Raw genomic sequence first — 143,059 nt, forward strand, 5'->3', positions numbered from 1 at the left:
AGACATGTAGAAAAGTTAGAAGGCGTGTACAGTAACCACCCACACACCACCCACACCTGGATTCTCCAGGCCACACCTTACTCTTCTTCCTCACCTGTCCATCCCTCCACCCATCCCTCCATCCATCCGTCCGTCCATCCATCCTCCCATCCATCCACCCATCCATCCACCCATCCATCCATCCTCCCATCCATCCACCCATCCATCCATCCTCCCATCCATCCTCCCATCCATCCACCCATCCATCCATCCTCCCATCCATCCACCCATCCATCCATCCTCCCATCCATCCACCCATCCATCCATCCTCCCATCCATCCACCCATCCATCCATCCTCCCATCCATCCACCCATCCATCCATCCTCCCATCCATCCACCCATCCATCCATCCTCCCATCCATCCACCCATCCATCCATCCATCCATCCATCCATCCATCCGTCCATCCATCTCTCCTCTCATCCACCTAATTACCCATCCATCCATGCATCATCTATCCATTCATCCATGTCAAAAGCATTTACCCAGAACATCATCATTAGTTTCCATATCCCCCTCATTTAATCCCCATGACAACTCTCCCAGACAGGTACTGTTATTATCTTCCTTGGACACGTGAGGAAACCGAGGCACAGCCACTTGTCCAGGGTCACAGAGCTCCCACAGGCAGTGCTAGGATTTGACTCCAGGCCCAGGGACCTGCCCACAGCAGTGCGGGGGGCTGTATGGCTCCTCCCCTCGTAGGGCCCCGGCAGTTCCAAAGGGTTAAGAGCGGAAGTGGGTGGCGCCTCCCTCACTTACAGAACTGTGGCCTCAGAGTGTGGCATCATTGCCCCCAAGCTTTAGAAAGCCCCCCAAGCCTGGGAGTTCTTCTCCTTGGGGAGCTGGGGTTTGTCCTCACGCCCATATAGAATCCAGGGAGGGCCAGCTTTGAGACCGGCTTTGGGGACTTTTCCTGGAAGGAGCATGTCCCATCCACCAGAGTCTCGTGCAGTCTGTCGTGTCTGGGAACAAAACCACATTTCCTGTGTTTACCGAAGCTGCTCTGTGGGATGAGCGAAGCCCCAGGTCACCCGGGCCAGGCACATTCCGAGGGGACCAGCCACCCAGGAAGCAGTCAGGGTGGGGGGTGGAGGGCACGGCGGTGGGTGTTGGGCGGGGGCCCGGCAGGCGCCGGCCGTCGGAACATTAGCCCCGGGACTGCTGGGTGCCCTCGGGGTGCACCTGAGTCCCATCACACTGTCCCTCTGGTGCAGTGAGGATGTCAGAGCACAGCCTGACCCCTTTGTGTGTCTGGGCAGGATGGACACTGAATTCCAAAGACCCCCGGGATGGAGGGGGAGGAGGTGGTGAGCTCGCCCATCTGGCCCCTCTGGTTGTGGCAGGACTTACCTGGAGCTTCTCTGTGGGAAAGCCCCCCTCATTCTCTTGGGCCCCAGCGGCTGGCCCCGCATCTCCGGGCCAAACTTGATCATCTCAAACTTGAGCTGGAACCTCAGCAGCACCAGAGGGCATGTGGACGCACAGAGGGCGCGCCTGCCTCTACACCCTCGCCCCTGGGGCTTCCTGGGGGCTCCACCTGGGAATGTGACTTCTAACAGGGTCCCAGGTGACGAGGCTGTTGTTGTAGGTCTGGGGGCCAGACCTTGAGAACCACGCCCGGGGGCCTGTCAGGCTTAGTTAACGGGCCAAACAGTCCTGCCTATAGGCACATGGGGCCCTCAGTCATGGCGACAAAACCACTTCCGAGTAGGGCAGCCACATAGAGCCCCCGCGGAGGACCTGGCCAAGGCGCCCATGCTTCACCTGGGCTGAGCTCCTGGCCGCCAGCCGACACCAGTGTACCAGCCGTGCAGTTAAGGCCCATAGGTCTTCCTTGCTGAGCCCCACCCGCAGCTTCTCAGCCGTGAGATGGGCCTGATGCCGCTATCTCCGGTGAGGTCGTGTGTGATGAGTTCACGTGTGTAAATGCTCAGCACACACCACATACGGTCACGTCAGGGCGTGGATGTCACTGGCGTTACCGTGGCCTGTTGGGCCAGCGGGCCCTCCCTTTCCTGCATGAAGCATGCTGGCCCCTCACCACGAGTGCCTGGCTCCGTTTCCGTCATCATAAAAGATGGTCTTTCTGTGAGCAGGCCTCTACTCATGGAGGCTATTCAAGAAATCTCCCCGCTCCCCGCCCCTACTCCCTCCCTCGGCCTCTCTGAGGTCCAGTCGCCAAAGCGGGGCCCCTGAAAGCATCAGGGCCGCCAAGTTGGCCCTGGCCCCCGTCACTGGGCCCTGTGCCCCGATGGCCCGATGGAGACCTCGGGCGCAGGTCCTGGCCACTGCCCAGGTGTCGGGGTCGGGGGAGTGTCTGCAGCCGGCGGGGAGTGGAGAGCGCCAGGCAGGGAGACAGAGGCGCATGAATAATCCGCTGACCTTTCCTCGCGCCGTGTTTGGGTGAACATAAGCCTGTTTACAATAAACCCCAGGGAGATTTTTCATCCTTCCAAATGGAACAAGGGTTATGTAAGCAGAGAGACCTGGAGCGCAGCAAACACCTGCTCTAGGGGGCCCGAGGGAGGGAGATGGGGAGAAATGGGGCCCTCCGCTGACTCATGACCAAGTTCAAGATGACACGGGCTTCATCAAGCAGGAGGCTGCTGGGAAGGGCAGAGGGTGCTCCCTGGGGCTTAGCAGACGGGGCTGTACTAGAGGGCAGCCCTCCTCTGCACCCGGCGCAAGTCAGGACGGGATCAAGGTCTTGGACCCCAAGGAGGCTGCCCGTCCCTAGAGTTTATTTCAAAATTACCCTGGGTGTCCTCTGTCTTTAAAAATGGGCCTGCATATATTCTGATGAGAGTAAGTAGGACAAGGGCCACTCATCCTTCCTAGGTTTTTGTCTCTCCTCGTTACCCATCCTTGGGGACCTTCAGCGGCAGCTCAGCCCAGGACTGTTTATGTACAGAGGCTGGTCTCCCATCTTTGGGTTTAAATGTATTGTGTTAAGTAAGATAAGCCGTACGGGAAACGTAAGGTCAGCAACCAATGCTTCGGACGATCTGTGGGATTATTTGTAGAAGCTCTAGGCTGGCTGGCAACCTGTACCCATTAATGATTTGGGTAAGTCTGGCTTGGGGGTGATCGTGTCCTCACCGTTTCCCAAATAAAGTCATAGACTCGGACCTCCAGAGCCATCTTGACACGCCACGTCAGAAAGAAGGAAGGCAGGCATCTTACAGTGCCTCCAAATGCCTCCCTCTGTTTCCAGATTCTCTGTTAGGCAATGGAAGACTGCATTTTCTAAAATAGCTGCAAGGAAATCTCCCATCCCCCATGCTCTTCTTACAGTGTCCCACCCCATAGGTGGGGGAGGGGGTCTGTGCTCTCCTCCATTTGCATCTCAGTGGCTCTGTAACTACTGAAGCTACTGTAACTACTGTAACTACTGAAGCTGAAGTGGGGCTATGTGACTGCCCAGAGTGGGCCCAGAGAGGAGACACAGCTTCTGTGTGGTCCTGTTGGGACATTCCTCCTGGGAACCCAGCCACCATGATGTGGGGAAGCCAAGAGGCCCACATGGAAAGATTGACATGGAGGGGAACCTGGGTGGCAGTCTTGAGCTGGCCAGGACTCCCAGCTGACAGCCAGCACCTTCACCATCTTGGAATTGGGTCCGTTAGCAGCACACAGCCAGGCCGCCAGGGGTGCAGGGGCTGCATCTCTGACACAGGGTGTCTGACTCCAAAGCCAGTGGCTTCTCCCTCTCGCAGCCACCTCCAAAGTTAGTGGCCTACCGGTTACAAACTCTCCTACCCCTCAGGCCCTCTTCAGCATGGCTCCCACTGCCTTCCCGATGCTTCTCCAAGGCACCCACCACTTCCTCAACAGTCCGGCCACGTGCCTGGAGATCCCCCGACAGACCCCACTCAAGCCTCCTGCCACCATTGCATCTGCTGTATCCTCGGTCTGGAATGGCCTCCCCTGTAGAAAACTGCCCCTCCAGTGAGGCCCATTTCACAGGCCAACTGGCCTCCAGAGCTTCTCCTGGTGTGTGAAGTGGGCACCAACTCACGGAGCTTCAGAGCCAGAGAAGATCCCAATAGTGACTTTGGGGGGACATGTCTGATTTTTCTTTTTTTAAATTTTTATTGGAGTATAGTTGATTTACAATGTTGTGTTCGTTTCAGGTGTACAGAAAAGAGAATCAGTTACACGTATACACATATTCACTCTGTTTTTAGATTCTTCCCATATAGGCCATTACAGGGTGTCGAGCAGAACATGTCTGATTTTAACCTGCCCGAAGGTCCTTGAATCACCGCCCCCCCCCCCCGATTTCCCATCCAGCCTGGCCTGTGCCCCTCTCGGCAGCCCTGTGGTTTGAATGCCCTGCGATTATTCCTTCCACTGACTGCAACGCCCTTCGAGTTCAGGGCAAGTATATTCTTCACGTTCGTGCCCTCAGGCCCACGCCTACCAAGAACGTTGATTCACTGAGCATCGCCCGGGGGGAGCTGCCGCCTGCCTGTGCGGGCCTCAAGCATGTGCAGCTCAGCCCACACCGGTCACCCCCAACACCAGTCTCCTTTCATTTGCTAGACCCACCCTCCCTCTCCACAGGTTTCTCTGGGTCCCATATCCACTGACTGACCCACCCAACCACTGGACAAAGTAAAGTCTGGTCCCCTGACCTCAACTCAGGACAACCCAAGCTCCAGAAGGGCTGTCCCAGCTCCAGAGCTCCCTGTGGGATCAGCTGAGGCCTTCGTTGAAGCTGCGTCCTGGTCCAACGCCTCCTTCCCCACCGGGCAGGGCCCAGTGGGTGGTCCCCCCCAACCTCCCACATGAGATCTCTGTCTCAGAGCCTACTTTCTGATGACCACCCCCCGCAGTCGGTCTCTTCCTTCATCCTCTTTTCTGGATGGTAACGGGATGGCTGGAGACTAAGCTGCCATCTTAGAGAGCACAGTACACGGGGTACACGCGTGGTGGGCCGGAGGGGGCCTGGATCCCTGAGGGCTTTGCAGGGCGGGACAGGGGGCTGCGGTCAGCCCAGCCGTGACCACCTGTCTCCAGGTCATCATGTGAGAAGCTCCTATGCTACTGCTCGGGGTTTTCCTAACACACACTCCTCCCGGCTAAAGTAGTGTCTTGTTTGGCTTTCACAATCACGCCAGTAATTCGTTTTAAATTTGTCTTCGTTTTAAAGAGGTGGAATCCCAGGCTCAGAGAAAGTAAGTCACGTGCCAGGGGCTGCACAGTCAGGAAGCAAGACCTGAACTCAGGGTGTCTTCTGACCCGTCGCCTCTCTCCCTGTCACTGCCACTCCTGTACCTTGCTGGACTGGTTTGCAGCTTGTAGCTAACATTTTGTCAATTGGGGCAACTCCCTTTGCCCCACCTCCCTGGCACTGTTCCTGAGGGTGATGAATCACCCAGCTCAGGGCAAGCTTGACTCACTCGGGCATGAGGGGAGGTCCTCCAGCTGGAACATCCTCTTCACGCCAGAGCTGATTTCAACATGACGGGAAGAATGGCTCAGAGCAAGGTGTCCTGGCGTTACTCTTCATTCTCCTGGCATCTTGAGGCCCCGTGTTTCTCCGCTGGGCTTGGCGGACTCCCAGGCACCTTAAGGGATTTGACTCAGATGTCCCTTCCTCCAGGAAGCCCTCCTGACTTCCTCCACCCTGTTCCAGAATATGCACACCCCCAGCAGGGCCTTGCCTCAGCGTCGTTATTGCTCGTCACCGCTTTGCAGAGCCATTCCACCGGGCCTCACAGGGCTACCTCACCTGGCCCTACCCCACCATAGCTCAGAGAGGTCAGGATGTTTGCCCAATGGGACACAACTGGCAAGTGGCAGAGCCCGACCCACACTCAAACAGATTGGAGTCCTAAGGCCACAATCTGACCCCAGTGCTTTCCCCGCGGGCAGCGCAGCCTAGCGGCCAGGGAGGGGAGGAGGGCTGGAGGCTCCCGCTGCGCCTGACCCTGGTGCTGCCACTGCGCCGTGTTGGGCCTCGGGCAGGTGACTCCGAGTGTGACCGCGTTCCAGGCTCGCATGTGTAGGACGAGCCTGGCCTGCCTGCTCGTGCCCGCTTGGCTCCGTGGCCTCTGCGCTCTGCTTTAGCCCGGCCCCGACCCTGAGGGTCAGCCAACAGTGCAGGGTGGGGTGTCTGCACCTGCACGGTCAGGCCACTCACGCCGCCTGCCCACCTGCTCTCTGCACACGCCCCACCCGACCAGCACCTGCTTCCCACACACCCGAGCACCTGACCGACCTTCCTGCAGACTTGCCCCGGGCCAGCTGGTGACTATTCTCATCAAAGGGGCGGCGAGGGGCCTCGTGCCCCTCCGCTGGTTTCCCTGGTAACTAATGAGCCCACCTGAGGGCAATTCCCCTGTAACTGGTAACCTCCCGTCCCGCTGGAGCGAAGGCTGCCACGTCGTCCTGCCCGCCGTCCGCCGCACTCGGAGGCCCTCCAGAACCTTGCTTCAGACACGTACGTAAGCTCCGCCACGCGTGAAACCAGTGACGTCTCTGTCACCGACTCCGGGCTCCTTGTTCGGTCTTGAGGCTGGGCAGCGACAGGAGAAGCCAGCCAGGAGACTGAGGAAACGCCCGTGAGCGCCGAGATGGCGGGAATGCGGGACGGGGAATGGAAAACTGCGCGGCTGTCCGCTAGCGCGTGGGACCCAAAGGTTGCGGGTGTAACCCCGGTCGGCTCTCGCTGGTTTGTGGGGCGCTATGGCGGCTGAAGTGGGGCTGCCAGGGTATCTGGAGGCCAGTGGTCTCTAACGGTTCCGCTGTTGTATCAGAGTCTTTGGTCATTGGTTGAGCTAGCCTCTCTAGAAGGAATTGCTATTGTGCCTTTGAGACGTAAATGATCTACCTGAGCTCTCTGGAACTTTGATCTCAGGTGATCTCTAAGAGGAAAGGAGAAAAAAGAGCTTTGAAGTAAACTCTATAGAAATGATTATGTTTGGGGTGTATCTATCTAAAATAGTCTCTCCAGACTTTGGTAACTTGAAACTGAACTAAGTTAAATGAAGAGAATTCATTGACTATCTGCGTCATTTCAAATAGGGTAAAATACTGCAACATTAATTACTGGATGGGTCTAAGTTTACCTACCCTTGCCTGCTTAGGAGAGGAAGACTAAAGCATAAGTTTTCTAATCAAGAAATGCACAATTACTTGCTTCTTGGTTTTTGCCAGAGATTAAGGTTTTTAAGGATTCAGATTATAATCAGTCATAATTCTTTTTCTTTTTAAAATAAATTTATTTATTTTTGGCTGCGTTGGGTCTTCGTCGCTGCGCGCGGGCTTTCTCTAGTTGTGGCGAGCGGGGGCTACTCTTAGTTGCGGTGCGCGGGCTTCTCATCGCGGTGGCTTCTTGTTGCGGAGCACGGGCTCTGGGCGCGTGGGCTTCAGTAGCTGTGGCTCATTGGCCCTACAGCGCAGGCTCAGTAGTTGTGCCTCGCGGGCTCTAGAGCGCAGGCTCAGTAGTTGTAGCGCACGGGCTTAGTTGCTCCGCGGCATGTGGGATCTTCCCGGACCGGGGCTCGGACCCGTGTCCCCTGCATTGGCAGGCGGATTCTCAACCACTGCGCCACCAGGGCAGTCCCAGTCATAATTCTTATAGCCAAATGTTTCTTATCAATTACATTGGGATCAGGTGTTTTAACTGTGCCTTTTAAAGTCATTTGTCATTTTTAGACAGTTGTACTCTGTTGCTTTTGCAAAAGTGCTTCATTTTCAAGAAGATTCATAGGAAGGACCTTTTGACAGTAACAGGTTTCTGATAAATTTCAGATTATATTGCCGAACTGGGTAAGAACTTAAAGAATCCTAATGGAAAACCTGATGGCTTCATAAAAAGTTAACAGAAAGATTGGTTACTAAACAAACTGGTGAATATGGTTATAATTTTTATGGGTTTCGTCTGGAATGTTACTGGTTTTTATCTGTGTTTTCCAGATAGAGGGAAGCCCTTCCCCTCAAGTTGGTTATGATTTTTAGCAATTTGGTAAACTGCACCTGTGGGTAGAATTAAAACATTTTTCTTTTCTCTCTGCCTGGTCCCTCCAGAAATTGGGGGCTCTTGGGGTCCGAGCAGCCTTATCAGGGGAGTGGGAAAGGCTGTCTCCTGGCCTGTACAAGAATGTCAATATCTGGGGGACTGAGAGCTCCGCTGAGGCAGAGCCTGTTGACGGGCCTTGGGCACGACTTTCCTGGCCTTGAGAAGCCTGTTGGGAATTCAGTCTGAGATTTCCTTCTGAGGAGTTCCACCTCAGCCAGTTGGGAGGAGCCTATACGATCAATTGACCGGACTTGTTTTGCAGACAGATTAGTCTTGATTTGTCTTCGTTTGGTGGAGATGAGGGTAATTTTAGAGAGGAAAATATTGTGTTTCAGTGGATGTTAAATTCTAGTTCTGCTAATGGAGGTCTAGATCTATGAGAGTTATTGTGTTAGCCACGCTTTTGCCCTGATGTTCTGGATCGAAAGGAAATTGTCTAGTGAAGTTGTCCCAGAGTGTAACTACTCATGAAGTGCGACACTGCTTGCTGTAAGTCTGCTGCTAAAAGCACAGGTACAGTGCTTGTGTGACAGCTGGGTGTAAGTGATAAAATGTACAGCCTACAAAGGGTTTCCCTGTTAACATACCTCTGAGCCTGTTCACGAGATCTGATTAGTTTTCCCCCAACGTGAATGACTAAGTGAACGTAGAGGAGGCGTAGCTCCCAGGGACACGATCCGAACCTGGGGTAGGAGCCGGCACTGCAACATCACAGGACAGATATTTTGATCACCAGTGCCTTCTACTGAAAGGTTTGCAATGCAAAGGGGAAAAGATGGGAAGATCTGCACATATCGTGATAGGAGGAAGTCATTGTGGCTTATATGTGGTTGAACTTAAATGTTACCTACCCGAGCAGCCTGCTTGGTGGCCTTTCAGACATGCATTGTTCCTCTGCTTTCGCCACTGACGAAGGGAACGCATTTGAAAGTCAGAGTGGTGTAGCTGCGGTTCAGGCATCCAAGGTAAGACGACGTGGCCCTTGTAAACATGATTTTGGACACATTCGTGTGTCACTGAAAACTTGAGTTTTCTGCACTGCATGGCAGACCAGGACAAAAGCCACAGGTGGGTGTGGTATCGTCTCTGATTGCGGCCTCTGCCTGTATTGTGCTTAATGGTCACGCTCTCCCGTGTTGTGCCTGTTAGGTGTCTTACATTGCATCCCTAGCCTGAGGGAGGAAACCTATCTGGGGGCTGAGCAGCAAAGCTGGCCTCACTGTGAAATGAGTCTAATTGCCGGGTCCCCAGCGAGATGGCATTGTCGTCCTCCTCTGGGCATCCATGAAAGATCGACTATGTGGGGACTACTGACCGTGGGGGGAAAAGACTCACGATCTTCCGGTCCCGTGTGGCAGTACGTCAAAAGGACCCCCGTCGGTAAACGTTACCGTACAGCTGGCCGTGTGGAGAGGAGTAGGCTGGCTTCTGGACACACAGGCCCAGCTACTGGTGTTAACTGTTTTTTGTTTGGAAAGACCTAATGGGCCCACCCCGATGGCACTCAGCGTAGCATGAGGTGACAGGTATGTACTGTGAACGCGGACCCCTGGCTGGACCACCAGAATGTTTCTTTTAAAGCTGGACCTTCCGCTCCGCATGGGGGTGGCTCTGGGTTCGTGAAAACCAGGGGTGGCCTTGCCTTCCTTGTAACTGGACGGGGCACTGCTACAGTTGACTCCCTCTCCATCGACCTGGTAAGCGTTGGCTCCCAGGTTTGCCCACGTCCTGGCCAATGACTGTTCTGAGCACACGAGGTATCTTACCCTTGGTGCTCTCTGGCTGCCGTCTGTGTTGTATCTGTGGTATCTGGTCACAGTGCCCCCTTACATGCCTGACCCCAGGGATATGGCGGAAGAGAAGTGGACCAGGATTGTAAGGGTCATGCAGGGCATGGAGGGGCGGAGCCACTCAAGGTGGCTCTTGTCCGGCTCTCTGGACGTCCCCTGCCCGGCCAGCGCCTGCTTCACCCACACTGCTCACGTGACTGACCTTCCCACGTGCTTACCCCAGACCCCAGCTGATGATTGTTCTTATCAGAGGGGCTGTGTGGGGCGGGCCCCTATGCTGGTTTCCCTGGTAACTAATGAGCCCACCTGATGACAATTCGCCTCTAAGTGGTAACCTTCCCCCCCCCACCCCCGCCTCCTGGCCGGGAGCAAAGGCTGCCACCTTGTCCTGCCTGCTGTCAGTCGCTCCAGACGCATTAGCTCCCCCATCCGTGAAACCACTGATGTCTCTGTTGCTGCCTCCAGGCTCTTTCTCTGGTCTTGAAGCTGGGCGAGCACAGGGCTTGCAGCCCGACAGGGCCTGCCTTCACACCTGCCATCCTCCCCTGGCATCCTCGCCCCCTGCTGACAGCCACCCCTCACCCCAGCTGATAGAGCTCAGCTCTGCTCACAGAGCTAGATGTGTCCGAGGGGTATGAGTGTTTATTCTTCCTAGCACCTAAAGATACAATTTATCATGGTCACGCACACCTATGTCATGCGTTCACAGTAGAAAAGTCCTAAATCAGAGAAGCAAGAAAAGAGATTGTGGGCAATCCGCCACTCAGAGATAAGTATTTTCAATATGCGTGTCCTTTATTGCCGCCTTTGATGTGGCTTTGAAAACACGCTTTACCACACTTGTTATGCTTAGACTCTACGTGTATCATCTCATTTTATCCTTATACAGTTCTGTCAGGCTTGCATTGTCATAATCCCCATTTTATTGAACTGACTTGAAGTAACTAGCTGGAAGTCACGAAGGTCGTAAGTGATGGAACAGTGATGTAAACTCAGCTCGCCTGGTGGCAGAACCTGCGTACTTGCCCAGACACATCCCCGCCCACCCTTCTCTCTGGTCTTCTCTCTCTCTGTCTGTCTCACACACACCCATGCACACTGACAAAGAGATGAAGTTGAACACAGCTCTGAAATGTTTTTCATGTAACAGTAGAGCAGGAATGTATTTCTCTTTCACTAAATCGAATCCCCCTGCATTTTTGGTCCCGGCCTCTTCAGTCAGTTTGTTAGTATTGACCGTCTAGATAAACATCACGGCATTGAACATCTTAGAGTTAAGTCTCTTTGCACACATCCTTAATTATTTCCTTTCTATAAATCCCTAACAGCGAGGAATTTAAGTCACTGTTTATTCATACTTGCAATTTTGGTAGTTATTGCTAAATCGCCTTCCAGAAGAGCTGAATAAATGACACTTCCAAGAGCTGTATCTGAGCTGCATCAACGAGGTTTTGAAAAGTCTTTCTTAACTAGGGTTCTGGTGTCTCGGAGGCTGTTTTGGCCATTAAGACCCCGACCATGTTCCAAGGAGGAATATTCCAATTACCTAGGAAGTCAGGCCAGCTCTCTGTGACATCTGGAAGGAAGGAAGGAAGGAGAGAGGGGAAGAGGGACGAGGAAGCTGCATCCTGTACAGACTTCTTGAGAAAGGCTGTTCCCTGGGATAAGGCTATTTTGTCTTCCAGCTTATTCCTGCACCAGGCTAGTCTTTATAAGGAAGGGAGAGAGCTTACCCTCACTGTTGGGAGGGGGTTACATCCCAGAGCACCACAAAATCTGCCCTTAGGCTTTAGAGATGACCCTGAGGAGAAGCATTGAAATGACTGGACGTGAGCTCAGGAGCCGTCCCCACTTAGAGCAGGGCAGGCGAAGGGGATTGAGCAGAATGTCCCCCGCATTTGGCCATGACCTGGTAGCGCTGCAGGTCCCGGGGGTCCACAGCCAGCTACGCCCCCCTGGGCCTTCCATACGGGGTCCCCCAGAAGCTTCCTGACAAGCTGGGCTCCAAAGAAAGGGGCTTTCCAGAGGTCCAGCAGCTCCCTGGAATAAGCACGTGCGAGACAGGCTGGTGCAGTGCAAAGACCCCAGGTTCGGGGCTGGGACAGACCTGGGGTGAAATGCCATCTCCGTTCCTTGCCAGCCCAGGGGCTCCTGGTGAGTTGTCTCACCTCTCAGCTTCCCTGCGGGGAGCACAGCTCCCACTTTGCAGGGCTGTGAAGACAACAGATGACTGACCTCCCGGTGCCTGGTGCACAGACCACAGATGCCCATACGTGGGGCCTGTGCTCACCGTTACCTGAAATCAAGAAGCGAATGAATGCGATCCCAGGGCAGAGCTCCCCCTCCCGCTCCCATTGCAGCAGCCATAAGATCACCTAATAATCTCAAGGACAGCAGCTCTTTACTCCATTTTCTAGTATCTTCCCAGCAAGCTCCCTGAGCCCCTGTTTTACAGATGAGAAAATAGAAGGTCTGAGAGTTCGAAACAGGGATTGGCTGAAAGCCCACACTCCTTCTGGGGAGACCACCCAGAAAAACCCATGTGATAAAATAGAAATTCACTCTCCAGTGATTTTGGCAGTGAGGGCTGCAGCCCACGATGGGAGAGCGGCCGCTGCGGATGAGCGCCCCCAGACGTGCTCGGGGGCAGCCTCAGCCCTGCTGCGAGAACCCACCAGCTGCAGAGTCTCCCCCAAGAAAAGCACTACTGGAGGAGGCGTTTCCTCTAGGCAGTCTCACGTTGGGCGAAACTATGAAATGGTTATTAAGGTCTGAGATTTCATAATTTTTTTTTCCAATTATGAAGGAAGTTCTGAAAAGCGATGTCTGCTTTCCATAATTGGCAAGTGTTCCCCAGATGGCCATTCAGCCACCTTGAACATCAATATTTTCACGACCCTTGACCCCTCCCGCGCTGACGAGTGTCTCCTGCAGGTTGGTCCCAGGATGAAAACAATAAAAGCAAATATATAACAGCAAAGGCCCGAGGTTAATGTCTTTAACAAGATAATGTTACTTAAGGGAACTGTAACGCAAATCATTCCAAAATTCCGTGTATTCGCTGCAGCTCCAACTGTATTTTGAAACCACATGTATGTGCTGCTGGCGCTTCTGGCCGTGCACGGGCTCCGTTTGTGTGTTACTTATTTTGATCAAGTGTCAGACTGTTAGTTTAGTACCCTAATCATTGAAAACCCCTAAAAGATACAAAAGGTGGTTTGGTGTGACTGTGGACGTTCTTGCGCCTCAAGCCTTGCGTTTCCTGGACTAATGGCTGTCCAACCACAGAGCGAGACTGATGCTGCCTTGGAGACACTTTGCCGTGTGCCAGTGAGAGTGGCAACTTAAAAACAGCTCAGCAGAAGAAGGAATTCTGCTAGCAGACTGCCTTTGAACTTGGACTGCAACTCTTCCCTGAGATTCCAACCTGCCAGCCTCCTCTGCAGATTTTGGTCTTCCCAAGCCTCCAGAACTGTGGGAGCCAATTCCTCAAAATCAATCTCTCTCTCTCTCCCTCTCTCATATATAGATAGAGATATATAAAAACATATCCTGTTAGTTCTGTTTCTCTGTAAAACGCTGACTAATCACCCATCTTGCCCTATTCCAAACGTTCCCCTTCTGGTTATGAGGTTTAGAAAAACATCATTCATGTTCAGTTTAGGGCAAATAAAACCCCATTAAAATAGGAAAAAAAAATGGAGGATGCTTTGTAAGATAAAGGTGAAATTCTTAACAAAATCCAACAATTATGATAATCTATGTTTTTTAATTTAATATAGCATTAAATCTCAGAAGAAAAATAGCAGAAGGAAAAAAAAAAAAAAAAAACAGCTCAGCAAACAGGTGTTTTGAGCAGCTGATACCAGACATCTGGCCCTTTGGAAATGTTCAGGTTTAATCTAGATTTGGGCATCAGGTAAACAGGCTCACGCCCTGGTAGGTAGATTCAACTCGTCCTTGATGTGATATTCCTTGCCGTCGTACATCCTTCGCTCAAGCCATGGTCCTGCGAGAATGATCTCGGTGGCTGAACACAAGGGTCTGGGAGCCAAGAGCATCACCTGAGGTTTCCCTTGTGTCTGTGCCATCGTCCAAGATGGACCGCTTCCTGGTGCTGGGCGGGGCAGATTCAAACCATGACGACGTGATGCGTGCTTGCCAGGATGGCTAGAACTAAAAGCATGGACGTGCAGAGCAAGTGCTGGCCGAGTGGGGAGGGGAGGGCTGTTCCCGTGCGTGGGGACTGGCACCCGGGCTGGGAAAGGCAAAGGCAGCCCCAGACTGGGCACGGGTGTTCCCAGAGGAGCTTTACCGGAGCTGAGACCTGGAGGTGTTGGCCAGACACAAGAGGGGAAGGAATGTTCCAGGGTGGGGGCCGCGTCACCAAGGCCTGGGGCAGAGATCTCACCTCCATCCTCGCCACTCAGGGAGCTTTCAGAAACCCAGCCCCAGTGGCGTCGCCATCCTTTTCAAAAGCCCTCCAGGACCCACGGTTGGCGTCCCGGCCCAACACTCACCCCCAGTCCTGCCTTCCGTGCCTACTCTGCTCTCGAGGCTGCAAAGACCAGTTCCCTCTCCTTGCCTCCGTCGTAGCTGCGAGGGCAGGAGAAGGTGGTGGGGTGAGAAGCAGAGGGAAGGGGGCCCCCGAGCTGGGTGGGGACACAGAGGTGTGGGATATCCACAGCGTCTTCTACAACCTCCCGGTGCCGGCTGTATCATCCTCTTGGTCAATCCAGACCCAGAAAAGAGAGTGGGAGTCCAGCCCCGAATGGGCTGTGTGTGGACTTTAGGGTCACAGGTGATTTCAGGTTCTTCTTTGGACTCTGAGGAACTCCCCCAAATATACACACGTTGCTTCTGTAATCAGGACATTTTTTTAAAACTGAAGTGTCGTTAATTTACAATGTGCTAATTTCTGCTGTACAGCAAAGGGACTCAGTTATACACATATATACATTCTTTTTTTATATTTTCCATTATGGTTTATCCCAGGAGATTGGATATAGCTCCCCATGCTCTATAGTAGGACCGTGTTGTTTATCCATTCTAAATGTAATAGTTTGCATGTACTAACCCCAAACTCCCAGTCCATCCTTCTCCCTCCCTCCCTCTCCCTTGGCAACCACAAGTCTGATCTCTATGTCTGTGAGTCTGTTTCTGTTTTGTAGATTGGTTCATTTGTGCCATATTTTAGATTCCACATATAAGTGATATCATATGATATTTGTCTTTCTCTTTCTGACTTACTTCACTTAGTATGATAATCTTTAGTTGCATCCACGTTGCTGCAAGTGGCATTATTTCATTCTTTTTTATGGCTGAGTAATATTCCATTGTATATATGTACCACACCTTCTTTATCCATTCATCTGTCGATGTATATTTAGGTTGCTTCCACGTCTTGGCTATTGTGAATAGTGCTGCTATGAACATAGAGGTGCATGTATCTTTTTGAATTACAGTTCTGTCCAGGTATATGCCCAGGAGTGGGATTGCTGGATCGTACGGTAGTCGTATTTTTAATTTTCTGAGAAACCTCCATACTGTTCTCCATAGTGGCTGCACCAACTTACATTCCCACCAACAGTGTAGGAGGGTTCCCTTTTCTTTACACCCTCTCCAGCATTTGTTATTTGTAGACTTTTTAATGATGGCCGTTCTGACGGGTGTGAGGTGGTGCCTCATTGTAGTTTTGATTTGCATTTCTCTAATAATTAGCGACGTCGAGCATCTCTTCATGTGCCTATTGGCTACCTGTATGTCTTCTTTGGAGAAATGTGTATTAAGGTCTTCCGCCTATTTTTCGATTGGGTTTTGTTGTTGTTGTTGAGTTGTATGAGCTGTTTGTATATTTTGGAGATTAAGCCCTTGTTGGCTGCATCATTTGCAGAGATTTTCTCCCATTCCATAGGTTGTCTTTTCATGTTTTTTTTTTTTTATGGTTTCCTTTGCTGTGCAAAAGCTTGAAAGTTTGATTAGGTCCCATTTGTTTATTTTTGTTTTTATTTCTCTTGCCTCGGGAGACTGAGCTAAGAAAACATTGGTACGATTTATCAGGACATTATTTTTTAAGAGCAGGAGAGAGAGGGCTATCCTGTGGTGCCCATGAGCCCGACTTCACTTTCTGGAACCTTCAGGGAAAGTCTCCGGCTTGCCCTGTTTAGTGCCCAGTAAGCAGCTGGTTCCCACACTCGGTTTTCCCATCTTTAAGATGACACGGTCTTGATTTCGGAGAGCCAGTCTGCCTTCTGAACTCCTTTTCAGACACTCAGTTCTCAACAAGTCTCGACGTTAAAAACAATTTTTTTTAAGGCACCGGAGATTTCAGAATAACCAAGTATTACCATCTGAACGTGTAAACTACCTTCCAAAACCCGAGGCAGTTCTCCCCCACCGCCCGCCCTCCGAGGCCTGCCAGACCTTCTCCTCCCACAGGCCGAGTATTTTTAGAGCATTTGCAACCACTTTTCATTGAATCTTAGTTTTTTCCCTCCCCCTTCACCCACCAAGTACCTGAGGTGTAGAAATGAATTTATAACAGGAAGGCTTTGATTCTCGAGCCTTTATGTTTTTGAAGTCTTCCAAAGCGGGGCTGTGGAACCACAGGCTTGGTTTAAAGGAATGTCACCGTCTCCACGCGGGGGCCGTCACCGGGCTTTCCTTAAGGTGGGAGGGGCACGTCCCTGTGCCGAGGGCGAGGAAGCGCCCGCCCTGTGGAGGAAGTGGGGCTCTGGGGTGAAGGCATCTCACGGCCTAGCGTGTTCCTGCTCCCTCGACTCCACCTGATGGGGGAGGGGAAGCCTGGCGGGGTCTCAGGGGGTCCAGTCCTCAGCCAGCAGGTGATGCTGGAGGCCACCTCCACGGCGACATGCCCGTGCCGATTTGGGGTCTATCTCTGTATCCTCATTCTTCCATCCCCAAACACTGTGAGATGCACAACAGTTTAAAAGCTGCCTTTATTGCAGAGAAGGGCAGGAAAGGCCATCATATTACACGCAGGCGTTGATCAGAAGAGGCCCTCTGACTTCAGACGTGCTAACGTGATCAATACGCAGCTTAGAGCCGAGTGACTAAGGTAAATGGAGGCTGGGTCCTCAGAGGGTTTCAGGTCTGCCCAGAGGGCTGCCCAGCGCATCCGGCCCAGCCCCCAGCCCCACCAAGCGGGGTGTGGCCGCCACATCTTCCCGTCAGAGTTCCAGTTCCAAACGGGACGTCCGCTCTGCCCCCGGGAACCTCACTCGTGCTAGCTAAAACACTACCGTGTGCCCACATCTTTCCTATTTTACACGTGAGGAGCCTGAGGTTCGGGGCAGCCGGAGAGCGCACACAGGGTTGCTATGGCAACGTTGGACTCTCTAACCCTGGTGCTGCCAGCCCTCCCGTGCACTCACACACTTGTCTCTCCCATCCTGGGTGAAAAAGAGGATCCTTCTGACTCTACTAGGGCAGAGTTGAGTAGTTGGGACAGAGCCGGTGTTGCCAGCTAAACCTAAAATATTTTGTGGAAGAGGAAACAGCTTCAGAGAGGTTGAACAACTTGTCCAGAGTCACACAGTAAATGGCGGAAGCTGAGACTTACGTTCTGACCAGAACAGACTTCAGTCTAGGTCAGGGGTCAGCAAACAATGGCCTACTGCCTGTTTTCGTAGATGGACTTTTATGGGAACGCAGCCGTGCTCATTCACGTGTACGTTGTCTGTGGCTCCTTTGGGGCTACAGCGGCAGAGCTGAGTCGTCCGTGACGCTGACTGTGTGCCCACAAGGGCGAAAATGGTACTTTCTGGCCTTTTATGGAAGAAGTTTGCTGATCCCTGATGGAGACAAATACATTTCAAAACAGTGGCTGGAGCAGTCGCGTGCACAGACCGGGGACCCCAACGGTGGCCAGATAGCCGCTTGTTAGTCTGGGTTAAACGTACCAGATGGAATCTACTGCAGGTATTTGAGGCTTTCGTACAGGGAAGTTGGGATCTTGAGAAATTGCCGGAGGGCAGGGAGAGCGCTCTCGGCCGGCCCGTGGAGTCCCAGCTTCCTGCAGAAGGTGCACGCTTTCTCCTGTCTCCTGGCACAGACAGGCCCCTCTGCTGGAAGGCCTCTACCCCACCCGTCGTCATGCTTCCAGCTGCTCATCCCTATCAGATTTCAGCCCGACCTCCTCTGCAAGCCCTGCTGGCTCCTCACGGGGCCTGGGTACCCAGTTTCTATGCTTATCTGGAAAGTAGCCATCACCTCCCTGCCGTGCTACGTTGTCTATTTACTCCTCCGTCCCTGTGACCTACTGCGTCTTCCAAAGGCGGCTGCGGCAATATTCCCATCCCACATGTGACTTTGACACTCTTCCCATCAACAGGTGGACCTGCGTCCCCACCCCTTGAAACTCAGCAGGTGTCGGTGACTGTTTTGGCCATCAGGGGATGCAGAAGCGATGCGCTGTGACTTCAGAAGGGAGGTCATAAAAGGTGAGGCACCTTCCCTTTTGCTCTTGAAGCTCTTGGCAGCCGTGCTGCGAGAGAACCCAGACTCCCACGTGGGGGAGACCACACGAGAGGACCTGCAGCCTCAGGAAGAGAGGACGCGCACCATCTGTCTGCAAGCATATGGGCACCTTGGGCCACAACCATCTGCTGAGCCCTCCTGAGATCCTGCCGCAGAACCCCTGGGAGATATCCTTGGTTGCACCGTGTCCTCCAGAAAAAGATATGTTGGGGTCCTAACCCCCAGTGCCTCAGAACGGGACCTTATTCAGTGATAGGGTTTTTATAGAAGTAATCAAGGTAAAATGCGGCCATTAGGGTGGGATCTAATCCAATATGACTGGTGTCCCTGTAGGAAGAGGAATGTTGGACACAGAGACACAGGGAAATGGTGAAGGAACAGATCGCACTGCTGGTTCTACAAGACAAGGGATGCCAGAGGTCGCCAGTAACCGCCAGAAGGTCGGAGAGGCCTGGAACAGATTCTCCCTCAGAATTCTCAGAAGGAACCAGCCTTCTGACACCCTGATCTCAGACTTTTGGCCTCCATAACTCGAGGCAATACATTTCTGTTGTTTAAGTTGCCCAGAGTGTGTTCCTTTGTTATGGCAGCCCTAGCAAATGAATACAGGAGATAAAATGATTGTTGTTTTCCGTCGTTTCAGCCAACACCAAGTTCTGGGCTTGTTGGTTACACTAGCCCAAGTATTCCAGTGCTAGCTAGCTGGAATAGTCTCCCACGGAAGTGGGGTCTCCTTGAAGGCAGGAATCCCTGGCCATGGGATATACTTAGGAAAGGAGCAACGATTGGATGATTGGCTGCCGTTGCCCTCACACAAAGTCCCTGGGCAGCCCCAGGGACTGTTCAAGGTCCGTCCTCCAGAGAATAGAGATCTGGGCACGGCGAGCCCAGGCGACAAACTGAGAAACGCTGTGAGCTCCCATCGCCCGCCTGGGAACCGTAGCGAAAACCCCCATGGTGATGCATTTCCTGAGAGAGCCCTTGCCTGGGAAAACAGGAAGGTTAGTGCCTATGCGTTTTTATGGGCGCCCAGTGTAAGATTTTGGAGGACGGAGGACGGGTGGCGAACAATGCGCGTGAGCTGTTAAAAAGCCAGCGGGAAGGCACGTGCTTCTGCATTCAAGTGGGACACGCGATTCAAGGCGGCTCGCGGTGACGATAAAAGACGACCCAGCTCTGGGCTCTGCACCGTCTCCTGCACAGTGCAGAGCCCCCAGGGGAGCAAAGAGCAAGGACTGGAGCATTGTAGACTGTAGGAGACCTGGGGGTCGTGACATCCAAGCCCCTGCCTCTAGGCCAGTAGGTGCCTGCCATCCACAGTGGAGGGATTCCTTCCTTCCTTTTACATTTTTTGAAAAGTAAAGTGTTAAGGTTGAGAGTTGATATTCGCGCTTTCTTGAAAGGTCTCTAGGCGTATATAACACGTGTTTGCCTGAGGGAATTAGCTGTCATGTAAAGGGAGCCTTAAGGATACGGAGTTAGAAGACTGGAGACACAGCTTCCCCGCGGCCGTCAGCTCCTGAGGGGCTGAGCCGGGTTTTGAGCTCAGACCCACCAACCCCAGAGCCACGATCTTAACCACTGAGCCGTACACAGCGGCGCTACAGCATCGCACGGGGTACCCCTGATGCTGGACAATTAGGAAGAGCAGCCGATGGGTGCCTGCCGGTCGATGGGCTTCAGCAAGCATGCGGGTCGCCCGGGGGCTGGGAGCGCCGCCCGTCCAAACATCCCCCTCCCGTCCATTTGACAGCACTGGTTTTATTTCCTTCATTCAGTATCTTTAAGCCACATAAGGAAACTTATACTGTGTTAGTAGCCCCTAAACTTAGACATGGTAACGGACTCCTGACTCTGCTGCCTCTGAAAGCCAGCCTTTTATTTTAACTTTTGTTTCCTTACATTCTCTGTAGATGCCCTTATAATTTTTTGATGAACGCACGTGCTTTTTTCACTTATTAAATTATAAGCCTTGCCTTCTTTTTTTTATTTTCTATGTTAAAGGCCAGGTAATGTCTCATCAGGTTGATAACGTAGCACCTCTGATGCTGGCCTTTTATAAGGTTTCTCTTTTTTCTCTCTTCTATAGCTGTGGCACAAACATTTCCACACAAACCTTTTTCTCTTCTCATTCGCTTATTTCCTTGGGGTAAATTTCTAGAAGTGAGATTTTTACTAAATCAAAGAACGGGACAATGTTCTCTAGTTCTTAATATCTATTTTAGAATCATTTCCCGAAGGCCTGGAAGAATCTTCACCCCCATTGGTGACGTGGCAGACTCCAGATTCACTAGGCGTTGGCAGCTCTGAGCATGACTGTCGTCTGAAACCGTGGTGAATTTCACAGGTGTAAAAGGCCCAAAAGTCTGCACGCAGGACCCGTATCTGAGCAGGGAAGTTGTATTTTTTTTTTTTGCTTGCTTCGGGGAGGAGCTCAGGCAGTACATGGTAGCCTTGCATCCTCATCTCTCTCGTTTAAACCACACCAGCCTGTTGGTTAAACTCATTCTCTTTACTTGTATTTATTTATTTATTTTTCTGTGCAAGAAATGCTTTTCTTCAGCTCAACAGAACATGGAAGTCTGAAAAAACCCCTACCTTCTGCAGAGGATGTGAGCTGGCTTGCGGCCAGCGGCTGGGCTGCTCCCTTGTAAATACCTCCCTTTCCCGTCAGGGCCCGGAGATAAGCCGTCCGGGATTCTGCCTGGACGGCCGGTACCCTTCCATCTGCTGAAGAGGGAGGCCCCGGACTAGCCATGGGTTCAGGCCCCCCGGGCCCCCGGAGGTAGCTCCAGTGAAAGGATGTCTGTCTGTCGCCAGGCCCAGCGTGGAATGTTCCGTCAATGTTGCCCAAGGAGAATCTTTCACATTTTCTTTCATTTTCCAAACCACGGGCAGGGTGAGTTCTGGTGAAGTCCTGCGCTAGCTGGTGCCCGGCCCCGTCCACTCTCTCCTTCTCCTGCCCGGCCTCCCGGCCAAAGCCCTAGGCCCCGAGCCCGCTGCCCCAGGGCCGCCCTGCGATGCCGGGTCTCTGGCTCGTTGTGTGCGCCGTCGCCTGGGTGACAGCCGGGCGGATGTGGGGGCGTCCAGCCTGCTCACCCCCAGGAGACAGGCTCCCTGGCGTCCGTCGTCAGAGAGTGGGCACGGGCAGCGTACCTCCGCTCTGCCTTCCACAGCCTGCCGGCCCCTCGAGTGGGTACGATCCCAGTGCACGTGGGGACGGGGGTTCAGGACCCGAGGCCAAGGACGTGCCTGCTTTGTGTGGGTCACCGTGCAGGGGGGCGCAGAGTCGGGGTGCGCCTCAAATCCGTGAACAGAAGGAGGGGTGGAGCTGGAAGTACGCCAGCTCCCCGAAAGGAGCGTGAGGGCGAGAGGGTGTGTGCAGGTGTGTGCGAGCGCGTGCGTGGCCCACCTCAGCTCAGTGAGTTCCCCACTGCCCGCACCTCTCTTTCTCCCCGGCTACTTCCCTCACTCAGTGGCCACCGCCTTCCCCCTGTCACCAGCTGCCCCGGCCTCCGCGTCCCCGCAGGGCCTCTGCGCTCCTGCCCCTCGGGCAGCGCTCTCCTCCAGGTCGCCGCCCCTGGCTGCCTTCCGCCCTGGAACCCCGCCCGGCCACGAGGTGGGCGCTCAGGACACACATGTTGAGTGAAAAGTGACTTGTTTATTTTTTAATTAATTAATTATGCTTTTAACCTTCAGTTCCACTGCCCGTTGACTCGGGAGGCATTTGTCATTAGAAGATCTCAGGGCTAACTTTTCAACCCACCCGAGGGGGGTTGGAAGTGAATCTCTCACTTGAAGCCCCGGCCCCAGCCGTTCCGGGTGCTCAGCTGGGCTCAGCGGCTGACCTGGGCCTGTTTCTGCCTTAACGTGGATGTTTTCACAACAGGCTCGGCCTGGGGAGGGGGTGGGGCTGTTCTTGCCATTTGGGGGAAAAACGTGTGTTACAACATCCTAGGGAGCCTCTGCCTTCCCGTCGTCGCCGAGACTGTGCCCCGACCTGACTATCCCCAGACTGGGAATGGAATGCAGGCTCGTTGGGCCTTGGCTGGTCTCAGCTCAAGGAGTTAGGCCTCTGAGTGTTGCCTCCAGCCCTTGGTGGTGGCTCTGAAATCCTGACACAGGGTTTGAACAAAAGAGGCCCTGGGAGGTCTCTGCAGAGGAAGGAAAGTCGTATTCAGACGAGCCACCCTTGACGTTCAAAGTGACTGGACAAGGGGGAGTGCTGGGAGACATGGCCGGACGGCCGTCCTTCCTGAAGAGTCAGGCTGCTCCAGCTGCCCCGCCCCACCCAGGCTGCCCTGGGGAAGCAGCTCTGCTCCGTCCGCTGTGCCTGGCCACATTACCAGTCCCTAGGGGCCTCCACGCGGGAATGTCCAGATTACTCCTCTAGCAGACCAAAAGGGGCTTTCGTCCTGTCTGCAAGGCCAGTGACCATCCATCATTTGCACAGTCAGCAACCTGTGCTACCGGGCCGAGCAGGCCTTCCGGTGATGAGAGGGCATGAGGAGACGGCATAGCTAGCCCTGGCTATCACCCTCGATATCTGGCGCTCCCCAGGCTCTGTGAAGCCCAACTTGCAAGAGCATCTCCAGGGCTTCTCAGCTGGGGAGCACGTCTGTGTTCAGCAGTGTCTGGAGTTAGTATATTTGATTGACAATATTAAACCAGGATAGATAAGGGCAGGGATGTAAAAGATACTTTCAGTGAAATAGCTACAAGAAATGTCCAACGTGATGCTCTGGGCATCGGCCACAGATTAGGCTCCGGGTTCTTTCGTTCCCAGCTCCGCCCCACCCCCATCCCCGCACCAAAGTCAGAGGGAAATAGAATGATACTGAAATTTGCAGCACCCAAAGTAAAAACAAAGCCATCACTCAGAGGATTAAAACTATTTCTGATACCTAGAAATTTCTCCCTTCTATACCTAGCTTGTAGAGATTTTTGTCATGAAAGAGTGTTGAAGTTCGTCAAACACCTTTTCTGCATCTATTGAGGTGACTGTGTGTTTATCCTTCATTCTGTTAATGTGGTGTATTATATTAATTGATTTGCACGTGTCGAACCATCCTTGCATCCCAGGGGTATATCCCACTTGGTCATTGTGTATGATTCTTCTAATGTGCCGTTGAATTTAGTTTGATAATATTTTGTTGAGTATTTTTACATTTATGTTCATCCAGGCTATTGGCTTATAATTTTCTTTTCTTGTAGTATCCTTATCTGGCTTTGGTATCAGGGTAGTGATGGCCTTGTAAAATGAGTTTGGTAGTATTTTCTCTTCTTCAGGAATGTACTTCAACATAAGAAAGGCCATATGTGAAAAGCCCACAGTTAACATCATACTCAGTGGTGAAAAACTGAAAGCATTTCCTATAAGATCAGGAGTAAGGCAAGGATGCCCACTCTTGCCGTTTCTATATAGTACTGGAAACCCTAGCTAGAGCAATTAGGCAAGAAAAAGATATAAAAGGCATTCAAATAGGAAAGAAAGAAGTAAAGTGTCTATCTGTAGATGACATGATCTTGTATGGAGAAAACTCTAAACACTCCACACATACACAGACACAGACACACAAACTAATAAACAAATTCAGTACAGTTGTGGGATACAAAATCAACATATAAAATCAGTTGCATTTCTATACACTACCAATGAACTCTCCAAAGAGGAAATTAAGAAAACAATCTCATTCACAACAGAATCAAAATAGAATAAAATACTTAGGAATAAGCTTAACCAATGAAGTAAAAAGACTTGTACACTGAAAACTGTAAAACGGTAATGAAAGAAATTAAAGAAGATACAAATTAGTGGACAGGTATCTCATGTACATGGATTGGAAGAATTAATATTGTTAACATGTTCATACTACCCAAGGTGAACTACATATTCAGGGCAATCCCTTTCATAGGTCTAAAGACTTTCTTCACAGAAATAGAAAAAACAACTCTCACATTCTTAAGAAACCACAAAAGACCCTGAATAGCCAAAGCAATCTTCAGCAAGAACAAAAGCTGGAGGTGTCACACTTGCTGACTTCAAACTATCTTGCAAAGCTACAGTAAAAGATGACAAGTGTTGGCAAGAATGTATAAAAAAGGAAACTCTTGTATAGCGTTGGTGGGAATGTAAATTTGTACCACCATGATGGAAGACAGTACAGAGGTTCCTCGGAAAGTTAAAAATAGAAGCTCTATTTTTAGTTCTATGATCTAGCCGTCCCTTTTCTGGATATTTATCAGAAGGAATTGAAATCAGGATCTCTAAGGAATATCTGCACTCCCGTGTTCGTTGCAGTGTATTCACAGTGGCCAAGCTGTGGAAACAGTCTAAGTGTCCACCGACAGATGAATGGATAAAGAGAACGTGGTAGATATACAATGGAATATTATTCATCCTTAAAAAAGAAGTAAACCCTGCCATTTGTGAAACACGGGTAGACCTGGAAGATGTTATGTGAAGAGAAATAAGCTAGACACAGAAAGACGAATACTGCATGATGCCACTCATGTGTGGAATCTAACAAAGCCAAACTCAGAGAAACGCAGTGTAGAATGGTGGTCGCCAGGGCCTGGCGGAGGGGGAGGGGGTTGCCATTCAGCAGCTATAAAGTTTCAGTGATCCGAGGTGGCAAATTCTAGGGATGCCGTACAACACGGTACCCCCAGTTAACGATACTGTATTGTGCGCTTAAAAATTCGGTAAGGGAGTAGATCTCACGTGTTCTTACCCCAATTAAAAAAAAAAAAAAGAAATTTCACCCATGGGATTTTTTTAAGATGATAAAAAACTGAAGTTTGAAATGTCAACAATAGGGGTGTGGTTAGGGAAATTAAGTTAAAGCAACCTGATGAATTATCATGGGGCTTTTAAACTATTACTATTAAGATTTAAATGATGTTTGTATACTAGTGCAAAGAAAGATATGTAAAGTGTATGGATACCGGGATGACAGCATTAAAAAAAAAACACATGAAGATAAAGACCACAGTTTGCACTTTTTCAAAATTGTCTTAGCCGTTTGTGGAAGTTTATTCTTCCACGTGAATTTTAGAAAACACTTGTCAAAGATGCCGCGGGCACCTTGCCGTCTGCCTCACGGGGCGCGGGGTTAATCTGAGGGGGTGCAGCTCCACAGGCTCAGTCACCCCCCCACGCACAGGGGACTCTCTTTCTTTGTTCAGGCCTTCCTTCCCATCTTAGTAAAGCTTTCAGTTTCTCCATGAAAGTTCTGCACTTTCTTTCCAAGGGGACTCCCGGACGCTTGGTAATTCCTGAGATGGCATCTTATTTTGGACTTTGCGTGCGTCTTGTCACTGCTCTTTGCCTCCCTCCAGGACGGCTGTGGACCTGTGTACGCTGAGCTCACGCGCAGCTCCACTTGGCCGTGGGTCTCCGCTCATCCTTCTAGAATAGCTTTATGTCTGCACAGACGTAAAAAGATGGGTGTTGGCCCTCCCCCAACCCCGTGGGCGGCTCGTCAGAGTAGGAGCCCCGGAAGCAGCCCTTGGCCAGTGGTGGACAGAGTCGGGGGGTCGCGGCCCCAGCCGTGCCGTCTTTCAGATGGGTTAACTCCGAGGCACATTCTGCAAGCCTTCCGGAGGTCTCCAGCAGGGTGGAGCCCCAGGTGCACACAGGGTGCCTCTCTTCTGCGGTGCCTCTCCTTTCCTGCCTTATCTCTCCGCTCTCCTCTGGTGACTTCCCAGGACCATTTTCCAAACGCAGTGTTTTCATTCCTTGCCTCGGTGTGCTTTGTGGGGAGCCCAGCTGAACTGTTGCCCTCGTGGACACCCTGCTAGGCAGTGAACCGAGGGCGCGGGGGCAGCGTCAGCGTCTCCTGCTCCGTATTGTGTTCCCAGGGCCCAGCACAGTGCTCGGCCCGCATCTAATGCTTGAATAATTATGTGGTCACTGGATGGATGGATGGGTGGACGGATGGATGGATGGGTGGATGGATGGATGGGCTGGGGGGGTGGATGGATGGGTGGGTGGGTGGATGGGTGGGTGGGTGGGTGGATGGATGGGTGGGTGGGTGGGTGGATGGATGGGTGGGTGGGTGGGTGGGTGGATGGATGGGTGGGTGGGTGGGTGGATGGATGGATGGATGGGTGGGTGGGTGGGTGGGTGGGTGGATGGATGGATGGGTGGGCTGGGTGGGTAGGTGGATGGGCTGGGTGGGTGGATGGATGGGTGGATGGATGGATGATGGATGGATGGGCTGGGGGGGTGGATGGATGGGTGGGTGGATGGATGGGTGGATGGATGGGTGGGTGGGTGGATGGATGGGTGGGTGGGTGGGTGGATGGGTGGGTGGATGGATGGGTGGGTGGGTGGATGGATGGGTGGGTGGGTGGATGGATGGATGGATGGGTGGGTGGGTGGGTGGGTGGATGGATGGGTGTGTGGGTGGGTGGATGGAAGGAAGGAAGGATGGCTGACGGAGGGAGCATGGATGGATGGACGGACGCAGCATGGATGGATGGACGGACGCTGTGGACGAGGTGGGGAGAACCTGGGTCTCCTTAGACCATGTTCAGTCGGGGGCCGACGGCACTGTTTGGTAGTGTTTTGCACCCCCACCCTGCCGACATTCCACACCCTTCTCTGAAAACGTTTCTCTGTTCCAAAGACAATTGCTCTTGCCCCACCCTTCCCAGGAGTCAGCACACTAGGTCTTCATCCTTCTAAGGACCTTGTTGTGGGAAACGAGCAAAACAGAAAACCACAAAGCCAAGCTGGGGTGCATATTACGGGCTTCCCGCTTGGCTCAGAGAGCAGGCTGGAGGCAGGCCTGTCACCTCAGACCCAAGTGCCCGACAGGGTGCACTGTGCAGGGCGTCCAGGCAGGGAGGCGGGGGGGGGGGGGGCGGTGGCCACCTGGCGCTTCAGGAAGGGCTCCCGCCCCTGCCTCTGCCCCCTGCCTGCCAGCTCAGACCCCAGCCTCTGTCCCAGGGAGCTGTGCTGCCGGCACCTCCAGTGCAAACTCAGCTGGAACCGGCAGAGCTCCCTGGGCAGGGCAAGGCGGCGCAGCGGTTTACATCATCGAGTGATAGTTTAATGAGAGGGGAGGGGAGTCCGTGTGTGGCCACGGGTTTTTGAAGCTCGGAAGTGAGTTAAGATCTTTGGAGGGACAAAGAAAGGGTCTGGGCAGCGACAGGGTGAGTTAGTAAATGTTGATGGCCTTGCAACTGGCCAAAGAGTGAATTCGAACAGTGAAAATAATAGCTAACGTTTGAGGGTTTACCACGTGCCGACGACATGAGGTAGCTCATCTGACAACTTTGTTAGAATCTACTCAACAGCTGTGCCGGGTGGGTTCCATGACTAGCCCTCTTTTATAAATGAGGACCTGAGGCACAGAGAGGTTCAGTCACTCGCCCTGCGTCACACAGCTAGTTAGAGGAACCGGTTCCAACTCTGTCTATGACCTTTGCCGCAGCACTGTCGTTTCTCTGCCTGATGTCCGCTAGACTCAGTGCCATATCATTGGACGTGCCTGATTTATCTCTTTGATCATTGCCTTCACTAAAACAACCATTTGCTCTCCCCCTGGAAGAGACAGCCAAGGGCTGTGAAGACACTTGTCTGTCCCCAGTGCCTTAGAAAGGGCATAGGAGATTGGGAGACTGGAGGACTCACCACCGGGACTCCGGTGAACTGAGTGGTACCTCAAGCAGGTCCCTGGTCCTCTCTGAATTTCAGTCTCTTCATCTGTCATGTGGAGGAAGGCGTGCTTTGTGATGGCAAGAGGTCCTTCTAGCGCTAAAATTACAGAGCGCCTCCCCGCATTTGCTCACCGTGCGAACTTCTAAATGCTGCAGACCCTCGTGCCTCACTTTCTGCAGCATTCCAGTTTTAATACTAATTGTATTTTCTCTGTGAAGATTCAATGGGACAGTGCATAGCAGTGTACTTCATGCAAAGTCTGTAGATCATATTCATGAAGATGGTCTTCCCGCTGAAACACAAAAGCCACGTATTTTAGAGGATCAGCCCGTGGAAGTTTATATCGTGCTCACACGGCAGTCCAACACTGACTCTCCTGGTCGGGCGTCTCTCCTGGGAAGGGTCCTCCTTCCCCCTCCTGGGTCTGCCTCCTCTTGGCCCTTGGAGGCCTCCCCGTTCAGCAGGTGGATGAAAAAGAAAGGAGAAGGTTGCGGATTCACGTTTCACGGGTCTGACCTGGAGTGGTCGCCGTCGCTGCCCTCACACTCCGTTGCCCGCAGCTGCACAGGAGGCTGGGGTGTGTGGATGGCTGTGTGCCCTGGAGGAAAGGGGAATGATTTCCAGGACACTTCATCCGTTTCTGCCAGAGAAACAGTCTTCATGATCACTGATAGCTATCATTTCGTGGAAGGAAAGAAAAGACCCCTTGTGGGGAAGTCTCAAGATAATCACCATTTCAATATGTGTGCAGGTGTGTGCGTGAGTGTGCGTTCCCCAGAAAAGAAAACCCGAGGCAAGGCTCACAGGCTACTACTTAGGAGGTGCAAGCCCAGGAAGCGGAAGTAAGGGCAAGGAGAGCCAATGGCAAGGTCCAGTCCGGACTGACCAGCGCTCGGTATTAAGAGCAAGTGGTCACCCAGTTTTATAGGACCATCTTCCTAAAGTCCATATAAACAGTCGCTTCTCAGGACAGTGCATCCGAGGAGGAGGCAGGAGGGATGTTTACCCACTGGCTTCTGCTGCTCGTTGGCCATTGATTCATCCCAAGATGCATGAACTCTCTCCGGATCACGGACAGGCTCTGGGCCAGTCCTACAGCATCTATGGCCCCCGAGGCCACGGAAAATCCCCAGAGCGGGAGGTGGAGGTGCCCAGCAGGGACCTCCAGCAGGGCGCCCGCAGAGTCTGGTTGGAACCCGTGAAAAGGTAGCTGGGACCGGTGTCACCTTTGTCAAGCTCACAGAAACCAGAATCGGAAGGCACGAAGATCCAGAGACGCGTCGGCGCCCGGCACCTGGTCAGCCCACCACGAGGTCCCCGCCGGAAGCCGAGCGCGCTTCTGCTTTGCACTGTATCTGACCTCTGGGGAGCCTGAGTGCTTGCTGGGAGAAAAAAGCCCGTGCACACATGATTCTCCGAGGCCAAGGCCCTGCCATCCTTCACCGAAATGAGCCCTTCAAGCAATGTAAATACTTGCACGCTCTCCCGGAGGCCCGTCCTAACAAGGCCTCGCCGGGGCTCCTCATATCCCCCGGGACTGCCGAAGCGTTTAGCTTTCACGGAGTAATCTGTAAGGCGGCCTGACTCGCAGCCGGCCCCGCGGCCACTTGCTCGTGCTGTGCTCCCGGGCGGCTCAGAGGAAGCCCGGGCTGGCCTCCCTCGGCGCTCTGCGGACCCAGAACATGGATGCCCGTGAACCTGAGAAGGCTCGGTAGTGACAAAGCACCATCCTTTCGGGGGCCCAAGCCTGCCACCCCCGTGAACCCCGAGCCGGCTCTGGGAGCCAGGAGAGTGCAGCGCTCCGGGAGCAAAGGCCCCGGCCTGGCGCCCACGGCTGCAGGTGACCAGCCGAGTGGCCGTGCGCGAGTCCGTCGGGCTGCTCTCCTCACCCCCCTCAGCAGCTTCCAAGCCACTCTCACGAGGTCTGTGCAGTGGGTCCTGTCCCCTCGGCCCCCGCACCTCGTGCAGTGACTGTCCCCTCCTGCAGCCACACACCATTCTGCCCCCAGCGGGGCGCCCCCAGAGGTGCTCCGTAGCGTTGGCCAGTGTCAGCCCAGCCGGGTTTCTCACTTCCTCTCGGCAGACCGCAGACATCACTGCCCAACCCCCAGCAGTCGGGTGGGACCCAGAGACGGGTTCTGGCCGAGGGATTTGGGGAGGATTGCCGTGTGCCACGGCCAGCCTGGCCCCAGGAAGTCTGCCGTCCTCCATGATTTCTCTTCCCTGTCCATTGACTGGACACTGGGGTCCAGGGGTGACTCTGAGACCCTAGGAAAATGGGTCCTGGGTTCTGGAATGACCGCATGGAGCCCCCCACGTGCCCCACGTCCTGCGCCGGACTGTGATGAGAGAGGAATCTGTGTCGGGCTAAGCTCCTGGAGTCCGCGGACGTTTGTTCCAGCAGTTGTTCCACTGACTGACACGTACTCAAGAAGTGAATCTAGCCTCGTGGAGTCTCTTTTCTCTATCTCGAAAATGGGGACAAGACACACATCTCAGCCACCAGCGTTGCTGTGAGCTCAGGCGGGGCAGCCGTCGTTCTGGGCTGCAGCCCCTCAGCACGTGTCAGGGGCTGCCTCACTGGGCGCGGTCAGGGTCGGCCAAGGTCGCGTGGGTAAAGCCTCTGGAGAGCGCCCAGCAGCCCACAGCGGGCGTCTGTCCCCGGGGGCTGGCCCTTGCCCATCACCACGCCCACCCCAGCCCCTCCCTCTGCCCCGCTGCCCCCTAGAGCCAAGCGCACCCGGGTTCCCGCGTCCTCTGGCTCGCCGTGGGGTTCAGCCGAGGGGAGTGGCGGGAGGTTGGGGGGCAGGCGAGAGGCGTCTTTATCCTCCCGGCCCTCCGCTGCGTGCGGCAGCCTGGCAGTATGTCCCCCTGTGGCTCCGGGGCTCCGCCAGCCTGCGAACACCCCCCCCCCCCCACCGTATCCTCTCAGATCTGAGTGTGTCTGTGGCTTCCTGGAGTTGCTGGTCTCCCCCGCTCACACCTCTGGGAACAGCTCCTCCACTGCAAGCCTCTTCAGAGCCCCAGCCGAGGGTGCGAGCTCTGTCCTGGGGGGAACCCAGGCTGTTGGCCCTGGTTGACGTCACTCAGGGTGCTTGGTGGGAGCCACACCCCCGCTCTGCCTGACCCGGCCGCAAAGGCATTTAGAAAGGGGTAGCAGTGAGCTCGCAGAAGTTCCAGGAGGCTGTGAGATGTGGAAATGACAGCCTGGGAAATCAAGTCCTGGAACCAGGCTGGCGGCACCATAACGACCTCCGCGGAGCCTTGCCTCCGGACTAGAACGTCGGGCGCCAGGCATCTCAGGGACTGAACTTGTGTTACTTACGTGCCCCCCGGCCATGAGCGCCAGGTCGTAAGCACATCGCAGGGCGGTTTGGGCCCTGGGTGGGACACCTCCCACCGTCCTTTACTCTCCACTGTGCCCTTGGAGGCCGTAGCTCATAGTACTCTCCACGGTATTAATCGGGCTCCCCTGCCCTTGCTTCTGGGTGAGTTCTGCCAACGGAAAGCACCAGCGCGCGATCCGAAGGGCGAGCGGAGAGAAGGTGGGGTATCCGTGGGCCTCGCTCAGGCTCACAGACACTTGTGTCCCTCTGGGAAAGGCCACAGCTCCCGACAGATGGGCCTCTGTGCCAGGGCCTCTGGCGACTCTTCTCGGCCAGCCCCTCGGTCCTAGAGGTGGTAGTGGGTCCTCGCACCCCCCCGTTCATGCTGGTGCGCTGCACCGCCCTGTGTAGGTTCTTGTGTAAATCATCCCCCTCTTAAGCCCTTTTCAGGTCCCCACTTCAGAGGGACGTTGGTTTCTTGCTGACAGTTTGCTAAAGAAGCTGAAAATAAATGAGCAAACCAGCGGACAGGCCAGCAGGCCGTGCTGACGAAGGAAGCTCTCCTTTAGGTCTCTGGGGTGTGTGGGAGTGTGCGCCCCACAAAAAGGATGTTTGAGTCCTAAACCCCCAGGACCTGTGAACGTGACTTTATTTGGAAATAGGGTCTAATTAAGTTAAGGTGAGGTCACGCTAGGTTACGATGAGCCCTAATCCAATGACTTGTGTCCTCATAAGAAGAAGAAATTTGGACACAGACACACACACAGAGGAGACCTTTGTGTGATGACTCAGGCGGAGACTGGAGGGGCGCAGGACACGCCGGAGAGACAGGAACAGAGTCTGTCCAAGTCCCAAGGAGGAGCCAGCCCTGCTGACTCTCCAGAGCTGGGAGAGCCTCCCCGGGGACTGCAGACGCCCGCTGTCCCCATGTGAATGGGACAGGCGCTCAGAGCGCCGCACCGTGTGGCCTGGTGAGTGTGGGCTCCGGAGACAGGTCTGCCAGGGAGCCCGGCTCTGTCTTGTGCTGACTGTGACCTTGGGCCCGTCTTCAGCCTCCTCTTATAGGGAGCCAGGAGAGGAATCACACTTACTCTGTGAGATGGCTTCGAGGAATACAAGACCTAGTGTGGGAGCCCTGAGCACGCCGCCGGCCACACAGTGAGCACACTCAGTAAGGCCCCAGGAGAACACACCCACTGGTTGTTTTGATCCAGCCCAGGGCGACGGGGATGACGAAGGCCTTCTTGGAGGATGCAGGGCCTGAACTGAGGCCTGGCGTGAAAGGAGGATGACAGCTGGAATCTGCTCAGAAACAAGCTCGAACAGGAGAGGAGCGTGCAGGAGCCTGGTAGACGTGAAGGAGCGACGTGCCGGGCTCCTCCCCAGGCCCTGGCTGTGTGACTTCAGGGTAATCACTTGCCTTTCCTGGACTGTGGTCACCCCGCCAGCTGGGGCTGTTAGGAGCACATCGGCCTGAAGGAGAAGGCCGACCAGGGTGGTCTCCCGAGACCCTTCTGTGGCGGGAACTGTTCATCGTCAGCAGTATCCATGCTCCACGTCTTCCTCAGTGTTCTGCTGCCCACGTGGTGCCCGCAATAAAGACTCACCTCCCAGCCTCTCTCGCAGCTCTGCGTGGCCGAATGACTGAGCTCTGGCAGTGAGAAGTGAGAGGACGTGTCACGTGGTACCTGTGGGAAATCTCCTTAAAAGAGAAGGGCGTGAACTGTTTGTCACGGCCAAGAGGAGCCTAAGGGGACGTGACGGCTAAGTGTAAAGTGTAAGGACCCCGGATGGAAGCCTAGGACAGAAGAAGGACATCAGGGAAAAACTAGGGAAATCTGAATGAAGTACGGACTTTCACTAATGATAATGTATCAATATTGACTCGTTAATTATAACAAATGTGCCTTACTAATGTAAGATGTTAATAATATGGGAAACTGGGGGTAGAGGATATGGGGACTCTGTTATATTCACAATTTCTCTATAGATCTAAACATTGTTCTAAAAAATAAAGTCTGTTTGTAAAAAGAAGGAAGGCATAGACTTTCTCCTCTCCTTCTTCCATCCTGCTATCAGAAACTCGGATGTGATTGCCGGAGCTCAGGCAGCCATGAAATGAGGAGGAGGGCCACACTGTAGGGAGGCTGAAAGGAGTCTTGTCTCCTGTTAAACTCATGGAAGCACCGTGCCGGCCCTGGAATACCCCTCATATCTTCTTTTATGCTAAAGGATCAAATATGGTGTGTTTGAGCCGCCATCCATTACTTATTTTTGTTTGTTTCTCTTGTCTTACTCTCTGGAGGCTAATCCCAATGGAGACGTCGTCTATCTCTTTACATGACATCGGACCTCAACAAAATTCCTTTTGGGAAACTTTCCCATACAATGTGATCCTAGAAAACAAGTAGCATTTCTCTCCCTGTGTCCTCCCGAAGCTTTCTGGTTAAGCGTTTAGTGGCGGGTCCACTAGACACTGATTCATGGCTCCCCGGGTGAACGGGACAAGACAAATACGTTCCATTCCAGCTCCTTAAAAAGCGGCCAGGCCAACTCGATGGCATTTTGGTACTTTTCCATTTGCTGGAGTTAAAATTTATGTCCTCTTCATCAAGATAACGCAAAGGGCAGCGTTCGGCGTTTTCGGTCCTCATGTTGGCAAGTGAAGCCGATGTGGCTTCAGCAGCGCACAGTAGAATGAAACACATATAATCAGTATAATGTGATTTACTCTCATCCCGCCGTCCCAACGTTTAAACAGATGTCAGATGAGTAGAGAACACAGCGAGAGGAACACATTAGGGTAAATTATTGCATCTGAAAAGAGGGAGTATCGTAAAAACGTTAAAAGAGAAAGTATTTATGATTCGAGTTGCTGGTAATTTTATCTCCCATTTGCCTCCTTGTGTGAGGTAATTAGAGCCTCTTCCGTGGGGAAAGCTGCTGGTTCCAACGGGCTTGGATGGGGTGGGACTGACAAATGTCCCCGCCTGCTGAGTTACCCTCCTCGGGGAACGCCACGCGTGCCCCTTGGGGAGTGTTCTCTGGTGTGGGTGGGAAGAAGGGGCTGCGGGTTCTAGGAATGAGTCACTAGTGGTGGACACGTGGCACTGTGTTACAGAGGCATCGTCTCCCTGGATGCCAACTGTGCAAGGACCATTGCACCCATCTTACCGGCGAAGAGACCCAGGCCCAAAGTGAGGTTCCGGCTGAGAAGCGGTGGGGCCTGCCTTGGGTTTCCGTCTTCTGGCTCCTGAGCCAGCCCTTCCTCTGCCTTCCACCCTGTTGGGCATCAAGGGTCTCAACCAAGCCATGTTGAAAGGGTCGGTCCTGTTGGCCTGCCGTTTTGGAAAATCCAGATTGCGCTGAGAACCAAAGGCAGCGGAGTAGAGATCCGCATTTCTCCAAGGGCAGTGGTCCTGCAGTCTGCTCACCTGGGGTGCTCAATGCAATGCAGAGCCCCAAGCCATACCCGGATCTCCAAGCTGAGCACATCTGCAGGGTCATGGCAAAGAATCTGCACTGTAACATCTGCCCAGAGAAACACCTGGTGAGCAAAGGTCTGAGACTCCGTGGCAGAAAGATTAAGAATGCTGATTCTGGAGTTGGTGGCCACTACACACAGCAGAATGACACACACTGTCCCTTGGTGTGATTTAAGTCCACCGTGGAGACCTTGAGATGAGGTTTTCGTAGACGGGTTCAAACCCTGGCCTCGCCACTTACACCCGTGTGTCGTCTATCCACGACTTTGTTTCCTCATCTGTGACACAGCAAGGTGAGCATCTATTTCGCAGGTTATTGTGAGACCGAAGGGCTCTTTGCTTCTTCCCCTGTCTTTGCACAGACAGTCTTCTCATGCATGGGAAAGGCACTGTCAATCTGGTTTTCCCAGAGAAATCTACACAGTGGAGCCTGTGTTCCTCAGGAAGGGGCTGGAGTCCCTTGTCCTTAGAAATGACCACAGACTCTTTAACCAAGTGTTCCCAGGTCCTAATCAAGCCCCGGGAGATATTTTGATCCACTCAGTGGGGCTTGCTGGTTGACAGCTAACCACAAGTGATCTCCCTAATTAGTAGTCTCAGTACATAAGCACTACTTCATGAGTACCCGCCCCCGTACATATTCCTGGACTCCAAGGCCTGCATGTATCATACATTTAAACACACGGAGCTACCATGCTCACCCTCATCATTGCTATAGACTGAATATTTGTGTCCCGCCCCTGCCCCCAAATGCATACATTGAAACTTAATCCCCAGTGGGATGGTTATTAGGAGGTGGGGCCTTTGGGGTGATTAGGTCATGAAGGTGGAGCTCTCCTGAGTGGGGTTAGTGCCCTTATAAAAGAGACTCAGGGGAGATGCCTTGCCTCTTCCACCATGCGAGGGCACAGCAAGAAGATGTCCTTCTATGCACCAGGAAGTGGAGTCAGGAGACACCCAGTCTGCCAGCACCTCGATCTCGGACTTCCCAGCCTCCAGAGCTGTAAGAAAATGTCTATAAGCCACCCAGTCTAAGGTATTCTGTCATAGCCATCCACATGTACTAGGATAAAATCATCATCAACACCACCATCATCGCCACCGTCATCCTCATAACCAGCTCATGTCAACCTCCCAGGCGCCAAGCACTGTTCCAGGTGATTACAGGCGTGCCTCATTTGACGGTTTCGCTTCATCGCGCATTGCAGATATCTTGTGTACAGTGAAGGTTGTGGCAACCCTGAGTCAAGCAGATCTCTCAGCAGCATCTTCCCAACAGCATTTGCTCGCTTCATGGCTCTGTATTGCAGTTTGGTAGTTCTCGCCGTATCTCAAACTTTTTATTATTATTGAAATTAGTGTTATATTTGTTACGGTGATCTGTGATTAGTGATCTTTGATGTTACTTTGATGTTATAGCATTTTTTAACAGTAAAGTGTTTTTAATTAAGGTATGTACATGATTTTTTATTAGATGTAATGCTCTTGCACGCTCAGCAGACTACAGTGTAGGGTGAGCATAACTTTTTTATTGAAGCATAGTTGATTTACCATGTGATAGTGGTTTCAGGTGTCCGATATCACTTTTATATGCACTGGGAAATAAAAAAATTCCGTGTAACTCACTTCACTGCAATATTTGCTTTATTGCGGCGGTCTGGATCTGAACCCGCAGCATCTCCAAGGTGCGCGTGTACTTGCGTTAATTCAACACCACAACTTTATTATTAACTCACCGCAACACCGTTCTTACAGTTGCACCCTCCCTCATTTTACAGAGGGAGAAACTGAGGCACAGAGAAGTTAAGAAATCTGCCCAAGAACCCCCACCTAGGAAGCCATGAAGCCTGACAGTTGGGCTTTAGGGCTTTTGCTGTTGACATTTACTCCAAATTGCTGTGCACTTGGAGGGTCCAAGAGAGAAAATTCCATTGCATTCCCAGCAGAACCTTTCAGGATGGTCAAATATACTCTGATTTTATTTTGTAATTTAGAATTTTTATCTACATTTAAAGAATAAACTCCTCAAGTTATAGGGGAAGCAGCCCTTATAGGCAGAGGTGTGCGTGCCGAGTTGATGTGTGTGTGTGTGTGTGTGTGTGTGTGTGTGTGTGTGTGTGTGTGTGTGTGTGTGTGTCCGTCCGTGTCTGCTGGCTGGTGGTATTCAGGTTAGCCTGTCTGTTCCATAGGCCTAGGACTGGTCCACATATTCCACTGAGTCAGATGGGCTAGTGGCCGAGGGCATGGGTGTTGCTGTCCTGAGGAGGTCTGCGGGTGACCTTTTTGAGCAGCCTTGGAGAACACATTGATTATTTTAATTTTCCCCAACTTTGCAGCAGAAGTCTTGCCTGTGAAGTACCCTTCTTGCCTTAAAGGTGTGTTGAAAGCTGGCTTCTGCTCGCCGGCCTCAGTTCTGCCGCCTAAAATAATACTCCAGGATGCCGGTGAGGGAATAGTCCACTTCCTGCGAGTGTTCGATTCACATTCTCCCAAAAATAACACGGAGACTGTTAACACCTGCACTTTCCAACGTTTCCTCGCTAACAACAGGGAGATTAATGGGTTCCATTCAGAACAGACCTCTCTGACCTCGTGTATGAAGTTGGGGAACTCAGGAAATTGCTTGCTAATCCAAATCTTGATAATCCCAGCATTCTGACATTCTTTTTTCCCTCCCCCTCTGCAGCCCGAAAATGCCCCCATCTGAATGGAATCACAGCTTTCAAAGTTTCGATAAGATACTAAACAGATTATTCCCCACAAATAACATCTAACATGGTTTGTGTGGATTTGTTGAGTGGGGAGATCAAAAATGATGCAGTTTAACAGAATGAAAAGTGGTCTGATGAGCCCCAGAGAGCCGGCCCATTAGCAGAAAGAAGGAACTAAGAGGGAGGAGGAAACAAATGAGAGGATGGAGGTCTCCCCGGGGCAGCTCTTCATCCTGTCACAAACATCCCAGGCAAAAGTGGGGATACACGCCTGGTTTCCACGTGTGTGAGGTGCCTCATGGGCCAACAGACCCCAGTTCACTCCATCCTCGGCCACATTGGTGTAACCTTCTACAGTAGGTTGCTGTAGGAGGCCCATTTTACAGGTGAGGCAAATGAGGATACCCAGAGAGAGACTGGACTTGAACCCAAGTGGCCCAGCTTTCCTCCAATCAGCTCTGAACTCCTGGAGGGATGGGCCAGGCCTTACCTACCTGCGCTTGTGCACGGCAGAGCCCACACCTGGCGCACAGTAGGTGCCCTTTAAAAGCACGTTGAAAGTCAAATGGCCTGCGGTGATCCCTCCTCCTCTCAGCTGACGAGCTCTGTGGTCTCTGCGGTTTACCTGGGACTTAGCTCACCTTGCCTGTTACTTAACTCTCATGGAGACGCTTTTTAAACATTTCAGTTCGTGGCTGGGCAGTTGTATGCCCGAGGAAAAGGTTGAGACGTTTAAAAGGGTTCGTGCAGGAAAGTAATCCTCCCGCCAGCGTCTTTCCCCAGGGAGTAGGCTTTCTTGCAGCTCAGAGGCTCTCCCCCTCCAGACACATAGGTTTGCATTTCCCGGCCCCCCTGTGGCAAGTGCTGACCGAGGACTTGTGAGCAGAAGTGACGTATGTGACTTCTGCGCTGGAGCTCGTTGTCAGCTCTGGACCTCCAGAGCTCTCTTTGAGTTGGTGGACACTCCATCGGCTTCCGTCCTTGAGCGATTTACGAGCAGAGAAGCCCTATTGTCTATGACAATCTTGTATGGATGAAAAACAAGCCTCCATTATTTAAGGCACTTAGATTTAGGGTCCGTTTGTTACTGCCGCATATGCACGGCTCTCCTGACGATACACCCGGCCTCTCGGATCCCCTTTTGGAAGCACCCGCTCTTACCACAGTGTCCTTCCAGATATGATCAGAACGTATACCAGAAAATCCGTAAGAGCATATGACACACGCTGTTCTCTCTCTCGTTTGTTTTTTTTCCACATAATATATCTAGGAGATACTTCCATATCAGCATATCAATATCTGCCTCATTCTTTTTTGAACAGGTAAAGCGTATTCTACTCCAAGTATGTACCATAATTTATTTCAACAGCGCCCACTTGTTGGACATTTAGTTTCCAACCTTTTGCTACCCCAGTGCTGCGGTGAATAACCTTGTATACAGTTACGTCTCAGGCCATTGTATCTCTAGAGCAAATGAGGCCCTCTGTTTCTTCATTTAGAAAATGGAAATAATAATAGGACCTACCTAACGAGGTTGCTCTGTGTGGATCAGATGTCTTAGTACAAGGGAAGTGCTCTAGCCTGTAGCAAATGAATGAATAAATAAATATGTAAAAAAATTATTTTTATTATTGACTTTTGGGTAAATTAGTGAGCTCTAAATAGGGAAAACAAAGTTCCTAAGTGGAATCACATTCAGTGAAGGAAAGGACTGAAAATGCTAGTGTCATATTATTATTAAGATATGTACATGATCATTAAATAAGCCACGTACAGCAGAATTTCCTTCATATGTTCATCCACTTGTTCATTCTCTCGTTTGACGGCCTTTATTTTCTGAGCATCTACTGCATGGTACCCACCATGCTGGCGACAGGAAATACCAAGGTGAATCATACACAAAAGCACAAGCTATTGTTGTCCCCACTTTACTTGAGAGTCAAAAATAAAATTAGCGTGATTTTGTGTATCACCCAAGTTTCTTCAACCTTGCTGCTTTATAGAGATGTGTGCAAGCGTCATGACAGGCAACTTAGAACATTTCCTCACCCCAGAAAGGAATCCTGTACCCTTCAGCAACCATTTTCCTATCTCCCTGTTGCCCCCAGCCCAGTCAACCACTCATCTACTTTCGGCCTCTGTGGATTTGTCTGTCTTGGACATTCCATACAAATGGAATCATACAATGTGGCATTTTGTGTCTGACTTCTTTCGCTCAGCGTCGTGTTTCCAAGATTCAGCCACATTGTAGTGTATGTCAGTGCTGCATTCCCTTTTATGACTGAAAATACTCCATTGTGTGCATGGACCACACTTTATCCATTTCCCTTTTTCGATGGACATAGGAGTCGTTTCCATTTTTTGGCTCTAGAGGATAATGCTGCTATAATCGTTTGTGTACAAGTGTTTGTGTGGGCGTATGTTTTCAGATCTCTGAATGGAACTGCTGGGTCATATGGTAACTCTACAGTTCATTGTTTGAGGAACCACCAGATGATCTTCCAGCAGCTGGACCATTTTCCACTCCCACCAGCAGTATACAAGCGTTCCACCTTCTCCACATCTTTGCTAACACTTGTTGTTATCTGACTTGATTATTTTTTCTTCCTAATCTGTGCCTTTTCTTTTTATTTTCTTAACAATGTATTTCAAAGAGCAGAATTTTTGTTTTTTTTAACTTTTTATTTTATGTTGGAGTATAGTTGATTAACAATGTTGTGATAGTTTCAGGTGTACAGCAGAGTCATTTGGTTATACATATACATGTATCCATTCTTTTTCAAATTCTTTTCCCATTTAGGTTGTTACATAACATTTGAGCAGAGTTCCCTGTGCTATACAGTAGGTCCTTATTGGTTATCCATTTTAAATATAGCAGTGTGTACATGTCAATCCCAAACTCCCTAACTATCCCTATCCCCTCCACCCTTCCCCCCAGTAGCCATAAGTTCATTCTCTAGGTCTGTGAGTCTGTTTCTGTTTTGTAAATAAGTTCATCTGTATCATGTCTTTTCAGTTTCAGCGTATAAGCCATATCATACAATATTTCTCTTTGTCCAACTTACTTCACTCAGTATGACAATCTCTGGGTCCATCCATGTTGCTGCAAATGGCATTATTTCATTCTTTTTTATGGCTGAGTAATATTCCATTGTGTATATGTTCCACATCTTCTGTATCCATTCCTCTATCGATGGACACTTAGGTTGCTTCCATGGCTTTGCTGTTTTAAACAGTGCTGCAGTGAACATTGGGATGCATGTATCCTCTGACTTTTTAGAATGCCTTCTCTTTCCTGCTCTAAATCCTGAGGGAAACAGTATGTAATTGAGGACAGAGCCTCATACTTAGAAAGCCTGCTCCCGACATAAGATTCCTGCCAGTTGTTTATATTTCTATAAGGTGTGACACTTTGCAAAGCACCTACGGATACAGAAACTCATGGAACCTTCCCAAGATCTCTGAGAGTCTGCTAAGGGAGGTGTCATCATTCCCGTTTTACAGATGAGGAAACTGAGGCCCACGCAGGTTCTGTGAGCATCCGAAGTCCACACGGCAGGGCCAGCAACCCAGGTTTTCTGACCCCCAGTCCAGGCGCCTCGCTGTTACACCCCCAGGGAGACCTGTTTGAGGCATTTCATCCAATACACTGGCCAGGTCGACCAGTTGCTCCCTAATTAACTATTCAGAGGAAGTCGGAACAGCCTGCGGCTGCCATTTTAGATGCTGGCTTAATTAAAAGTTTGAAATTAGTTCTGAACAATTTGGTTGCAAAAGCGGGGTTGAGCTTTTTGTAGTGATTTCCAGCAGCGAGGGAAGAGGTCGTGCCACCGAGGCTCTATTGTTTAGCATCTCAGGGCCCCAGCTCGTCACAGGAAATCCACAGCAAGGTGAAGGCCGTGCTTGCCAAGTCTTTGAAAGCAGTTCCTCCTGCCAGAGAGTTCCTCACAGAAGCCACAGACCCAGACTTCCCGGGGCACTTTCTGCAGAACAAAGACAAAAAAAAATTTTTTTTTTGGACCAAACACGGCGCTGAGCTTGGTAATCTGCAGTGGAGGTGAACTCAAGTGATGCCCGGGGCTTTGAACACAAGCTGAGTAAAAGTGGAAACTGCAGGGTTGCCCCTCAGGAGTGCTGGCCAATAGCATATGGCCCGTTGATTGGATACAATCCAGGCGTCTACTGCAAAATTCTATATTAGAAGATGTTTATGGCCTGGAAAAATACTTACGGCATCTGAGGAGGTGAAACAAGCAGGTTCCTATGTAGCAGAACGTCCAAGGCCGTTTGGCAATATCTGGAGACTTTCCCGGTTGTTCAGACTTGGGTGTGCTACTGGCGTGTGTGGGCAGCAGGGTGTCACCAGACATCCTGCAAGGCATGGGGCAACCCCTCACAACACATAATTATGCGGCCCAAATGACGATCGTGCCAAGGTTGAGAAGCCCTTCATATAATATGTATCACATGATTTACATTTTTATTGCATAAAAATGGTATATGTGATCAGAAGAATGTACACCAGACACAGTTGATTTCTTACTGGATAAGGGAAAAGGTACATTATGTGAACTTTTTAGGCGCCTTTGTAGTTTCCAGTTTCTACAAACCAAAGCCATATATTACTTTGCAATCAGTTAAAAAGTAAAGTAAAATGACACAATGACAGTGACAAATAGGGGAGCCCTGTCGCTGAGAAGTTGCTCGTCTCCCGTTTCTCAAGCTCGGTCTACTTGGGTCACGACCAGCCCATGGTTTGCATCTGAGTCATGTAATCTCTCCTCGCCTTGGTGTCCTCTTCTGAAAGCTGACTTTTCGTATTTGCATTTCGCTTCTTCCCTCTACCACTTCTCTTCCCTCTTCACATTCAATTTAGCAAACATCAGTTAAGCTTCTGTAACAAGGAGACATTTCCAGGAACTGAGGACTCCAGGGATGAGGGAAGTCCATGCCAGGGGCCCAGAGTGAAGTATAATGTTAGCCACGGACTCCGGTCAGTGATGATGTGTCATTGCAGGGTCATCCGTTGTAACAAATGTACCACTCGGGTGGGCATGTTGATAATGAGGGAGGCTGTGCCCTCAGAGAGGGGCTCCCGTAAGCGCCGGAGAGGTGTGAGCAAGAGACTTAGATCCCACATCTGCAAACCAAGCCTGACTGCAGCTGTTCATCTCAGGGGCTTGTTGGTGAGGGTTCGTGAACGAATGTGGGGAAATGTCTGCACACAGTTGGTCCGCAACAAATGCCCTTTTATTTCCCTTAGGGATATCATACACTATTCCAAGAGAGTCCTTATATTCTCTGTTGTTTAATTCATGTACTCATTCCTTCATTCATCCAATATTATTAATTTGAATGCCAACTCTGTGGCAGGTTGCTGACAGGTCAGCAGTGAGGAGACAGCATTTCTGTCTGACTACTCACCTCTGATTGTGTGACAAATCGCCTCAAACTCGGTGGCCTAGAACGACGAACGCTTATTATCTCATCGTGTCTGAGGGTCAGGAACTTGGTGTTTTGTGAGGACGCAGTTGGAACGTGGCAGAGGCTGCCGTCTCATCTGAAAGTTCAGCCGGGGCTGGGAGGAGCCGCTCCCTGGTGTGGCTGCTGGTGGGAGGCCCCGGTGCTTCACCTCGAGGGCCCCTCCGTGGGGCCGTTGGAGCATACTCACAGCAGAGCAGCTGGCTCCCCCAGAGGGAATTAGCCAAGAGAGACCAAAATAGAAGGCGCGGTGTCTTTAATGACCAGGTCTTTGAAGTCACGCCGTCATTTCCACTTATTCTACTTGTTAGAACTGAGTCACTAAGTCTGGCCTATACTCAAGGGGAGAGCATTTGGTTTCCACCTCTTAAAATGCCTGTAAGAGTCGCCCACATTGAGAGTGCAGTTTGCTGAGTCTGGCGATGGTGTGCAGTCATGTAACCACTGTCAAGATCAAGACACAGAGCATCTGTCACCCTCAGGGCTTCCTGAGCTCCTTCCCTGTTGGTTGACAGCCCTCCTCCCTGGCCCCGAGCAGCCTGCTACGTGTCCCTATTGATTCGTTTAGGCTGTTCAAGAACTTAACCCAGATGAAACCAGCCCACATGCGTTCTTCCACGTCTGGCTTCTTTCACTCAGCGTAATATCTCAGAGGTTCATCTGTGTTGCCAGCACCACTGGTTTTATTTATTTTTATTTATTTATTTTCAATCGCATTGCATTGTATGGACGTACCACGATTGGTTTATCCATTTGCCTGTCGGTCCTCTCTTCTCATGATTGTTTGCTGGATTTCTCTGTCTTCCTCTGTCCCTGTGTCAGTGTACAGCAGGTCTTCCGTCACTGAACCGTCCCCCTCTTGTTTTTCCACTTCCCTCAAGGGCTGGTTTAGGTGGGCCGGCACAGCCCAGGTGCATCTCTTCTGCCCAGTCTGTACCTCTTGAGATGTTTGGGACCTAAAAGGTATATATTTCTCTTCTCTCAGCTGACGGAGAGGTGGGGGGAGGTACGGACTGAGTTGCTCCAGGGGTTTACCTGGGGGATGAATAAGTAGGCCCCTGCCCAGTAAAAGTTGCCACATGTTGAAGTCAGGAGCTAATGCAAGGAGCCTCGTGCCCAGCAGCACCGTCCCTCCCAGAGCCCCGCCGGCATCTCCACCACCTGGGTTTGCAGAAGAGCTTTCAGCCTCTGTGTGGGAGGGAGGGACTGACATGGGCTGCCCAGATTTTGTCCTCAAGTCAGGGACTTTGGTGGCCGCCTCCTGAGTCGAAGAAGTGGCCTTAATTCAGTGGTTCTCTCATAGCTGGCTGCGCCTTTCAGTGGGCCGTGGGTTCCCTGGGAAATAAGCCGTGAGACACGGAAGGTTTTTCTCGAGAGCTCTGACAACATGCCTGTGTTGGGCATTGGCAGGGGGGCGAAGCACTGCACGGGTTTGGGGGGCGTGGGCTGCACGGCTGTGGTCCCGGTGGCCTTGGGCCATCCTGGGAGGAGCTGTCCTGCACCCGAGGCTTGAGCAGTCCCTCGGTGTGGGCTGTTCCCTTCAGCTGAGGGCACGTTCTGGGAAGGCCTCAAGCTGTGAGCCGCCGATAGCAGCTCCCCCGGCCCCCGGGGGAAGGAACGCTTGGGCGCAGGAGGAGACAGGGTTGCACATCCCACAGTAAAGCCCAGCTCAGTCACGGGGCCGTTAGGTAACGTTTCGTTGAAGCTGCCGCAACGGCAGATTTGAGAAGTCGCAGCAGAAACCACGTGACTAAGAAGCGTAAAATCTTTATTACTATCTGGCCCTTTAAGGAAAAGTTTACCAATCCCTGATCTGTATCAATTTAGTGCATCAAGACCAGCATTAAAAACAAACAAAAAAAATGAACGAGGATAAAAAGGACCAAAGTGCACGGCCGTCGGGGAGCTTCAGTGTTGCCTCGTGAGCCTCTGCTTTGGGTTCTGAGTATAAAATGTCTGTCTTCGGTGGGCGAGGGCGTGTCACAGTCACAGAAGTCCGGAGGCCCTGCCGCGTGGTAATCGTTTCCCCCTCACCTCGTCACCTGCAGGGGGCCAGCGCCAGGTAAGTGCTCAGCGTTTCAGAAAGCCGGCTTTGAGTAAAGCACGAAGGAGGAGGGCGTCATGAATCCGTTTGGCACGTCCTAAACGTCCGTCTTGAGTAAACTGAGGGCCGAAAGCCGCAAGGCCTCAGCGGCGTAGCCGGGGCCCTTTGCCAGGCCGCGCCCCGGGAGTCGGCTTCACCCTTTTGGCTTCTGAGTAGTTTCTACTCGGTCCCAGTAGGGTCAGCACAGCCGTGGCTGCGGGGTGCGCTCGCTGGCTCCCCCATCTGGGCGAGCATCAGAGTCCCCCAGCGGGTGTGGTCGAAGGCATTTGGCTGGGCCCACGGCGGGGCAGGGGTTCTCGCTCCGCGGGGCTGGGCTGGGGTCTGAGACGTCGAGTTTCTCACAGGCTCCCAGGGGAGGCAATGCTGCTGGCCGGGCACCCCTCTCTGAGAACCGCTGCTTTAGACTGTAGAATTCTAGAATGTCGGAAATCGTGATCTCGCCACGCCTCCCTCCCGACCTGAATTCTTACTTAGTCTATTTAACTAGACCCCTCTTTTGCCTTTTATGCATTTATTTTAAAAGGAAAGTCTGTATCTCTACTGGAAATAGAAAACCAGTATCACTGCACAGAAATAGAAAGTAACCATGCAGATAGAAACTGAAAACGAAAACAATTCAGTTCAGGCCAGTGGCCACCTCCGTCCCGCTCTCCCTTTGTTAGAAGGGGTGGCGTCGCGGGCCCAGTGTTTACTGCTGGTCAGAGAGCTTCTGGGCACTGAATGGGGCTCCCTCCTGGACTCAGTCACAAGGCGTGAAAGAAGCCCTCTCTTTTGGGGAAGGAAATGGGTGTTTCAGTGTGTGGGTTGGTTTGATTCTGTGCTGTGATTGTGTGCTGCCTCATGTCAGCTGTGGGACCTGCCACACTTCGGCGAGCGCTGACCTCAGATGCGGCCACTCTGTATGTCCCCTTCAGGGCAGCTGTCACAGTCGGTAGTGGTCTCGTTGGTTTGCTTCTTTGCCTCCTGACTCTCTGCCTGGCCTGGAATGAACCCTTCGTTAGGGAAGCAGACACCCCTACCTGTTCGCAGAGGGCCTGGCCCTGGAGAAGCCCTGACCCAAGTGAATTAAAGCATCTCCCTTCTTAGGCGGGTGACTCTAAGGGGCTCATGGTACTTCTCTTTGGGGGCATCCCTTTCCGCAGTGTTCCCAGTGTCCTCTAAGCCGGACCCCTGGAATCCTTGGGTTGCTCCGGTTTCTTTGTCGGCGGGAGGCCCTGGGCCCATCCGGGCACCTATTTCTGCATCCGACCATCTCCCCGCCGGACCACAAGCCCTCACGCCATTCAGGCCCTGACAGGACAGAGACAGCACATTGGCCTGGGTAACTGCAGAGAGGTTGATCAGGGGCAGGGTCCACGGAAACTACCAAGTGCCCTGAGGCTAGAACCGGGGAGCCTTCCCCACCCCCAGCCATGGGGCAGGAGACAGGAAGTGGAGACGGGAACTGCAGGGGAGGGAGGGAAGGGAAGGCTGTCTCAAGGATGCTAAAGCCTTTGGGGAGGGATGCAGCCACCTGTTCGCCCTGCAGGGAGGGAGCTAGGACGGAGAATGTCAGACTTCACCCTCTTGCCTCCCTCAGCTCCCTCTCACTGGCCAAACCCAGCTGGAAGCCAGAGGCCCGAGGAGCTCACTGGCTCCCCAGAGCGGGACCAGGGCAAGGAGGCTGGGAGAGGGGATGAGATGAACAGAAAAAGAATGACCGACCCAGGCAGCAGACGGCATGCAGCGGGTACCCCGCCCACATCCCCCTCACCAGCCTGCACCCCTTCTCTGCAGAAGTGCCCTTGGCCCAGTGGGAGCCCCTGGACTGGGAAGCTATGCGCCCGCCCAGCCCCAAGACCTGGGCCAACGACTGACTCGGGGTTGGGGGGGATCACCTCTGGGATGCAGCCCATGCCCCAGAGAGACCAGCTTCTTGTCAGCTCCCTCCTCCTCTCGCTGCCCCACCTCCAGCACCCTAAGCCCCGGGGTGGTTGTGCACCTCACCTTTTCCTGTGTGATGGCAAGAAGGTCTTTAAACATGCTGAGCCCCAGTGACTTACCTGGAAAATGAGCAAAATGGATTTTTCCATTTTGAATGAGTGTGAGGGTCAAAGGGATAGTGTCTTAGAAACAGAGGTGACCCGTGTAATTCTACTGAGAGTCTCTGTGCAGAAGCACATGTACCCACAGGTCAGCAGTGGTTCCCGCTCGGCTGGGGCGTTGGTAGTGATTCTCATTTCCTTATTTTTACTTATTTGTATTTTCTAATTTTTCTTCACTTGTTTTATCGGCATTTTGGTTTTTTTCTTTGCGGTACGTGGGCTTCTCACCTCTGCGGCCTCTCCCGTTGCGGAGCACAGGCTCCGGACATGCAGGCTCAGTGGTCATGGCTCACGGGCCCAGCCGCTCTGCGGCACGTGGGATCCTCCCGAACCGGGGCACGAACCTGCGTCCCCTGCATTGGCAGGCGGACTCTCAACCACTGCGCCAACAGGGAAGCCCTCGGCATATTTTTTTAACAAAATGTTGTATACCATTAAAAAGGAAGCATATCAGAACACACAAGTGGGAATGATGCTATGAGAGGGATAATAAATCAGGTCTAATTTTTAAAACAAGAAATAAATCATTTACAAATGAGGCCTAATTTAGAAAATGTATAAATCGGGTCTGATGTATAAAGCAAGGAATGAATCATTTGCGTATTTCAGCAATTCCGGAACTTCAACAGTTCTTTCTAGGAAGTTCTTTGTGTCTTGCCCCACAGGGGATTCCAACTTGTCCGGGTGTCAGAAACCGTGGCTGAGAATATTGGATGGACAAGACAGGCCCTCCAGGAGGAGAAAGCAGGTGGGGGAAAGGCAGGCTAGTCCACATCCAAACTGGAAAAAATAATATTACTAACATCAGCTAGAATTAATTTTCTGAGCTTTCGCTGTACGCCAGTCGTGGTTTCTAAATACTTTCCATGGATTAACTGCTTTCAGCGAATAGCAACCCTCTGAAGAAGATACTCTTATGATCCCGTTTTACAGAAAGGAAAACTAAGACTCAGAGAGGGGTAAGGAACCAGGTAGCTAGTGGCAGAGCCACGGCTGGGACTCAGGCCGCTGGCCCCAGAGACTGTGTCCTTTGCCGTCCCGCCATACCAGATGGCCCAGGAGCAAACCCTGGATCTGCTCTTGGGGAGAATGCCCAGCTCTCCATGGGACTTTTAAAGTCCCCGGGTCCCAAACTTGGACGTAGGTGCCTGCTTAACGAGCCCCGTACGCCGTGGAACTCGCCTCAAGGATTCTTGGAAGTGTGTACCATTTTCCGTCTTCTTTCCAAGCTATAAAAGTTCAGCTAATGGAAAGGGTGGACTCAAAGAATTAAAAAACCCTACAGCCTCCGAGAAACTAACTAGCACTGCTGCCTTGCCTTCCTGACAGAGGTTCCTGGAGTTTGTAACATGTCACCTGGGTGTCAAACAGCACACGTCAAACCCCAGGGGCCTCAGCCAACTTGAACAGTCTGGGAGTAGAATCAAGGAAGAAGGAAGGGTGGAGAAGGGAAAGTCTGGGTTGGGGGCCATGAGGAGGAGGACAGAGTGCAGATCAATCAGAACTGGCAAGGATCAGAAGAATTGATTCAGACCAGCCAATACCAGGGTCTCTGCGAAGCACTATTATAGATACAGTTTTTCCTTAATCTGTCCACAGACTGAATTAGGTGGGATACATCATCTTCACGTTCCCATGGTACTGAGGGTGAAGAAACTGAGGCTCAGAGAGGCTGAGTAAGTCACTTAAGGTCACACAGCCAGTGCGTCAGTTAGTATGGTTGAGGTTCTGCTAGAGTAAAAAAAAGATAACCGACAAAGACCTACTGTACAGCGCAGGGAACTCTGCTCAATATTATGTGTAACCACCTAAATGGGAAAAGAATTTGAGAAAGAATAGATAACATGTATACGTATAACTGAATCACTTTGCTGTACGCCTGAAACTAAAACAACATTGTTAATCAACTATACTCCAATATCAAATAAAAGGTTAAAAAAAATAAACAAAAACCAACCCTCAAATCTCAGTGGCTTAAAAAGACAGAAGTTTGATTACTGCTCATGCCTCCCGCTCCTTGTGGGCTGCTGGGACGCTGAGATCGCTGAGGCACCCAGGCTGATGGATAAGCCACTTGCTCTGCGCTTCTCTAGAGGAACGAGCATGTCTCAGCAGATGTGTGCGTAGAAGCATAACCCCAGGGGCCTCAGCTCTGAGTAAAGCTTACCTCACTTGCCTTTGTATCGAGCCACTGATTGCACAGCAAACTTCCTCCCGACGTAAAAAGAAAACCCGTTCAAGGTAAGAAGACAGTTCTCCAGGGGGTGAATTTCCAGTTCAGCCCATGGGTCAGTCAGGTTCAGGCTCAGCTGCTACAACAAATAGACCCCTGTGGACGGTGGCTCACAGCAGCGGGCCCTGTTTCTCTCTCAGGGGCGGGTAATCTAGGCTGCGGGACCCAGGTTCCTGCAGTCACCCTCCTTCTCTGTCACCTGCCGGGGAGCTTCTTGCCCCTAAGATGGAAGATGACCCACCAGCACCACATCAGTGCTCCAGCCAGGGCAGGGAAGAGCGGATGTGAAGGAAGTGACGTGGATTGCACACCGTCCTGGTGAGAACGCAGTCACGTGACCTGCCCGGCCGAAGGGGAGGCAGGGAAGTGGAGCCTCTAGCTTGGTGGCCACGTGTCCTCCCAGAGCTTTGGGAAGGGCTTTTATTACGAGAAGGAAGAAGGGAGGGAGCCCTGCCTCCCCCTTGTCTCTCCACCCAGCTCTCCCGTGGAACCTATGACGCTGGTTTCTCATCAGCCTGGGTTTCCGTCCCAGGTTACTGCCTGGTGCGACATCTCCTGATCCTCTGCGCTACCGTCCTGCTCAGGGGGCTGTACCAAAGCAGTGCAGACCGGGGGGCTTCAAACAACAGGCTTTTATTTCCCACAGCTCTAGAGGCTGAAAATCCGAGATCAAGGCACTGGCTGGGTCAGTTCCTGGTGAGGACTCTTCCTGGCTTGAAGATGGCCACCTTCTTCCCGTGTCCTTACCTGGTGCAGGGTGAACTCTCCTCCTCTCTACCCATGAAAGCCACTAATCCCATCACGAGGATCCCCCCCCTTTGTGACCTCATCTAACCCTGATCACTTCGCAAAGGCCCCACCTGCAAATAGCATCGCGCATCGCAGTGAGGGTTAGGAGGTCACATCGGAATTAGTGGGGAGGGGGACACAATTCAGTCCATAGCAATGAGACTGTATGTCCTGCCTCCCTGCCCACGGAGCCCGGCTGTACCAGAGCCCCACAGACGCGGGACACCATGCTATTGTTCCTTACAGATTAGTTGCTATTTACATGATTGATTACATGGGCAAGAGAGAGGAATGGAAGCCAGCAACCCCGGGGACCAAATTCCAGCCTGGTTGATGAATAAGCCTCCTTTTCAAGCCCAGCCCGGAGGAGCTGATGTATAGGAATGCAAATTTGTTATAAGCCAATGAGCATCTCCTCGCCAGCTCCAGATATCTCGAGGGCTTCCCAGCCCCTTCCTACAACCCACTGCCAAATGCAACACACGCATCCACTTGGTAAATGTGCGCCCAGACGTTCAAGGGCGCAAAAACAGAAAAGCAACCGAGCACGGCTGCTCTCACAGAGCCGCCTCGCCCTGCAGCCGGGAACGCGGGGCCGAGGAAGCCCAGGGCTGTGTGAAACGGGATTCGTGGGCTCAACCTCCCACAAACCTGGCGAACCTATTTTGGGGGATAAACGGCTCCTCAGAAAAGTTCCACCCTTCTGTATAAATACGATTTCACACTCCACTCAAAACGCCCCGGGAAGCTGCAACAAAAAATGGGTGCTCAGATGAGCCCCCTCAATGAACGGGTCCTTGTGCCTTGCCAACGGGCAGCTTGGAAAAATCACCTTGCTAGTCCTTTCCGGAGCTCCTCCCACCGAGCTGAACACATGCTCTCGCAGCCAAATGGCCGGTGCACTGGTCACCTTCCCTCCTTGGCTCGTGTCGCCGCAAATGCTTGCTGTCCTTGCTGCTCCAGGGTCCCTTCCTGTTTATTTAAACCTTTGCCTGTCTTCCCAGCCCAACTCAAATGCCACCTCCTCCTGGAAGCCCTCGGAGACCACCCGTCCAGCCCCATTTTCATCTCTTGCCCGTGGCTCACATGGTCCTCGCTCTCCCATCCCAGCCAGACTGCTTGACCAAAGCCCTCTGAACACACGGGAGAGGTACCTGGGCAGTGTCACATGACAACCACCGTGCATGCAGCTGAGCTAATCTTTAGCTACGTTACCCCGGGCGAGTCATAAGCCTCTCTCTGTGCCTCAGTTTCCCCGCTGCCGACGAGTCTGTGGATGGGTGAGCCACCGAGGCCAGGGCCGGCCCGGGCTCACGGTGTCTGTGTGTCATCGCACAGCTGTGCTGCTCGGGCTGCCTCTCCTGCCTGTGTCCCGGGAGTGAGGGCCATGGGGGAGAACGAGGCGGAGGGTGAGGCGGACGGCCGAGGGGACTGGGGCCAGGCCTCGCGGGGCTTGGGTCTGGGTTAAGGACTTAAGATGTTACTCCAGGGGACTGGGCAGGGATTTGGGCCGGGCGGTGACGCGCTCAGAGCCACAGTTCGGAAGGTGCTGGTGGTGGTGGTGGGTGTGGGCTCTGCCATGAGGACGGAGCACAGCACTGAGTGCAGGGCGCCAGGCACCACCCCCTCGCCCCGAGTCACCGCTCCCCGCGCTGGAGCCCACTCCCCTGACGCTGAGCAGACCCTCCTCCCGCATCTGTTTTGTGCACAGGAACAGAAGGCCCTGCGTTCCGAGCACCCGGGAGGAACGCGGCTGGCTACCAGCCAGGAGGCAATGCCAGGCTCCATCTGGAGCATTCCTGGAAGCGAACTCTGTGCCGCTCCTGGCACACATAAGACAGGACCCTGACGTTCACTAGGCACACGTCCAAGAACTTGGGGAGTCTCTGAATTTGGGACTACCACCATCTCCAAGACCTGTAGCTTCAGCAAGGTCCTGGCGAGGAGAGACCAGGCAGGCAGCCCTGGCTTCTCAACCTGAGTGAGGCTGTGTGACTTTGGGCGAACTGCTTAACCTCTCTGGTCTTCTTCGTCTTAGTTTCTCCTCGAAGCAGACCCTGCAATGAGGATTTGAGTGAGGAGTTTATTTGGGAGGTGGTCGCAGGAAGAACACACAGGGAGTGGGGAGGGGAGACCAGGACGGAAGGAGACGATGCAGCAATGTTGTTAAGACAGTTACCAATGTGGGTCGTCGGAGCTCAAACCCACTGAGAAAACTCTAGGAGAAAAGGAGAACACGCACTTCAGAGGTGTCCAGGGCAGCGGGGGAGCTGAGGTATTCATACCCTCGTTTCCGTAATCGTCATTGGGAACTGTCTCTGCAGGAGGTTGGTTCCTTAGCTCCCGCCTGCCTTATGGACTCAAAGCCAGCTCAGGACATTGACCCCAAGTCCCAGCAGGCAGGTGGTGGCTCCGGGGTCAGGTCAGGGTGAGGACTAAGGGTGGGGCACCCGCCACAAACAGAGTAAAGCGGGGTTATTGTCAGAATTAGTGTGAGGACGACGTGATGTGTCAGGTGTTGGCGAGATGCTTGACACGGAGGGAAAAGTCAATAGATGTTAGCTCGCCCTAACTGTGAGAGTTTGGGGCACGTCGTCGGGTGGGTGATTTTCCCTTACCTGGAAGGTGGGAGGAGAGGGGCAGGGTGGTCGTCCCCAGGGCTCTCCCCGCTGGGTCGCTGGGGGTTAGCTGCATCTGCTGCTGCTGGCTGACCCTCTGCAGACATTACCGTCTTGGGTTTTTAGTAACCCTGCCCACCCCCTCCAGGGCTGGGCCCTGCGCCATCCTGCGATTTCCCCGACACTTTGTAAAGAGTCTTCTTTTGTTAAACTCTCCTGGACCGTCTCCAGCCGGGCCCTGACTGACCACTGACTCACCCATGCGTGGAGTGACCACTGGTCATTCTTAGCGGCCACCCAGCACCCCGTCTGTGTTCGGGGAGCCACCGTCTTTTTGTGTTTGAAGGGAGGAGGCCGGAATTCCAGGCAGCCGGGATGTGGGCCCATGGCCTGGCCTCCAGCAGCCGGACATGCCTGCCCTGGACTTTAAGTTGGGAGCTCGTGGCCCCAGGAAAGAGGGACCGTGGCTGGTTCTCGCTGACAGGGGTGGCTGGGGAGAGGTGGGCGCTGGGGCACTCTGCCCAGATCCCCCTTCCCTAACGACTCACCTCCCTGGGTGCTGAGAGGATGTCCAGCAGACATGCTCTCTTTGGGGACCGCCGCGGCAGAAGAACACAGCTGGCCCAGGGGCGTGTCCTGGTTTTGTGTGGCAGCTACGTCTGACGACTGATGTCATGGGGGTGTAATCCCAGCCCCTCACCCCGACTCGGGACAGCTCCGGAGGACCATCCCAGCTCCAAGCTCCCCGGGAGGGTGGCCCGGTCCTTTGCTGGGACTGTCTCACAGCTCAGTGGCCCCTCTGCTCAATTCTGCTTCCTCCTCCTCACGCTCAGTCAAGCCCACTCCCTGGGAACTGGCCCTCATGCCGGCCCCCACCTCAGAGCCTGCTCCCCGGGGTTCCCAGCCTCGGCCGGGGCTGCATGCAGCGTCTGACGCAGCAGCAATGGTGGGCGAGGCTCAGTGCATGGGCCGCATGTGGGTTTTACTAGCTGTGTCCGCAGAACTTCTGAGGCTGACTCTCCAGCCCCCCTAGTTAGCAGTGATCAGCTCCGGCAGGGTCCTCTAATAAATTCCTTTTCTCTTCTTATCAGCTGGAGTTGGTTTCTGTTGCTTTCAACTAATAACTGACTGCTAGTTGATGGCTAACAGTTAACTTCTCGACTGCTAAGAGATCTACAGCAGGATTTTCACAGAGGCCCATGAATAGGTTGAGGAAGTAGATGCTACTCCCCCAAGAGGACCTGGGTCAAGCGTGCACGATATTATGCATATGCAAATGACGCACGTCATTCCTGGAAGCGCCTCCAGAGCCTCGAGTCAGATTCCCAAAGGGCTTTCTGATGGCTGGCAAATGTCCACACCGGTGCCCCTCCGTCCCTCCCGTGGCCTGTGTGGCCTGCTCTGTTCCACTCAGGAGGCTGGCCCTGGGCACTAGACACGACGTGTGGGCAGAGTGAAGTTTCTTGAGTTTCTTGTGCACTTAGCCGTCTAATGCGGGCGGGCTCCTAGGTAGTCACTCAAGAGCCCAGGCTCCTTCTGCCTTGTGGCCCTGCCCTCCCCCAGGATGCTGGAGTCCTCTGCATCCAGCACGTAGGGAGGAAGAGAACAAAGCCGGTCGACATGTGCTTCCTCCGCAGCGGGGCCCCCACGTCCCTTCTGCCCACAGCCCACTAACGACGGCTGGCCCCCGAGTCACACGCTCCCACCTACTTGCCCAGTGGGCTGGGAAGTGCAGGTCCTGGCCAGACAGCCGCCTCTCAGCAGCAGCTCTGACGGGGCAGGAGCGACACGCACGTCGGTGGACAGCAAGCTGTGTGGGCCACACCTGGGGCAATAGTAACAGAACAAGAACCCCGAGGAAGGGGCCCCGGTTCCGCACGGTACCCCAGCCAGGGGGTTAATCGTCAAGCTGAGGCTCAATACGGACCTGCTGACGGAATCGACGCAGGAATAAAGGAATGAATGAAGAAAGCCAGCAGACCCTGTCAAGTCCAGGGACTGTTTCCAGGTGGTTCTGGCTTTTTGGAAAGCATTCTCAGGACGGTTCTCCGGCTGGACGACGATGCCATTTTCCTCTAAGACAGTGGAAGGAAGCGTTTGGACTCTTGTCCAGGATGTCCGGAGCTGGGCGGATGGATGCCTCTCCCCAGCCAGGCTCCTTCCCCGAGGCCGTGTGTTTACTTGGAAGAGGTCTGTTCCCGCTGGAAGACAGGTGTTCTGCGTGCCGCCGACACGGATGCGCCTGGAGACCCGGGTCCTGCGCTAGTTGGGCTGCCTGGAAATTGATGGCCTTTCTTGTTTTTTCTGGTGGGAACTGGGAGTTTCCCAGCAAAAGGTAACACAGCCTGTGGACTATTATTTCCTGAGAAGCCCTGGATTTCCCCCCATATTAGTCATCGGAGAATGTATATTATTTTAACTCTCGGACTCAGACTTGGAGTTTTGAGCACTGGAGGCAGAGTGGAAAGCTGCCTGCAGGGCCCGTGGCTGACGACTTAGGAAGGGGCAGCTCTCTTTTCCTCTTCTGGAGGCACAGACAAGCCTCTTCCAGGTCCGGGACTTGGCGACCTTTCAGAAGTGATGTCCAAGCCCTGGGTCTCTTGCGGGCTGGATGGGGCGGCGTGGGGGTGGGTAGAGAGACGAGGCTCAGCCAGTACCTGGTTCACAGAGGTGCCCAGGAGGGTTAGAGGGCTGATGTCACAACCACCTGTGGTGTGCCAGACACAGGTGATGCCCCGGGGAGGGGGCAGGTAGGCCGCTCGGCTGTGGGTGGCAGGGGAAACAGAAACGCACGCGCTCGGAGGAAGAAGCAACGACACGCGCCTTGTAGAAGGAGTGGATCCTCCAGGATGGGGGGAGTTTTGCAGATGAGAACAAGACATCGGGATCAGTGAGAGCAAAGGGCCCCGGGGCCGGAAAGGGCAAATGTCTTCACTGAGCTGGAACTGTGCCCCGGCCCCCCTTGCTGCCCAGCCTCCGGCCACAGCCCTCTGAGCCCAGCCAAGCTGCCGGCTGCCTGGGTGGGAGGCCCCGGGGAGCGCTCTGCCGCGGTGCTGCAGGCTGGGAAAAGACAGTGAACTTGAGCTTCCCCCCGCTTTTCTATGGGAGAATGCCAGGCAGAGTCGAGGGAAGGCAGCAGGCAGCGCAGGGGGCCTGGGGCTATCGGAGGCGACCCCGCCGCTGCTGGATGGTGACCAGCTGTGGGACCGGCCAAGTGTAGCCCTGCCAGGGCCCTCACTCCAGCTGGGCCCCTGTAGTCCTGCCAGCCCACTTCCCATCGGTGGGGGCCCTGAGGAGGCTCAGAGCAGATGTCGCCTTCTGGGCACCTGCCCCGTGGTACCTGGGAAAATCCTCCCGGTCATGCGTGGTCAGAGTGAGGGCGATGGAGGCAGACTGCCTGGGTTCAGATCCTGCTGTCATTTCCTAGCTGCGTGTCCTTGAGCCAGTCCCTTGTGAGCCTCAGTTTCCCTGTTTGTAGCCCAGGAAAGGCAGCAGCATCTCCCTGATAGGGTTACGGGGGTTGCGTAAGAGACACTTAAATGCCGGGCACACTTGAGCCGTGGTTTTAAGCCTTGATGAGATGATATTTTGGGGTCCCTCTTCCGTGTCTGATGCCTCTCACCTCTTCTTCTCTTCGTGGCGCCTCTTCTCTATTTACTTCTCTTTCCCTCTTTCTTCTCCAGCTCTGTCTCCTCTCTCCCCAAACTCACGAGCCTGCTCCATGTAAGCTTCCTCTCTCAGAGGAGCTAGTGACAGCATTAAGTGTTCCTGCCACCTGGTCGGAGCAGGGGAGGAGTCAGGAAGAGGGACCCCGCCGGCCTCCCCCAGATACCAGGTGCCAGATATGCCCTTCATGTTTGTCTCCTGAACTGCTACTCGGTTCTAAAGGCCCAGATCAAAAGCCCCCTCCTGCAGGAAGTCCTCCCAGACTTCCTCGGGCTGCCAGCGGCTGCCTCTCCTGGTCGCCTACAGCCCCGGACATCAGTGTGAAATGCTGACGCCCCGAGCTTCCAGCCCAGTTGGGCTCCTGCCTTCTCTTCCTGTGGCTGAGACAGAGGCGGTTCTCAGTCTGCTGCCTGGTGAAAACCCGGCTGAAGGTGGGGCCACAAGCTCCAGCTCTTGGCAGTCTGTGCCAGTGGGACACCGGAGGCTAGATTAAAATAACTACTTCAATATTAAGGGGGACATGCCGGTAAATGAGCCGTGGAAAGAGCAAACATGAGGATCCAGCATGAGGGTTTGGGTCTGTCGTCTCCTGCCCGCTCTCCTGCATTCCAGCCCCGTGTAAGACCAGACCTTCCCCGAGAGCAGCTGCTTCCAATGCCAGCACCTTCTTTCACTCCTTGTTTCCCCTGCCATTATTTTCCTTGTCACTCTGTTCCTCTTTTTCCTTGGGAAACTTCTTCAGATACAATTTGTTATTTGTTGAGTACATATGATCTGCAGGCTAAGTGGTTTGCACCTTGTAACCCTGATGCATTCCGGGGTTGCTCGTGGCCCCGTCTCTGCGCGAGCCCGCTCTCCAGGAAGCATCGTCTGGCCGCAGAAAGTGATCCAGAAAAAAAGGAATTCTAACGTTTATCTCAGGCGTCAAGCGACTGTTCCTGTAAAGGGGTAGATAGGAAATATTTGGGGGTCTCTGTCACAAATCCTGCCACCTCAACGCCAAGGCAGTGGAGACAACCGTAAACGGATGGGCGTGGCTGGGCTCCAGGGAAGCAGGTGGTGGTGTACTAGCTCCTGCTTCCCGTGCATCTTTTTTAAGTCCATGACCTGGATGCCAGTTCCTCCTCAACAGCAGCACAGCTCATAAAACATTTCCCTCCGACCTCTAACTCTCTTTGGAGTTTCTCACAGGTGAGACCCCCAAGCCCTCTGCCCAGCCCCAGCCTGCATAGTTTTCCTTCCCCATCTCTCTCTCTTTCACCCTTTCTCCTGTCTTTTCAATGCACATCAGGTTGGCCTGGCTGGCTGGTCTTTCCTGGGATTGAGAATGGTCTTGGCAGGGGAGAGGGAAGTAAGGTAGGGTCCTCATCACCGGTTATTAACCCATCTACCTCCCTCGACTGTCTCGCGCCCTGGACGATGATTGCCATTTTACAGAGATGTAAACGGAGGCTCAGGCAGCTTCCACCTCTTGCTCAAAACCAGGCTGTGAGTAAACGGTGGGGCTGGAATCCCATCCGGGTCTGCACGATGCCAAACTCCTGTTCCCAGCGGCCGTCCACCCGGATGCCCTGGGTTCACGGTGCCCACTCCTCCCTGTGGCCCCATCGCCTCTTTCTCTCCAGCTCCATTTCATGTGTCCACTCAGGGAATTTGCATCCGGGGCCAAAGCATGGGCATCAGTGACAGTCAAGACCCCAATTCTTCCTGGGAACCCTCCCCCCAGTAGTATCTACCCAACAGCAACCGGAGGCTGAGGAGCTATGGCTGGAAGGAGCGGGTAACGAGCCCATGGGACCCAACAGGCCACTCGGCAGGTCCTAGGTCTTCTGCTAAGCGCTCTGCGCTGAGAACTGCTTTGTGTTTGCGTTTGCCGTGTGCGAGCCCCGTGTGCTGGAAGAGCCTCCCCAGGCCCCTGCGCGGTGACTCCATCACCCTGTCTTAGGGGTCAGGGCTGAGGCTCAGAGACGCGAGTAACCTTCTCAACGTGGCACAGCGGGGTTCTGACCCACCCCGTACACTGCCTTCGGTTACTGTATTGGGTGAGATAGTGTCGCCCCAAAATTCACGTCCTACCCAGAGATGTGAACTTATTTGGATGTAGGATCATTGCAGATGTGATAAGGTAAGATGAGGTCATACTGGAGAGTATGGGCCCCTAATCCAACATGACTGGTGTCCTTATAAGAAGAGAAGAGACGCAGACGGACACACCGAGGGAAGACAGCCAAGTGATGATACAGGCAGAGACCGGAGTGATGTATCTGTGGGCCAAGGAACGCCAAGGATTGCTGGAAGCGGAGAGAAGGGCATGGAACAGACTCTTCCCCGGAGCCTTCAGAGGCAGCGTGGCCCTGCCCACACCCTGATTTTGGATTTCTGGCCCCAGAACTGTAAGAGAATAAATTTCTGTTGTCTTAAGCCACCCAGCGTGTGGGACCTCATCAGGACAGCCCGGAGAAGTGAACTAAGCCCCGTTACACGGGATCTGGTGAGTCCAGACTCCGGTCCCTGGTCGGTCCAGCCTCCAGAGTCGAAAACTCGAAGGCCCCGGTGGAGGCCAAGGAGACAGGAAGGGCCTGGAAGGTCAGCTGAGGGCTGACAGGAGTGGGTTCTTCCCCCCGTATTTGCAGACTCCAGTTTCCTAAATACTCTGGAGACCTCGTCGTCACCCCAGGACTGAGGCTTTGTCCACAGTCGGCACAGGGCTCCTCCGAGGGCCCCGAAGGACCTAACGAGGTGGACGATGTGGCCCAAGCTCTCGGGTCCCTGCGCATCATTTGGGCCCAAAGTGGCTCAGTGCCAGAGCCCCCAGGCTGGGGTCCTCGGCCTCTCCTGGCAGGTCCCATGGTCGATCATGAGACTGAAAAGGGGGGCAAGGAGGATAGGAAAGAAAGACGGGAGTCGGGAAGGAGACAGAGACGGGAGAGAGAGACGGAGAGACAGGAGAGGGGGAGAGACACAGGTGGGAGCAAATAACAGGAAAAGAGAAGACAGGGGTTGAGAGAGAGCTTGGGACAGATGGACAGACACCCGGCCAAGGAACAGCTGTTGACAAGGAGACAGAGGAAGAGTCAGAAAGAGAACGAGATAGGGAAAGGGGCAGAGAGAGGAGATGGAGAGATAGACCAACAATATAGAAAGAGGGGGGATAGACCAACAATATAGAAAGAGGGGGGATAGACCAACAATATAGAAAGAGGGGGGGTAGACCAACAATATAGAAAGAGGAGAGATAGGAGGGTCAGGAGGAGGAGGCTGGGGGGATGCTGCAGATGGCCCGTGCTCAGTTTTCTGGACCGCATCGTGCCCAGGGCAGAGCGTGGCCTCAGACCCAGCCCGGAGAGGGCAGGGCAGCGTGAGACAGCCACTGGGCCAAAGGGCACTCCAAGCCCCAGCCCCCAGAGCTGCGGCTCTGTGCGTTCCTGGTGGGGCGACGTGAACTCCCCACCCGACAGCGGGACATGGTTAATGTTCTCAAGTCCATGGGCCTCGGCCCTCGATTTTAATTAGGGATTTAACTGCAAGGGGGTGAGGCCTGCACATTTCCCCGCAGCTCCAGCTGCCAGCTTTATCGTGATCCCCTGCAGGACACTGCAGAGAGATGGCTTGTATGGAAGAGAATGGGAGGGGGGCGTGTCAGAAGTCCCCCAGCCCAGCTCTTACGGGATTGGAAAGAGCATCTCAGCTGGAGAAGCTCCTAGGGGGAGGAGTGCACGTTACACTGACCAGAATTCACCCCTTCAGAAGCTTCCCTGCTTACTTTTCTGACACGTGGGGACCCCGAGGGAGTGAGTTACTATGTCAGGGCAGCCTTGGCAGCTTGCAAACGTCAGGAATCCTAAGTCAACCTGGCTGAGTTAAAAACAGAAGATGGGCTCAGTTACCTGAGAAGTCCAGGGGCATGTCAGCTTCAGGTGCAGCTGGATCCAGGTGTTGTAATTTGATCAGCAACTGGCCTTCGCTCCTTCCCTCATCTCTGAGTCCGTCCTTTTTTTTTTTTTTTTTTGAATTTTATTTATTTTATACAGCAGGTTCTTATTAGTTATCTATTTATACATATTAGCGTATACATGTCAATCCCAATCTCCCACTTCAGCCCACCACCACCCCCTCCCCGCTTTTCCGCCTTGGTGTCCATACATTTGTTCTCTACATCTGGGTCTCCATTTCTGCCTTGCAGACCGGTTCGTCTGTACCGTTCTTCTAGATTCCACGTGTATGCGTTAATGTACGATATTTGTTTTTCTCTTTCTGACTTCACTCTGTATGACGGTCTCTAGGTCCCTCCGCGTCTCTGCAGATGACCCAGTTTCGTTCCTCTTGATGACTCAGCGCTGTTCCATCGTGTCGATGTGCCGCATCTTCTTTATGCCGACACAAAGCGCTCGAGTCTTCCTCCTACACCCATCTTTAATGCAGGTTCTGGGGACGTGTCTGAGATGTGGGGTGGGAGTTGTCAGGGTCATGACACAGTTTTCTGTCTCTCCCTCACCCATTTCCCCCTCTCCTCTTTCTGGACTTTCCAGAACCAGGAACCAAGACTCCCAGCTTCTCCCCTCAAGACCATCCCTTCTGTTGGCGGGGCCGGGGTTCGGGGAAGCCCCCTAGTTATATAGTTAATGCAGTTACAGTAACTTGAACAGTTCTTGTCTACTAAATTGATCATCTCTGTTATTTCTAATTATTTTTGATGGATTGAGTTTCTTCTTCTTCCGGGTTGTATTTTCCCGATTCTTTGGATACTGGAGAATTTTGGAGTGGATGCCAGATATGGTGAATCTTACCTTGTTGGTTGCTGGATATTTTCTTATTCCTATTCTGGAATATTCTGGAGCTTTGTTCTGGGACACAGTGAAGCTGCTTGGAAACTTGATCCGTTCAATTTGGGTCAAAAAGTGACCAGTTGCAATAACCATTTGAGCATCTGGGATGTACACAATCTGGGCTAATTTTTCTTTTTGTTTTTAATGGAGAAGATAGGCAATTGATTGATGTTTGGAGACTCCTGTGTGTGTGATTCTGAGCTGTTATTTTCAGGTCAAGAAATCGGTCTGCGATGGGTATCTTTTGAGCACTGGCTGAGCTCATGACGTGGGGGTAACTTCTTTTATGGTCAGCAGTAAACCTAGTCACAGCCATTTCTCCTCTACCTGCTATGGGCACGATGCCGTAGTAATTTCCTTAACTGTCACCGAGCTGGCACCCACAGCCATCTTTTGGCACCTATGTAAGTATAAGGCATGGTTTCTTCCGTGAGAGGTAGATAGGAAGGTTGGCCTCGGTCGTGGCACAGAATGCTGCCAGCCAGTGGAAGATGTTGCCTGACAGGTGCTTTCAAACAGGGTTTCGGAGACAGGGAGTTCACATCCGCTCCGAGAAAGGTGGGACCTGTGGTCGCTCCGGGGTGGTCCCAGCGGTGCTGTGTATAAAGCAGTTATCACACACCTAAAGCATTTCTTCACCCCGAAGCCTATTCGAATCTCACAGGGACCGTCTTTTCCTCAGCTGGTAACTCTCTTCCTGTCTGTGACCCGTGAGTTAATCCACCCCTCACTGCCTCCCCACCCTCCCGCTGGTCCTAGGATTGTCATTTTGCAGATGCAGAGGCAGGCTCGGGGCTGGGACCTGCAGGCTGGCCGGGGCAGAGGCGAGATGGGAGCGCGGCCGCCTCCGGGGCTCTCTCCACCTCCCATCCTGCCTCTCTTCAAAGTGAGTCACCAGGAAGCCGGCAGCCAGAGGGCCAGGAGAGGTGGAGAGAGCCTCGGCCCCAGCTGCACGTTCATCAGAGGCAGTGTAGTGAAAGATCACTTGGCAGAAGATGAGCCACAAATTAAATTACTCAGAGCACACACGCTGCAACCAAAGCATTGTCTCGGAGAAGCAGAGCGTTCGCGTCTCCAAGCTGGGCTCAGTTATAGGCCAAAAGGAGCCGCCACTGCCCGTGCACTGGGCTCAGCACCCCAGACACAACCAGGGGCCACCTCCTGGCCCTGCCCTCGTCCCCAGCCCCCTCCTGTGATAGTGGCCCCCAGCCTTGGCTCTGGGGGGCCCGCGAGGAGGACGCCTGCTTCAACTGACACTCTGCCCGGAGACCACAAGTTTATGAATCCCAGAAGTTGCACTTGCGCAGGTCAGGAGCAGAGCTTGGCTGCACTTCGAGAAGACATTTTTCTCTGTCAGGCAACAGAACGCAGCACAAAGACGCCAGCTGTGAGGCCTCAGAGCCCAAGTCTCTAATTAAAACAGTGGAAAATTAGATAACTTCACAGATTCATCACTGCCGCCACCGGCTGTCAGAGGAAAGGCTTCAGGGGTCACTCCCACCTCCAGTTTCTGTGCCGACGGGGTCCCTCCACTTGGCCTGCGTGTGAGTGTGTGTGCGTGCGCACGTGTGTCCGCGTTTTCTCTTCCTCTTGTTCTAGGCTGTCTTTTCTTTCTCTTTCTTTTTGTGCCCTGTCCATAAAATCGACAGAGTCTAGTGGTCGACCAAGAAGAAGGAATTTCCTCAGACAGCGATCCGTCCACTCCCTGAGCCGAGGAGCTGTTACTGTCCAAGGTGACCTCACGTAACATCTCATTTAATTCCCCCGATAACCAGGAGAGGTGCTTTCATCAACTCTGTTTTACAAAAGCAGAAACTGAGGCCACGTGAGCCTGGTACCTGGTCAGGTGACCCAGGCAGAGGCTGAGCTGGGGCTTGAACCCAGCTCTGTCCTACTCGGAAGACCTTGCACCTCGCCCCTACCAGACCTGACCCCATGTAGACTCTGCCACTGTTAAGTGTCCAGAAACCCAAGGGATGCCCACGGTGGGCGAAACACTTATTGTGTTTTGTGAGCATAGCCTGCTGTTCCTCACCCAGAGCAGCACGGGTTAGGTAGTATAAATATTCCCATTTTACAGGGAGGGAAACTGAGGCTTAGAGATTGGAGCAGACAGTATGGGCCAGCTCCTAGCTCTTAACCCTTACAGTTCCCAGCACCCAGATCTCCTCTGGTCACTGGAGCCTGCTCTGCCCCGCATGTTGGCAACCCTAAGTGCTGGGTGTGATGCCCCGGGAGCATAAATACCCGAGCCACCTCGTGTCAAGCAGAATAATTCTGAGTTGTGACCTGTGTGATTCCACAGGGGTTCACAGCCTGGGGGTGGCGACGGTCAGCAAGTGCACAGATCAACGTGTGATGTGACGTGAACTAGCGACACATGCAGCGAAGAAGTGGAAAGCAGGGTGGGGGCTGCCAAAGATGGGGGTGTGCTGGTCAGGGAGGGCCTCTTGGAGGAGGCATTTATTGGCGTATGGACCTGAAGAAAGTGAGCCAAGGCACCGTGAGGGGGTTTGGGGAGAACGTCGAGGCAGGCAGAGCCGAAAATGGTGGTCGTTAGCATTGCCGTCATCACCGGCACCATCGGTGTCACCACCACCACCACCTTCATTAGTGTCTGTTATCATCACCATCATCACCGTCATGTCTATTACCACCACCTTCAGCACCATCACCGTTCCAGTTTCCAATTCAGCTGGTCTGGGGTGGGGCACAGTGGCATTTTTTAAAGCTTCCCAGGTGATTCTAATGGACGGTCAGGGTTGGGAGCTACTGTCCCAGACTAAAACACCTGATTGGCAAAATTTCCTTTTAAAATTCCATACTCACAAAAACGCTAAGGTTGATCTCCTCACCCATCCCATTTTACAGATGGGAAGACAGACTTAGAGTACAGCCTCGAGCTAGGCCACAGGCCCGTCAGCTGTGTGGTGTCCGCGGCATCCTGGCACTCACCCTCTTAGCTATCGCTCTATATCCCGTAGAGTCAGCAGGACCTTCAGAGCAGAATGTGCGCCCAGGGAATACCTGTGGATGGGCTGAGGCTTGTTTCCGATCCAGAGGCCCCTACTTCCATCCCAGGACACCTCCACTCCCCATCTGTGCCCCAGATTAGCATGCTGCCTTTCAAAGAAGAGAGCCATCCAGGGGAGGCCATAACATATCTAAAGGCGACAGTATCGATCCATGCCGTGGTTGCTGTTTCTCACGTTATTGAACCCCACTCGGTGTAACGTTCTAAGAAGCATCTCTACAACTGTTAATTTGCAGCAACCATACAGGAAGGCTGCCCATTATTTCCCTATTTTTTTCACATGAGCTAACCTGAGGCACAGAAAGACTAAGACGCTCGCCCAAGGTCACACAGCGAGTGAGTAGCAGAGCCAAGGTCATGCATAAACACAGCCTTACCGGGACCCCCAACTCCATCTTCTCCACCCCTCTCCTCACACCCGCTTTTGAGGGAAGACACAGCCTGGAAACCAAGGCTCCAGGTCCGAGCAGTGAGGAGCTGAGGCAAGTCTGTCTCTGAGCCTCAGTTTGCGGGTCTGTAAATGGGGGATGATGTGCGTGCTTCCTCTGCTCTTCTCACATGGTTGCTGGGAGACTAAGGGAGAGGCAGTGCGGCCACTTGCCACGAACTTCCCTGCGCTCTGCACTTCTCACCCCGTTTCGTCTTGTCGTGTACACGAGTGTGGCCAAGGCTTCTCAGCTCAGGGTAACTTTCAGCCCCTCAGCTCCCCGCTCCCGGCTGGAGGAGGCCTGAGAACAACCTTTGGTCTTCAGGAGGCCTCTTGGTTCCTGCCTGCGCGCAGACTGGGGCCTTCTGTTGCCCTGATCTGCCTCCCCATCTCACAGCCGCCACTCGCCCCCAGGCCGGATGGCAGGACCGGTGGGCACAGAAGCCAGGGCAGGAGCAGGCTGGGGGTGGAGGCTGGTCATCCAGACAGGGACGGGTCCAGAATCAGAACCCCTGGGACCCTAACTGAAAACGCATGTTCTGGAGCTCGGCACAGAAGAGGCTACAGGGAATCTGTGTTAGCAAAGTTCCCCAGGCAATTTTGTGGCCAGCAGATTTGAAACCCATTACTTTAATGTTTGTTCATCCAACAAGCATTTATTGGCCCCTGCTCTTTCTGCGGTGTGCCCAGGGTTCTGGCTGGCTAAGGGGCCGGCTCTGGAGCTGCGGTGTCTGGGATCGGGTCTGGATCTTTCATACTTCGGTGGGTTATTTTATCTCTGCGGTTTGTTCATCAGTAACAATAACAATGGCTAATGCGCGTTGCCAGTTCACTGCAGGCAGTTATGGTGGTGTGCTGGTGAAGGCTCAGCAGCGCATTCTCTAGGGGAAAATCCCTGCTTTGGAGCATCTGCCGCACGCCGTGGTGTAAGCGCTCTCCTGGCGGCTCATCTCCGGCCGTCACTGAACATGGATGGAGCCGGGAATGCTCACAGCGACTTAGCATTTCCTCCATAGTGATTCAACAGACATAAATCACCTAAGAGCGGATAACGGTAAAATATAGTAAAGGAATTAGGAAGTGGTGGCGACTTAGTGTTTATTACCTGTTTTTAATACAATTTATTTCAAGTGTCCAGAATTTAATTTTTAATAGTGGCAAACTTTCAAATTTTATTAAAATTTAATAGTTAGTGCTTGCAAGCTGGGACATGTTGGTTCCAGTGGTCCGCAGGGTGGCTGCTGTGACCATTCCCCATCTTACAGATAAGAACCCCGGAGCACAGAGAGGTTAAGTAACGTGCTCAGGGTCAACCTCAGGGTTGAGCCACTGGGGATAATAGCCACCCCATCTCCTAGGTTATTTCAAGGATTCATGCATAGGATGCATTTAGATGAACGCCCAGAACCTAGTACATGCTTCGTCAACACTGTTTGCTGTTGTTCTGTTCCTACAAGCTGGGGATCCAAGCGCATCAAACACAATTTCTGTCCTTGACGAACTCACCATACAGGGGGGTGAGACACACACCTGCAAGGCATAATAGAGGCATCTACAGCACATACACTGCATGGCACAGTGGAAGAGTTGATCGGTTCTGTTTATGGGACCAGGAGGACTTCGTGGTGGAAGGAATATTTAAGCTGGGTTTTGAAGGATGAGTAGGAGTTCGCCAAGCAGTTTAATGAGTCAGGTGGCTAAGCCAAGTCACCTATGTGGCCAGAGGAGCCTTATCTCCTTTTGCCGCCCCATTCCCCTGACCCGTCTTGCCACGAAGGTTGATGCAAACATCATTCCCAAGTGGAGGCTCAGTGACTTACCTGGAGAGGCGAGTCCCTCGCACCGTCAGGTCTAACCTTGCCTGAGCTTGCCTGGCTGCATCTCCCAAGGAGGCTTCCAGATTGAGGCAGTGAGCCTGGTGGTTACAGGTGGTGAAACCTCCTCCCCTGACTTTGTGATGCTGGGCACACTAGGTAATCTCGATCCATCTCAGTTTCCCCATCCATAAAGGGGGAGCCATGACTGCTCCTACCTTGTCAGGCCACACAGGAGACACGAGACAGTGCCTTCCTACTTAGCACAGTGCAGGGAACAGAGAAAGTGCTCCAAACAGAGAAAGTGCTCAGAGTGTGGGCCAGCCCCGGCAACCGTGACGGTCCACGCTGGCCGTGCCTGCAAAGGCTGTCGGGCGTGTGAGCCCGGGGAGCTGGGTGGCGCGTGCAGGCCCAAGTAACATCCCTGGAGCTGCAGAGCCCACCCAAACCCAGCCCCGCAGGCCCCGCGGCCAGCTCGGCGTGGGCGTCAGGAAGCCGGTGGCCACGTCAAAGCAGGCGGTCACCGTGCCCTGTCCCACGAGGTAAAAGCATTACGGCTGATGGTGCCGTGCAGCGGCCCCACCTTGCAGCCCTTCCTTTGAACTCTGACAGCAACTTCACATGTGCATGTGGCTGCCAAGCCAGCGTGTCTGATGTCCTTTCCGGCTTTTGTAATGTCACTTCCCGTCGGGGACGGGGTGATGCGTTATTGATGTAGAAAAGTCACTTTCTGGCATAAAATTCCCCGACGTATAGAACGTCAGCATGAAAGGACCTTCTGGTTCGGATGTGAGCAGTTCACCTTATTGGGCTTTTTCATTTCTTTCTTTCTTCTTCTAAGTTGGCCACTTTGGGGATTATCCATTTGGAAACATGTACCTGTGGAAATAGGATCACCAAGGGGAAGGCCGTCATCTTCTAGAAATGCTCAGTTCCTTGGAAATTAATCGTTGGTGGATTTCATGTGAGAATCAAATGTGAAGAGACCAAGAAATCATAAAGGCAAAGCTCTTGGATCTTTGCCGAGTGGTAGCGTTTGCAGTGACCATGATACAGTATGACTAATATAATTACTAAAACATACTCTGGTACAATATACTGTACTATAATATAATGCGAGCAGTATAGAGCACCAGCAGAGACTTTTGTAAAGAACCAGATAGTAAATATTTTAGGCTTTGCAAATTGTACCGTCTGTGTCGCACTTACTCAGCTGTGCCATTGCAGCAGGAAAACAGCCACAGATGATACCCTGAGGAACAGGCGTGGTCGTGTTCCAGTTAAACTTTATGTGCTCTCATGAGAAAGCTCCTGTTTTCGGTTGTGGGAACACAGTCTGGCTGTGGTCACAGGCACCCCTGGCTTGGGTGTCAGAACAAGTTAAATGAGAACCGTGGCTTCGCTTCCCTCCGTGAGAAGTGAGACCTTTGGGAAGTTATTTCACACCTCGGAGCCTCAGTCGTACCACCTGTAAAGTGGGGGTGAGGACATTGTGTGAAGCACTGGTTTGCAGGGAAGTTAAAGAGGAGATTCATGTGAGATGCTGAGGACAGCGCCCGGAGGAGGGGGTGAGATCGTGGGCGCCATCCTGGTTGAGGATGACGAATGACAACAACGACGACGATGATGATGGTGGTGATGGGGGATCTCCACGGGAGGAGCAGGGGCCAGCCCACTAGACTCTACCTTGCTGCTGACCTGGGTGACCTGCGCAAATCTGTGGCCCTCCCACCGGGCTTCAGTTTTCTCACCTAGCAGGTAAGGAGGTTGGACTGGTGATGCCTAGGCTACCTCTTCTCTCAATGCCTCTGGGATCTGCAGGTCCCTTGAGGACGCCTAATCTCGCAGTGGGCACTAGCTAGACGGGTGCTGTTTTTAGCCACTTCACCCAGGGGCAGCGCAGGGAGTCAAGGGCTGCAGTCACCCGAAAACCTGGACGGCGTGGGAAAGCCGCCACCCCACGCTCCGCGAGGCTTCGGCTAGACACGCCTTCATTCACTTGTTCGCGTGTCCCTTCAGAAACTCTCGGGCGTCTGCTGTGAGTGGTGTGATGCCGGTGGGAATAAGCAGAGGAGTTCACCGCCCCTAAGACCCACCGTCATGGAGACCTCCTCTGCGGGGAGAGTCTGATCTGGCTGTGGTCACGGCAGTGGGTTGAATTGCATCCCCCAAAGATATGTCCACATCCTAACCCCCAGAACCTGTGATATGACCTTGTTTGGAAATGGGGTCTTCAGAGACGTAATAAGGACCTGGAGATGAGATCACCCTGCATTTAGGGTGGATCCTGAATCCAAGGACACATGGGCTTATAAGAGATGCGGGAGGAGAATACACAGACACAGGGAAAGGCCATGGAGGACAGAGGCAGAGACCAGAGTTGTGTGGCCACAAGCCAAGGGGTGCCTGGGGCCACCAGAAGCCGGAAGACGCAGGATGGACCCTCCCGCTAGAGCCTCCAAAGGGATCGTGGCCCTGGGGACACCTTGATTTTGGACTTCTGTCTTCTGGAGTATGAGAGAATACACTTCTGTTGTTTTAGGCCCCCAGGTTACGGTCATTTGCTGTGGCAGCCCCAGGACACTGGTCCCATCACTGAGCCAGGGGCTGCTGGAGAGAGTTGAGCCTAGATTCTCCCTTGGACTCAGTCACGCCTCCAGCATGACACTCTTGTCCCTTGAGGAAATGCCATCTCCCGATAAGTGGAAATGTTTTTGCAGTAGATACACTGCAGGTCCAAACTTGTTAATGAGGTTCAATGTCCTGTTTCGATTCCTGGGTCAACGCTGGTGCAGAAAGGATGTTTCAGATTCTGCGTGGTGGTTGGACCAGTGTGTTCGGCCAAGTGTGTGTCACGTCGAGAAGCAAGTTCTCTGCGTGTGTGTGTGTGTGCGCGCGCACGCACACATTAAGTTTTGTTATTTATTAGAGATCAAAAGGAAGGTTTTAAACAGTTATAAAAGCTACATGATGTAATGCAAAATACAAGATAACACTATGGATTATAATTAGTTAACTTCCCACGTTCTGTCTTTTGGTTCAATTTGTTTGTTCTTGTTCTGAGTTCGGTTTGGGCTTTATCACTCGTTCAGGTTTGGTCCACGAATCCTTATCAATTGTGCGCAGTGCCTTGGGGGAACCCATCTGATTACCCTACTGTGGAAAATTAGTCTCTAAGCTTCGGTTTCCTCGTTAAACACGGTGCTAGTACAGGGGACTCAGGGTCGTTGTGAAGATAAAGGAGCTGCTTTTTAGGGTAGGTGCCTCGTGCCGTGCCTGCCCACGGAGGTGCCTCGTATGTGTCCTTCCCTGGAGATGAGCTACCGAAATGGCGCTCGCGGGAAGCATCCTTCACCCTGCACTGTTGGGAAGTGAAATGTTTCCCCATAGTTTTTTAGAGAATGTGATGTTCCCAAAGGATCCCCCTCCTCCGCGGCCCTCAAAGAAAGAAAAGTAAAACCCAAACCCGCCTTTGATGAAAATGATTCTAACCTGGAGACGACATCTCAGGCCAAACTTGGACTGAGAGTGGCTTGCCCACAGCTGATGTCATCGCCTGGCAAAAAGGTCAGGCCCGGAGAGGACACGTGGGGTTGGAGAGCGGACCCTCGCTCCTCGTGCCCTGCCCCCAGACCGAGAGCGGCCATCTTCACAGAGCAGACGAGGCTCCTTGCCCATGACGATGCAGCTTTGCTGTTGGGAAGGCATGGGGTCATGGGAGGACCCAGCTTTATCCAGGCTTGGATTTGGGTCCCCACTTGAGGTGATCACTTAACTTCCGTGAGCCCCAGAGTCGGTCTTACAAGAGCTTCACGATAAGAACCTCACGGGGCTGATGGAGGGACTGGACGAGACAGGAGGTGGTGGAGATGGTGACGGGCCCCTCCCCTAGCCTAACAGAGCTGTGCAACGATGCCTGCCTGTGCCGTAGTGAGTTCTCCGTCTGGGGAGGCATCCAAGCACTTATGGGGGTCCTGCAAAGAGGACTTGAGCACAGAGAAGAGTGTTGCCCTGAGGACCTCGAGGTCCCACCCTTCTGCAATCTCTCTCACATCGTCAGGTACCATTGGGCAGAGCCCAGCTACACACAGAGCCCCAGCCTTTCCCCCGTCCCTGCTCCCCCCGTGGTGACAGTGACCCCAGGGCAGAGGCTACACAGCCTGCAACTGGGTCCTCCCCATTTACTCTAGAGCCTCTTCTAAACAGTGTTCGCTACTAGCCCAGAAATAAGCACGTTCCTTTTATAATATCTTATTTGGGTCGCTTTTAAAACTTGAGAGCCTTGCTCTTAATACCGGATCTCTGTTTTTATATCCATGGCAATTCTCTGGGGGAGAGGCTCTCCACCGCGCCCCACACCCCACCCCGTTATCACACCCCCTCAGATCCTCAGTTTTGAAAGGTTTTTTTTTTGCTACCAAATGATAACAGCTTCCTCATTCCTTGCACATCACACACACTTATGGCCACCAATCTGAGCATGAGATAATCAGCGCGACCAGTGCCAAAGGCAGTGAAAGTTGACCTTAAAGTCACGCTGATTTTGGTTCATGCACAATTTCTGTTAGGTTTTGTGAAATTAGGAAAATAGGTCCTGGGTCACCACCGTAATCTGCTCAGAATGACGGAGCTGCAGCCTCCCTCCCTCCCCTCCATCCTCCCTCCCCTCTCTCCCTCTTTGTTCCCTCAGTTAGTCGCCATTCCTTTATCATGCATTAAACTGGACATCCATCCCCTAAATCACCCACTCCTTTGTCAATTTTCAGGAAGCCTTTATTGGGTGGACCCTCCGTGCCAGGCCTGTTAGCCCCTGCGGGTACAGGAGGAATAGGCAATGTCCTGTCCTCGTGGGATGTTTTCCTGGGGACGAGATGAAAGGCCGCATGGAGGAACCACCATTTTCGAAACGATTAGTCAAGGGAAATCCTGCATCTGTGGGAGGACACCAAGGAGAACTGACGGTACAGGGTGGGTTTACTTTGTTCCCGCAGCATAACGTAGCCTGTCGGGACTAATACAGAAATCAGTGCCGGCAGTGGGTGTTGATATAACAGAAACATAGAACATGCAGTATCCATTGGCTTAGCGGTCAGACAGCTGGGATCTGTGCTAACCAGACCCCCCGGCACTCTAGCTGCAGCTGATACACCTGATGAACCCGCAGACCTCGGGAAAGAGGTTGGAACACAGTGCAAAATACATGGCGATTGGCCACGCTCGGCAAAGCACGATACAAAGGGCCAGGCTCCAGGAGGCGGCTCATTTGCGGCAAAAATGAAAGGGAATCAAAGGTTTGCAATATTGAAAAGCCAGACGCTTCTCAACATCACAACGACAAAAAAAGCAAAGTCGAAAGTACTCAAAGGTCCGAGAAAACCTCTGTGACTGATTTTCACTAAGTTTTCTCAGGGCCCAGAGCAGACGCATGGTGTGGTACCCAGGAAGTGCTTTCGGTTGGACAAAATGACTCATTGCAGAGATTAATGGTGAGACCTTCCCAGAGAAGCCCACCCCTTCCAGGCAGCCCCCTCTCACACCAGAAAGAGAAGCACAGGAGACGACAAAGCAAAGAACTATGTCTGAGCACCACATCCCGAAAGGCGCCCCGGGGCGGGTTCATTGGCTCATGGGACCCTCTGCAGGGAGGAAGCAGGAGGGAGGCTGGCTGGGTTTTGATGAGGGTCACACTGCCAGGGAAAGATGAGCTCTCCCACCTTCTACAGGCAGAATGTGGCTCCATGGAGGGCATGCCCCGACACCCACTTCACAGGGGGCCCAGGAGGATGAAGGGCAAGGAGGAATCTTCCCAGGGCAAGAGAGGCCCAGGGGGCTTGGCCAGAGCCCATTCCCGCCTGCAGGGCGGCGCCCTCCCTTTACCTGCCGTAGACCAGGTCCTCCTTCTGGACGGGACTGCTGACTGGGGTCATTCTGACCCTCCTCCCCAGCCCCCACCTCTGCACGTCGGGGGGGGGGGGATGGGTGGAGGGCTTGTCCTTTTAACTCAGATGTTCCGCCAAGAATCTCCACATCTCCTTCCGTCCTGCAGACAGACCACCACGCGTCGCCCACAGAGCCTGGGCTCGGAGCTGGGATCGTCCCTGGTGGGACTTCCAAGTTGCCTTGATTGGAGAGGGGTTGAAAACGTTTTTGTGTGGGACGGAGGGAAGCAGAGGGGCAGACTGTTGAGACGGTAACGCCCTGCTGCTTTTTACCTATGGCTCTGTAACAAGTGACCCCAGTGCTTACTGGTTTAAAACGGTTACTTATTATTACTGTATCTTCGTCTTTGGTGGGTCACGAATGCAGAAAAGATGCAGCGATTCGGTTTATCTTCACAGCTCAGGTGGAAGCCTTTCGCAGCTCGGGCTGGGACGGCAGGGAGCCCTGCCGGGTGGTGCATTGTGTTCCTTTCTGCCTGGGGCGCTTGGGCTGCTGCAAGCACAACGGCCTCGGGGAAGGAGGACTTCTTACCGGCAATTTCAGGGCTCCCAGAGGATGGAAGGGGGACTTACAGTCCTCTGAAAGGCCAGGCCTGGAGCTGGCTCGGTGTCACTGCCGGACTCACTTGTCAAGTCAGAAATCTACCCAGACTCAAGACTAGGGCCGTAGGCCCTGCTGTTGGTGGGGAGCATGTCAAAGTGCCAAGTATTTTATAGACTCCCCGACATTTCCAACCCCCTGACAGTCAGCTGCTGCCCTAGAGTTTTCCCAAGGCAATTCCGTGTAACAAGCGGCCCCAGCGTGGCAGTAGCTCCTGCCCTGTGCCGGGCTCTGGACTACATTCCGTCTCCCCCATGGTTCTTTGTTCCCAGAATCTGGGTGGCAATAAAAGGAATGAAGGACTGACACATGCTGCATCGATGAACCTTGAAAACACCACACTGAGTGAGAGCAGCCGGACTCAGAAGGCCACACGTATGATTCCCTTTGTATGAAACATCCGGAACAGGTAAATCCGCAGAGACAGAGAGAATCGCAGTAGCGACTGCTAAGGGCAGGCGTTTCTTCCCGAGGTGACGAAAACGTTTTAAAATGGCCATGGTGATGGTGGCACATACGTGTGAATATACTAAAAGCCATTGAATTGTGCGCTTAAGAATGGCATTGGGGGTAAAACTGCCCTTGATTCATGAAATAAAGGATTGACATTTTCAAAATGCAAGGTATTCTCACAAGCTCCACTTCACCCTTCCTTTGGGCCACTGGACAAGACGGGAGTCACGAGAGCTTGGGCTTCGGGGTCAGGGCTGCCCCACTCTGGCTGTGTGACCTTGGGCAAGTGTCTGAGCTTTCGCTGCTGCTGGTAAAAATGGGATGATAAGCGCACCTGCCTTTTAGGTACCATTTTTGAGGATGGCATCCAATAGGCCGGGTCAGTTCTCTGAGCAGGCCTGGCCCGCAGGGAGCTCTCAGCACAGTGTTTGCCCTGCTCGGGTTGCTGTTGTACTGTATGGAGGTGAGTCCAGTCCAGAGAGGTGAGGTGGCTGTCAGAGGGCCTCGGAGGCCGGCCCTTCCCGCCCCCACTTCCACATTCCGGCTGCAGCTAAGTTGGGAAGTCGGCCCCCGGCTGACGGGACCAGCTGCATCTTCCTTGGGGTCCAAGTCGGGCTCCGCCGTCGGGCCCAGTGCTTTTGTGGTGCTGATGCCAGACCTCCAGCAGGCCCTGCAGTTGTGGTTTGGAGAAATAAATGACATGCTGATTACTTAATCCTAAAACAACGGGAGTTTTCTCTTTTTCAAGGGGCAATGACAGGAAGCTGGCAGGGTTGCAGAACTGGCCACATAAGTCCCAGGCTCCTTTCTGGGGTGGAGGGAGGTGTAGGTGCTGGAGCAAGATTGAGCGGGGGCTTGGGGGTGGCCTGTTCCCTGCGTTCTCCTCCTGGAGACTCAGCCACCTGCGTTTACAGCACCGCATCGCTGCAGGAGCAGAGACAGCAGAGCTGCGCCCACGCGGCCCCCGCCTCCCGGGTGGCCCTCCTCATGCCGTGCATGGGACCCATCCACCCACCCTCAGGCCACCTGACTCGTCTCTGGTCCCATCTCGCTCACCTGCCCCATCCGGTGATGTGGGACAAGGACGATTAGCGACATCGGCCTCCCTGCGTGGGATTGCAAGTGCCGGACCGGCCCAGCTTTTCAGCTCTGTGCCCCTCGCCCCAGATCACAGGGCCAGCGGATAAGGGGAATCAGGAGCGATGACAGCAGGCGACCCGGGGGCTTCCAGCTCTGGCCATCTGAGTCCTGCAGCCGTGTGGCCGTGTGTGTGTGTGTGTGAGGAACTGGACACGCGTCATTTCACCGGGTCCCTGCAGCCTTACCTGGAGCTGCTACCACCCCTGCCTGTTCTTCTCCCTCCCCTCCCACCCCACCGGGTCCAGAACACCCAGCGCCTCAGGCCCAGGCTCTCCCTGGCCCTGATCCCTTCGGCCTCAGCAGAAATGCCACATCGCTGCCCTCCTGCCCGGCTAGGACGGCCCCTCACCCGTTCCTAGCGGCTCCCTCAGTGCAGAGATCGCGCCTTCAAAAGATGATGGGTCGAGAAGGCGGGGCGGTATCTGGTGTGGGCTCATCCTAACACCGCCCCCCTCCCCCCGCCTCCTCCCAGGGCCTGACACAGGGCCCTGGCCCAACAGTGAGGATGCGTTTGGCAGGAGGTGACTCTCAAACCCTCTCGATCGATCGTGCCCACTGTGTGTAGTTCATTTTACACTGGGACCCTGTTCCTGCAGGCGCGAGGAGTTGCAGGAAAGCTTCCCAAACAGTCCTTGCCTTCACGGACCCTTTCATTTTCCTTTCTATTCAATACTATTTCATTTCTTTAAAAGAGCGCTGGGTTCCGCCCACTGCATTGATTTCCCAGCACGGTGCAGAGACCCACAGTGTAAAGGACGCTGGTGTAACAAGGCAAACGTGTTTAAATTCCCCCCCTTTCTCATTTTGTGTGGGAACCTGAGGCCCAGGCACACAAAGTGACTTCTTAGGGCCTCAGGGTCAGAGCTGCTACTGCAGTCTCTGTCTTCACCCCCCGCCGAGCGTCCTTTCCCCCCTCCCTGGGCTGCCCCGTTCATTCTGGGAGCTGGTTGCAGAATCAAAGGCCGGCCGGACTCTCATTTTTTCAGAAGGCGACTGGAAGCTCGGAGAGGGTGAGTAACTTGCCCAGAGTTGCTCAGCTAGAGAAGCGATGTGAGGATTCAGTTGCGCGTCACGGTTCCAGAGGCCTCGGCTCTGTGTTGCATCCTTGTACCCCTTGGGGGTGAGGGGGTACTTTGTCCCCCTCGGGCTGAGTGACCCCCAGCGTCAGGCTCTCCCAGGGCTGTCCTCTAGGGCTGCTGGTTCCGCTCAGAGCAGCTGGGGGCCTTCTCAGCTGCGAAGGTCGCTGCGCCTGCACAGAGATCGCCGCGCCTTTGACAGCTGAAACGCTTCTGCTGATTGACAAATGAGCTGGTACCTGAGTGTCTGGAGCAGAGTAATGACACCGAGTGTCAGCCCGAGGGCCAGCGGGCAGGCCAGATAAAAACAAGAGGCCAGGACGGCCTGGGGGCAGCCAGCCGGGCCCCACGGGCTCAGCATCTTCCTGCAGGGCGGAATCAGTCACTCCTAACGCTAAGTCCGGGCACACTGGGTGGTCCTGTGCCGGCCACTTGTCAACCCCCGCTTCTCCCACACCTCGTTCCCCTTCCTTGGGTCCTGCCGACGTGACAGTTCCCTCCCGTCAATCACTCAGCAACTCAAGTATTTATTAAGCCAGACATTGCCCTGGGCTGGCAATAATAACAACGACAAGAGGGACAACAGTAACAGTAAGGGTCTTAAAAAAATGCATGACTGGCCTTCATAATTCATGTAATCTTCACAACAACTTTTGAAATAGATACTATTTTATCAGCTTATTTTTTCTTTTTTTTTTTCTAATTTCTTTATTTTTTGACTGCATTGGGTTTTCGTTGCTAGGTGTGGGCTTCCTCTCGTTGCGGCGAACGGGGGCTACTCTTCATTGCAGTGTGCGGGCTTCGCATAGCGGTGGCACGGGCTTTAGGCGCGCGGGCTTCAGTAGTTGTGGCACGCGGGCTCAGTAGTTGTGGCACGTGGGCTCAGTAGTTGTGGCACGCGGGTTCTAGAGCACAGGCTCAGGAGTTGTGGCGCACGGGCTTAGTTGCTCTGCAGCACGTGGGATCTTCCCAGACCAGGACTCGAACCCGTGTCCCCAGCATTGGCAGGCGAATTCTTAACCCACTGCACCACCAGGGAAGTCCCTTTATCAGCTTTTATAGGTGACAAAGCTGGGTTACAGAGAGGTGAATCGGTTCACCCCCTGCCATGTAGTAAGTGTTGGGGGCAGGATTCATTCACTCACCTGAGCACATCTGTCTGGCGGTAGACTGGCGAGGGACACGTGGGTGGAAGGTACACAGCTCTCCTGTAGGCTTTCTTGCTCTTAGAAAGAGACACAAAGAAGAAACAGTTTGTGGGGTTTTTTTCCCATTGGATACTGGGACATCTGTAAGTGACAGCTGGAGCTGTGGCAACCATTTTGTGACAGTGAGGAAGAGGCTGATATGCTGACGATGAAAGAGCAGCAAGAGGGAAGGACATGGGTTCCTGATGAAGACTCTGAATTAACCAACCCCAGAGCCTCTGAGCCACCAAACTTCTTTTCCTGCAAAATAATGTATTTTCCTTATTGTATAAAATGCCTTGGATTGGGTTTCTGTGACTTAGAGCCAAACGCCTCCAGTCTGATTCATGGACCAAGAAAGGAGACACCCTTCAGAGTAATCCTCCTGCGGGGAAACTTCACAACAAATATAAGTGCTCAGTAAGTGGGGGTTTTCGTGACGACAAGGATGACAGTGACAGTGGTGATGGTGACGCGAATGATTCTGCTTTCCCTGTCACTTTGGGAGCCCTGACGTCTGGACGATGCACGTTTAGTATTTACAACCCGTTTCCACTCAGGCTTGAACAGAATAATCTCAGGGGAGGCAGAGGATGACAAGGAGCACAGCTTTGGGTCGATCTTGGAAGGCCAGCTTCTGCTCTCCGCTTCTCAGAGCGGCTGCCACAGACCGAATCACAGCAAATGCAGGGCCCTTGTGTTCACACATTCAATCCCCGAGTCCATCCTGTGAAGTAGGTACTATCCTTACCCTCCTTTTACAGGTGGGAGAACTGAGGCCCAGAGATATTTAAGCAGTTTATCCCAGACGACACAGAAAGAACTGGTGGAACCAGGACTTGAGTTCAGGTCTGCCAAACTGTTTAAGCAGGAGAGCGAGGGGCACTGAGTGTGCTCATCGGGGTCCACGGGAATGCAAATCGCTGTGATCTTGAAGACAGCTACATGCAACACGTGCACAGAGGGGGCCCAGAAATCTTTTCTCAGAACATCCATCCTATAGACGGAAAAGCTCCAGCATGTGAGGACTTACTTACAAGGATGTCTGTTAGAAGCAAGAGTAGAAGCAGGAAAACAGACAACCCAAACAACCTGGACACAAGCAGAACATCCCTCCCTGTGGAGCGGGGAGCTGTGAGGTCCCAGCAGCTGATGAAGGAGGAAGAGGTGGAGAAGCCTCAGGGAGGCCATCCACAGGAGGAAAGGAATAAATCCACCTGCAGAATAACGTTTAAGGTTTAATCTCATTGGGGTCAAAAGTATGGGGATGAAAGCTCTATTTGGTTATAATATGGCTGTGTTTGATTATGTCAGCATAAGGCAGGCAGGGACGGATGTGCACGGCGCTCACACACAGAGCAGAAACTAACAAGGGGAGGCGGAGGGAGCGTTACAAAATCTCCTTTAAAAGGGGTGTGATCAGGACTCCTCTGGCGGTCCAGTGGTTAAGACTCCATGCTCCCGGGCTTCCCTGGTGGCGCAGTGGTTGAGAATCAGCCTGCTAATGCAGGGGACACGGGTTCGAGCCCTGGTCTGGGAGGGTCCCACATGCCGCGGAGCAACTAGGCCCGTGAGCCACAACTACTGAGCCTGCGCGTCTGGAGCCTGCGCTCTGCAACAAGAGAGGCCGCGATAGTGGGAGGCCCGCGCACCGCGATGAAGAGTGGCCCCCGCTTGCCACAACTAGAGAAAGCCCTCGCACAGAAACGACGACCCAACACAGCAAAGATAAATAAAAATTAAAAAATTAATAAACTCCTACCCCCAACATCTTCTAAAAAAAAAAAAAAAAAGACTCCATGCTCCCAACGCAGGGGTCCTGTGTTCTGTCCCTGTTCAGGGAGCTAGATCCCACATGCATGCCGCAACTAAGAGCCCATGTGCCGCAGCTAACACCAGGCACAGCCAAATAAATAGATACATTTTTTAAAAGGGGCATGATCGTCTTTTTTTTTTTGCGGTGCGCGGGCCCCTCACTGTTGTGGCCTCTCCCGTTGCGGAGCACAGGCTCCAGACGCGCAGGCTCAGCGGCCATGGCTCACGGGCCCAGCTGCTCCGCGGCACGTGGGATCCTCCCGCGGCACAAACCCGCGTCCCCTGCATCGGCAGGTGGACTCTCAACCACTGCACCACCAGGGAAGCCCAGCATGATCAATTTTTAAATGTAGAGGAAAATAGAGAGAGAAAACCATTTCCTCAGATAACTGCTATTAACGTTCCTCAAGTCAGTGCCTGTGTGTGGAGTGGGCAGAATCCAGATGGCCCCCCGACCTCTCGCCACCCCCGACGCCCATACCTTTCTATGATCCTCTCCTCTTGAACGTAGGCACAACCTGTGACCTGCTGCGAACCCGCAGAAGATGGCAAAGATGAAGGACCTTTGCAGATGTAATTAAAGGCCTTAATCAGCCGATTCTGAGCCGATCAAAAAGGTGGTTCTTTCGGGTGGGCCTGGCTTAATCAGGTGGGGGCCTATAAAAGCGGGACAGAGGACCTCCTCAGTGTCGAAGCCTCTCCCTCCCATTGGCCTCGAAGATGCCAACCACCATGAGCTGCACAGCTGCAAGAAAAAGAATTCTGCCCAAAGCCTGACGGAATTCCGAAGCCAATCCCTCCCTCTAGTTGAGCCTCTGATGAGAATGCAGCCTGGCCAGCGCCCTGATTGCAGCCTCCAGAGACCCTAAGCAGAGAACCCGGCGAAGCTGTGCCTAGACTCCTGACCCTCCAGACTGTGAGATATAAATGTGGGCCGCTTTAAGCCACTGAGTTCATGGTCAATTGTTACACACAAAAAATAGAAAAATAATACAATGCCCGTGGCTAGAAAATGGAAACAGTACAGAAAGGAAGAACTGCAGAATCCAAGTGTGGCCCCTTTCTTCCCCCTGGCGATCTCCCTGTGGTGTCAGATGCCCCGCTGAAGGACAGCTTTCATATGCCCGGGGGCCTCACTGGTGGGGAGAGGGCTTTGTTTTCAAGTATATGGAAATGACTCCCTTCCCCCCCCCCCCATTTACGACAACAGGATACGGAGCACACCCCGACTTAAACAAACCTTGCTTTTTTTTCACTTAACAATGCATCTTACAACCTCTTGTTATCAGCCCCCTCAGGCCTCCTGAATTCTCTTTCTTTCATGAAATGGGTCAGATCTTTTCCTCCGTTCTCTCTGAGATGTGGACCACGGGGGAAGCAGTCTGCCCCGTTCCAGTTTCCCACAAGTGAAGGCCGGGCAGCACCACGGGCAACTTTGACTTTCACGTCTCTGAGAATGATTAGGTCAGCTAACGGAGGCCTAGAGCCTGTAAGGTTCACGAGGCTGTCAAATCATTTCCAGATGCGGGAGGGATACGCCACAGCGGGGCTGTGAGCTGCAAGGTACCTCAGCAGAGGGGTAGTAAGAGGAGGCTTTAAGGGGGCAGGAGATTGAGTGAGTGAGTGAATGGCTATTGGGGTGTTTTGGCAGTTTGAATGCATTTTATTGGAGTTTTTTCATTATAAAAGTACTCTGTAATTCTTTAATAAGCCCGGTGGTTCAGAAGTAGAGAAATAAAAAGGTGAGCTAGGAATTGGCCTTGATATACCCTGGCTGCGAGCACACCAAGGTGTGTGTTCAGGAATATGACTGCAGCATTGCTTGTGGTCACCCACCAACAGAAGCCCTCTAGTCCGTTGAAAGAGGGACCGGTTACATACAGCACGGTGCACCCACGTGTTCGAGTACTGTGCAGCTGTTCCACATGAAGATGCTGTAGTTCGTTGATCCAATGAAATATTATAGAGCAACAAGAATGAGCGATTCGTAACCACAGGCAGCAACCGGGATGAATCTCACCTAGATGATGTTGAACTAAAGCGGTCAGAAACAAGCGCACACGCCGTGATTCCATTTATAGACAAGCATAAAAACCAGCAAAGCTAACCCACGCTGCCGAGACTCAGGACGTCGATGACCCCTTGCGGGAGAGTGACAGAGGAGGGAGAGTTTCTGGGGGCTGGTAATGTCTGCTTCTCGATCCGGGTGCTGGGTACTCAGGTGTGTTCGGCTGGTAAAAATTCATCTGTTGTACACTTAGGATATCTGTGCTTTTCTGGACGTGTATTAGATTTCAATTCGAGGTTTAAAATGTGGTACCTCTTGTCATGACAAAATGTGACCACATCTGTAGTTCCAACACAGCACATTGCTACAAGACGATACGTTTAGAAATCCAACGAAAATGGTTTACGAATGATTACAGATCCAAAGGGAAATAATGTCATTTTAAGAAAACTAAGCAGTTTCAGGAAGCCTAAGGGAGCTCATAAAAGAGGGATGCACTGTTAACTGAAAAGAACAGGGCTGCAGCCCCCTTCCTCTGCCTGTCAAGCGGAAAGGGAGGAAGCAGGATGGAGGAAGCACTGGTTTCCTAGCAACGACCCCAGCTCACATCTCATTGGTCAGAATGGCTTCGCATGACTACCTCTAGCTGCAAGAGAGCCTGCGCATTGTGCTCTTTCTCTGAGTTCTGTTGGTAGGGGAGAAGGCCAGAGGGGTCTTGAGTACTCGATGGCATATTTCCTCCACACCCATTAAGAACAAAATTCACCGAATGAGCCCGTTTGCAGGGGGCCCCTGGGGATGAGGAAAGAAGACGCCTTCTGGTTTGATGACTGGGAGCTCTGAGGCCTGAGCATGCGTCTGCTGACCATCCTAGTATCTGTGGCTCCATCAGGGACCTCCCGGGACTGCTTGACTGTTTAGCGTCATTAAGAATTAAGGCAATTACGGGCATTTAAGAGGAAGAAGAGGAAATTGCCACTTCTCAAGTATTTCCCATATGTGAAGCCGTGTGCCTCTCACGGGGCTGCCCGGCATCCTCCCAGCATCCTGAAAACAAGGAGTTATCAGCCCATTTTACAGATGAGGCAACGGGAGCTGAGCGCCGTAGGATGACGGTGGTAATTCTTCGGGGTGGGTATTTTATTCCACATGCTGGGTGCACTGCACGCTTCACCTCCACACCTCTAACCACGGTTCTAGGAAGCACTGTTGTCTTGCTGTTGTACAAAGGGGGAAAGGAAGCCTGGAGAGGTTCAGTAACACCCTCAAAGTCAAAGAGACTGACCCCCAACCCTGTGCCTCCAAACCCCAGCTCTCACTCCTGTCCCTGCTGCTTCCAACCAGAATAATGTGGCACGTCCGGGCCGAGGCCAGTGATCCGTGCGCAAGAAGGCTCTGGAAGAAAGCTTCGGCTGTGAGAGGTTGAGGAATTCGATCAAAGCCACACAGCTGGAGGGAGGTGGGCCAGCGTGGAAGCCCAGGTCTGCTGGACGCCAAAGGGCAGCCTTTCCCCACTGCGCCCCCTGGACCCAGGGGGTTAGCTCTTCCCGTCCATCCACCCACCGTCTACGGAGCCCAGTGGAGGGGCTCCCCAACCCTGTGGGCCAGGGGGTTCTGGGTCCCATGTGCATGAGGAACTCCAAACTTCCTAACACAGCCAGTCCTCAGGAGGTATTCCCAGCCTTCCGAAGGGCTCCCTCCACGTGACCTGGAGCCCTTGCTGGGCTCACAGCAAGGACATCGTGCCTCCGCCGGGCCTCCCAAGGTCCCGTTGTCACCGGGGCACGTCTGGCCGTGTGTGACCGTCCAGGCGTGTGGTTCCTGCTGCCCGTCACTGTGTCCTCAGAGCCGAAAGAGCTGCTGAAGCCAGAAGGGCGGGTGTCTGCAGCCCGGCCCACAGCACCTGCCTGTCGGCCTATGTTCTGGACACGCCTCGTTAATGAAAAAGCCCAGGCAGGCCTGACCCTCCTGCTGCATTTTCCAAAGGATCCGATTTCCCATCTGCGTCCTGCCCTGGCCCCTCCCAGGTTAGTACGGAATATACAAAGAGGACAGCTCTTTCTGGGATGATATATGGGCCCCTCACTGGGGGCCCATCTGTCTGCAAGAGACCCCACTCCTCGGGCCAGGTATTGCTGGGGTCATGGCCCTGGGAAGGTCCCCGGAGGTCAGATAAGGATGATGTTGAGTCTATCAGTGATTCCTGCACTGGACAGACCCCATGCGATGGGGCTCTGCTTGAGGAATTAGTGAGGTTTGTCCTGAGGTCGTCGATGGAGGGGAGGGGGCATTGCTGGCTGAGGTCACAGGGTCGCTCCTCCTCAGTGACTAGTGCCTTGTGGGTAACAGGCACGGCCCATAGCCCCTGCTAAGCCTGCCCTACGGAACCCAACCCCAGGCAGCGAAGGAAACCTCGGAGACAGTGACTCGAGGGCCCAGCCCATGGTGGATGCTCGAGAAGTAAGAGCTGAATGAACGCGCGCGTGCGCGAATGAATGAACTTGCACCCTGACCCGGAGGTGCGCACCTGAATTGCCCTGGGGCTGCCCACCTTCAGTCCGCCTTGGTCGGGGTGCTCGGACTTTGCCTTGGGAGGGATTATTTCTGTCCTGTCCTCTAAGCCACGGGATGGACTTATGCCTCGGCAGGGGGCCTTTTCCCGGCCTAGAAACTGGGACCTCTGGGACCCACGGTGGCTGCAGTAAAGCATCCAAGTGGTGACGTCCAGGGAAGCGTTTCTGGGCTGAAAGGTCACAGAGAGCTGCCGTCGGCCTGTCCCGGTGGCCCCGGGCGGCGTCTCCCACCCTCTCCCTCTGTGGTCATTCCTTCATCTAATGAAGCCCAGTTATGCCCCCTCTGCACGCCACCCTCCCCAGGCACCAGCGGAAGGTGTGAGTCCCGAGGCCGCTGGCTCGCGGTCCTGTGGGTGACAGAGGGCCAACCGGAAGAGAGGCTGTCCAGGCTCAGGGAGCTAGGGAGGTCTGCGGGTCCCCCATCCCGAGGAGTTGGAGGCCATGGGGGACTCCTTGGATGCCCGGTGGTCAGGGGTGGCCGTGGAGACAGGAGGCCGCTGGAGGATCCGGAGTCTTTCCCGTTCAGAGGGAGACTTACAAACAGGCACCAGGAGGCCGACCTAAGTTCCCCCCGACCTCGCCCCCCGACCCACAATTTCTGGAAGCCGTGCAGGAAGTGAGCCTTTTTGCACAGTCATCCTGCGCGAGGGGGGTGAGCGCCCATGGGAAAGAACTCTCTTTAACTTTTTGTTCGCTCCTGGCTTCAGCAGCGCTTTCAAAGGGGATTTTCTCAGCCACTTTTGTGACGCGCTGTTTCGTTTTCCTGAGGGGCGAGGGGGAGGGCTAGGTGCTGAGTCATGGGGTCTTTGAACGTTCGCCCTCCATAATTATAAGCCAGTGCCACGTCCCCGGAGGACCCTGGCGCACAGTTCTTGGAATTGTCCTGTTTGCCCCATTATGTTACAGAAAGTGCAATGCCAGAGACATTTTCTGGAGAATCAAGATGTGAAACCGACATTATATTACTCTCTCATTGTTGGCACGGGAAGAAACCCCGGCGCCTGCCAAGTGAAACATGTCAGACTTCCATCAAGTTCCCGAAGGTCAGAACCTTCGAGACTGGTGAATTTTGATTTCATCTTAGGAAAAACTCCGAGTGTGATGCCAGGACACAGTGACTATTTTGAGTAACTTTACACATTAAGTAGAAAACAAAAAAATAATGATAAAGAGAAAGGAGATGGCTGGTTCCCCCCAGGGGGCAAGGGGGTGGGGGAATGAAGAACAAACTGCGAAAAGATCCCTCAGAAATGCCGCGCCTGCTGCCTTGGGTCCTCGGTGCTGCGAACATTCCTGCTCTGCGCCCCTCGAGATTTTATTTCATCTCATTAAGCCCAGATTAGATGCCTCGGCTCCGTGACACCTTCCTTTCATCTCTCCAGTCCAGATGGGTGTTCCTCTCCTTTGCAGACTCACACTTTCTTGTTCTGTGTTCCATGGTGTTTATCGTTATTCTTTCGGCCTGATACTGTGATTATCCACGAGCACACCTGTCTCCCCGACTAGACCACAGGTTCCCTGATGGCAAAATGCTGCAGGTCGGCATATTCTTCCCGGGTATCTGGCATGTTCCAGGGCCTTGGCAGGAGCGCAATACCTCCTCGTGCCGTTAACTGATGAGGTAATTTTAAAAACAGGATCTGCTTTGCATTTGACGGTGGTTCTGCGGGCCTCCAGAATCAGTGTGCCGCAGCCCAGAGCGCAAAGCTCACCCACCAACCTCGACGTCTGTGTGTAGCCCTTTACTACTTATTAGCCACCAAATGTAAAAAGGAATCGGAGCTGGTTTATTCTCAGAAACCATGAGAAGGCACAAAGGCTGATCAGAAGTCACTGAGAAGGCGCAGATCGATTTCCGGGAATCTGGAACGAGTTAGGTGCTGTAATTAAACAGAAAATTTGACTCTGAACGTCCTGGCAGCCAAGACAAAATGGAAATTATTCAGGATCATCAGTGCCTTCCTGTTATTCAATTCTAGGACAGCTTTAAGGAGTGGGTCCCTATTTCAGGTTGGTGGAAAATGCTTTTGAGTTCTGTTTTATTAAAGATACAAAACATTCGTCACATATTCAAATCAGAGGTCATCCAGAGGTGACAGGAAGAGGACGCGGGGAACAGAGAACTGTGGAGGGCTCACATCAGTGGTTCCTCGCCAGGATCCTGTACTAGTTAAGATGACGGCTAGCTGCCGTGACCACCACTCCACGTGTCAGGGCACGAGTCGTGTGGTGGCGCTGTGGGTTGGTCACTGTCTCCCTCCACGAGGTCATTCAGGGACTCAGGATCCTTCCTCTGGGGCCCTGCCCACCCCCACCCCCACCCCCACCTCTGTGGTCCTGCTCATGCAGCTGGTGGTCGGGGAGAAGGAGAAAGAGGCCGGCACAGCCACTTCTGAGATGGTCGGACTGGGAAGGGACCCCGTCACGTCACATCCACTCACATGTCACCACGAGAGTGAGAACTTGTCCCAGGGCCACCTTAGATGTGGGGGCCAGCTCAGCACCTGCCCCCAGCAACAGCTCCTCTGAGGAGGGGACACACACTGTGTACAGTAAGTCCCGTACATACGAACCTTCAAGTCGCAAACTTTCAAAGGTGCGGACGCGCTTGCGCACGTCCAGTCACGCAAATCAGTTCACGTGTCTGGCGTACGTTGTCACGTGCGTGCATCCTCTGCAAGTGGTTGTGCTTTTGTGTACTTTACTGTATAGCACTGTATAGGGTACGGTAGTCCACTACCTTTATTTCAAGCCCAGGATGTCCGGAAGCTAGCATAAGAGCAGCGGTGATGTAGCTGGTGCTGTACTGTACTTTTCAAGGTCCTGTACTATAAGATTGAAAATGTTTTCTTTATTTTTGTGTGTTTGTTATATATTATTTGTGTGAAAAGTATTATAAACCTATTTACAGTACAGTACTATGTAGCCGATTGTGTGAGTTGGGTACCTAGGCTAACTCTGTTGGACTTATGAACAAATTGGACTTACGAACGCACTCTCGGAACGGAACTCGTTCGTGTGTGGGAAACGCTTTTAAAACAGTCTGGCTCGGTGGATCTGGGCGATGTAAGCATGTGGATTTTGCAAGAGCTCTTGCAGTGACTCTGTTGGCCGTCCTTGAGGGAGGATGGTCCCTCTGACTGACCCCCACCACTATCTGACCATAGTGTCCCCGCCACCCAAATCCGTATCCTTCTCGGAACCTCAGAACGTGACCTTATTTGGAAATAGGGTCCTTGCAGATGTAATCAAGTTAAATTGAAGTCCTCCTGGAGTAGAGTGGGCCCGGAATCCAATGACTAGGGACCTTCCAAGAAGAAGAGAAGATGTGGAGACAGACACACATGGAGGACGAGGCCCTGAGGCCACCAGAGGAGGGCCGGACAGCTGCGGGCCAAGGAAGGCCAAGGACTGCCCGCAAAGCCAGGAACTGGAAGAGGCAAGGAAGACCCTCCCCGAGAGCCTTCAGAGTGACGATGGCCCTGCCCACCCCTTGAGTCTGGACATCTGGCCTCCAGAACTGTGAGATGATACACCTCTGTTGTTTCATGCCTCCCAGTCTGGGGTAAATTGTTACAATCGCCACAAAAACTCATATACCACCTGCCACTGTGGTCATCCTGAATGGACCCAAGAATGGAGACTCTGGGAAAATCCGAGTAGCTCTGAGGCGATGTAGGGTGGGAGGTGCGTGAGGTTTCTGCACGCTGGCAGGGGCTGGGAGGGCTGTGCTGGGAGAACCTGTGAATACCTTCCCGCTTGCGGCTTCCTTCTCCTCAACTGTGAAATAAAGGGTTTGACCCGGAAAGGGGTTCTCCTGATGTAGACCACGGACCCGCTGGGAATCTTGTCGAAGATGCTGCTGCCTGGGCTCCACCCAGGCCCTTTGAATGGGCATCGTCAGGGGTGTGGTCAGGGGGCTGTCACAGGATTCTGTAAAAGGTGGCCCCGGCGCCCGCTTGGCAAAGCGTGTCCTGAGGGCGAGTCAGGGCGTCGGCGCGCTTCGCGGCTGGTCCACCCTTGGGGGAAAGCGGCTATGGAGTCAAGAAGCTCAGGGTTCCTTCTCTTCATCTGCCTCGGGGCTGAGCTCCCCTCCGTGTGGATATGCTAAAAAGATGCCCCAGTTCTGGGGGGCCGGGGTGGGGAGGGGAGAAACCTCTTATGTTAGAATAACAACGTCAGCTGCTGTGTCGAGCAAATCTGAGAAGGCATTTTTTAAACAGACACTCATTATCGGGGCAAAGAGAGTTAGTAATAAATAAAACACAGAGCCCAGCAGAGTCTAACAGCCAAGCCGAAGTTTATTTTCTAGAACAGAAGGTATGATGTGGCCTCCTTTGTTTCTCTCGCGCCTAGATTCAAGTGGTTTTGCCCAGTCTTAATATTTACTAATTTTTTTCCACATCAGTTGGAGGAAAATTGCATCTCCTACTTTTCTAAATCTATAGGTAGAGAAAGAAATCATAGAGAAAAAGATGAATGCAGTGGCCGTGTAAACTTTTCGTGAATCCATTACAAAATTAGAAAGCAAACAAGAAATTGGGGGGAAAATTAGCAACGTCTGTGAAAGACTTTCTAATTGGCCTCTAGAAAACTAAGAAGAGATGAATTCTAATGAAGGGCTAATACGAATTTAAATTCTTAATATTCAAATGACACTTGTAGATCAGGAAGGTCAAAGCAATTATCCCAACAGGCAAAAGGCAGTGGATATTTTCAAGCAATTCACACAAGCAGAAATTCCAGTGGCTGAGTACGCGAAAAGTCTCCACCTGCCGTAGCCATCCGAGCAAAGAAGCTGAAACACAGGCGTCCTCTCTCTTTTCTGCCCGCCAAACTGGCTAAGGGTTTTTGTTTTTTTTTAATTAGACTCTTCGGTATGAGATTTTTGAGAAAAGTACTCTTATCAGATATAGCTGGTGAGATTGCAAGTTGAGACAACCTTTATGGAGAACAAGTTGACAAAGGGTATCGAATGCCGTATAAGTGACCTAAATAACTACTAACCTAGAATTGAGTAAATAAAAGACAAGACGTGCCCGCAAAGAAATGCTTTAAATCATGGTCTTCAAAACTAGTGAAAGGTGTAAGAAGTGTGTACAAAATACGTGGGACGAATGCATACAAGATAAAATAGGTTACAAGGCAGTACATGTGTCATGATTTAAAAGTTAAGTCTTTTATTTATTGGCCTGCAGGGGGGAAAAAACCACTTGAAACGAATCTGAATCTTAGCACGACCGTCTTTGACTTTAATTACGTGCTTAGGTGTGAAGCGTCTGAGGTCAAGCCAACTGAAAAATCGTTGCTGTGTGGTTTCTATTTTAATTCAGCTGCTCGTCTATCTTTTTCAGATTTTCTACCATGAACACGTATTGTTTTTATTTTTATTTTTTAATGATATGAAATCCACCCCACCTCTGTCCAGTTCCTTTTCTGTTTTGTTTTGCCTGATGGTTGTGAGCTCAGGTGGCTTTAAGTACAGACTTGGAGTGTCTGAGGGAAGATGGGGCAAGGAAACTGGTAAAAAAAAAAAAACTCTGAAAACCTCTTCCTGGTCTAACGCATCTCTACTGGCCGAGGACCAAAGGCACTTACACACAACAGCTCCATGAAGAAGAAGCTTCCGGGGCAAGGCCAGCGCTACCTTGGCTTCCACCCCATCTCCACCAGCTTCTGTCTGCTCGACCTGTGGGGTTCTCTGGAAATACGTTGGGATAAAGGGCTCTATGGGTTTCAGTAGTGTGATATTGCGATTTATAGTAAGAAATGCATCATTTGGTCTTCCTTCTGTTCAGGTGGCCAAGCGCCTCAAAACCTTGGGATTTCCTTAGGAGAGCCATCGAGGTATCTTATTAAGTTGATGGGGTGCCTTTTGTAAAGTCCCCAGGTCACCTAAGGAGGAGGGGGCCGGTTGCCAAGGGACCCAACCATGTGACTAGAGGGTTGGAACTTTCGATCACAGGACTGACCTCCAGGGAGGGGAGCCACGGCCTGGAGATGGAGTTCTATCACCAGTGGCCAGTGATTTAATCCATCATGCCCGTGTCCTGGAGCCTTCACAAAGTCCCACAAGGACAGAGTTGAGAAAGCTTCCAGGTTGTGACCCCGGGTAGGTTGGAGGAGAGTGGCGCGCTCAGAGAGCACGGAAGCTGCTCCCACCTCCACGCCTGCCACACCGTGGCCTGTGCGTATCTTGCGTCTGGCTGTTTCTGACTTACATCCTTTTATAATAAACCAGTAAAAATCTAGTCAGTAAAATGTTTCTCTGAGTTCCGTGAGCTGCTCTAGCAAACTAAGCCAACCCGAGCAGCAGGTGGTGGGAACCTCCGATCTGTTTCTAGACGGTAGGTCAGAAGCACGGGTGACAGCCTGCACTTCCCGGTGGCACCTGAAGCCTGGAGAAGGAATCTTGTAGGACTGAGGCCTTAACCCGTGGTGGGGAGGTCTGACGCTGCCTCCAGGCGGGTGGTGTCAGGACTGAGTGCATCGCTCAGAGGTGTAAAAAAAAAAAAAAAAAAATCACACGTTGGAAATTGTTTGAAAACTTTTGCCCTGGGGCATCTATCCATCTTTGATCCGTCAAGGAACACGGGGTTGGACCCCCCGAGATAGACTTGACGTCTAGAACCCCCGATGGGGACGTGACAGAATGACAGTCCGAGGTCACACTGATGGCATGGGGGCCGGCTCCTTCTTTCAATTCTCACAGCAGTCCTGGGGGTAGGGGCTCTTACCATTCCCACTTTACAGGTGAGGAAACTGAGGCCGAAGTTGCAGGACTTGAACCTGAGGCTGGCTTCAGAGTCTGTGCTTTCAGGTGGTCTGTGGACGACGTGTATTGATGAGAGCCAGGACCTCTGGGGGTGGGGCGGGCCGTGCCTCTGGTCCCTGGATGATGTCACCTGGGTGTGGACAGATGGCTGAACTTGGGAGCACAGAGTTGGGGGTTTTCCTGGGAAGGTGTGGACACCTGCTGAGGGGTAGCGGGTTGACTGGAAGCTCCTGAAAAGATAGGTCCACCTCCCAACCCTCGGAACCTGTGACTGTGGCCTGATATGGAACAAGGGTCATTGCGGATGTGTAATTAAGTTAATATCAAGATGACATCATCCCGGATTATCCAGGTGGGCCCTGAATTCATGAAAACTGTCCTTGTAAGAGGCACACGAAGGAGAGATAAGAGGGGAGGGCTTAGGAGGACGAAGCAGAGGTTGGGGAGATGCTGTCACGAGTCAGGGAACACCTAGAGCCCCAGGAGCTGGAAGAGGCAGGGGGGAGCCTCCCCTGGAGCCCGCAGAGAGAACACAGCCCTGCCACCCCTTAACTGCAGACTTCTGGCCTCCAGAATCGTGAGAAAATGGATTTCTGTTGTTTTCAGCCCCGACGTTTATGGCCCTTAGTTCCAGCAGCCCCGGGACACAGATGCAGAAGGAGACGCGCTAAGACACTTGCTGTGCCTGTTTGTGTCCCTCTGGGCCAGCCTGTCCCAGCTCTTGGTATTTGAGAACAGTCTGTGTAGGCTGACGCCGGGTGAGAGTTCCTGCACGGGATCCACAAGGCGGTGCTCCCCGAGCCCTGGCCGGGACCTAGAAATAGCTCTGGCCGCAGCGCCCTTTTTTGGTTAATGGATCGGGCTTGCGGTGCCTGCCACTTAAATAGCTTCACCAGCCGGGAGGCCGCGGGGAGCCTGGCTCCGTCCCGCCCGGCCCGTCTTATCATGATGGATTGCCGCTCCGAGTGAGATGGAAACTTAAAAATGCCTTGCTCTGCACAGCTCCGGGCAATGCCTTGCCGGTTTGATTCGCAAATCCAGGGTCGTAAACTTTTAAAAATAGGCACAGGGCTGCCAGTCTCGTTAAAGGAGGCTGTGATTTATTGAGATGCACCGTCATCGTTGCAGATGGTTCTGGAACTCGCCGGAAAGACCCTGTTGGTTGCGACAGTCCTGTTTCTCTCAGTGCCCCTCGAGGACTTTCTGGGTACCCTCCATGGAAGGCAAACATAGCTGTCGCTTTATAAATGCTTCCCTGATGGTTTGCACTGAGAGGTAATCACTTCTGAGGCCAGTTGGACCGAGGAGAAAGCAACTGTCTTGAATCGCATTTTTACTGAGTGTGTCAGAACGAAAAGGGGATTTTCCAAAAAAAGGGTGGAGGGTGGGGGGGAGGTGGGATATGTGCCGCCACCCTGAGAATGTTGTTGTTTAAAGTATATTTAGCCGATTCCATTTGGATAATAGTGGAAAATGAGATTTGCCAGGACTCAGCTGACCCCTTTACAGCTGAAATCAGATCCGCTGAGTGAGATGCAGAGGGGCTTCCTAACCACCCTTATTTCTTCTTTTATGGAGGCAAGGAAATGTGGAGACAAACAGTAAGAAGGAGGTATCGCTTCTAACCCCGCTGCTTCAGGACGATGGCTGCTACACTCTGGGTACAACTCCCAGTGCCCTGCCCTGCCCCCCCTACTCAGTACATTGCAAGCCTTTTTGCATATGCATTTGCATATTCGATGGCCTCATTTTCAGGGGATAGTGTTCCGTTGCATGGATATACCATCATTCACTTGGCCAGCCCCCTCTTGCTGCATACTTAGCATAATAATCTGATTAAAGGCTAATTTTTGATGCTAGGGGTGGACCAGGAGGCAGATTCTTTGTCCTGTAATTCTTTCTCTTTGCGCTGAGTACACGGCCCACATTGGATGCCAGTTTTTGTCCTCCTGCTGAGATTAGATGTGGTTGACAGGGAATGTTTCCACACCAAAGTGGTGAGTTAAAGACTGTCATTTCAGACCTCTCCGGGCAGGGTTTGGGGATGCTGATGACAGAGAGGAACATGGAATGAGTCCAAGAGCCTGTGGGTCCCTAGGAAGCTGGAACATTCTTTATCTGATTAGAGGAGGAAGAACATTTCTGAAAGTGGGTCTCTCTGGGCACAGCAAAAGCCCCAAACAGGGTCTGTCCTGGAGAGCCGGCCATCAGGAACTCCCGGGATGGAGCGTATCATTCAGGAATCGCGTTTGGTGCTTCAAACAGAAATCCCCAAACGGTGGCTTAAACGCACTTGGTATATTATTCTTCTCAAGTGTGGAGAATTCCCAAGGTAGCAGCAGATAGCGTCGTTCAATCCAAGACTGTCGGAGGTGAGATCTTGTCGATATTCTCGGATAGTCTTTTATTGTTGCCTCATGGCATCAAGGTGATTGCCCTATCCCCACCATTGCATCTATGTTCCCAGCAGAAAGAAGGGGGAAAGTCAAGGTCAAATAGACCCTATCTGAAGCTACTGGGAATCTGCTTGCAACTCACTGGCCCAAACTGTGTTGCCATCTGCAGAAGAGGTATTTCTAAAACTCTGTGTCTTCGGGAAACCCCAGAGCATCTCCCGTGCGTGCTGTGACACCATTTTCGTGGCCAGAAAATCGGTGGCATCTAAAAAAACCAAACCAAGACAGTAAGAGTAGCTTTTCCAGAGCTCTCCCTTCCTGGAAACCGGGCCCTCTCTGATTTCAGTTTGGGGTTCTTCATGGGACGGTGCTGTCAGGAGGTGCAACTCGATAGGCAGCTATGGGCGTGGGTGGTGGAGAGGTGAACGCTCAGACCTGGGGGGTCAGCCCTTCCCTCCATAGCTCACAGGAGGGCCAGTTACTTTGCCTCTCGGTGCTTAAGTGACCTCATCCAGAAAGTGCGTGCCAGGGCCCCCTCCATCTGACCCCTGGTCTGTGCTTGTCTCCCCACACCCATGCTTCCTAGACCCCAGACCCTGCATATCCTGTTCACAACTCTTGGTCTTTAGTATCTCTACCAATATTTTTTGTTTAGATCCGTTCACCTTTTGCTGAAATAATTTACTTTAGTTTTAATTGTATGCTTTAATTTTTATTTATTATTTATTGTTTTATACAATTTTTAAGGGTTACACTCCATTTCCAGTTATTACAAAATATTGGCTCTGTTCCCTGTGTTGTACGACGCATCCTTGAGCCTGTCTGACACCCAGTAGTTTGTACCTGCCCCTCCCCCAACCTTACATTGCCCCACACGGCCCCGCGCTGGTAACCACTAGTTTGTTTTCTAGATCTGTGAGTCTGCTTCTTTTGTGTTTTATTCACTAGTTTGCTGTATTTTTTATTTTTTTCTAATTTTTATTTATTTATCTTTTTGTGGTACACGGGCCTCTCACTGTTGTGGCCTCTCCCGTTGCGGAGCACAGGCCCCGGATGTGCAGGCTCAGCGGCCATGGCTCACGGGCCCAGCCGCTCTGCGGCACGTGGGATCTTCCCGGCCCGGGGCACGAACCCGTGTCCCCTGCATCGGCAGGCGGACTCTCAACCACTGCGCCACCAGGGAAGCCCTGCTGTATTTTTTAGATTCCACGTGTAAGTGAGATCATACAGTATTTGTCTTTTTCTGTCTGACTTATTTCACTGAGCAACACGCCCTCCAAGTCCATGTTGTCGCAGATGGCGTTATTCCACTCTCTTTTATGGCTGAGCCGTATTCCATTGTGTATATGTACCACATCCTCTTGTCCATTCCTCTGTTGACGGACACTTAGGCTGCTTCCATGCCTCGGCTCCTGTAACTGGTGCCGCTATGGACGCTGGGGTGCACATGTCTTTTTGACTCACTGTTTTTGTTTTTCTCGGGTCTGTGCAGGACTGTCATTGCTGGATCATATGGTAGCCCTACTTTTAGTTTTTTGAGAGCCCTCCATACTGTTCCCCACAGCAGCTGCACAGAAATAGATTTACTTTTTAAAAAGAACCTGTAAATAAATTGGCAAACAGCCCAGCAAGAGCACCTGCCGCAGGTGGGCCCACGCCTCTCAAAAGTGAAGCTGGCGAGAAGCGCACGCCGTCCGAGCTGGATAGGGAAGCCCTCTGGAGCCCAGCTCTGCTCTCTCGTTGGCATTTGGTGTTGGGTGTTAAGACGATGGGCGCCCGCCTGAGGCTCTCTGCAGTCAGAAGGCCAGGCCGTGCAAGGACAAGGGGACAGTGCCTCGTCAGCCGATGTGGTTTAGCCCCACGTCACCTGGGGATCAGGGTGTCCACACCCGCTACCCCTCTGAAGACCTCACTGTAGGAAAACGGTCTTTCTTTGAGTGAACTGTTCCTCCGAACAATTGCACTTCCTTCAACTCTGGGCTTTCCAGGGAGCCGTGGTCTGTTCCCTCCATTCCCTATGGACACCCTTGGCCCCTGGACGTCTGCCTCTGTTCCGGATAATAGAAGTCTTTGAAGACAGCGTATGTGCACATTTACAAACGACCATCCTCATTAGCCCCTTCCCCCCAGTTTAATACGTATTCCCGTAAGAGGAAATAGTTGACCCAGTGAAGTTCCTTGCCTGGCCCCCAAAGAGATTGGCGTTTGAGACCCCTGCTCTACGCGGTAAACAGTCTTTGGAAAGCGCTCCGGGTGTGCACACGGACACACCCAGGGGAACACTTCCAACTCCCCTCCCACACACGGACCCCACAGCATGGCCTGTTTTGTTTTCACCCTGTCTCCGTCAGCCACCTTCTCTGATCCCCACTCCAGAGCTGAGGCCGGTGCCCGTCCACGGAGGGCACGGGGCAGCAAGGAGGGCCCTGGGCTAGTTCACTAGCTTCCTGAACAAGGTACCACAGACTGAACTTTATTCTCCCACGGTCAGAGGGGTGCCCGCAGGGCTGGTGCCTTCGGAGGCTGGGAGGAGCAGTCCGTTCCAGGCCTCTCCCCCAGCTCTGGGTGGTTTGCTGACATTTTTGCCGTTCCCTGGCTTGTAGAAGCGTCCCCTTGGTCTCCGCCTTCACCCTCACATGGTGTGTCCCCGTGTGTGTGTCTGTGTCCAAATTTCCCCTTTTTATAGGGACACCAGTCATATTGGATTAGGGTCCCATTTTACTTTCGTACGACCTCATCTTAGCCTAACTAATTCTATCCGCACCAGCCCTACTTCCAAACAAGGTCACATTCTGAGGTGCTGGGGGTTAGGACTTCAGTGCAGGAATTTGGCGGGGCGGGGACGCAGTCCAGCCCATATACCAGCACTCCTGCCAGACTAGAGAGTCAGGGAAGGCAGCTTCGGCCTGTGAGATGGAAGGAGTTAGCTCAGCTAAAGAAGAGGTGAGTCGTGCTCCAGGCAGAAGGGACAGCACATGCAAAGGTCCTGAGGACACAGGGAAGACAAGAAGCGCTCTCCAGACAGAAATGATTGGAGAGGGGGGCGGCTGAGACCAAAGAGGTACCCAGGGGACATAAGATACATTTGCAGTGAGATCTCATTTTGTAAACTCACAGACACAGTCATATATACTCAGGGCAAAACGGCAGAAGAAAAGGTCCCGAAATGTTCCCAGGACCGTCCCTGGGCAGTGCTGGACTGGCACTCAGGGCCCAGGGGTTGCTGGGAAGCAGGAGAGATTCTCTGGTTCCCTAGACCACGTAGCTCCCATGAGGATGCATTTTCCAGTGCAGAACGGTCTGGGCTGGGCAATTACGAAAACTTTTAAAGGCTTATGCGGCAACCCCTTCCAGAACACTTCACTTCAGCCCTCCTCGTAAACAGATCGTAAAGACGCAGTCAGCCCAGAGCCCACTCCGCTGTGATAATCTGATGTAAGCCAGGAACTGATTTATATGCGCCAGTCCAAACAAACCTACCTGTGGACCATCAAACTGGAATTTCTTCCATACTTTCTTCTTACGCATTAAGGAGCTGCTTTTATTCCTCTTTTGCCGGAGGGAAGTGATATATTTATTTTGCGGAAGAAGAAACGCCGTGTGCAAGATGCTGGGGAAAAGCTGTGAGGAGGGCTGTCGGCCGGCTGGGAGTTACACCTCCTTTACAGACAGGCCGGGTCAGCACTGAGGGGCTGGACAGGCGTGGTGTCCAGTTCATTTCAGGTCTGTGTTTAAAAACAACCTCTGCGGTGCCTGTGAAGTGCCAGGCGCTCTTCTGAGAGCTCTGTAAAGGTTAACCTCGAGACTCTTCCGTCCCATTTCACAGGCGGGTACATTGAGGCATCAGTGCCATCCATTTCTCCCCGGGCTTTGGTTTGCCCTCTGCCCTCTCCTCCCATCACTCTTGAACTCTCAAGATTTGGGTCTGGATTGTCCTGGCTGGTGAAAATGTCTGGTTCAACATCATTTTTCAACCATCCATCCCCTCCCCCTCTCCTCCCTCCCCCTCCCTTCCCCTCCCCCTCCCCTCCCCTCCCCTCCCCTCCCTTCCCCCTCCCTTCCTCCCCTCCCCCTCCCCCTCCCCTCCCTTCCCCCTCCCTTCCTCCCCTCCCCCTCTCCTCCCTTCCCCTCCCCCTCTCCTCCCTTCCCCTCCCCTCCCCCTCCCCTCCCCTCCCTTCCCCCTCCCTTCCTCCCCTCCCCCTCCCCCTCCCCTCCCTTCCCCCTCCCCTCCCCTCCCCTCCCCCTCCCTTCCTCCCCTCCCCCTCCCCCTCCTCCCCTCCTCCTCCCCCTCCCCTCCCCTCCCCTCCCTTCCCCTCCCTTCCTCCCCTCCCCCTCCCCTCCCTTCCCCCTCCCTTCCTCCCCTTCCCCTCCCCCTCCTCCCCTCCTCCTCCCCTCCCCCTCCCCTCCCCTCCCCTCCCTTCCCCCTCCCTTCCTCCCTCCTCCTCCCCCTCCCCCCCTCCCCTCCCTTCCCCCTCCCTTCCTCCCCTCCCCCTCCCCCTCCCCCCTCCCCTCCCCCTCCTCCTCCCCTCCCCCTCCCCCTCCTCCTCCCCTCCCCCTCCCCCTCCTCCTCCCCTCCCCTCCCCCTCCTCCTCCCCCTCCCCTCCCCTCCTTCCCTCCCCCTCCTCCCCTCCTCCTCCCCCTCCCCCTCCCCCTCCCCTCCCCTCCCCCAAATAACATTCCTGCAAGGCCCAGTATATTAATCGCGCAGTTGCCTCCAATCCTCACCGCTCCCTGCATCCATGGCTTTTGTCACGATACACTGCAGTTCCCCTGCACCAAACGGACAGAATACATTTCCCCTCCTTTTAACTCTTGAGTTCATCCATGTGACTTTCTTTGGTCAATAGAACGAAGTAGAGGTGATAGTATGCCAGTTCTGAGCCTTAAGGGACCGTGCATGTTCTCTTGTTCCTCTGCCATCGCCATGAGGGCCAAGTGCCCAGGCTATTCCCATCCCAGGAGGAGGATGGGGGACATTGGAGCAGAGCTGTCCCCGCTGAGCTCATCCTGGGTCAGCCAGCTCTCAACCAACCCCGAGACTGTGAGCTACATAAACGCCTCTCGTTGCACACTCATTGAGATCTGTGGTTGTTTGTTACGCAGCATTTTGTGAGGCACAGATAACTGCTCCAGCGTTCATTGTAGGAATTTTGCCTAATACAGGGAAGCATGAAGAAGATAGTCATCTGTAGTTTTGCCACCCAGAGACCGTCTCTGGGAACATTTCGGGATCTTTTCTTCTCCTGTTTTGTCCTGGGTGTACATGATTATGTCTGTGGGTTTATAAAACGAGATCTCACTGCATACATATCACATGGGCGGGTTACCTCTGAAGACTTAGCACCCCCTCCCCAAGCATTTCCATTCCTGCTCATTCCAGAAAGCACTTCCTGTCTTCTCTGTGTCCTCAGGGCCTTTGCACGTGCTGTCCGTTCTGCCTGGAGCACGGCTCTCCCTCTTCTTTGGCTGAGTAACTCTGTGCCTCTCTCAGGACTTGCTCTGCTTGGATGCTGCAACTCTGTGGTGTGCCCACAGCCCCTCCTCATGCTTTCCTTAACTGCCCGCCTTGCGTGTGCCTGGGTGCTCGTCTGGTCTCTCCCCGAGACTGTGAGCTCCATGGGGGTGGGACTTTGCCTCATCCAGTGTCCCCAGTTGCACACAGTGGGCACGCAACTCACGTCTGTGAAGAGAAGTTGTGACGTGATAATGTAACGTGATCTTGATGTAGCATGATACCCTGAGCAGTTTTCCCCACGTCATTAAAGGCCAGCTTGCTTTTCAACGGAAAGTTGTCTTAGGCGTTGAGATGCTTGGCATTTTATGCAGCTAGGGGAAGATATTTCTGCCTGTTTTCCTGAGCCAGGGCTTGAGGAGTTTTCTGTAGCATGATGGGACTCTTCCCCAGATGAGTTCTACGGTGGTTCCCTGCCATCTCCCACCCCAACCATGCTGGTTGCCAACTCCTGCAGCCTCAAGCACTCCTTTCATCGCAGTGCTGCCTTTGCTCAATAAACTTCAATGGCTCCCTAGTTCCCTGGCAGAGAGTGTGCCAGGCTGATCATTTAGAAGTTAGGGATGGAGTCATGGTCAAGGTAGAGACTGGGAGGAGGAGAGGTGAGCAGGGCTCTCCTGGGCTCCCTTGGCCACTGGCCCCTGGCCTGCTGTCCCTCGGGACTGTGTGCCCCTTGAGAACAGGGGACAGGACTCCTATTTCTCCCACTAGGGCTGGAAGCCCCTGGGAAAGCTTTGGTGACTGTATAAATGACCGGCTGCCTCGTCAAGGCTCCCGACCTCTGCTACCTGCCTCTGTGCCAGTGATCGCGCTCTGTGCCCAGGGTCCTGACCACGATGCAAGCAGAGCCCTGCGTCTGTCCTGGCCTGTCCTCTCCTTGCCCCCTGGTGGTCCCGCCTCTGGTTTTTAGGAGGCTGGACCTATCTCGCTTTGTTTGGTCTCGCCCCTCTTTGCTGTTTAACTGGCCATGTTTTAAGTCATCGAGTTTGCCTTCCTGGCAGGACAGATGCCATTCTGACTCTGGTGTGTTGAAGCCCAGGTCCTCTGATTCCTGCATCCCCGAGGGTGGCAGGTGGAGGCCGGATCTGGCCCAGAGGCACTAGAATGCTGGCCCCAGTTATAGACAGAATCTTAGCAAGCCACCGAAAATGGCAGGCTAGGACAACCTAACGTCCCCTGCGGGGGCCACTGGGTCCCAGCCACGGGGCTGTCTGGGCTTAGGTTCCCCGGAAGCATACTTGCTGGAAGGATTTGAGAACAAGGAGTTCATGTGGGACATGAACAGCATGGGAACAGCAGTGGAAGCCAGAGAAGGGGGGCAGGAGAAGTGAAATGGACAAGGGGGACAGGCCAGTGAAAGGAGCGTTAAGGAGAAAGGGACCACCACAGGCCCCTGGGGCACCACGCACGGCCCCTACAAGACAGTGCTGGCCACGCCAGCCCCAGAGCTCTCCCTCGGGAGCTGGAGTACCCGTCCCCCAAATCCCTCTCCCTCACCGTCGAGGGATGCTTTGGGGGCTCCCTAGAGCCCTGCTGCCCTGTGCATGGACGAGCGTGACCCGGAAGAGGCCGCTCAGACAGAGGGGCCCAGGGCTCCCAGGGGCAGCCAGAGGTGGAGAGGTAAGCGCTTAAGCAACCTGGCAGTTCCAGTGGCGGCCGATTCGGAGCCACTGGAAAGGTCGGGGGATCTGCACAGACGACAGAATGGAGGTCCTTGCGGGATGCAGCTAGGGAAAAGGGAAGTCGCAGGACGAACATACGTGGTGTGATGCTATCTCTGTTCAAATACATAATGCATGGGTGCGCTTCCACCTGACTAGAGAGTCCACACGTGCTGTTTAGCAAGCTGGGCACGACTACGGAGACAGGTCTCTCTGTTCTGACTCACCTCTGCATTGTTTGATCGTACGTGTTGGCCTTCTAATGTAAAAATTAGTAAAAATACACAAATGACGCTATAGGAAAAAAACTAATGACACGGTTCACGGCCTCAAAAATTAGTACTACGTTAACCAAGTAGGTTGTAAAACAGTCTGTAGGAGTCCATTTTTATACCATTTTTTATGTGTATCTATTTGCATGTGTGTATATGCCTGTGTGTGTGCGTTTCTATGTTAGGTGTCTATCCATCCATCTGTACGTGTATCTATCTCTTGTCAATCTGTATCATCTTTCTATGCCCGTCTATATCTATCTATCTACCCACCTATCTAATCTATCTATCTATCCACCTATCTAATCTATCTATCTATCTATCCACCTATCTATCTAATCTATCTATCCACCTATCTATCTAATCTATCTATCTATCCACCTATCTATCTAATCTATCTATCCACCTATCTATCTATCTATCTATCTGTCCACCTATCTATCTATCTATCTATCCACCTATCTATCTATCTATCCACCTATCTATCTAATCTATCTATCCACCTATCTATCTAATCTATCTATCTGTCCACCTATCTATCTATCCACCTATCTAATCTATCTATCTATCCACCTATCTATCTAATCTATCTATCTATCCACCTGTCTATCTAGGGAAAAGAGAGAGAAGATCTGTATTTGGTAGGACACATACTGAAATGTGAACTGTGGTTGCTTCGATCCTTGGGGGATTTTTCTTGCACGCTTAGACTTTTCACGTTTGAACGTGTGATACTTGCACTCTTTTTGAAACTATTAGGCTCTCCAGCTCCTGCTGGGTGTGTGGGCGCCCTGGGAACAGAGGGAGTGAGGGCGTCCTCTCAGTGGACCGGCGAGGGCCACACGGCCACTTGACCCCTGCAGCTCTCGTTGACTGTGCCAGCAGCCCGTCCAGCGAAGGGCTGGCTCCCAGCCTGTACTCAGGTTCAGGATTCTTGGGCCACAGTGTTATGTTTCTCGTGCTCCCCTGCCCCTGCCAGAGGTGGTTGAAGGTGGAGAGGAGTGGGGTCTTCTGGGAGGACTTGTGAAATGAGAAGAGGGCAGAGGGCAGCCTGCCAGAGACCTCCACGTGGGAGAGGCACAGGGGGGAGGAGACGGAGCAGCGGGAGGACGGGGCCAGGACGGGAGGATGGGGCAGCTTCCTGCAACCGCGCCGGAGCTAAACCCTCCTGCAGGCCTGGTTCATGGAGGAGCTCACCCAGCCGATCGTCTTTTCTGTACCTCGGACACCTCCAAGGACTGTCCAACCCCAGGGCCTTTGCACATGCCGGCCCCTCTGCCTGCAGCGCTCCCTCTCAGCTCTTCCTCATGTCTCCGTCTCAGCCCGGTTGCTACCGTCTGGCTGTCCTGTCCCCACCCTACCCCGTCCCCCAGCGAGTGCTCTCCATCACGTCACTGTTCATCTTCCTCACGGCTCTAATTACCACCCGGAATGCTCTGGACTCTATTTTGTTTTCTCTGTTATTATCTGTCTCCCACCAGCGAGGGCGAGGACCTGGCCTCTCCGGTCCACAGCTGGGTCCCCCGTACCAGGAGGACGGAGACAGTGCTCAGTACAGCTTGGCTGCTGTCACAGGTCTGTCCTCCCCGTGGATAACGGGACCTGGCGGGGGAGATTGTCGGTGTCGAAACCACACAAAGGGAAAAGACTTTACAGCGGGCGAGCTGGCCCCGTGTTACACTTCCTGTGCGAGTTCACAGTCAGCCCTGCCCCTGGAACTGCCATTACGAGTTTAGATTGTTCCAGAAACCCACTGCGGACTGTTCAGAAGGCGCCCAGCTGCTCTCAGGAAGTGGCTCAGGAAGGTGTCCGCTAAACACCAAGAAACTGAGAGGCAGTCAGCCGGGCTGGAATTCAGGAAAGTGCTGGCTCTGGGGCTGGAAGAAGAAAGACCAAGTTGCATGGCCGACAGCAGGCAAATCTGCCCTCCTTCCACCTGCCGGCCGGGCCAGAGCCGCTCCCCCGCGCCGGCCTGCTGCCCAGGGCACCACAGCCCGAGGGGCAGGGGCTGGGATCCGGCTGCTTGTGGACAGGAATGCTCTGTGATTGCTACTCCTTCCTGCTCCTTGGCATTAACCCGGAATCTTTCAGTTGTGGTCTCAAAGGCCAAACACGAACCAGGATTTTCCATGATGGTTGCAATTTTGGCTTGTAATTTTATCACTCGAATCTAAATCCACTTCAGAAATGTCATAAACTAATTGTCACTGAATAAACTGAAACTTTTGAGGAGTTTATAAAAGTGATTTAATGAGGAAAAAAAAAGAAAATAGAAAACAAATGTTGCCTACAGTATTGCTGGCAAAAAGGTGAAAGCTCTCTGTTTCTTTTGAAAGCATGCCCTGGTCTCGGCCCGAGCCCTGCCCACCAAGGCTGCAGAGCCCAGTGGAGGGGATGCAGTCTGTGTGGGAGCCCGTGGCGCTGATTCCACATTTGTCCTGGGGAGGCCGACTGGGGTGTATTGGAGGCTGGGGCACGGGCCAGGTCAGCCCAAAATAAATGGCCACAGATCAGATCAAACCCGGATCCAACAGAACGAACCTCATTTCCTTGACTCAAAATAATAATAATAATAGCAAACTGTATGTCGGGGTTAAGTAAATGTGAGTTAATTACTAAGCTGTGACCATTTTCACAGTTTCTGAAGTTAAACACTTCAATGCGAGTTGTCAGTTTACGTTAGGCAATAATTTGAATGACTACCGGTTAGCGGTTTCACTCCATTCATATTAAGAAACAATATACAAAGGGTATAAAGTGATCAGCTCTGTTTATGCTGGGGAGGAGGGGTGTAACGTCAGCTCCCAGGAGCAGGGCAGAGGGGAGAGCTGATCCCTGGCTTTTCCTGTATGAATGAAAGTCTTGGGAGATACTTCCAAAAGCCCACAGCCTGGGAGTGGTCAAGCAGAGAGCGAAGGCCATCAAAGCATTCCCAGCAGGACAGCAAGAGAAGAGTTTCCCTGGGGGCGTATCTGGTGGATAAGAGTGTCTGCAAAACAGACAGTTCCTTCCCGGTCAAAGAGATGAGGATTTGGGCTCTGTTGAACTCCTACAGGAAGAATCCAGCTGGGACCCGTGAGGGCTGGATTCCAGCATTTTCCTTGACTGCTGGGGCAGGGGTGGGGAGGTTGTGGAATTCTGAGCTTCCAGGTTGGCTGGGGGGAGTGGAATGAGGACGGGCGCCCCCCTCCCTCGTCAGCCGCAGAAAAGCCTCAAAACCTCTTGACCTCGACCCCCAGAAATCTCGGTTGTTCTGCGAAGACGGGGCACACAGTTGTCAGAAATCAGCCTGGAATCCCAGGAGGGGTGGCCTCTCACATGTTCAGGGCAAAACAGCAAACCACCACCACAACAGAAAACCTGGAAAAAGCAAAACCGTTTTCTTAAAAATGTTAAAGCTCTCGGGATAGGAGGTGACGAGAAGCAATGCAACTGTCCATCAACAGGGGAACAGATACACAAAATGTGGTCCATCCACACAGGGAATATTATTCAGTATTAAAAAGGGAGGAGATTCTGACACCTCCTACCACACAGATGAACCTTGAGGACACTGTGCCGAGCGAAACAAGCCAGTCACGAAAGGACAAATACTGTACGAGGTCCCTAGAGGAGCCAGATTCTTAGAGACAGGAAGTAGAACAGCGGGTGCCGGGGGCTGGGGGGAGGGGTGGTGGGGATGGGGTGTTAGTGTTTCATGGGGACAGAGAGTCAGTTTGGGAAGATGAAAAGTTTCTGGAGCTGGAGGGTGGTGATGGCTGCACAACCACGTGAATGTGCTTAATGGCACCGAACTGTACACTTACAAACGGCTGGGGCTGCCCTGGTGGCGCAGTGGTTGGGAGTCCGCCTGCCGATGCAGGGGACGCGGGTTCGTGCCCCGTTCCGGGAAGATCCCACGTGCCGCAAAGCGGCTGGGCCCGTGAGCCGTGGCCGCTGAGCCTGCGCGTCCGGAGCCTGTGCTCCGCGACGGGAGAGGCCACAGCAGTGAGAGGCCCGTGTACCGCAAAAAAAAAAAAAAAAAGGCTGAAGTGGCAAATTTTAGGTTATGTGTACTTTACAACAATGAAATAAAAACACTATAAAACAGGCGTGCAGTTGAGATGAGATGGTGCCTCTGAACAACGTAGGCTTGGTTGGCAAATAGTAGGCACTTGTATGTTTCAATCCCCATCCTCAACGTTATGACTGGTACCCCATGATCCCCGTCCTCAGCGTTATGACTGGTACCCCATGATCCCCGTCCTCAGCGTTATGACTGGTACCCCGTGATCCCCGTCCTCAGCGTTATGACTGGTACCCCGTGATCCCCGTCCTCAGCGTTATGACTGGTACCCCGTGATCCCCGTCCTCAGCGTTATGACTGGTACCCCGTGATCCCCGTCCTCAGCGTTATGACTGGTACCCCGTGATCCCCGTCCTCAGCGTTACGACTGGTACCCCGTGATCCCCGTCCTCAGCGTTATGACTGGTACCCCGTGATCCCCGTCCTCAGCGTTATGACTGGTACCCCGTGATCCCCATCCTCAGCGTTATGACTGGTACCCCATGACTGCTTGCGAGACGCTTTATGAGGGAGAGAAGGACAGAGAGAGGAATGAGAATTAACTTCTGTTGTTGACCTAGCGGGATGCTAGATCCAGAGTTGTCTTAAAGTAGAAAGATAGCCCCTGTGATGCTGTTTATAGTATAAAATTGATGAACCGGGCCTTTAAGATTAGAGAGTATCAGGTCTTCTTAACTCAGCCCCATCTCAGTAATCACAATTCCTTCAGTCCCTGTGGGGCATCAGCTACAGTCTCTGCAGCCCAGAGTTGGGACCCACCAAACCACGTGTGGCCCATTAAAATCCAGGACACGGGGCCTCCTCACATGTCACCTCTTACGTTTCAAATGAGCTACACCATCGTCCAAACCCTCTTGAACTTCCCTCCATATCCCGTCGTCCCCATGACGCCATGTGGAGCAAAGCAGGAACCGTTTATGGATGAGGGGACGGAGGCAGCGGGTTCTCCCCTGGGGGACCGTCCCCACCAGCAACGCCCTCTTGGTTTCTGTCTCACCTGGGCTGCAGCCTCTTAATGGCCAAGGATTTTCAGTCAAAGGGCTACCGATTCTGGCTGATTCTGGCTGGAGTTGTACAAACACAGGTAAGGAAAGAGGAGATGACTTCGCCCTGTAGATAGCTGTCCATCCCCCTAATAACAGGGCCTGTATCATGGCTGGTGGGCGAAATTCCTATGGACACCTTCTCTTAGAGACTGGTCCTTGGAAATGCATCTAAATAAGACGCACTTCTCCAGGGAACAGCTCATTTCCCTCCCTCTCTCCCTCTCTCTCTCTCTCTCCTCCCCTTTCCTTTGGCCTACAAGTAGATTTGGGGTTGGCTGCCCGGAGAGACCCAAGGCTGGGCACTGAGTCCAACTTCTATGTTTACTGAGGAGCCAAGGATCCCTCTCTTGGGGAGAAAAGAGCACAAGGTGTTTTTTTCTTTCTTTCCTTCTAGTGAAAGCCATTACTGTGGCTAGACCATCAGAAAGGCACCCACTCTACCCGATGCCCCCAGAGCCTGCGAAGCCCAGCTTGCTTCTCCAAGGTTTAAGGAGTTTCCCGGGATGCGCGCTGGACGCTGAAACCACGACAGTCCCAGGCAAACCGGGCCCGGCTGGTCACCCTCGTTCACAGGCCAGTCTTCCGGCATCTTGATCCTTTCCTCTGGCTTGAAACGAGTCCCTGCAGCCCATTGGAGCCTGGACCGTCATCAGAGCCCTAATAGGATATCTGGCGGTTAACGACGTCATCTGATCTTATCAACCGCTTCTCTGGCAAGCCTGGCTCCACCAAAATAACTTTTATCTGGAAATAAAATAATGCAATTAATGTCATGACTCTCTAATGCCCTCTCTGGTGATCTCAGCCGTAATGATTTAATGGGTGTCCTCCATCTACTAATTACCCGGGGCATTTATTAAGTTACAGGCATGGGGCTGAAAAGCAGGGGCGTGCACGGCGTGAGGGCCTCGGGAGATGACATGGATCCACAGGGAAGGGGGTTTTTCGTCTTCTCCTCCTCTGCTTGGCTCTCAGATGGCCCCGCACCCCACCCCTTCCCGGGGCAGGAAAAGTGCATGCCCCTCGCGAGTGTCCTGACTGCATTTACGTCACCTAAGAAGTTTCTTTTTCTGGCTCGCGCTCTGGCATCGCCCGGCCGAGAGGCTCCAGGAAAGTCGTAAACCCCGCTGAATGGCACCGTGGTAACAGCCTGTCCCCTCAGACCGCATTTGTGCTTTTCATCTTCTAATGTCACAATGAACTTGGCCGGGAAACCGAAGCCGCCAGCTGTGTGCGGGTTTGGCTTTTCTGCGTTTCTGGGGGGGAGCCGGGCAGCAGAGTGGGGAGGGCTGGGCGGGCTCCCTCTGTGGCCTTGGGAGAGTCACTTCTTCATCTGTGAAACCAAGCTGCTGAGAATCAGGCAGACCCCTGAGGAACTGTCCCCACGGCTCCGTGAGCACCTCCTGAACCTTCTTTTCCACACTTAGGGCTGAGTGCGTCACTCAGGAGGCTCTCGTTGAAGATGAACTAAGCCTGGCTCCGCCACTGAATAGCTGTGTGACCTTGGGGGAGGGACTTCACCTCTCTGAGCTCCAGTTTCCACATCTGTGAAATGAGGGGATATCGGACCAGGCCAGGAGTTTCGACTTTGTCTCATCCTGGCATCTTATTCTCTATGGAAACGGTCCCAGGATGTGACATTTGTAAAATGACATTTGTAAAATGACAGCTGGTAGCTTAGTCCCATCTGCTGAGCGCCCCCTGCCACCCTCCTCAGGAGAGGCCTGGCGGGTCTTCTCACCGTTTAATAAACACATCCCTAAAAGCTCCCAGGAGGGAGTTTCAAGCTCGTGCTTCTGTGTTCTAATTTGCCAAAACCAGCGTCAGCTCGTCTGTCTGTCAGTCTAGCTAATATTTCAGCTTCCTCTCCTTCTCTGTATCCTTCTCACATCCACCTGCCGACCCCCTTTTCCCCTCACTCCCTCTATCTAGCTCTCAGATTTATCTTCATTTGTTCCCAAACTTCACCTTGTCCAAGGATCCCCTGACGTCTTTGACCACACTGTTTCTGAACCTTCTTCTGCACTTGCTAACACCGAGAGTGTCTTCACGTTTGATTTCAGAAGCTTTTCAAGAAAGCTAAAAGTTTTAAAGAACAAACATAGTACAGATGGTCACTGACGGACAGTCGTTCAACTTAGGATTTTTCCACTTTAAGACGGTGTGAGAGCGACACACGTTCAGTAGAAACTGCACTTTGGATTTGGAACTTTTCCTGGGCTAGTGATGCTTGGTCTGGTCCTCTGTCATGTACTGGGCGGCGGCATCCACCACGGCTTCCCGTCAGCCCTGAGATCACGAGAAACAACCGATACACTTACTACCATCCTTTCACTTTCAGTACGGTATTCAATAAATTACATGAGATAGTCAACACTTTATTATAAAATAGGCTGTGTGTTACATGATTTTGCCCACCTGAGCGTGTTTAAGGTGGGCCAGGCGAAGCCGCGATGTTCGGTAGATTAGGTGTATTAAATGCATTTATGATTTACGATGTTTTCAACTTGTGATGCGTTTATCAGGACCTAACCCCATTGTAAGTTACATGCACTCAGAGTAACAGTCCACAAGGTACCTGTGTCTAACGCTGAAGTTACTTTTCTGCAATTTGGGGCCTAAGAACATTTGCATCCTAGGATACTTGCATTTATTAAATTAATGATTTTCCCCCTTATGGTTGAAGCATAGAACTCTGAGGAGTTAGTAGTCAAATTAAGTGTTCACGTGTCCCAGGGCCCAGCCTCGTCCCGTCCTGGGTAAGCAACCTGCCGAAGCCTCACTTATCCAGTCCATACAGGATGTGCACAGAGATGTCCGTCCACGTGTTGTCTGTGGTTGTGAGAACGCAGGAGTCCGTCCCTGGGACACTGGACAGTACATGGGAGGTGCCCGCCAGAGCATGGGCCACCAATTAGGGTCCACAGATTGGGTCCACCCAACACCGTAGACGGGTCTTCATACTGTGCTGAGGGGGAAAAGAGAAAGATGGTGAGCAGTTTAACACAAGACCGCTTATGCAAATGGTTGCCCAGAAAACCTTGCACAAGGACACACGCAGACACAGGGACACATTGGAACAGTTGCCCGTGCGGGGAGAGGGGATCTAAGTGGGGACCCAGATGGAGGGCGTTGGAGAAATAAAACAGGCAAGGGGAGCCCTGAGGCCAGGGAGGAAAGTGACGCTCAGAAACTGGCGGCTGTGATGAGCCCAGCTCTGCCGCGGAGCCGCACTGAAGAGCCAACAACAAATAAATACATAGAAAGTGAAAAACTTAAAATGGCCCCAGACGTCCACAGACAAGGGAGATGACTCCTTTCTCCAGCAGCCTCTGCACCTCTGTAACTGCCTGGCTGGCTCTTCCCATCCACGCACTGCCTGGTGCCTGCCCCGCGGTGTGTCGTAGGGCAGGGCACCCCAGGCACGGCCGAAAGATCAGAGAGAGACAGAGAAAGGACTCACCGGGCTTCTCGTTCCTTTGTTCTCCTCATCCTCGTGATGCGCAGTGACGGTGGGACTAGTTTTCTTTGTGGAGTTTTAGTGTTGAGACCCTGTGCGGGTGAGCTCGTGATTAAAAGGCAGATGGGCGGTCCAGGGACCCGGCTACATCACAGTCAACCAAGGCTCTTGATTTTAAAACACCTACCTTCCCAGTGCCCACTGCATTCCAGGCTCTCCCGGGCTTGGATTAAGGAATCTGCAGATTCTTTTTTTAAAACTTTTTAACGTAAGTTTTCCAGGTGTTTGGAATGAAACCCAAGTTAGAACAGGCAGTGTAGCCCAAACCTGGGTCTCCAGGTGCCGAGACAGGACTCCCCTGCGCCCCCTGGTGGCAAGGACGATGTGCACGCGGCCATCCTTGGTGGAGAGCCCAGGGGCAGGTGGACCCAGACAGCAGCCAGGTGTTCGGCAGGTGTCGGGCGGAGGGAGGTGAAACCACCGCCCTGTCCACGGAACATTGCATCCCTTGCGTTTCAGCCCGTCCCACGACTTATTGCCAAGGCCTTGTCTGGTCTGATCTCATTCGTGTTTTCACATGTGCCTTTCCTGAGTCGAGAGGGTGACTTGGATGGTTGAATTCTGGCCACTGTGGCCGGACGTCAGGGAGATGGTTTGCTGGAGACACCGGTGTCCTGCTTTCCTCCAGCCCATCCCCAGAGTAACCATTTTTGGTTATCTTGCTTTTGTTTGTTTGTCGTAAAGTCTGTGTTTTCACCCTGCTCACAACTGTAGAGAACGTCAGCTACCGCTGAATGAATGAATGAATGAAAAGAATGAATGAGTGAATGGGTTCCCACCCAGAACCCACCAAGGAAAACTCAGGAATCATGTCCAAAGTTTGGAAGATCAGAGCAGCCAGCACCTTCTCTCCTGAGCAGATCCAAGCACTGCCGTGGGCATGTTGAAAAGGGTTCCTGTTGTATAAGTAAGAGTGCTGCCTTCCCGTGGGGCATGGTTTCTGAAGCACATGCTTGGCCAGGTGGCTCCTGCTGGGCAGGGCGATTCGCGTCCTCCCTGTTCCTCCAGCTGACTTGTGTGGAGTCGGGAAAGCAGGCTGCCCAGAGGGGGCTGGGTGACAGGAAGCAATGGCCTGGCTGCAGGAGGGGAGGCGAGGGAGGAGGGCAGGGGGCCCCGAGGAGAAGGCACGGGGGCCAGCAAACTCCAGGGCTTCCTTTCCAAGCGTCAGGAAGGATGAAACCCCAACTGTAGGCAGGGGTTTCATTCACGCCCTCACTGTTCTCGGATGTCTGGGTGAGGCACGCCCAGGTGAGCAGCCCCTCGGGCCGGAAGACAACAGCCAGCATTGCTCATGGGGCTCCTGGATCAGGTGCCGTGCCAGAGCTTGACGTCTTGGGCTGTTCGTCCACACCACGAGCTTGTGAAGTGGCACCGGCATCACCCCCGCCTCAGAGACGAGAAAAGCAGGGGCACCGCGAGGAGGGAGGAGGCATCCCGGCCGCCCAGCAACGAACTGGGAAGCTGGGATTCCCTGGGACCCAGCCTGCTGAACACTCAGGACCACAGCCTCTTGTGAGAGAGTGAACGAGTAAATGAACGGGTGGACTCGGGGGGCGAGGCTTCCTGTTCCCCGTGACAGGCAGAGGACCCGGTGACGTCCCCGTGGGATCAACACGCCACCACGAGGGCTCTGCGGACGCGGGGTGCGTGCGGTTTCTCACTTCTCTTCCTGTCTTCGCACGAGCGCTCTCCACTGAGATGTCGGGAGGCTTCCAGAATTCCTAAATGCTGCGGCATGAGTGCAGAAAGCCCTCGAGGGCCAGCGTCCTTTTGAAACCAGCAGGAAGATTACAGCAAACCTGGCAGCCGATTGGCACTCCAGGTGTGGCAGGAGCAAAGGGCCAAAGTTTCCTCCCAGGTGTACAAGTTCTACAGGTGCAAATCCAGCCCGCCCCTGCCGGCCAGCGCTCACCCGGTCTCCGGCCCCACACAACCTCTAGAGCTCTGAGCAGGGCTGGCCAGAGGGCGGGCATTCGTTCCCACATTCCTCTCTGAGTTCTGTGTTTGGCCCTGCCCCCCACGCTGGAACTCCCTCTAAGACTGATAGGATTTCTGTGGAGGAATCTAGAACAGCCAGCCCGGCTCCCATCTGCAGCTCTTCCCTGCATCTGGGGGAGGCCTCTGTGGCCGGGCCGCTGGGCCCAGACTCTCCCTTTGTAGCCGGGGTGCTGTGAGGGTGACAAGGGGGCAGGGGGCTGGGATGAAAGACGAGGGGGCGGGGAGAGAAGGAGGGGGCGTGATGCTGAGGAAGAGGAGGGGGCACGGCTGGGGGAGGGGCAGCAGAGCCACTGCTCCAAAGGACGTTTTCAGAGAACTACCTGCGGTTCATCCTTCCTTGAAAAAGCCCTGCAGAGACGAGGTGGTCGGCCCACTTCAGGATGAGTTTTTGAAGAAGCCCCAGGTCCCAGGGGATGTTTGCTGTCCGCGAGTCCTTTGTGGAGGAAGCTGTGTGTTGGAAGTGGCAGTGAGTGGTGGTGGGGATCTCCCATCTCAGGGCCACCGCGTGTGCACCGCCTGCCTAGCCCCGGGGACGGCAAGGATGTGCCCGTCTTCTGGGCAGCGTCTCGAGACCCAGCAAGGCTCCTTCAGCGACAAGGCCGTTGAGTGGATAAAAGCCATTTCTTGGGGAGGATGCTGCCACCCCCGGGGCGTGGTCCTGTCCCTGGCTGACCCAGAGAGTCTGTCGGAACGTCCCCCGCCCGCCCCTCTGTTCCAGTGCAGTGTCTTTCTCAGGGTCCCTGTGAGAGCTGGTGGGAAAAGCACATAAAACGGCCCCCGGGAGGTTTACGAGTGCGGCCAGTTCCCCGGGGCAGTGGCCCGAGATAAGAGACTATTAACATGTAGAGGGGGCTCACTGGGGCTCTCGCCCCTGCCCTGCAGAGACAGCTCCAGGAGAGAAGGAGCTCCTGCATCCCTCCTCCCAGACCCTCCCGGGTCCCCGTTCCCAGAGGCTGCATGTCCACTGCCGCTGAGTGACCGTCCCTGAGCCGGGGCTGGGGCCGGCCAGGCCCTGGGAATTCACAGGAGGAGATAAGGCGACCCCACTGCTCTCTGCACCCAGGAGCCTGGCAGAGCCCCCAGTGAACCTGTGAGCTCACTGCCTCTGCTTTGGGAAGTTGATAAGCAACGGGATAGAAAATACCCATGGTCGCAAAACTTAAAAAACACCCTTTTAAAAAGTACGTATTGAGATCTCCATATCGTCGGCACGCAGCGCGGTGAATTTTTGAGAAGTAAACACAGGCCGTTTGGAGCCAGCCCCTGAAGCCCCCAGTGCCCCCCTCCTCGCATCCCCCCTCCTGATAAGGCTTATCAGGCCTGCACTGGCCAGGGAGGCAAAGCCACCCTGAGAGATGTGGTCGTGCAGATCTATTACAGGGACTGGACTGGGCATGACTGTGGGAGGAGCTGGGGAGGGTCAGAGCCGCGTCCCGCCCCAGCGTTCCAGAAGCAGCGGCGCCTTGGAGCGCGCTTTGCAGGGGACCCTGGCAAGCAGGCTCGCGCGTGGGTTGCCAGATTGGAACCCAGTTCCGCTGTGGAAGAGAGTTGCTTCTGCAACGGAGGGTCCAGGGGTCCCTGGTGGTCAGCGAGGCCGGCGGGTGGGAAGGAGCGGGGGACAAGGGCAGGTGCGACCCGCCGTCCGCCACCCCCATCGCCTCTCTCGCTACGGCAGCCTCTGGTGTCCGGGGCGGCCGGGGGCGGGGTGACGCTGCTGCTTTCCCTTCCAGGTCAAGTGCACGTCCCTCTTTCAGCCACCACAACCTGAGGCCACTCAGCAAGAAGTGGGCCCAGGCGGGTCGGCACAGGCCGACACCCACACGAGCACAGATCCGGGTCACCTGTCTGAGCAGGCGGTGTTGGTGTGGACGTCTTCAGCTCAGCGTGACACGGGTGAGATTCACCCACGGGGCTGTACGCGGCAAGATTCGTTCATCCTCACGCTTGTGTGGTAATCCATGTATAACTGCCCCATAATTATTTATTCATTCATCTGCTGAAAGGCATTTAAGTAGCTTCTAGTCATTGCCTATTAGAAGTAACGCTGCCTGAGTAGTCGGTACTTGTCTTTCGGTGGCCATACACACACGTTTTTCTTGGGAATGTGCCTAAATGTGGAATCTCTGGGTCATAGGCTAGGCCTGTACTCAGCTTCTGTAGATACAGCCAAGTTCCCAAAGTGATGCGTTGCTTTCAGTGTTGCTTGTCCTTATTTGGTCTGTGGCTTGAGTTCAGATTTTGACTCTGTTACATAAAGCCAGGTTTGTGTCTGACGTCCCTGGGTTGACGGGAGGGACATATAGGAGCAAGAATAATATGCATTATATGTAAACACGTGTATTCTTTGCTCACTGTTTCTTGTCTGCCTCTCTCCCACCCTGGACTGTGAACTCCATGAGGTCAGAGACCGTGTGAGTAGAGTGAGGGCCCCCCAAAAAACCAGGAAGTAGCCCCCAGAACCTGTGAAAATGTTGCCCCCCGCCATGGCAAAGGGCAATTAGGGTCACAGATGAAACAGAGGGTGGAAGATTATCCTGGATCATTTGGACGACAGGGTCCTTGAAAGTGGCTGGGGAGGCAGGACTGGGAACCAAAGAGGCAGCGTGATGACTCGACGCTCGACATATTCTGGCTTTGAATATGGAGGAAGGGGCCACAGGCCAAAGAATGCAGGTGCCTCTAAATTCAGGGAGAGGGCTTCCCTGGGGGCGCAGTGATTAAGAATCCGCCTGCCAACGCAGGGGACACGGGTTCGAGCCCTGGTCCAGGAAGATCCCACATGCCGCGGAGCAACTAAGCCCGTGCGCCACAGCTACTGAGCCTGCGCTCTAGAGCCCGCGAGCCACAACTACTGAGCCTGTGTGCCACAGCTACTGAGCCTGCACGCCTACAGCCCACGCTCTGCAGCAAGAGAAGCCACCGCAATGCGAAGCCCGGGCACCGCAACAGAGTAGCCCCCACTCGCCGCAACTAGAGAAAGCCCGTGCACAGCAACGAAGATCCAACGCAACCAAAAATAAATAAATTTAAAATAAATAACCAGATAAGATCAGGGAGAAGCAAGGAAACAGATTCTCCCCTAGAGACTCCGGAAGGCCCCAGCCGCGCCAACGACTTAGTTTTAGCCCCGTGAGACCCCTACTGGACTTCTGGCCTGCAGAACTGTAAGAGAATTCGTGTGCGCTACGTAAGCCACTAAATTCATGGTATTTGTTACAGCAGCCCCAGGAAACAGATACTGTTCATTCCCTGCTATGTCCCCAGGCCCTGGCCCGTAGCAGACTCACGATGAATATCTATTGAGTGAATAAATACAGTAAAGGGAGCTCTTCGCTGAGCGCCTGGGGTGCCAGCTGTTTAATACACAGTGAGGGCCGCCAGATGCAGCCCATAAAAATACACGGTGCCCAGGTAACTTTGAATTTTAGATCAACAACAGACCATCTTTTATAAAAGTACGTCCAGTGCTATACTAAAAAAAAAAAAAAAATCATTGTTTAGCTGCAATTCAAATTGACCTGGGTGTCTTGCATTTGATCAGGCAGCCCAGTCATTTCCCACGCGGCAAGATGTGCCCCAAATTCACAGCTAGTTAGGGGCAGATCTGAGGCCTGAGGGCAGCCCCGGGTGGTTCCCAAGGCCCCCTATTCCTACCGCGGCGCCCTCGGCGTGAGGCGAATGGGCCCCCGCATCCCCCCAGGAGCCCCACGCTGTCGCCCAGTGGATCCTACATGGTCTGGGGAAGCAGGTTCAAGGGGCATCTCTGCTGAGCAAAACCAGGGAGCGGACAACCTCCGGTGAGTCTCTGGGCCACGTCCTGTCTGGTCCAGGGGGAGCGGAGGGGACTGAAGTGGGACCCCCGGCCAGACAGCTAAGACTCTGGGAGACCTTGGCCGCGTGTCTTCCTGCCAAGCCGGCCTTGCCCTGCAAGGGGATCTGAAGAAACAGGAGGGGAGGGAAATCCTTCCCTTGCAGACAGGGGCCCTCCAGAAGGTAAGACCACTGGAACACAAGCTGGACAGAATCTAGCCGTTCTGTGGGGGGGAGAATAGTACAAAAATAGGGTCCATGTGGAATTCTTTCCCCCGCTGTGCACGGCCGGAGGAGGACGGGTCGGTGGCTTGTGGGGAACTTCACAAACACCTCCAGGAAACACCTTATCAAACACGCTCTCCCGCTGAGCAGAGCGCCCAGGATGGATGTGGAACTTGCTTTGGCAAAGGGTTCTTCTGTTATTATTATTTTTTTTTGCGGTACGTGGGCCTCTCATTGCTGTGGCCTCTCCCGTTGCAGAGCACAGGCTCCGGACGCGCAGGCCCAGCGGCCATGGCTCACGGGCCCAGCCGCTCCGCTGCATGTGGGATCTTCCCGGACCGGGGCACGAACCCGCGTCCCCTGCATCGGCAGGCGGACTCTCAACCACTGTGCCACCAGGGAAGCCCTACTGTTATTTTAATTAGTGAGGGTTCCAAAGCACCTCAGCTCCTTCAAAGGAAGTGAAAAAACGCCAGGGATCAAGGGATTTGCCCAAGGGCGTGGAGCACAATGGACGCCTCCCCAGCCCACCAGTCTCCAGGCAACTGCTCGCCCTGGGATGAAGTTGGACGGCCTCTCCTGGAAGACTTCCAATACAGTAAGCATTCAGGCCTCCCCCTGCCCAGCCCTCCATCCAGGTCCCCTGACCCAGGCGCGATTATCCCGAAATGATGCCAGCTTCAGGTAGATTTGAGGTTTTGCGAGCTTGGCTGCAAACATGATCTTCCTGGAGGTGGATGAGGTAATTTTGTACCGTTCCGCAATTAACAAGTTGGAGGGAGAGGGCCTTGCTAGGCTTCTGGGAGGAAGTGGGACAATGGCAGAGTCAGACTGGGAAGTTTGAGGGGAGTCGGACAAAAGGACTGCCTGCAAAGTTGAGGACAAGGTGTAGAGACTGTAATGAGTAGTGGCCGGGGGGTGGCATCGCGGGTGCTGTCGCTGCCTCGGGGCATGAACGAGGGAGGTGTGGAGCTTGGAGAGCGGGGCCACGTGGACAGCAAGGACTGACGCCGATGGGGTGAGCCCGATTGGGTCAGGCTAGTCAGAGCTAGAGAGGGGCCAGGTCTCTGGAAGGGTGTGGCAGCCCGACACCTGAAGAAAGTCAGGGATCTGTTACCAAAGAATACGGGTCAGGGAGGCACAGAAGTGTGGACATGGGGTGTATAAGGTCGAGGTCAGGTGGGTTAGGCAAGAGACCTTGTCTCCCAGTGGATGAGTTGTAACCTAGTCGACTTACAGAGACAGTCGCACACCAGCCCTTGTCCATCACATCCTTGTCTCCTAGGGAGAATTATGAGAGACTAAGATTCCACATCACAGTATAGAACTCGATTATGAATAGTAGATAAACTACACACACACTTTGCCCGGCAAACATCGCATCTGTAAAACCAAAACATCTCAGCTAAAGGCCTTCTCACTTCAGCTCCTTCGGGGGGACTCTTCCGCATGGGCTGGGCTGGCTGGGGGGTCCGGAGTGTTTCTCGAAGCTCTGAGCTTCCCAAGGGCAGAAGCTGTGCACACGGTGTCCACCGCTCCAGCCCGCAGCCCAGCCCGCAGCCCAGCTGAGGCTCCAGAAACGTTCCTACAACCAGGGAAGGAACACGGGCTGCCACCTTCTTGCCCTGACAGACCCCCTTGAAGCCAGGAGAGCCCCAGTTACTATTTTGAGGATCTTCTGACTTGGTTTGAATTGAGGGTCATCTGCCTGGAAACTTTTTGTTGCTGATTCAGTGTCCAAGAAATGCTTTGGAATGTCAGCTCTGAGGGAGGGAGCGGTTTCCGTGGGGACACAGCTTTCTCTGACGTGGTCCTTTGCTCCAGGCTGGGCTGAGTCACTGAAACATGAGCGCAGTGACTCACACGGGGTCAGAGTTCACAGGGATGGTCGACCTGTGTTTTGGTACTTGTTTTGGAGTTCTTCTTCCTGACAAAAAGGACCCTCAAAGCGGGGGTCGTGGGTGGGTGTGGAGGTTGCTGGGTGACTCTCCCTAGGATGGGTTTCCCCAGAAATAAAGGCGGCAGCAGACTGGCTTCAGAGAGACCGGGATTAAGTCCTGCCTGGGATCCCCATGGGCTGTGTGGCCCTGGCAAAGCTAACTAGTTTAAACAGAGTCGAGTCTCTGCCCCCTTACCTGCAGGGCTGGTGAGAGCATTAAAAGAGACGGTATTTGTAGAGTGCCAAGCGCAGAGTCTGCTGGGGTTGGAGACGTTTCCGTTTTCTTACCCTAGGGTGGAGCTGTCCTGTCCCTTGAAGATAGCTGTTATTCGTGAAAATCCCCCATCTCTTTGTCTCTGCAACACGTTGTCCAGCAAAGATACTTCATACGTTCCCTTCCATCTTCTCAACTTAGCCAAAAAGAAAACAGACGCTAGAAACGGAGCCAAATGCCCTATGATCTGTTCTTCCCCCCAAAGCATTACGGCATCTTCTTTGCAGGGTGATGTCGGGAGAGGTCTTGTGCCATAGACATCTCACAGCTGCTTGACTATGCCAGGAATCTGGTCACTGGGGAAACCTCTGGGCCATTTCCATACGGATGAGGGAATCCTCCAGGACTCCATTCTCAATGCCAAGGCTAGCAAGTCATCTTCCAAATCCAATTACCTGAGATCATCCGCAGCTTTGGACATGTCCCCGGTTGACCGTTCAAATCTGTTGCTGGAAAGCAGACTCTTCAGCACACAGTGCAGTCGGTAGCTCTGGGGCCTCAGTATGTGGTTGAATAAGTTAACAACCCTGAGTTTGTCAATGGCTATTCAGAGAATTACGGTAACCTAACCATCTAAAATGGCCCTATGGCCAATTCTCGGGCCATGAATCATTAGACCAACTTGGTCAAATTCTGTTTTCAGGGACCCGGAGAGGTTGTTTGGAGAAAAGAATTGGAGTAAACGTCGTGCAGACAGTTATGCTGGGGTACGCTGGTGAGGCCAGACAAGTGTCTGAGAAATCCAGAAGCGGGAACCTTTTGCATTTTGTTTCACTTGAGTTGTAATAGCAATTCCTCCGGGGGCGGCTATACCTTACGATGAACACTGGGCCAGGCGTTTTTGCATCACGCATCTTCTGAAATCCTCACAGCAGCCTCAGGAATGGGTGTGAGCATCCCCGCGGACACACACGGAAACGGAGAAGCTTTGCGCTTGTGAACCCACTCAGCGCCCACAAGCTAGGAAAGGGTGAGGGACCACCCAAGGTCGCAGCTCTGAAGTTTGACGTCTAACTCACTCCACTCACCACGTTTCTTGTTGCTGTTTCCCTCTTGCTGTGGACACACGTTTGTTATCTCGAGATAACTGGCCTGGCCTCACTGACCACTGGAACCTTTTCAAATCAAGGAATGAATGTTGTACGTGCCCCGAGCGTTAGTCTGTGCAGAGACACCAAAGTGTGTAAGTCCTGGATCTCCCCGCAAGCTGTCACAGTCCTATTGGGTGGGGGACAGGTCACCCAAAGTGGAAAAGCTCACTAAAGAGTGCCGGGGTGAGTGAGGGTGTCCATGACTGGCCCCCAGGAGCGGGCGGGGAATGTGCTGGGGCCAGCTGGGAGGAGGGCATATGTGTGTGTGTGTGTGTGTGTGTTATGCAAAATCATTTATTTATTTACTTTTGAGACATTTTGTTTTGAAATAACTTTGGACCTTCAGAAAAGTTACAAAAGGAGTAAAAGAATTCTTGTAAACTTTGTACCCAGCTTCCCCAAAGGCTAACGTCTTACCATACCTGCTTTGTCACGTCTAGCAGACGTGATGTCTCCTCCCCTCTGAATATTCCAGCGTATATTTCCTCAAAACAGGGACACTTTGTTACATAACCACAGAAAGGGTATCAAAATGAGGAATTCATCCCTGATACGGTAATTTCATCTACTTTAGAGAGCTTATTCAAATGTCACCAGTGGTCCTATGAGTGTCCTTTATAGCCAGAGTGAGGGGGAGATAGATCTCTCTCCCTTTGATTGGTTCAAAATCTAATCCAGGACCACAGGTTCCATTCAGTTGTCCTGTCTCTTTAGGCTCCTTTATTCTGGAACATTCCTCAGTGTCTTTTTTAGTCTTTCATGATTGTGATGTTTTTGAAGAGGAAAGGCCCGTTATTTTGTTGAATGGCTCTCAGCCTGGGTTTGGTGTTTCCTTGTGAGTAGATTCCGTTTATGAATTTCTGGCAGGAATGCTTCAGAAGTGACGTTGCATCCCCAGGGCATCATATCAGGGGTCCAGGATGTCATTTGTCCCATCACTGGTGATGGTCACTGAACACTTGGGTAAGGTGGTGCCTCTCCTCCGTAAAGCTACTGTTTCCCCCTTTGTGGTTGATAAATGTCTTGTCAGGAGCTACTCTGAAACGATGCAAAATTCCTTTTACTTACCATCCTTTCTCTTACTAGTTTAATACCCATCGGTAATTCTTGCCTGAAGTAAGTGTGATAGGAGTAGAAATGGACATCTTATCCCATCATTGCTTCTAAGGTTCTTCATTGCAATTCTACTACGAGAAAGAGCTTTTCCTTCTCCCCCAATTATATACATACAAACCTTCAAGTTGCAAACTTTCAAAGATGAGAACGTGCTTGCGCACGTCCGATCCTGTGAGCTAGTTCACGTGTCTGGCGTACGTCGTCACGTGCATGCATCCTCTACAGGTGGCTGTGCTTTTGTGTACTTTAGAGAACTGTATAGAGTACAGCAGTACAGAATCTTTACTTCAAGCCCAGGATGTCCAGAAGCAAGCGTAAATGCGGCGGTGATGAGCTGGTACTGCTGTACTTCTCGAAGTACTGTACTGTAAGATTTAAAATGGTTTATTTATTTTTTGTGTTTGTTTTTTATGTATTATTTGTGTGAGAAGTATTATAAATCTATTACAGTACAGTACTATATAGCCAATCGTGTGAGTTGGGTACCCAGGCTAACTTTGTTGGACTTACGAACGCACTCTCGGAACAGAACTCGTTCGTGTGGGGAGGACTTACTGTATTGTATCAATATGGATTCATGAATTCTCATTCTGTTCTCCGGGTTGTAACCCATGATTATCAGTATTTGTTCTGTTGCTCCGATCGTCCTAGATTTGGTCAGCGGGAGTCCCTTTAGGTTGACTTTGACGTGTCCCCCTTCTTCATCGAGCGCTTCCTTATGTCTGTCACAATGAGATGCTCTAGGCTATAGCTGTGCTCCCTCTGCAAACTTCACTTCCTTTTTTCCCCGTACTTGCAGCCACCATAACCAGCACTTAAATCCTCTGGTCTGTACTCAGGTACCATCCATATTTTCATGCGTCTGCTTCAATGTAAACTGTAAGGGGCTCTTCTCTGGAAACAGCGCTTGAGGACCAGCAGTTGGCAGGACTGAAAGATAAGATGGGCCCGGACAGATTTCTTGGACCTGTGCAGGTAATCCAGCACGTGGTTGTCAGTCTAAGAAGCGTGCTAATTTCCCACGGTTCACCTCAGCCTCACCAATTACCTTCCTCCAATTCTGCAAGTAAAGCCCAGCTGATGGACATTTATTGTTGCAAGATAGTCGTTTAACTTGGAGAATGGAGGATTAAAGCCGTCCTAAGTCAGGATAATGCACTGGAGTAAGAACGCTTAATCTCTGGGGAGTGCCTCAAACCCCAGGATGTGCTTTCAATGCTTTTTGTGCATTTGGAAGCCTTGATGAGCAAAAGGAGGTAGAAACTACACAAAGACAGAGGTTTTAATCAGTGGATGATCTAAGCCGTCTGCCACTAGCCCATAAAGTATCTGTGTGCAAATTAGAAAAAGATGCTTTTTACCCTGGTAAATATAGCCCAAGCCATGTGCAAGGCTTGTGAGTGCGGTGTGGGCTAGCCACTTTTCCCCTTGTCTACGTACCTTGTGCAGTACACAACCTGTACAACTGTACCCAGCGGCCCAGAGTCCAAGAGAGTCCTGGCTTTTTCTTCCTGCCACAGGGGGTTCTACTGACAGTCCATAAAGGATAAAGAAGGGCAGTTGCACGGTTAAATGTCAGCATGTGGTTGGGTACAAATGTCAACTCCCTGAAATCTTTGCTTTCGTGAATTCCTGTCACCTAGGCAGCCTCACTCCTGCTAAGGAGAAGGTAGGTTAAGAGGCCTCTTGTCAGCACCTTCACTTTGTTTATACCTCTGAGGTGGTGGCAGGAGAGTCAAGGACGGTTCACTCTGAAACCTACCCTCGCCAGGGAGGCTCTTCCACGAAAGGTGGAGTCTCTGGAGGTGCCGTGATTACTTAGTGGCCAGAGCATGGAACAGCCGTGACACAGGGAATCGGGTTGTTCCAGTCACGTGCCGTGAATGTCTGAGAATGTGGGGGGACATCTCGGGGGCAGAGACAGGCTGTGGGGAGAGCACGGAGTGGAGAAGGGAGAGGAAGGAGGAGCTGGGAGTCCGGACAAGTAGGAGACCCCTCTGTCTCATGTATGTCTCATGCTGGCATTTTTATGTCCGTTTCACAGAAGAAACTGAGATTCAGGAAGCAGTGAAGCAACTTCCTACTGTGAACAAATAATTATACCCCAACGTAATCACGTGACTCAGCTCTGTCCAGATTGCATAGGTTGTATTTGGCTCTTGAGTATTACTTCACCCAACCTTTGCAGGATTCTTACGTTCTTATAGGTCAGGAATGGAGGTGATAGGATTAGTGTAGATACGTTTATAGAAAACCCAACATAATAGTGGTTGTAGCATACAAGGGCTTATTTTTCTCTTTTGTAAAACATGTTTAGAAATAGGGAACCCAGGGTCAAGACTGTGGCTCCACAGTCATCAGGGATTCAGCTTCCTTTTATCTTGTGCTCTACCAACCTTAGTACCTCCTGGTTCAAAAATGCTTGCTAGAGCACCAGCCATCATGTATGCCTTCCAGGAAGCAAGAAGGAAGAGGGGAAGGTACTATGTGTCTTTTTATTTCTCGAGGAGCTTTCCCAGATTCCCTGCCCAATAATATTCACTTACATTTCATTAGCCAACCCTAGCTGCAAGGGAGGCTGGCCAACTGCAGTCTCTTCATTGAGCACATTGCCTTCTGGGATAAACATGGGGTTCTGTTAATAAGTGCAGTAATCAGGGTAGGCTAAGTGCTGAAATGAACAAACTCTGAGTCTCGGAGATTTTAATAAAATAAATGTCATTTTGTGCTCACATCACAGTGCAACACAGTTGAGGGGTCGGATGGGCTCCTGTGGATGTCGGCTCCACCAAGTCACTTAGAAACCCAGGCTTCTTCTGCCTTGGGGGTCCCCCTCCTCCAGGTGCTGAGAGGCAGCAGGTGGGGAAAGACAGTGAGAACTGGACACAGGAGGTCTTCATGGGCCAGGCCTAGAGAGGGCACACACCACCCCTGCTCACACTGGCCTGAACTCAGTCATAAGGCCACCTAACCGCCACAAGGCTGGGAAATGCAGTCTCTGCGGCACAGAAGGAAGAGGGGCCCAGGGGCGCTGGCAAACACCAGGGCCACCGGCTAGACAATGTGCAGTTGGCCGGGCCGCAGAGAGGGACGTCTCTCGCCCATTCAGATCTGGAATCAACCCAGGGACCCAGAAAAGGAAGGGCCCAGCTTCCCTGAGTAGCGGAGCCGAAAGCCCAGGGCTTTGCTGGGATTATGTGCAAGGCTCGGTGACATCCCTTCCACTGTAGCAGGAAGAGTTCCCTCCCCGGAAACTCGGGGACGGCTCCAGCTTCCCACCGCACTTCCTCTGAAGGATACAATTAGTGGAGCTCTCCAGACAGGGGCCGAAAATCGAGGCCTCCCCACCATGACCTGAATGGATCATTTGTGGCTCGAATGACAGACAAACGCAATAATTAGGCCTATTTAGTAAAGAGGGGGTGAGAGGTCAAACTTGGAGGCCAGCGTCTCCTGTTACTGGCCTGGTCACCAAGTCGGATGATGTTTGCACAGTTAACCGCCCGCTGGACCCGCGGCGACCGCCTCCCTGGGGCTTTCAGGTTTTCTTAAAACCCCACGAGCTGGCACCAGGCTTGCAGGATGCAGCCTCCCACCCCTCCTTGGAGGACCGCATCCCTGACAAGGCTCCCGGGGGCTGAGATGCCTGTGCCGGACATGCATTTCTGCTAATGTGACCGCAGCGGTGGCATCCACGGCAGGGTCAGGGCAACTCGGGGAATCCACCAGCCAGTGGGTCAGGGCCTCCTCCCGCCCTGCGCTCTGAGCTCTCTGCTTATCTCTTTCTTCTTGTTTTTCTCCCTAAAAATCTGATTTCTTTTCATTTTAACCCAAAACAGATGACCCAGCTGCTTCTCAGCCTTTTCATTGCTCCCTGCCTGGGAGGATGTTCTGAGGGTCCCTCAGGCCTGAGGGGTGAGCAGGGCAGAGGCTGCTGGGTGTGGGCTGGACCCCGCTCCCCGGAGCAGGCAGCACACGGGCTCAGAGGCCCCTCATCTGCTTTTAGAGATGGTGCAAAGCCTTCACAGGACAGGATGGGTCCTTCTTGTTTCAGGGGACCCCCTCGAGGAAACTCCTAGCGTTCACGCCTCTTTCCCACCTGGTTGTTCTTGCTTAAAAGGGTGGATTGAGCTGGGGAGGGGCAGAGGTGAGCGCTCTGCTCCTTGCGGGGAGGCTTCCTCAGCCCGGTCGCTCAGCAGAAGTGACCAGCCCGATGTTCCGTCCCCTTCGGCCTCGCGGCAGCCAGGAGGCCCCAGGCCAGCGTTGGTCTCCACCCAAATCTGGCAGATCCTGCCTTGCACTTATGGAGTCTTTGGTGGTGGTTGAGGCGGGGGAGGGAGAGTTCAGTTAATTTGCTCTGAGACCCATACAACTTCCTGGTTTACGGAACAGTAGGATTTAAAACAATTATTTTTTTAAAAAAAGTTTCCATCTCTTTCCTGCCTGTCGTATCACTTTTTGCAAATTGACAGTGGGGTGAATGAAAGGGACAGGGCTCAGAAAGCAGCAGACCTGGGGGATGGGCTACCACGGGGAGGGAAGGCTCTCGCAGCCCATCCTGTCTCGGGGTGCGGGACCCGGAGTTGCCAGGAGAAGAGGAGGGGGACACGCGAGACGCGTCCGAGCTCACGCGGCCGCCTGCCCTGCGCGATCCAGGTGAAGGAGCGGAGGATGTGCCCCGGCTGGGAGGCCCGGCGCTGTGTACGGCGCCTCTGTTGGCAGGAGAGCCGCAACGAGGCCTGATTTGTTTGTTTGTTTGTTAGTTTGTGGAGGAGGTCATTGTGTGCCCGCAAAAGCTCGCTTGAGTCCAAGGGACAAACCAGGTCCCTCGGGAGGGATTGTTTTTGTTTTATTGTGCAAATCAGAGTTCAAGTGTTGAAGTCACCAAAATATATAGCCCTTGAGAATGAAAACACTGCAGACAAATTGGGCTACGGGGGAAAAGACAGCCTTGTCCAAAAGCACGATGAAATGCAATTCAGGAGGCACCCGATGGATGGACATAGAGTCTGTCACACAGAGTGAAGTCAGTCAGAAAGGGAAAAACAAATACCGTGCTAATGCATATATGGAATCTAAAAACTAAAAGAGTAAAACAATGGTTCTGAAGAAGCTAGGGGCAGGGCGCGAATAAAGACGCAGACGTAGAGAATGGAGTTGAGGGCACGGGGAGGGGGAAGGGTAAGCTGGGACGAAGTGAGAGAGTGGCATGGACATATATACACTACCAAACGTAAAATAGCTAGCTAGTGGGAAGCAGCCGCATAGCACAGGGAGATCAGCTCGGTGCTTTGTGACCACCTAGAGGGGTGGCATAGGGAGGGTGGGAGGGAGACGCAAGAGGGAGGGGATATGGGGATATATGTATATGTATAGCTGATTCACTTTGTTATACAGCAGACACTAACACAACATTGTAAAACAATTATATTCCAATAAAGATGTTTAAAAAAAAGGAAGAAAGATAACCAAAGAGGACCTACTGTACAGCACAGAGAACTCTACTCAATATTCTGTGATAACCTATATGGGAAAAGAATCTGGAAAAGAATGAATATATGTATGCGTATAACCGAATCACTTTGCTGTACACCTGAAACTAACACAACATTGTAAATCAACTGTCCTCCAATAAAATAAAAAAAAAACAAAAAACGAGGCACCCGAGATCCTCAGTTCAGTGAGGGCTTGGCCTCCCCCCGAGCCCAGTGTTCACTACGCAAGATTGTTTTATAACTGGCAACCGCAGCCTCCTGTTCCTGGGAACTCACCTTTAATCCTCGTGTAAAGCCACAAGCTTAAGTCGCTTCGGAAGGTACCCGGGAGCCTCGTGTTTGGGCTTCTCTGGAGCCGGAGGTGGGGGCCGCGCTAGTGGGGAGAGCTCTGAAGGGGCTGCCTGCCTCGGGAACAGATGTGGGCGAGTCAGGGTCCGCGTCCCCTCGTCTGGGGCGCGTCATGGGCTCGCAGGAGGCGATCGTAGCGGCCACTTGTGGCCCTCACGGTGCACCTGTGCCATTAAGACCCCTGTTCCTCCTGCTTCATCTACTCCCCCTCCCCGTGACGTCGGTGCCCCTTTACAGATGAGGAAACTGAGGCCGAGAGGAGCTGGTGGCTGAAGGCGCTGAACCGTCGCTCAGGAACCATAAGGCGCTTCTTTCGGTACCTGGTACACATTTGTAGGAACCATGGGATATGGCCAACAGCCAACTGCTTTTGACCGACAGAAATGACATTTGCATGCAATCCAGCCTCATAAGGAACATCTAGTAACGGGAGCTGCTACCCGCTGACCGGGGCGTGTGCTGTTCTCAGATGGACAGAGCAGGTGGGCCAGGCCAGCTGGTAGCCCCCAGTGCAGCATGAGTGTTTGGTCAGAAACCATGGGGGAATTGTGACGGAGCCCTCAGGAACACGATGACCCTGTGGAAAGAGCCTCCTTGCTGACAGAAAGAAATCAGCTGGGGCTGGGTGACCGAGCCCATTTTTAAGCTAAAGATGGAAGAGGACCCTCCCACCTTGGACTTCGCAGGTCCTGCTTGTGTTGCTTAAACTAACATTAGGAAATCTGACTTTCCAGGATGAGTTTAAAAACATGAATACTAATCAGCCTCACGTACGGATTTCGGTTCCTCGCATGTTACCTGCGCGTTATGTTCTCATACGCGCCTTTGGAATTTTGAGGGAATCATTGGATATTTCTGTCCCCATTTTAAGGAAGAGGAAGACGAGACAGGGGAGAGGTGTGTGTTGAGCATTAAGCCCAGAAGCTACAGGTGAAGTTCCTGGTCTTTCATCCCGAATCATAACTGTTTTCTCCTCCGCTGTCCTTTCTTCCTAAGGAGCTTTGTGTTTCTGGCACAAGGTCACTGAAGCCAATTAAAACGCTTAAGCTGGTACCTCACTTTTAACCTATCACAGATTCAGTAATAATCTGATTTCAAGTCTCTACCTTGGGTAAAGAGGAAAACACTCTTCTCTGGGAGATTTGGGTTTCCGTGCCTAATTAGGTTGGTTCCACCATTATTGCATGTTAAAAGCGAAACCTGATTGTATAATGAACAGTGAAACCACAGAGGAGATGGTGTTGCAATGGGAATTGTTCCGATAAGCAGGAAAGTTGTGCCAGATGCCTGTCCAAGACCAGATTCAGCAGATATTCCGATGTCTGGGGTTGTCCCAAACATTCCGTATTTAAAAGACTGGCCCTTCCCTCGATTTTTCACTCTATGTGAAAGGAACACTGGAAATGGGAGGGCAGAGGTGGGTCAGACTCATCAGAATCTTTTCTAGAATCCAGCCTTGGCTGCACTTCTCTTCCCACTTAAAATATGCTGGGCTGGTCCTTGGAGGCTCTGTCCCCAGCCTCCCTCGTGTCTCCCGGCTTTCTGGTTTCCACCCACCCTGATGCAGACAGAGGTAGTCCCCAAAGACCTGAACTCTGGTCCTCACCGGAGGAAAGGTCCAGGCCGGCTGCTTCATTGGGCAGATGCTCTGCTCAGATCTCCGCCCTGACAGGGCAGACTCTCGAGGGCTGCGTTTCCCGAGACCTTGGAGGCTCCTCCCCCCATCGCCAAGTGTACCTTCCAAGCCCAGTTCTCCAAAACCACAGAGAAAAACTTCGCCCAAGGGCTAGGATGACAGGGAAGGTACTGGCAGCCAGGAGTAAGCCAGAGGCGGCCACAGCCTGGGGCAGGGAGGGTGTCAGGGTAGGAGGAGGATTTAAACTTGCCCCAAACACGGGGAGTGTCACAGTTTAAAAAAAATTCCTATGTCTTTCCTCACCCCTCCCCTCTTTCCCTACACCTAGATCAGCATTTCATACCCAAAGTTTAAAACTTTGAAAGAAACCTTTAAAATAACGAACTTTAAAAAATACGGTACATTAAATATAAAATTTAACTCGCTACAGATCGGTTTCGTGATTGTCTAGTACGTACCCGATCAGAGGCACTGACATTAACTGGCTCGCATTTTCCATGTTTGGCAAACGTACTGAGCACCTCCTGTGTGCCACGTGCTGTACTAGGCGCTGGGAGAGAGCAGAGAACGAAACAGTCAGAAATCCCCGCCCCCGTGGAGCTTTCATGGGGGGCGGGGGAGGGAGCAGACAATAAAATAAACAAATCAGCGGGGTGGCAACAGGTGTTTTGGAGAAAAGAGGAGTAAAGAGAGGAAGTAACTGCAGTGGTTTTTTAATTTATTTTTTATCGAACTACAGTTGACTTACAACGCTGGGTTAGTTTCAGGTGTACAGCACAGTGATTCCGTTTTTTTGTTTTTATAAATTTATTTATTTTTGTCTGCGTTGGGTCTTCGTTGCTGCGCACGGGCTTTCTCTAGTTGCGGCGAGCAGGGCTACTCTTCGTTGCGGTGCGCGGGCTTCTCATTGCGGTGGCTTCTCTTGTTGCGGAGCACGGGCTCTAGGTGCGCGGGCTTCAGTAGTTGTGGCTCGCGGGCTCTAGAGCTCAGGCTTAGTAGTTGTGGCGCACGGGCTTAGTTGCTCCGCGGCATGTGGGATCTTTCCGGACCCGGGCTCAAACCCATGTCCCCTGCCTTGGCAGGCGGATTCTTAACCACTGCGCCACCAGGGAAGTCCACAGTTTTATACATATATATATATTCTTTTTCAGATTCTTGTCTCTTATAGGTTATTACAAGGTATCGAATATTGTTCCTTGTGTTATACAGTAGGTCCTTGCTGTTGGGTAATTGCAGTTTTAAACAGGGCTCTCAGAGATCATTGCCAGATTGCCTTCCATGTGCTTCAAGGTCAGTGTTACTGTTTGTGCCCATTTTACAGGTGAGGGAACTGAGGCTCAGCAGTTAGTTGAATGAATACATGAAGGTTGTCAAGAGAGTGACGGGAGTCAGGTTTAAATCCAGATTTGCCCAACGCCACTGTCCAAGCTCTTTTAACTATTTTTTTTTATTACTCGGTACGTTATGTTTTTTCCTAATCGTTTAACGGGCTGTCTCACATCATGGCCGCCCCCCACCCCGCCCCCAGCAGCAATTATCGTCCCGTTTATTGCCAAGGCGATGGAGGCCCAGGAAGTAGTTTGCCAATGGCCCCACCAGGCCCGGGCAGCTAGCCAGGACTGGCCGTTTCTGAGCGTGAGGTCAGCAGATCGTCCCACAGGCTCCGTCCTGCTGGGACCACCGGTTATATCTGATAATGAAGGACCCTCCTCTCTGGCCAGATCTGTAAAAAGTGACAGAGTGACCTCTGACATGATTTGGTCTGCGAAGCTCCGGCCTGAGCCGGTCATAAAGCTGAGAGCGTAAGATTTCAGTGAAGATTGAGGCGTTTATCGCAGGAAACTCTCCTTAATTGCTGTTAACTTAAAGCCCTCTGTCCTGCATGACCACCGCTGCAGGCCTTGATTTGCCCCTCAGGCCTCGGGGACAGAGAAGGGGACCGGATCCCTCAAGGATCCCGAGGAGACGGGCATCGGCCACTTGCTGTCTCTTCCACTTGTCTGTTGGTTTTTGTTTTTTAATTTCAAAAACAAAACGAACAGCGGTGTGGAAGTGGCTCGCTGGAGCCCGCTTGTGCCGGTCAGGGCTGCCCTTCCCGAGCCTCCCTGATTATAGCAGGGGCAGGCGGACTGCCTTTGCTGGGGGTAATGCGCCCTTGGCCGTGGGGGGCGCCTGAAGCTTTTCTCGGGACGGCTCACGATGCCTAACCCAGCCTCCACCTTGAGAAATCTCCTGGGGGAAACTTTCTTCCTCTTATATGTATATTCAAGTACACCCCCCTTTTTAATTAGGAAGAAAGGATAGATGCTTGCTTTGACAAACCCAACCAGCAGAAATGAACGCGAACAAGTACCCATTTCCCTCTCGTGGCCCCACATCTTGCAGGGAGAACCACTGTTGTCAGACTGGGGAATAGCATCCAGAAGTTTCCGGTATTGGTTCAAGGCTTTTTATTTTGTACTTTCTTTACAAAAAGGGGGATGCTGTATACATAGTGCTCTCCAGCTTGCTCTTTCACTTACTGATTTACCATGGGCAACTCTCAAAGTCATTGTGAAAAACGTATTCTTTTCCAAGCAGACGACTGGATTAGTTCAGTGACCCCATCAGTCAGTGCCATTTTTATTTTTTATTTTTATTATTATTTTTTCTTGCGGTACGCGGGCCTCTCACTGCTGTGGCCTCTCCCGTTGCGGAGCACAGGCTCCGGACGCGCAGGCTCAGCGGCCATGGCTCACGGGCCTAGCCGCTCCGTGGCATGTGGGATCCTCCCGGACCGGGGCACGAACCCATGTCCCCTGCATCGGCGGGCGGACTCTTAACCACTGCGCCACCAGGGAAGCCCAGTGCCATTTTTAAAATCAGTCTTTTTCTTCGAGCGACGAGAGTCGCGTCACTCCACCCATTTCACCTTTTCCTTTGGCTGCCGGGGAGCCCAAGCTAAATTCCATTTCTGGCCAAAGCCATCCATTCCCTCTCTTCTCTCCTAGCATTCAGTAGGTAACGCTACGCAGCACCTGCCATTTTGCACTATTCCCTGCTCTAGTTTATAAACTTCTTGTTTATAATCCAGAGGAGACAAGTAGTTTCTCCCTCCATCCAGTGCCCAGCCTGTGCACAATGGATTTTGTTTAAAGGTTGGTGACAGTACCTAGAGGGCCCAAGGTCACCTGTTCCTCTATTCTTTTTCACTGGATTTTGTTCCGTTAGGGTTGTTCAAGGATCCTGGTTTGTATTCTGCTGTTTATTCATTTATTGGCGTGGCATGTGGGATCTTAGTTCCCCGACCAGGGATCAAACCCACACCCCCTGCAGTGGAAGCACAGAGTCTTAACCACTGGACCGCCAGGGAAGTCCCCTACTTTGTGTTAAAGGATGTGTTAAATTATTTGGGGAACCAGGTGAGGTTAAAGAACAAAAACCTTAAATATGTTGAAAAGTAAAGAAACATCCCTCAAAGCTATGGAAAGCACTGCTCCATCAATCCCAAATTATCCCAGAAGGATAGATGTCGCTTCCCCTGCATTTCCTCTTTCAAGTTAGAGAATTATGTCACCAGAAAACAAACAGAATGACATTTACTAACTCGAAATTATTCTATCTTTAAGAGTTGTAACAAGAAAGCAGAAAGGAAAGAAGGGGGAGTTTCTATAGGACAAAAGCAGGTTGAATAAATGCAGTAACAGGAAGGAGGAGCTATATCATAGAAATGACGCCAAAAACAGGGAAATGATCCTGATGCCAGGACAGCCTGGGCAGAGAGGGGCTGAGCACGACCATCATTTATTCAAGTGACTGTCGGCACCTCCCGCCTGCCACGCCCTGCGTCAGGTGATGAAAAGCACAGCCCAGGGCCCTTCCGAGACAGGGACCTTCCACCATGTCTACACCCAAGGGCTTGCAGCATCAAGCTTTACAGGAAGGAGTGCAGGGAAGCATGTTGCTCTGTACCCAGGATGTTTGGGGGACTTCGGGGAGAGCCTGGTAGAACATGGGAGAGACCAGCAGGGGAGACTGCAGCGAAATGCTCCCTAATTTCACTGTGGCCCCTAATGCCTCTGTGGAGGAGACCCAGGGGCAGTGCCTGCCCAGAGCCACTGCTCCCCGGCCCTTTTCTCTGCAACCTGCTCCTGTCTATTTCACGTGCGCGTCAGTAGCCCAGCCGTATTGATCAAGCAGAGCTGGACCACACAATTCCTTTCCTTCCCCCTTGACAGATCACGCAGAGCGATGCTGTACCCGTCCATGACACCAAGGCCAATGGTGCCCAGTTACATTCAGTGATCCCCAGTGGTGTCCAGTAATGCCCACTGATTCTCAATGATGCCCGCATGTCTAGTACTTCTTAGTAATGTGGTGTCCAGTGGTGCCCAGTGATGTCTGATGTTGACTGTAATGCCCAAAGACCCCCCAGTGATGCCCAGTGATGGGAGGGGCCCTTTCCACAGCCCCAGCGCCAGCCCTCTCTGAGCACGCTTCCCCGGCCACACAGCCAGCAAGCCTTCTGGTTCTGTCCCCCCTCACCTCCCTCAGATGGATCTCCTCCCCCTCCCCAAAGCCCGCCCCCGGTGCTCCAGCGTTTCAGCCCCACTCACGCTTGTGGGCAGTTGTCATTACTCCAAGCCATCCGTGTTTAGCTCTCGTAAAGCCTTCCTGACAAATCCGTTCAGCTCTTTCCTTAATCATCCTGTTGCAGTTCTCTAAACAACCTTCAATTTGTTGACATCCCCGGGTCGTGCAGCCAAGGGCTGTACACAGAATCCAGGTGCAGTTTCAACAGCCCCAGATAAGGCAGGGTTCAGGGGCGGCGCCCCTTCCTGGGCCCAAGGGTTCCTCGGCCGGTCCGCAAGGACAGAGCCAGGAGGGAGGGGGCCGGCTCCCAGGGTAACCTTCGCCCGTGCAGATGGCGGTGTGGTCAAGGCTGCTGAAGCCGTCACTTGCCCTAAGTGTTCAGATAGTTTTATTGAGTACTTATTATTCAGTTGGTGTATGTTCATTGTAGGACAAATGGGAATCCACATATGCAGAAAGAAAAGGGCGGAAAACATCTGTAGTGCCCCAGACACAACCAGCGCTGGCACTGGGGCCGGGATGCGCGCACGGACCCTGGGGTAACCGCCTGGGTCCGGGTTCCTGCACGTCGCTCTGCCTCGGCTTCCTCACTCTGGACAGGATGCTCATCGAGGAACCCAGTGCTGTGATTCTAAACCGGTTCCTATCGTAGATGTGATCAGACAACTGTAACGTAGCCTAGTAATGTGAACCATGTCTCCAGCGCTCCCGGATCAATGAACTCCTCTCCTTGCAGCGGGCGTTCCCTATGCAGTTGTGCTTCTAAAAACTGGATTCTACCATTTATGGTGTCTCCTTCAACCTGTTTCTTAAAAATCTGACGGTGTATTGTGGACTTCTTATGTCAACAAAGTCTCTTCTTCAAATTACATAGAATAGCGCAGAATGTTCCAGAGACTGAAGGTGGCGTGTTGGATAACACTTTCTGTATGGATGGACTTTTAGGTCAGATGCAGCTTTTTGGCCAGGACAGAAGGCTTCAGTGGACATCTCCGCAACCTAAGCTGTGCCCACACCTTAATTAGGACCCGAGGGCCCACGCCTGGAAATACACGTGCGTGAATGAATGTACTGCTGAACCACCCTCCCTTCTGGAAGGTTCCGCCCGCTCGCCCACCTCCAACAGTGCAGGACTGTGTGTCTCGGTGACACCCTTTTTTTTTTTTTTTTGCGGTACGCGGGCCTCTCACTGCTGTGGCCTCTCCCGTTGCAGAGCACAGGCTCCGGACGCGCAGGCTCAGCGGCCATGGCTCACGGGCCCAGCCGCTCCGAGGCACGTGGGATCCTCCCGGACCGGGGCACGAACCCGTGTCCCCTGCATCGGCAGGCGGACTCTCAACCACTGCGCCACCAGGGAAGCCCTCGGTGACACACTTTTTAAAGGCTGATTTCCCCAGATCATAGGCTCTCCCGCTGGGCTGCACACTGTAACACATGGGAAATGTTTAAACGGAAAGTATTTTTGCAATAACTCCCTAGAGAGAAATAGTGGGCAGTCAGGCCTGAGGACCACCCAGAAGGGCAGTCGCCTGCTCTCACACGCCCTTGTCCATGCAGTCAGCAAGTGTTTATGGGGCACCTACTGGGAGACAGCGCCTCCTCCGGGCACTGCGGGTACAACAGGGAAGGGCGCTGCGTTCATGGCGTTTACATTCTCAGCTGAGAACCAGACAAACAGTGGATACCCACGTGCCCTGCTGGGGCGAGAGGATGGTCTCCGCCTCTGCAAAGCAGCTCGGGAGTGAGCCCTTGCGCCGGCGTCTTGCGTGTTGTGTCCTACCCCTGTTGCCCGTCGGGAACAGCCAGCCTGCTGCGAAGGGTGGGCCGCGCCCTGCACGATGAGGCCTTCGGGAGTCGTGGAGCGAGAGCCAGACGGGTCCAGATGACTGCCAAGCCGGGACTTACAGGCCCGGGTGTTTTTTACCAACCAACCCAGCCCCACAGCACGAATCACGTAGCACGTGCAGTAGAGTTGCTCATTCATTACTTCGTTCAGTCATTCAGTCCTTTCTTCACTGCTCCGTCCCTGGGCTGGCAGACCAGCACTTGCCTAAGCCCCCTCTGCTCGGAGCGGCTGTCTAACAAACATGTGTTAGTTGTCGAGGGAATCAACTCATCCCGTCTGGGCCCTGAGCATTCGTGGACCTCATCCCTGTGCCAGGGACCGAGCTCAGGCTGGGGATCGAAGACGAAGAAAAGGTTTGGTGACCCGGCGGAGTGAGATGGGGGCAGAACGCGGGTCTGGATCAGGACTGTGACTTTGCAGAGGGACGGTGGGCCTTGCCTGCGGGACGTGAAGCTTTTGTGAGCCATCAGCGTTAGCAAATGCTTAGTCATCCTCTTGTGGAGCAGGGACGCGGCTGTGTCACCGGCTTCCTAGGGCCTTAATGACACAGTTAGGATACTTCCCTTCAGGAGTCTGGAGGAGCAGAGAACGTAAGCCACTCAGCTAGTTTGCAGTGAGTAGCTTTCCCCTAAGAGAGGACGCCACAGCCCAGCTCAGGGGAGTCGGCCCTTTGATCACACCTCCTCGGGTTTGTGAAAGTGCAGGGTCTGAGCGGCGGGGAGCCTGTTAACAAGGGGGGCCCGGCCTCTGCCCTGGAGCCACACATCCCAAGGCCGGCCCTCAGGGGTCCCACCCCACGAGGCGCGCCTGGCAGACCCCCAATGCTCTGTGGAGAGCAGCATCTCCAGAAATGCTAGTTTTTTCCTTTGAATTTTCATGTCAGTGGAAGACAGGAGCTCAAGACAGTAGAAGCCGGAGCAGGTCCCTCGTAGCAGAGCATCGGCTGCAGGTGCAAAATGCCATTGAAGCAGGAGAGATGTTTTGCCGGAAGAAAATCAAATATTCATAAAGACACACAAATTCATTCCTTTTTCCCTCAATGTGTCCCTGTCTTATGAGTGAGCAGTTTGTGCATTTGGGGACTGAATGGGGCTGAACTGAGGCACGTGCCAGGACCACCAGATGTCCCTCGTTTCCAGAAGAAGCCTCAGGTATTCACGTCGGCCGCCGCGGGGCTCCGGGGCTCAAGACGTTGGCGGCCTGGGGAACACGATGAGGAACACAGGGACCTGGGCCTGGAGTTAGCGCGTCATACCGGGGCCGGGGGGGACAGACGGACAGAGAGAGACATCCCCGGAGCGGAGGCCGCGTCCTGCTATAGTCTTCGCCCGTGCGTGGCTCTCGTCTCCTCTCCCTGCCGTGTCCTGTCTCCACGTGTGCACGTCCAGGGCTGCAGCCCCCGTCATTTCAAACAGACAACACGGGCGTGACCCTGAGAGACACAGCGTTTGTCTGTGTTGCAGCCTTCAGCGGGAGCTTCCGGGGGCAGCTCCATCCAGCTGCGCCCACTTTTCCCATCTGCAGTGCTTTAAAAACCGAGGTGCCACCGCCTGAATCCACCCGCACAGATTTGGGGGACCCAGGGCCCCGGCTTCTCACCCCAGAGCCTTGGATGTGAGAAGAGAACCCAGTGTCCTGTGGGCGTTCAGTGGGACCACCCAGCTAGATGAGGGGCATGGTTCCCGCCATCCCAGGTCAGGAGTCTCCTGGCACAGCTTCTGGGACAGAGGGCGGCCCTGGGGAGTTATTTGTGTATTGGGACTCTTTGGGAGTCTTTTCTGAGAGGAGACAGACAAAGACACACCTCTTACACTTGGTGGTGGTTGTTTGCAGACAGGAAAAACGGAGCCAGAGGGCTCGTGGGTTTCAGCGGCTGAATGTAAAACCAGCATCTGTGGGGAAACCAAGGACGGAGTAACGGGCAGCGACCCTGAGCCCCGGCCAAGCTGCCACCTTTCCCTGGAGCGTCCAGGGGGGTCAGCCACGGGAATGTTGGGTTACAACAGGGACCGCGTGTCCTGAGAAGGTTTGGGAGGCTGGTGCAGCCAGAAAACTGAGGTTGAGGACAGATGTGGGACCTGCATGAAGGGGTTGGGGTGCTTGAGGAAGAGGAGAAGGAAAAGGGGAGAGAAGGTATCCTATGCTCAGTTTTCCCTGGACCCTCCCAGAAGCCAACAGAGAGGGGCTCCTAAGCGCGTGAACAGCTCCACAAACCCTGCGTTAAATCTGTGCAACAGTGGAGTGCGACTTGGTACGACTCGGTCCCCTTCCGGCTCTGACGTTCTGGAATTCCATGTAATCGTCCCCACACTGGGTCATACCCAGGCTAGCAACATCCATGGAATCGTGCCCCGCGTGCGCACCGCATTCCCAGTAAATGAATATCATTTCATTACAAGAACAAATCATTATTATTGCCGAGTGGAGGGCCAATGGGGCCCGAGGATTATTGAAACCATACTTCCAAGGGCTATCAGCTCCTGTACGAAGACATCAATCTCTCCTCCCGGGCAGCTAAGCCTGCAGAAATCCGCTTTTAATTACCAATCGGCATTGACTAAATGTACCATAGCTGTCTTATCACATTTAAGGAACATGTCTACTTAAGATATTTAATTTAAAGTGATATCCTTAATTTCCTCATGGTTTCCAAAGTTTATGTTAACTTTAACCTGCTAGTTTGCAAATGCATTCTCTCTTTGATTACCTCAAGTCAAGTCCCACACGTTTATCTCCAATTACTTCAGCGGTGATACCCAAGCTCGGTTTTTTTCGGCACTGCCGTGTCCTCATGCACCCAAGTGATAACAGTCCTGAGTTGGGGACTTCCCTGGCGGCTCAGTGGTTAAGAATCCGCCTGCCAATGCAGGGGACACGGGTTCGAGCCCTGGCCTGGGAAGATCCCACGTGCCGTGGAGCAGCTAAGCCGGTGCGCCACAGCTCCTGAGCCTGTGCTCTAGGGCCCGTGCTCCGCAACAAGAGAAGCCACCGCAATGAGAAGCCCACGCACTGCAATGAAGAGTAGCCCCGCTCGCTGCAACTAGAGAAAGCCCGCGTGCAGCAACGAAGACCCAACGCAGCCGAAAATAAATAAGTAAATTTATTACCAAAAAAAAAAAAAACAGTCCTGAGTTGGCCTGGCACCCTGAGAGACAGGCCAGGCTTTCTGACACGCGGCAATTACACTGCTGGCTGACCCTGCTAGCTCTTGCTGTGTGCCAGGCATGGGGGAGGGGTCTCAATGCACCATCTCGTGGCGTCGACCCAAAACCTAGTGGGTAGGTGCCACTGTACACCCATTTGCCGAGGAGGAGGGTGAGGCCCTGGCCACACAGCCGCCCTTTTAAACATGGTGCCCATCTGGACAGATGTCATGCCACGGGCCCGGCACAGGGCACACGGGAGAACGCCAAACACTGCTGAAGAGCGGCCCAGGGTGGCCAGAGCAGGTGTCGTGCAGTCCACTCTGCAGATGGGAACACCCGCGCCCAGGCTTTACGCCTCGCCCAGGTCACTTGGCTGGTAGGTCACGTCCACTCGGAAATCGCTGATGTCCTCCCTCCTTCCCCTCTCCCTGGACAATCACAGTCCTTATCATGTCTCTGCCAGTGGGGACCACAGTCAGGCCTGGCCTGGAGGGCAGGGGATGGACCTGGGAGCTTGCTGCCCAGGTCGGAAGGGGCAGGACCAGGTCTGACCTGCAAGTTTGACAGCGGGGTCCAAGGGCTTACGCCCCACCCGATACTGAGGCAACACCTCTGTCTGCTTCTGGGGCAGCCCTGCAGACGGAGGAGCAGAAAACCTCAGCCCGCGTTCCGTCTGCACGGGTGGATTTTACCTGATTGAAATGGCATCTCTCCCCAAAGCGGGTGCGAATCCTACAGATGCAGCACAGTTTAACTGACTGGTCACCATCGTCACTTTGCCTGAGTATCTTCAGGTCTGTTCTGGTTCAGGGGACGAGCTGCCTCTTTTGAATTTTATAAACATTAGTTAACAGATTTTTTTTTTTTTTTTTTGATGAGAAAACGTGTGAATATTTCTACGTAGAAGAGCATGACGTATTAGGATTACAGCACAGTGTCTACGAGCATGGATTCTGGGGCTGAGCTGCTGGGTTTGGTCTGAGACAGGCTGTGAGCCATTTCTGCCTCCGTCTCTTCCTCTTCAGAGCGGAGGTGACTAGAGTTACATGTTAGGGTGTCAGGAGGATTAAATGAGTTCTACATGAGGGCTTAGCAACTCCCTAACACTTAGTGATTGTACTGTCAGTGTGAGGTTTATTATTATTATTATTACTAATTAATCAACAAGTATACTGCTTTATGCCAGGTATTTGGTCAAATGCAATCTCAGAAATAGGAACCCCTGTGCATTGCTGGGGACTATGAACTGGAACCCTACGTGAGAAGCTTCCTTCCAGATCTTTGAAATCCCCACAGTGTGATGGCTCTCTCAGATCCGTGGGTAGGTAGTGGTTTTTCTTCCCCCTTTGCTAAACAGTTGATTCCGTTAAGAATATGAAATTGTAACGTAAGTGATTCCCAGACTCTTAGTCATGAAAGTCAAGCCATATTCATTTCGTCCATTCTTATTGAAGCCTCTGGCCACTGATCTCTGTCCTAAAGTTCTGTCTGCATCTCAGGATTTTCCACGTGTGCCGACGAGTGTCTGTGCCCCATTTCCTTGCTGTGAGGCAGGTGCCCCGTTTTACAGATGAAGAAACTGAGACTTTCGGGAGTTTGGTGAATTTTCCAAGGGCACACGTGGAGCCTGAATGCTGAAGTGGGGCCTTACCCTATAAGGGAATGAAATTACTAACCAAAGACCGCGAATCTCAGAGATAGGCACCCTGCCATTGCTAATCCCATCACATAGCTGGCAATACATAAAACCCTGTGGGAGAAACAAGTGGGACCATTTTGCTCTCCCCAGACCAGAACAATGCTCATTTTGCGACTCTCTTAAGTGTGCTAAATATATATTGCAGGTTTACAGTACTTGTAAAATCTTCTAAAAGTTTCACTTTTGGGGGGTCACACTTTGCTTTGTGATGCCCTCAATGTCGTAAGTTTCAGAGAGAATTTTTATGGTTTCTCAACTTCAGCAAAAACAAACGTTTTCCCTCTTGAATGTCGATAGCGAGCGCTCAAAAACAATGTTGCATGATTTCCCAGAATTATGGATTGAAGGGATTCAGGCAAAATTTTGAAGTTGGGTCACCGAAGATCCTATTAATTAACCCCTGGGACCCTAGAACCCCTAAGGGGCTCAGTAAGGGCTCAGGGGCTGGGACCCCCTCAAATTGGTGTGGACTCGGCAATGCTCTCTCTGACACAGCCTCCATGCTTTCTTTCCTCTTTTCTCAGTGTAGGTCATGACTCACAGACACACTGAGGACAGGCCACCCTCGCCCCCTCCCTGGCAGGGGCGCCCCTCACCACCACCCCACAGCAAGCTTATCCCAGACTCAGCTCCAGACCCCACCTCGCATCTCACAAGGAAAGGGTCTGGCCACTCCCCTTCCTCTGGTCGCTATCGGGTCAATATTTGGAATCCACCAGGAAGTAGGTACTTGGGTTAACAAAAAATGTCTAATATTTTTGAACTAATTTCAGGAAATCACAAACAACCATCCAGAGCAGCTATTCTATTTTTTTCCACCGGTAAAGGAAGTTTGCACACTTTAAAACTATTTTTTTTCATAGAGGAATAATAAAATAAATGATAGCACATCCATAAGATGGCATATTAGGCAACCATTAAAATGATGTTTATAAACGACCTCTAACGACTTGGGAAAGTGCTTATGAGGTATTGACAAGTGAGAAAAGCACAGTATAAAATTCCTGACACTGGCTTTGTAAAGGATGCATCGTTATAACACACACACACACACACACACACACACACACACACACACACTCACTTGAAAAAAAACAGATTGAAAAGAAGTTTACCACCATGTTAATAGCAGTTACGTCCGCGTGGTGGAATGTCATATCACTTTAACTTCCTTTTTAAACTCTCCTAAATTTTCTCGCAAGAAAGAGCGTTATATTTATAAAAGAAACCAAAGTATTATAACAAAACACCGTCTGTCTAAAAGAAAAGATTGTTGAACCAAGGTACAAAGAAAAAGGTAGCAGCGATCATGTTGTCAGTAGGAAGGTTTCAAAATGACCTTTAAAAACTTAAATCCAAGTCCACAAGTTTTATTTATACTTTTGAAAGCTGGCGGATCCCGTTACATATGCTTCTTTATTTCACATTTAAGAAACTAAGTGGAGGAATCAGCTTCTCGTCTCCCCGTCTGCTGTAAAACACGTGGACGGTTGTTTCGGAGAGCTCTGACCGCTGTCCAGGCCAACCTTCTTGCCACTCCCCACTCTGTGTACCTTGGTATCAAGGTCCAGGGGATCGAGATTCCAACCCAGTTTGTGGTGTGGCCCACGAGGGAGAGAGGAGGATCCCCATGCAGGCTAATCGCTTCTCGTTTTGTCTGAAAAGCGAGAGAGGTCGATGCTGGCCTTGGGAGACGGTTTCCAGAAGGTTTGGAGAGCAAGATGGCAGGTCACCACAGACACGCTTTGTCTGATGTTCCAGGCCAGAGGCAAGCCCCCCGGAGCCTGGCAGGAAGGGGCTGGCCCCGACCCCTCCCCCCACCCCCAGAGTAGCCCCTCGCCAGCCCCACTCCCTCGCCCGCTGTTTGTCCCAAGCTGGTGGGTCTGGAGGCAGCCCCGGGGTCAGCGCCAAGGCGGGGCGCTACCTCGCAGAGCTCACGCAAGGGCCCTCGGCTGAGGGTGGAGTAAACAGACTCTCCTTAAAGGTCACTTCTTCAGGCTCTGGCTCCAGTGACCAGAGGAAGCTGCAATCATTTTTCAGGGCTGTAAATGCCAAAAGAAAAACGCACTGAGTCACAGCTTTCCTCCGTGCCCCTGGTCAGCGAGCGCCTCTCACAAGGCATTTCCTTGCCAAATAAAGATTTTTTTTTCCCGCCTGAACCCGGAATAGACCTCGAGTAACCTTTGCTCAAGGGTCTTGGGATGCAAGCTTTTAAACGTAGTTTGCAAGCCACGGAGGTTCCCAGCTAGCAGATTTTGCGTGAAAAGATTTGGGCCCGGGGCGGCATCTTTACATCGAAAGGGATCACAGTGTGCACTTTTGTTTAGTTTGTTTGTCTTTTCTCAGTGTGGTTTGGTTTGGTTTGAAACAAAATGAAAGATTAAATTTGGCTGGCCCAGCCTTCCTCAGTTTAGAAGCAGCCCATAGCTGAACCTGTTACTTACATGTCCTGAGGACAGATAGGTGCTCAAGCAAAGCAGAAAGGGCCAGAGAGATGAAATTTAAGGATTAATTTCGGTGAACCTGAGACGCATCGTCTCCAACTAAATGTGTCTTCTCCGCTGTCCAGTTCGCAGACACCCATCTCATGATGAACATGCCCCTTTCAAAAAAATGCATAATTACTCCTGGAAAAGTACAACTACTTAATTTGTTGGACTAATTCATACTAAAGTGTGACTGACTGATGCTAGGCCTGACCCACCAAGAATGACGTTTTGAAGAATAACGTGAGGCCTAGGTAGCTGGGAAAGAGGTGTCAGGTAATCAGAAAGGCTAGGTCAGAGAGTGGACAAATGAGGTCATTGTATAGCGTGCCTGTGTTTTGCTTAAGGGAATTTCGGCAGGTAGAAGATCTAATCTCTAAAAACAGCTCCCAGTGGAAAAAAAAATAGGAGTGAGTGCTTTGGATTAATTTGGGGTCTACATCAACTAAGTTATCCTTTAGACTTTTTTCCCCCTCATGTGTGAGCCAGAGCTGATGGGCCTGAGTCACGGGACATCTTTGAGGCTGGGCCGGCCTCCTGCCTCTCCGTGGCCCCAGCAGCCAGCAGGGCTTTGTGTGGAAAGACACCCAGACAAAATGGGTGTCTGACGGTGGCCCTAGTTTCCCTGGGCACTTGAAGACAGTGTCTGTAGGAGAAGTCTTTTAAAAAATCTATAGTTTGAGGCGGCACTTTCTAAGTTAGATTTCTAACCAGGTTGAAGTTTCCTCTGTGAGCCTTTTAAGTGGTGCGGTTTCCACGTGTTTGAGAAACAACACAACTCAGCTACTCATAGCTGTGTGACCCTCGGCAAGTCCCTTCATCTTTGTGTCTCAGCGACCTTGACCGGAACAAAGAGAGAGGCTGTGATCCATGCTTCCAGCGTTGTTGGAGGCTTGAGATGCTGTTCGCTGAAGGGTTTAGCGCAGTTCCTGGTGTGACACGGCTGTTCCCCATGTACTGTCTTTTAAGGGTTAACAGCAGAGCTGGGAATGCAGTAGACCATCTCGAGCAGTGGTGAGCTCCCCATCTATGGGAGTATTCAAACACCAGAGCCAGGATGATCTCTTTTGAGAGAAACAGTTGAGCGGATTCAAGTATTCAGTGGCTGGGTGGAGGGATATATGTGGGGTGGGCCGTCTGTGGGAACCCGTTGGCCGTTAAAGACCTTTGCGATATGAAGTTCTAAGACTAAATAGATGCCCCAATTCACAGGTGCATAAATGACGGAGAAAAACATGCAAACAAGCGACCGTGAGATGCTACTTTGTACCTACGGTATTGGCGGAGGGAAAGGATGGGGTGGTGTCCAGTGGGAGACAGGAATGGGAACCAGGGACCAGGAGTAGGTGGTTTGTGGAAGGAAAATTGGTAATTCCTTGTTTGTGGGTGGCTTGCTATGAACACATGTATATTTTAAATGTGAAAGCCTGATATTGGTTACCCCACCTCTAGGAATTGACCCAAGGAAATACTTAGGCAAATACTTAGCGCAACAGATGTTCCTTGTAGCGTTGTTTATGATACGGAGCAGCAAAACTTGGAAAAACTCTGAGTGCCGCCACGGGGGTTTGTGGGACACTGTACAGCTATGTATAGATGATGTGGATATTTATTTACCGACGTGAAAATATATCCATGCCATATCGTTGAGCTAAAAAGAAAAGCAGGTCAGCTGCAGGAGATGGGAGATGACCCCATTTCTGTAAAATAGGACCCGTTGATCTCTATGGGTATCGTTTGCATAGATAAACATTGAATGAAATCTTACCAGAATATTATTTCTGAGTGATGAGGTTTTAGGCGATCATCACTTTTTTCTCTATATTTTGATGATGTTTTGGCAATTTCTAATAAGAAACATTTATTAGAGTTTTCAAAGAGTATCTATGTCCTAATTTTGAAAATAAAAGTGAAATAACTCGCCGAGCCCTGCAGAAACTCTCTAAACTGCCTCATCTGGCCTGATCCATCTAATAAGACGACATTCCAGGACAGGGAGCTTGCAATGACGGAAGACAGTTGACGGATGACAGAGCCCTCCAGCCTATCTGGGCTGATGGGCTGATAACCCCTCGCACAGCCTGGCTCGCTTCAGACCACAGGGCTGGCCGCAGACCCCGAGGTCCCCAGCCTCCCTCAGAAGTAAACAGGAAGCAGAGGCAGGGCTGAGAGCTGGCGGCGGAGGACCTGCCTTCCCGGCCGAGAGCAGAGAAGACCTGGGCCCCTGGCTCGGCACAGCCTGAAATTCCCAGGAAACAGGCAGCAGGCGTGGACATGGGGGCTATGGGGGTGTGAGTCGTGGATCGGGCTCCTGGCATCACTCGTGGGGAGGGACCGAGGGGGACACCAGTGGACCATCGAACAGAGGGACAGGACAGAGAACACAGCGACCAGCCAAGGGAGAAACAGGATGACAGAGCCACTTTATTGGGGCCATTTCAGGAAATAAGGAGAGGAATGGGGCCATCAAAAGAGAGAACACTGAAAACTGCTGAGTTCCCCCCTCAGCCTGGGGGTGCTGGTCGCGGTCACCCACTGCCACCCCAGACGACTGATGACGCCTTCCGGGGTTCTCCTGGCTGGGCTCAGGCTGGACACTGGGAAAATGGAATCCCGTTTGTTCTACTTACCACGTGGGGTTTTAAGGGTGATTGAAGGACCACATGGATATAAAATCACTAAAAAATGTAAAATGCTGCACCGATACACG

The sequence above is a fragment of the Leucopleurus acutus genome (genome assembly GCF_964270905.1).
Source record: "Leucopleurus acutus genome assembly, chromosome: 20".
Lineage (NCBI taxonomy): Eukaryota > Metazoa > Chordata > Mammalia > Artiodactyla > Delphinidae > Leucopleurus > Leucopleurus acutus.